General features: G+C 27.5%; 12 protein-coding genes and 4 long non-coding RNA genes across 30 annotated transcripts; 9 read left to right on the plus strand and 7 right to left on the minus strand.

Annotated features, from left to right (window-relative positions):
- Window positions 1-364: 364 nt before the first annotated feature.
- Window positions 365-5,280, minus strand: LOC149057114 (uncharacterized). The gene is made up of 3 exons (XR_016191200.1): window positions 4,973-5,280; window positions 4,200-4,391; window positions 365-446 (listed from the first exon to the last, which is right to left on the minus strand). It is a non-coding gene; the product is annotated as an uncharacterized LOC149057114 (long non-coding RNA).
- A 7,436-nt stretch (window positions 5,281-12,716) lies between these two features.
- Window positions 12,717-22,839, plus strand: LOC107164694 (E3 ubiquitin-protein ligase MARCHF5-like). 3 transcript variants are annotated; one of them, XM_015512610.2, is made up of 8 exons: window positions 12,717-12,884; window positions 19,226-19,404; window positions 19,744-19,843; window positions 21,247-21,361; window positions 21,745-21,875; window positions 21,941-22,131; window positions 22,209-22,371; window positions 22,450-22,839. In XM_015512610.2, the coding sequence occupies exons 2-8, from the start codon at window positions 19,349-19,351 to the stop codon at window positions 22,573-22,575; spliced, it is 882 nt and encodes a 293-aa protein (XP_015368096.2). In that variant the 5' UTR covers window positions 12,717-12,884; window positions 19,226-19,348; the 3' UTR covers window positions 22,576-22,839. The 3 variants fall into 3 exon arrangements, with proteins under 3 accessions (XP_015368096.2, XP_015368094.2, XP_089079090.1); XM_015512608.2 differs by lacking the exon at window positions 12,717-12,884 and adding an exon at window positions 17,674-19,059 and having other exon boundaries at window positions 19,179-19,404; XM_089222964.1 differs by lacking the exon at window positions 12,717-12,884 and having other exon boundaries at window positions 17,674-19,404.
- Window positions 22,840-25,333: 2,494 nt separating this feature from the next.
- On the plus strand, window positions 25,334-27,789 carry LOC149057115 (uncharacterized). Its single transcript, XR_016190937.1, has 2 exons — window positions 25,334-26,273; window positions 27,176-27,789. It is a non-coding gene; the product is annotated as an uncharacterized LOC149057115 (long non-coding RNA).
- Window positions 27,790-30,932: 3,143 nt separating this feature from the next.
- Window positions 30,933-32,478, minus strand: LOC107164682 (2-aminoethanethiol dioxygenase). Its single transcript, XM_015512592.2, has 2 exons — window positions 31,835-32,478; window positions 30,933-31,767 (listed from the first exon to the last, which is right to left on the minus strand). The coding sequence occupies exons 1-2, from the start codon at window positions 32,386-32,388 to the stop codon at window positions 31,449-31,451; spliced, it is 873 nt and encodes a 290-aa protein (XP_015368078.1). The 5' UTR covers window positions 32,389-32,478; the 3' UTR covers window positions 30,933-31,448.
- An 809-nt stretch (window positions 32,479-33,287) lies between these two features.
- barr (non-SMC condensin I complex subunit H) lies at window positions 33,288-40,579 on the plus strand. 2 transcript variants are annotated; one of them, XM_089223549.1, is made up of 11 exons: window positions 33,288-33,685; window positions 35,795-35,998; window positions 36,060-36,146; window positions 36,240-36,398; window positions 36,466-36,700; window positions 38,082-38,363; window positions 38,443-38,577; window positions 38,641-38,887; window positions 38,957-39,089; window positions 39,157-39,327; window positions 39,401-40,579. In XM_089223549.1, exons 1-11 carry the CDS (start codon window positions 33,659-33,661, stop codon window positions 39,677-39,679), a joined length of 1,959 nt encoding a protein of 652 aa, XP_089079675.1. In that variant the 5' UTR covers window positions 33,288-33,658; the 3' UTR covers window positions 39,680-40,579. The 2 variants fall into 2 exon arrangements, with proteins under 2 accessions (XP_089079675.1, XP_089079676.1); XM_089223550.1 differs by having other exon boundaries at window positions 33,289-33,685; window positions 39,404-40,579.
- A 5,286-nt stretch (window positions 40,580-45,865) lies between these two features.
- Window positions 45,866-49,889, minus strand: LOC149057116 (uncharacterized). Its single transcript, XR_016190906.1, has 2 exons — window positions 46,206-49,889; window positions 45,866-46,036 (listed from the first exon to the last, which is right to left on the minus strand). It is a non-coding gene; the product is annotated as an uncharacterized LOC149057116 (long non-coding RNA).
- LOC149057117 (uncharacterized) lies at window positions 49,834-50,504 on the plus strand. Its single transcript, XM_089223553.1, has one exon. The coding sequence runs from the start codon at window positions 49,925-49,927 to the stop codon at window positions 50,360-50,362; it is 438 nt and encodes a 145-aa protein (XP_089079679.1). The 5' UTR covers window positions 49,834-49,924; the 3' UTR covers window positions 50,363-50,504.
- A 241-nt stretch (window positions 50,505-50,745) lies between these two features.
- Window positions 50,746-56,777, plus strand: LOC149057118 (uncharacterized). 9 transcript variants are annotated; one of them, XR_016190931.1, is made up of 6 exons: window positions 50,746-53,502; window positions 53,590-53,726; window positions 55,417-55,669; window positions 55,741-55,798; window positions 56,175-56,298; window positions 56,382-56,777. XR_016190931.1 is itself a non-coding variant. In XM_089223551.1 (4 exons), exons 1-3 carry the CDS (start codon window positions 53,460-53,462, stop codon window positions 55,627-55,629), a joined length of 393 nt encoding a protein of 130 aa, XP_089079677.1. In that variant the 5' UTR covers window positions 50,746-53,459; the 3' UTR covers window positions 55,630-55,669; window positions 55,741-56,777. The 9 variants fall into 9 exon arrangements, 2 of the variants coding, with proteins under 2 accessions (XP_089079677.1, XP_089079678.1); XR_016190930.1 differs by having other exon boundaries at window positions 55,741-56,298; XR_016190936.1 differs by lacking the exons at window positions 55,741-55,798; window positions 56,175-56,298; window positions 56,382-56,777 and adding exons at window positions 54,078-54,474; window positions 54,535-54,589 and having other exon boundaries at window positions 55,417-55,553.
- A 532-nt stretch (window positions 56,778-57,309) lies between these two features.
- LOC149057119 (uncharacterized) lies at window positions 57,310-57,850 on the minus strand. The gene is made up of 2 exons (XR_016190938.1): window positions 57,703-57,850; window positions 57,310-57,605 (listed from the first exon to the last, which is right to left on the minus strand). It is a non-coding gene; the product is annotated as an uncharacterized LOC149057119 (long non-coding RNA).
- Window positions 57,851-61,169: 3,319 nt separating this feature from the next.
- On the minus strand, window positions 61,170-63,503 carry LOC107164683 (uncharacterized). The gene is made up of 3 exons (XM_015512593.2): window positions 63,060-63,503; window positions 62,642-62,802; window positions 61,170-62,315 (listed from the first exon to the last, which is right to left on the minus strand). The coding sequence occupies exons 1-3, from the start codon at window positions 63,149-63,151 to the stop codon at window positions 62,104-62,106; spliced, it is 465 nt and encodes a 154-aa protein (XP_015368079.1). The 5' UTR covers window positions 63,152-63,503; the 3' UTR covers window positions 61,170-62,103.
- An 8,444-nt stretch (window positions 63,504-71,947) lies between these two features.
- On the plus strand, window positions 71,948-73,185 carry LOC149057120 (52 kDa repressor of the inhibitor of the protein kinase-like). The gene is made up of 3 exons (XM_089223296.1): window positions 71,948-72,248; window positions 72,395-72,582; window positions 72,649-73,185. The coding sequence occupies exons 1-3, from the start codon at window positions 71,948-71,950 to the stop codon at window positions 73,183-73,185; spliced, it is 1,026 nt and encodes a 341-aa protein (XP_089079422.1).
- Window positions 73,186-74,281: 1,096 nt separating this feature from the next.
- On the plus strand, window positions 74,282-98,546 carry LOC107164690 (HEAT repeat-containing protein 5B). 2 transcript variants are annotated; one of them, XM_015512600.2, is made up of 37 exons: window positions 74,283-74,407; window positions 74,622-74,790; window positions 76,547-76,758; window positions 77,677-77,824; window positions 77,890-78,000; window positions 78,063-78,240; window positions 78,313-78,476; window positions 78,538-78,787; window positions 78,846-78,989; window positions 79,048-79,171; window positions 79,238-79,364; window positions 79,440-79,551; window positions 79,625-79,743; window positions 79,826-79,959; window positions 80,450-80,559; window positions 84,829-84,995; window positions 85,151-85,183; window positions 86,491-86,565; window positions 87,196-87,471; window positions 87,598-87,879; window positions 87,945-88,134; window positions 88,772-88,941; window positions 91,930-92,068; window positions 92,383-92,562; window positions 92,641-92,901; window positions 92,989-93,170; window positions 93,237-93,488; window positions 93,564-93,774; window positions 95,543-95,737; window positions 95,818-95,980; window positions 96,047-96,162; window positions 96,250-96,513; window positions 96,591-96,824; window positions 96,905-97,056; window positions 97,199-97,409; window positions 97,960-98,114; window positions 98,176-98,546. In XM_015512600.2, exons 1-37 carry the CDS (start codon window positions 74,334-74,336, stop codon window positions 98,347-98,349), a joined length of 6,258 nt encoding a protein of 2,085 aa, XP_015368086.2. In that variant the 5' UTR covers window positions 74,283-74,333; the 3' UTR covers window positions 98,350-98,546. The 2 variants fall into 2 exon arrangements, with proteins under 2 accessions (XP_089079680.1, XP_015368086.2); XM_089223554.1 differs by having other exon boundaries at window positions 74,282-74,407; window positions 92,383-92,901.
- A 2,744-nt stretch (window positions 98,547-101,290) lies between these two features.
- On the plus strand, window positions 101,291-104,941 carry Dhod (dihydroorotate dehydrogenase 2). The gene is made up of 8 exons (XM_015512589.2): window positions 101,291-102,142; window positions 102,270-102,479; window positions 102,587-102,786; window positions 102,849-103,043; window positions 103,113-103,296; window positions 103,362-103,515; window positions 103,588-103,747; window positions 104,729-104,941. The coding sequence occupies exons 1-8, from the start codon at window positions 102,140-102,142 to the stop codon at window positions 104,781-104,783; spliced, it is 1,161 nt and encodes a 386-aa protein (XP_015368075.1). The 5' UTR covers window positions 101,291-102,139; the 3' UTR covers window positions 104,784-104,941.
- Window positions 104,942-105,096: 155 nt separating this feature from the next.
- Window positions 105,097-110,985, plus strand: LOC107164691 (putative oligoribonuclease). Of its 3 annotated transcripts, none has more exons than XM_015512602.2 (7): window positions 105,097-105,622; window positions 105,928-106,017; window positions 106,812-106,902; window positions 107,176-107,337; window positions 108,443-108,536; window positions 108,664-108,790; window positions 110,040-110,985. In XM_015512602.2, the coding sequence occupies exons 2-7, from the start codon at window positions 105,974-105,976 to the stop codon at window positions 110,158-110,160; spliced, it is 639 nt and encodes a 212-aa protein (XP_015368088.1). In that variant the 5' UTR covers window positions 105,097-105,622; window positions 105,928-105,973; the 3' UTR covers window positions 110,161-110,985. The 3 variants fall into 3 exon arrangements, with proteins under 3 accessions (XP_015368088.1, XP_015368090.1, XP_015368089.1); XM_015512604.2 differs by having other exon boundaries at window positions 105,097-105,437; XM_015512603.2 differs by lacking the exon at window positions 105,097-105,622 and adding an exon at window positions 105,690-105,832.
- Window positions 110,917-115,052, minus strand: LOC107164693 (uncharacterized). Its single transcript, XM_015512607.2, has 5 exons — window positions 114,858-115,052; window positions 112,547-112,600; window positions 111,797-112,002; window positions 111,180-111,316; window positions 110,917-111,111 (listed from the first exon to the last, which is right to left on the minus strand). The coding sequence occupies exons 1-5, from the start codon at window positions 114,875-114,877 to the stop codon at window positions 111,001-111,003; spliced, it is 528 nt and encodes a 175-aa protein (XP_015368093.1). The 5' UTR covers window positions 114,878-115,052; the 3' UTR covers window positions 110,917-111,000.
- On the minus strand, window positions 112,900-114,849 carry Pngl (N-glycanase Pngl). The gene has a single exon (XM_015512606.2). It carries the CDS (start codon window positions 114,772-114,774, stop codon window positions 112,999-113,001), a length of 1,776 nt encoding a protein of 591 aa, XP_015368092.1. The 5' UTR covers window positions 114,775-114,849; the 3' UTR covers window positions 112,900-112,998.
- Window positions 115,053-121,896: the final 6,844 nt, after the last annotated feature.

Here is a 121,896-nt window from a genome sequence, read left to right on the forward strand (position 1 = left end):
TCGTGTAAAAATGTAAGATCATAATGATTATCTATTGTTGGTAATGTACCATATTATGGTATTCATCGTTTTCTGCCGTTGTACTAAAGTAGGTATAAAAAGTTTCTTACCTCACGTTCACAGTAATAAATGTGGACTTTTATTAGTAGAAACAAAATATAATAATATACAATAGGTATAGGTATAGTATAGGCGGGTACCTGCACAAGTTTTGTCGGAACGATGATTTAACGTTCGACATTTTAATATTATTTTTACTCAACTAGGTACACTGTCGTACTGATCGATACACGTCATGACGTGTATTGTGTATATAATATATATATATATATATATATATATATATATATATATATATATATATATATATATATATATATATGTATGTATGTATGTATCATCCACACTCCACCGCGTTTTATTACATTCATTTGTTCTCATTTTATCTATAATTGTATAGGTAAACAGACAGTTAATAGTCATAAAAAATTATTTATTCTTCGTTGCTGCAGTTATATTATGACCACTCATCACGTACGACCGAGTTTGCGAATATAATAGTTATAATATGGTTATTATATTAGGTACCAACCATCGTACTGAAATATTGCACGAAAAAATGTATCGTTTTGCAACCGCGCGCAGACGAGCCATGTCTGCTCACACCGCCAAAAACTGCAGAAACGATAATGTCATCGTAATAATATATTATTATAATTATATTGAATCAATATATGATCGCGACAATATATAATAACTGTTGTATATTATTGTTGTTAATAATCGTCAAAGCGCCGCGTGTTTGGGGTTGTTTTCAACAAAAAATTTAGGTGTAGGTAGGTGTACCTATAAAAAATTGGCAAGTGTCGTTAAACCTAAAAACGAATAATATGTTTCATTAAACGATCAGGTTTTTTTTTCGAATTTCAGACTCAATTTAATACACGTGTAACATCGTCGGTCTGTGTCGTTTGTGAAGAGTTACGTAGCGCGCGCACACGCCACACACACACACATATATATATGTATAAATACATATTATTTTATATACACCGTGTGTCCACAAAAACAGGGTATGCTCTCTGCTATGTATAATATCAGTATATAGGTGGGCACCAAGTATATTATATATTTTTTATTGAATCCTAGCTGTTTGCCGCCCCACAATGAGACTAATTCATTTTGTCATACAAATACTTTTACACCTTTACCTATAAAACATTTTTCTTAAGATTTTTTAACTCTTATTTATTATTGCATTATGGGCGTCATGTGCATCACTTTTTTGTGCACACTCTGTTTTCGGGAATACATGGCGTATTATATTCCTAAAATATTTACAATACCTGTGTTAGGTATAATGTAATATATGTATATATTATTATCATAATATCGTATTGTACATACGAGGAAACCGAACGAAAATTGGGGAGAAAACATTTCGCTCGCGAGGATGGCCAGCTTTATATGTTACTAATTATTATTATTATAATAATATTATCATCGTCGCCGTCATGTCGTCATCGTCATTATTATCATCGTCATCGACATAATAATATAACATTATGCCATGCGTGTAAGTGTGTGTGTGTGTGTGTGTGTGTCGGCAATGTTTAGGCATTGTTAAATGTCATCTGTACCGTATAGGTATAGACACCTATACATGACACACCGTACACGCGCACACATATATACACCTTTACAATAATATAATAATGTGTACCTGTCACAGCTGTTAATTAGTGACATATTGTTTAGCTCATTTTATTTTCTTCTATGCAGTAGAAATCGAATGGAACGCATTCGGTCGTTCACTGTCTCACGGATAGCACACCCATTTCCTCAAAACCGTAGGGAATATTATAATAGTGTAACGTCGTTGCATTCGTGTGTAGTACACCTATCTGAAATATTATAGAAATACCTAACACCGGTGCGAGGATATACCTGCACATATACATATGTGTGTGCATGTATATTATGCATATTTTTCGTTCACTATATTTTAACAGCGGTATTCACTTTTCCAACCACTATTAATCAAGAAGCAGTGTTCGTGAAAACAACGAAATTATTACACGGTGAGCATATTATAATAATTATATAAATTTAATATTGTACCTATACATAATAATTATTATCGCCCAATTTGTCTCTATTGCATTTTTTTTCTTTCGTAATATTTTAATTTATTAGTTAAAATTAACAGCGAGATTATCACTACTATCAATTCTCTAATATATTTTTATACACATAATTCAATTTAGAAATAAAAATATATGTTCAAATATAAGTAAGATGGTTGAAATTTATATAAAATAAACGTAGAAATTATATGTTATACATTTTATAGGAAATAAATCATTTTTTTTTTTTTTTTTTTTTTATCGAATAGGAATATTATGTATCTTTATAATATTATATCAGGATAAAACGTTTTTGTGGTTACTTACTGGCTATACTGTCTTACTAAAAGCCAAACATTTAATCAACCTGTTTATAATTTAATTATTTTAAGAAAATTATAACCAATATTAAAAGTTATCACTTTTAATTATGTATCTACATAGTACATTTATAAATTCTTCTATAGTTTAATAAGTATTTACCACAAAAATTAATTCGTTAAAAATTTGTATAATCAGTGTGATTGTGAAGTTTCATTTATAATTTATATATTAGATATATTAAATATCACACAGCACTAGTCATACATTTTTATTTATGAGTAGGTATGACTAATACATTTGAACACGTTATTAATTTACTGTGGTACACAAACTACACATATAATGTAATAAAATAAATATTATACTGCTCATCATCATTGACGTTTACATGCTAATTATTATATTATCGTTTATAATAGTCCCATATGGGACATAAAAGACACTGTGATTTTAAAATTTTTGTTCGTATAAAAAAAATTTTTACTAGGGAATTTAATATATTTAAACATATACCTATATATCGAGACTTAGCCTAATCTCACTGCGATACAAGATACGTTGCGCTAAATTTACTAATTTTATGTCAGTTAACATATTATTATTATGTATTTACCATACGTCATATATTATATATAGTATAGTCAGTATGGAGTTATTGTAAGAATTGATGTTTTGGCCAAAATACCGAAAAATAATTGTTTAAAAAACAAATATTTATTCGAGTTAGGTGTATTATATAAACTCTTTGTTTGATTTATAAACGATAAAGTAATATTGAAACAAATTAATTAAACGTATAGAGTGGGCATAGCACGATCGAGTTGGTTCAATATGACATAATATTTGAAGATTTCAAGTTACCTACGTTAGCAATCGTAAAAATAAATTTTAATAATTATTAATCGCAGGTACTTTAGGAAATCGATTATTGCAATATTTTTTATTTTATTTTTTTGTGAGTAATAGAACGTACACGCGACAACGTCTGAATTTTGGGAGAATTGATTATAATATATATTGCATGCACAGATGTGTATATCGCCTAATATAATTATACATTGTAAAAACGAACGTTTTTTTTAAATTTATCTTCGTTTAGTGCAGTCAATATAATCAATTATTAATATAAATTGTAAACGCGCCCGTGAAAGTTTTAAAAGTGATTCATATCCATTATATTGTTGTATTTATTCATTCAATAATAATATATCATAATAGGTGTAAATGGGCATTGATTATATCGACTGATGATAATTATTTTGATATTAATCGATCATATAGATTTTCGTCGCGTGAATCGTATTGGACGTTTATTTTAATTTTTATTGTCACGTTATGTAAACCATATAATATTATCACATTACACCTAATAATTTGCTTTAATGGAATAATAATAATAATAAAAAAAAAATCAAAATATAATAATAATAATAAATATAAAGAGGAAACCGGCAGACGTTATGATAATAATAATATATTATTATGATGGATAAATGAGATGCTATTCACAAACGTTTATTATTGCTGTGAATTGCCCGTTAAGTGGACCCGCACCATGGACACCGGCATCCACACATGATTCACGTCATATAATAATATGAAACCTTCGCCGTGCTACATGTCATGTATCCCACTTATGTGTGTGTGTGTGTGTTACAGTTAACGTACAACGTGTTATTTAATATTAATTTGGAAGCATTCGCCCTTTAACGAACGGCATCCTGTTATAATAATATATATTGTACGTACTGCTGCTGGTGCTCTGCTGCAGGCATCTCGGGACCCTGCTCGACATTAAAATTTTCAATTCCCTCGCTGTCCCTCATATAGGAAATAATAATATAACATTTTTTTATTTTTTCAAGAATCGTATATTGGGATAAACGATGATGATCACAATCACGACACACTCTGCAGGGCGTCATAATTCGTGTTATAATTCTGAAATAATTCATATTATTTATTATCATAATATATAATATACATGTATAAGGTATAGGTAGGTATACGTCATCTATCTAAGTAGGTATCCACTAATTATATCGTATTGTTTCAACATACACGCGTAATATGTATGACGTATACTAATGCAAATACTGTATACCTATTACCTATGCTTCTGTACTACTAACCTAACCGACCAAATACTATAAAATAAAACTAAAATTTTTTTTAAATTCAAAATGGCTTAAAATATATTTGTTCTTACAACTTCGCAGTCATATATAGTGCCTACAAATTCTTATGACTTATATGATGGCTGCTTAAAATTATGTGATATAATCCACGTACCTATATGATATATATGACTACATTATGTTGTTATTTTATACTTAATATATTGTAAGTATTGTTAATAAAAAATCAAAAAAAATTAATAATAACAAAAAAATACCATCGTGGATTATGTAACACTTACATATATTATACAAAAACTTTAAAACTAAACAGAAAAAAAATTGACTACAAGAACAAAACAATAATTTTGATTAAAATCTACGGGTAAAAAAATTTTAACTTACCTCAAATAGTATACGATAATATATTGAAACGTACCTAAGTAGCTAAATATATTTTAGGACATGCTTTCGTATGAGCTCGATGTAGGCACCTAAACCTATATTATGTATACGAATATAGTTATGTATAAAATTTGTATTGTACCTATACGTGTACGGTTTCAATATTTTGACAATTTTATTCATATTTTTGTTACTTTATCCGTTAATTTGCATATGTTTTTTTTTTTTTTTTGTACATATGTTAGAATACATATTATAGCTGAACAGTGAACACAAACAGATTCTTTGGCACACGATGCTATTGCCGACTTCTATGCGCGCTGCTGTTATGTTACTAGTTATACTATACACTCGTTTACAGTTAATAAGGTCAATTATTTGTCATCTGCTGCAGTTTAAATTATGGCCCTGTGTGCTCGAAAGACTATTATAATCAGTTATTATACCGTACGTCATCGGTTATTAGTTATTATAATATATGGTTGATTTTTGATTTTGATTTTTTAAGATCTAAAGACCTATACTGTCTAGCCCAAAATCAAGACTGCGGGGCAAGTTAATAATAATTTTTAATTGAGTTAGGTGAAGTTGATAGAAAACGTTTCAAAAGGTTTACAGTTATTATTATATAGGTAATTCTAATTTTTTTTTTAAACTCATTTATATGTTAAAGTTACACGAAAACTTAAAATTAACATATTTTATTAATTAAATTTAAGTTATATATATATTTTAAAATGTATATTTAGGTAAATAATGCCCCAACAATAAGTTTTTTTTTTATTGATCTTAAGCCCGGCAACTAAGGCCATTAGCTATACAAAGGCTATTGGGTGTGGGGTGGTACGGTAGGGGTTATTTTTGTGTATTGAGTTTGTAGGTTTTTTAAGTGGGTAGGGTTGTAACACCTGTTTGTGTATGTGTGGCAAGGATATGTTGCTGAAAATCCCGGGTGGTCACCCATCTGGGAGCTAGCAACTACGTTGCAAGTACGTACACTCAGTGCGTTTCCACAGATTGATCATACGTCCGCGCCTCACCAAGCCACAGTAATAAGTTAATATAAAGTTTAAAATGACGAAAGCTAAATGTTTGTGCAATAAGCATCATCGGTAATAATTTCGTTAAATTTATTGTTTAATTATTTACGGTAAATTAACGTAGGTAACTTGGATTTGATTAAACATAACTTCGTTATTTATTAAATTGATATCAATAAAAATCAGTCAAGTTAAAAATTAAATTTAAAAATAGTTAGTTTAAAAGTAAAAATTAACTTAACTCTAACTTTTTAACTCATCTAGACGAGGCTTGCCTACAGCCATATTTCATCAATATACCCGCCATATAGGTATTTTAATATTAAAAATTGTATAATAAATGTTTATATTCACCAGAAAGATAAGAATTTAGTCATTCTATGCACACATAATATTGTATACCTATAGGTAGTCCACAAATTATTGTTATAGTTTATGTACCTGTTGGCTGTTTAGGTAGGTATATAAAATAATGTATATATAATACATAAGTTATGTTATTCTTTTATTTCTATTATATTTTAATCGTACACTTTATGGGTTTTCATTTCCATATAACTCATAAACTAGGTAGAAAATTGAAAAACAAAGAATACATTTGGTAGTGCGTATACAACCATGTATATTAATCAAATAATAGTTCGATCCAATTCTACATGTTTACTTTGAACACTCTGCACTTATACATCTGTTATAATAAGAGTTTTAGCGAACTGCAATCGTACATATGTTTTCCATAAACACTTTACGATTTTAAAACTTTAAAAGTTTTAGTTTTTTAAGTAATTTAAAATCTTTAATAGTTCTGATGAAGTATCGGGGAACGATAATTGTTTTTTGATAATATATTATGTTGAATAGTTGTATAGAAACATTTATAGGTACGACAGTACCTTGATTACAATATTGTTGTTATAATTAATTTTTTTTTTCATGCAGGTTTTCGGCCATCAATTTAATACTCACATGACAACAAGGAGTTACCTGCCTATAGTACCTACCTACGCATTTTGGCAGCTATCGTTTATATTTATTGACAGAAGTCTAGAGACTAGAGTGCTAAGTAGTAGCGCCAACGGTGAATTGGTTTTAAATATGTCACCTGCGTACTACTGCTTACCATTCTGGCCTCCTAATTACGTCTTGCGAACAAATCCAAAGAATAACAATGGTACGGAATCTTAACAGCTAGTATAGCTTTTATTCCTTTGAATTCAAGTATAGAATATTTTTAATGATACAAATTTAATTGTTGTTTATATTATTTTGTTTTCTATAAAGCATATACTTTATAAACAAATAAGATACTATAGCTTATATAGGTAATATTTATTTAAAATCAACAGTATATAATGTCTATTAATAAATAATTGTATAGATTTACCAACGTACCTTTTGTACTATAAATATTTGCTGTATATAAATTATAAACATTTTAGTCTATTATTTTAAATTATTAATAGATTATGTTGTCATATAACATAACAATTTTGTTGTAATTTTATTCATATGAAGATGATCTTGAACATTTTATTCTATGAAACTAGTCTGTTGTTTTTAATTATAAAAAAAAGATTCAGTAAACTATCAATTATATGGTACCTATATATATGTATATAAATTAAATAAATATCTATAAAAGTTTGATTTATATATAATAATATAAAACCATTATATCTATATTTAATTCCTAATTTAATGTACTTTTACCTATATTTTCCTGTCTCAATTAAATTTAATAATTTTCTCATTAGTTATTCCAAAGCATTATATATTTTATATAAGGTATATTCAAGCTCAGTTGTTAAATAATAATGTTCTATATTATTATAATAGTTGTGCCAAGTTTAAATCACCTGGATGTACCTGGATAATAATATAAGTTAATAATATTATTCCATAATTAGAATACTTAAATAACAAGTATATAATTCTTAGGATTTGTCTATTAGTTCGAATATTCATATTTCGCTTCACAATACATCTCAACATTTTATTGTCGTGTCTTAAATATGAAAAAAGATAGGTATAGTGAATATTTTGTTAGGATACAGTTTTCAAACACTGATGTCTGCCTCCGCTTTTTACATTAGAAATTGGTCGCATAAATTAATTTTTTATTTCTAAAATATAAAACCAACTCGTATATTATCTGTTTGTAAATAATTTTTAAATTTGATGATTATCATTTTTAAAGGGAAATATAAATGTATTATATAAAGCACATTGTATATATGGGAAAAATTTTGCTGATATATACACTTTATATTCCTAGTGAATATTATGCAAAGTAGGTAGTCACTGAAAGTATCTATATATTGGTTATGCACTATTCGGATATACGTCTTGTTTATGGCTATGAATAATAGGTAAAGTACATTATTGTGACCTATATTTAGGATAGAAGAACGCACTAAAATCTTATATTTACATAATTATATGTATCTGTTAAGTTATTTAAACTACTTTGTTGATCTAAAATGTCTTATACAAGTATTGTAGTTTTTATATTTTATATTCTAATAATTTTTTTTTTTTTTTTTGCTGTGTTGCTTCCTTAGTCAATTAAGAAATAACTAAAAAAAACTAAATTCACGACACACTGCAATGACTATTTTGTTGTTTAACAATAAATTGTTCCATTTCTTTTGCTGTAATGCAGAAATTAATAAATATTAATTAATAATTATTTGATTATAATTTTGGATCCTTAGGACTATAATATATTGAATTTTGATTATGTTTCAATTCTTCACGCACCTACTTGTAATAGATATTATACTTAATAATTTAAATATTATTTTCAAGGCTAGAATTCAAATTACCTAATTTTAATAAGTTTTAGAAATTTTTTATTTAATAATCATATAATGCTCAACTTCAACTGTAGTCAAAAAATAAGTCAAAAACATTGAAGGCCTATAAATTTATATAATACGAGTTAGATATATATTTTAAAGTTAAACCTACTATATAGCCATATGGGTACAGGCAACAGGCATACTAGCATATTAATACATTTATTAAATAAAATGTATAACTATGTATTTTATATAGTATAAAGGAATATAATATTATTTAATTCCTGAATATTATAATTAATTATCTATAGTCATTTAAAAGTGTGTATAATTACAGTTATTATATTAGGTACATATTTTTATAAGAAGAGTATCTTAAAATTAATAATAATTTGAAAACGATATATGATGTATAGAAATAGAATTATTATTAAAATAAAAGAGTGCAGCTTAAAATCATTTTTTTAGAACAACATATGATTTAATAATTGATTTGAAACTTATGTTATACATATCCAGCTTCGAGTTTAGTGAACGATATATCTATATCCTGTATAGTGTCCGGTTTTTTCTTTAAACCAATTTCTATTAATTTTTACCATTTTTGCTTACAAAATATTTTTCATTTTGGCATTTATTACGTTGCATATAAATCGTGTTAAATCATTTAATAACTCAAATAAAAATATAAATAAACAAAAATGATTATAAAATATTTAGTTAACTTACAAAGTTATAAAAACTAATACCACATATTCATGTACCTAAATTTGATATCATAAATATAATATTTAAATATTTTTCAGGTGCAGAAATTTACTTTTATAAAGCTTCCAATACAGATTTTTGTACCTTATCAGTGCCTAAATATTTACATTTTTTTTATTGTTTTCATATTATAGAATATAAATATATCATATGTATCGCAGTGAAAATTTTTTAATATTTTTCTAAATAATCGAGAACAACAAACTAAAAAAGCGGGTAAGTCGTGGATGTCGCTCTGCTGTACAGTAGGTTACTGTAATGGATGGGATTAAATTTGAATGCAATGATAGGTATCATTGTACACGAAAAACGATTCTGAACGGAGATGATTTGTCAGTCTAGGATATATTATATTTAAATATTGCCATATATTCTATTTTGAAACAAATAAATTATTTTTCAATTAGGACGCATTTTGAATAAGGCATGGTTAATCAATTTTTCCAAAAACATTGCATGTAGTTATCATAATTCATAATACTTTATATTATCATAGATATACAATATATACATATACCTGGTTTGAGGATAAATAGTTATCGTTACTCTTTTCCTAAAAATTTAAAACTCAACGCTCAAAACATTTTTTCTATAATGACGCTTCAAATTTTCTCAATAGTTATTTGAACAAAATTTTATGGAACTTAGTGTTGTATTTTTAATTCTTAGTTATAAACACAAACAATTTTATGAATTTTCAACTTCAAAATTACTTGCAAATATTCGCGTTTTCGACAGATTTCGTAAAAATTTGAACTATAAACGCTTATAAAAAAAAATTGTGACTTACGATTTTTAATTTTTTTTAGCTACAATAAGAACAACTCATAAGGAACCTTATATTAAATTTTCAAGTTTTTTTGGTCGTCCAACATTTTTTTACCGGCACTTCAAAAAAAGATTCTCAAAAAAATCGAAAATTTCAGTGGTCTATAAATAACTAAAAAAAAGTCAAAAACTTTTGAAAGTTAAACTGTATATAGATATTACTAACATTAACATTTGGTGAAAATTTCAAGTATTTACAGTGATTAGTTTTTGAATTACAACCATATAAAAATATCGATTTGGTCGAAAACTGGTTTTGCGTAAAAATTCCAGTTTTTCTGTCATTTTTTTTTTTGTTTTTCTCGATTTTTTTGAAAACTGTTGGAAAATGTTTACTTTTGACCTCTATAATGCACCAAGAATATTCACTTTTATAAATATAAATAAAACATGCTATGTGTTGCCAGTGGGTGGCTTCTTACTCAATTTTTCATGCCATGTATTCTCTTAACACATAAGCTTATTGTACATTTCTTGTATAGATTGTTTATTTCTAATAAATATAAAAAAAAAAATATTTCACAACATTGGATTTTCACTGGATTTCACATTTTGGTGATTTTCTTATTTTGTTGTAACTCTAAAAGTCTAAAACAAATGACCGCAGATACTTGAAATTTTCACTGAATGTTTATATATGCATTTTATATACATATTTGATAAAATTTTCAAAATATTTAGATTTGTCTTGAGCTGTTTAGTGTTTACTGACATTTTAATTTTTCAACTTTTTTAGTTTTTTTTTCTATAAATATCGATAAAAATGTATTTGTTCGGTAGAAAAGCTTGAAAATTTAATACAAGGCTTCTAACACATTTTAACAATTGCAGCTGAAAAATAAAATAAATTCATGGTCACAATAATTTTTTTTAGAAGGATTCAAAGTTTGAATTTTGACAACATACGTAAAAATCACGAAAATTCATAAATTATTTTATGCTAGAAATTCATAAAAAAAATTCCTTTTATATCTAAGATTTGAAAATGTAATACATGGCTCCTATCATATTTTTACAATAGCAATTGAAAAATAAAAGAAATGCGTAGTCACAATTTTTTTTACAAGCATGCAAAGTTTGAATTTTGACAACATATGTAAAACTCACGAAAATCACGAAAATTCGCAAATTATTTCAAACTAGAAATTCATAAAAAATTTTCTTTTTAAATCTAAGATTTGAAATTTTTTAATGATCTATAATATATCCTAGACAGATAAACCGTCTTCGCTCAGAATCGTTTATCGTATACCATGATATAATATCATTGGATTCGAATTTAATTCCATCCATTACAGTAACCCACGTCTTGTAACCTGTCTGTACAGCAGAGCGACATCCACGACTTACCCGCCTTTTTTTAATTATTGATATTAAAGAATAGCGTATAGAGTTATCGGAAAATTTTTTTTTTTTAATGTTTTATACCCGACAAACTACCAACAGAGTTCCATTTTACCGTATTACAATTACTGCCAATTTTTTACTCCATAAACCTACATTAATAGGTATTTATAAAGTAAGCATATCTACATGGTTGTGTCAACAATATTATTATATAATAAATATATTTATACCCCCATAATCAGGAGCATGCTCATTGGGGGGGGGGGGGGGGGCGAGAGTGTCATATCCAGATATACTTTCCCTTTGAATTATTTTTATTTTTTTAAATAATATGCATTATATGTATTGTTAATATTATTATACATATTATATTTTAAAACTCATGTTAACACATTCTAGTATCCTCAGCTGCATATACTACTATAGATATAGCCCCTCACAATTGTATCTTAATAAGTGCGTAGTTTTGTTAAATAGGTATATAAAATTATGTAAAAATATATTTTCAAGACAACTGTTGTAAAAGAAAACTGTTATGCTTGTTAATCATCCATATTATAGTCTTGTTAACCGTAATATAATGTGTATTTAACATTTTAATTTAAGCATATAGCTTTTATTTTAGTGCCTATTATTAATCTTATTATTTTCAAATATCAATGATAATAAGTATTTATTTAAAATTAATTTTTGTGAATAAATAGTTTAGAAATAGTAGTGTAGAAAAAACGATTTATGTTGGAACTTAAAACGTTTACTAGGATAATGAATATATACCGAGTGGGTGTAACGTCGTGCCTTGGAGATATGAATTAGATTGTTCCGCCAATGAATGATAAAAACCTTAATTTATCCCCCCACACGAAATCATTATTAAACTGGTCGATATAGTTAAAGGATGACAAACTGTGTGCTTGTTCTGTATTCGTTTAGTTGATCTAAGCGCAAACGTTTGGTAACATCTATTATATGTACTTAATGTTAAATCACAAGGTAGTAGTGTAGTATAATACGTTACAAACTTAAACATTTGACACCATCAATCGCATGCGATCTTTACGCTCAGGCTGATGTATTTGTTTTCTATTTCTATAACAGAAAAATGAATTTAAACAGACGTTTGAAATCGTGAGTACATATATATTATATATAATATCATGAAATATTTTTTACATTTTCAAAAGTTAACTAGTATAAGTTTATAACGTAGCCACTAATAGTTGTTTTTATATAAGTATTGTGTCAACTTTTACATATAAGTAATTTAACTATAATGCATTAAAAACGGTTTTATTGAAAAAATTTCTCGGATACGTTACTTGAGGTATTAAGAAGATGTTAAACTGGCATTTGTTGTCTATCCGCCTTACAACTTAAAAATGCGCAACATACTAAATTTACGCTCAGCAGATCATGCATAGCTTCGTTAGCACAAAAATTAGAGTGAATCGAAACTATTATGAAACATAATGGTAAGGACATATTATTATCAGTGGTTTGTATATATGTGGATTATTTACGATAGTTCAATTTGTTAACAAGTTTCACGTATATAAAATAGCATAAATTAAAAATGCTCATAATTCACTTAAAAACTGAAATATCGTAAATAACCCACATACAAAATTACAAACACATATAATGTTCTTGCCATCATGTTTCATAAAAGGTCAGTTCACTCTAATTTGTATATAGAAAAATAAATAATTTTAATATATTTTTAACGAAGCTACACGCGTGATCTGCTGAGCGTAAATTTGGTATGTTGCATACTATTGTAAGACGGAGACAACAAATGCTAGTGTTATGACTTATTAATTATTATTGTGTATTTTTAGTAGGTATACATATATGCTTTAACTAATGTAACTTTTACATTTATACCTACAGTAGAGCCTTGATAGTCCGAACCCCCGATAATCCGGTGAACACGGTGATCCGGACGGCAAAATTCCATTTGTTCGTAAATAAATTTTACGAGAATTCTTGCAACCCAATTAATCTATAAAATATTGTTATCGACAAATACAATTTCGTCATTTTTATTACCTACTGTTCCTAGTAAAGACTAATACATGTATGTAGGTACATAATAAATCGATGCTTCTTTCAAAGTTTCTCCTTCAAAAGCTGCGAATGCACTGAGTACTGTATTGCAATGGGCGGAAGATGAGAACATGTATAGTACTGATATTTTGTTGGTACGTTGATTAAGGGAACTCGCTTTTGAAATTAAAATTAAAAGTATTATTCAGAAAAAAATTACCGACTACAGTAGGTCTACACATTATTATAAACATTTTTTTTTGTAATTCATTAGTTTAGTTTTAATTTAATTTAATTATTATTCTTGTAATTTAAAATGCAATAAATATAAAGATAGTGAAATTCAAAATAAAATCTTAGTAATTTGAGTAGGTAATTTTGAAAAACCTCCGGTAATCCGGAAAAATCGATAATCCGGGCGATGCTCGGTCTGAATTCGTCCGGACTATCGAGGATCTGCTGTAATTGTATTTTTATGTAAACAAATCTTTAATTTCACTTTCTACGTGTAAAAATATTAAGTTGATATTTTTTAAACGTATTGCTATTATAAAATCCCCTTAACTATACTTATACTTATATTACATAAATAACTATTAAAATGTTTACCTAATTGATTTTGTTCATTAATTTTGCTATTGTTATTATTTATTAAGGTTTATTATTGTAGTAGGTACTTATCTATTATTACATACGTACCTAACAACGTAACTAACTATAAATTAACCTTACACTTAAATACCTTATATTTTTAATGGATACCTAGGTATCACTATCTTTACTCACATACTTTTTATTTTAACTTTTGAGTGTTCAAACTGTTTTACTACATCAAATCGGATATTATATGTTATACGTATTTAATGGTACGATTTTCGGATACAAATCCTTTGACATTTTTATTATTAATATTTAGAATAAATTAGTACATTTGTCACATTCTTTAAAAATAATTATACCTACTGGCTACTAGGAACCTACTTAAACTAATGTCTAATATTATATGAATATAGGTAGCATTTAATATAGTAATAGGTCATTCATGATAAATAATATTTTTTAATAATAATGTTTTATTTATATTGTAACTAAAATTCATCATTGACAATGAATATAACCTTAAAATATCTAAGTTTATATTATTATTTGTGTCCAATTACAAGATAGATATTTCTACAATAACGCATATTCTGTTCCTAAGTACTAGTGCCGCGGGAGTGATATCCGTTTTTTGTATCTCCTGCAGCTCAAGTGCTTATCAACGGGAAACAGCACACCGACCCTACATTATTTTTTATCATAATATTAAAATGTTTGTATATGTGTGTAATGATATTATTTTAGTTATAAATATCGGGTCTGTAAGTTAGTAAGTTGTAACCTATGTAATATGTACACAAGATGGCCTATATAATTATAATTATTATACATAATATAATATATTATATAATAATATGTTATATTGTTTATTGTTATATGTATAATGATGTGTATCAGTGTCACAACCAGTATATTTCAAGAGGTGGGGAGAGGTCTATACTTCTATGAACATTAGAGAATTATTCTACTTAAGGAAAAAAATCTGATGTTAACGTAGTAATAATAAGAATAACACAATCCAAGGGGGGGGTCCAAACCCAGACCCCCCCATTTGGTTGTGCCACTAATATATACACAGTACGTGTATAATGTATTAATGTGCACCTATTATTATTTGCTAATAATAATATATAGTAATAGGTAGGTATGTAATATGTACTTATTAAACATTTTATATAGGTACCTACCTAATATAATATAACAAAAAAGTCGAACTGCAAAAGTCAAGAACTGATAAATATAGTATAGCCAATCATATTGTTTATAAAATGTATAAATTATATTGTGTTATATGTATATTGTATACAATATACAGAATAGTTTGCCGATCATCCTAAGCTCCATTTTATTGAAATTTTTTAAATATACTCAAAGATCTTATTTTTTTTTTTTTTTTATATATATGATGTTATTTATGGAGTATCCCTGTGGTGACACAAATGTACGTTTATCAAATAAGAATATCACTTATTTTTTACTGTAAATTATTTAGTGGATATTTTTGTTATTACAAAATTTTAAGAACTTAATTTAAAATTTGAACAAGTATAGTGTATCAGAAGTAAGTAAAATGTTGATGCTAAATATAAAAGCCCTTAAAAATGGTTACACATAAAAACAAAGGGCGCCCGGGAATTGGGCCACAATTCACCTTTTTCTCCAAAGTTGATTGAGCGATTGGGCCACTAAAATTTTATATTTATAATAGGAAGACCCGGTGATTGGGCCACTATTACATTTTAAATTGTAATAAAATAATATTTAAGAGGATGTCAGCGCACTATTTTTCTCTCTCTGGTCCACGCGCAACATAAACAAAACGCATTTGCGCAGAATCATTTTTTCTATGAATTTACAACATTATTTTGTTTATTTTGAAAGTCAAATACAAAGTCGAATAACAATAAAATATAAAATCGATGTCATTCCCTCAAAAATATTATTATCTATCTTTTTTGTATAATGGGTGATTTTACTCTACGATTACTTAAAAATACTATAGAAAAAATGATTCTGCGTAATGTGTTTTGTGTATGTTATTACGCGTGGGCCAGAGAGCCTTTGTATTATATTTTTATGTACCTATTAGAAAATATTTTTTCATATTATTTATTTTTTGACTAACTTTATGGTAAAATAAGTATTGGCATTCTTTATAAAAATTATTTCATATTTGACTAATTTTATGGACGTTGTTGTATATTAAATTAGGTAAATCTGTATGGAAGTATTCAAAAAAAATATTAATTATTTGACGAATTGTATTTTTGTATGTTGAAACAATAATAATTAGTTATAATAAACATTATATATTCGTATTAATAGTATATTTTGTGTGCTATACTTGGATGATCTCCAGGTACACTTTAAAAAATATAGTTTTAATTTGTGGCCCAATCCCCGGGTAGTAAAATGTAAATAAATATTTTATACGAAACAGGTAGTTAAAATGTGGCCCAATTCCCGGGCGCCCAAAACAAAGTACCTATATGTAATAACTAATAATATAGATTCTATTATTTATTATACTTTATTACTTTGATTTTTAGAAATTAATAATTTTTAGTTAAATTAATATTATTTATAATGACATTGTTATCCTAAAATTAACCGTGATGCTAGAAAAGTTGGACTGTTTTGAAACCGGTACACACACGCGGTGCCGCTGTACACAGCATTTTAGATTATTTAGACGAGTATTGGATGTTTAGATAGGTACCTACTAAATCTGCAGATAATCTATAATTGCTGTAGCCGAAAGTATCAAGTTTAATTATTAATTATTAATTTACCTACTGCCGTTGTGGTAATTAATAGTAATAATATCTGAATATCTGATACTATCTACTCAAACTTAATTAAATATTTATGTGTAATTTCATATGATTTTGAACTTGAAATGACTATAAAAAAAAATATGTTAATATATTTTTTAGATCGAATGAACTAATTACGCGGAAGCTTGTTTTAAATATTTAATCCTAAGCTATAAAAGTTAAACGTTTTATAAATTTTTATCAGCTAAATAATTTGTACATTTTTAATTTAGTACATATTGTCAAAATTTGAACTTAAGATTCTTAAAAAAAAATCATGCTTAAGTAATTTTAATGTTTTTTAACTACCATTGTGATAATATATTAGGAGTCTTGTATTAAATTTTTAACTTTTTTACCCTACGAATAAAATGTTATTGATATTTATAGAAAAAAATATAAAAAATTGTAAACTGAAAATATTCGTAAATAGCTTTAAATAAGTCAAAATATTTAAAAAATTTCAAGTAAAACCGATTTAGAGTAAAAAATCCCGTTTTTCCTTAATAATTTATTTTTGTTTTTGTTTTTCTCGTACCTTTGAAAACTAGGGGAAATTTAAAAATTTGACCTCCCTAACGTTCCAACTACATTCACTTTATCATTGGAAAATCTACCAAAGTCGAAAATCGAAGCATTATTTCGACAATGTACTAATGTGTACAAAAAAAAAATAAAAAAAACACATAAATGTAAAAACAATGCAAACGTCGCTTCACTTAGACTTGGACTTGCCTTTGTTGGACGGCCTAAGGCCTATATAGAGCTCCAGGCTTTGCCTTTTCTCTCGCTTCACTTAGAATCTAAAAATAAATAAAATAAATTATTACCGTAAGACTTAAGTTTAGGCGCATTACTCGTTACACATGTTTTTGCGCGAGCTGTATCATTGACTCCGATGGATGTAATAATGATCACATTTTTCATTCTGTAATTTTCAAGTACAGATTGTCAGATTCAGTTAAAATTATTAATAGATGTTAGGTAATACTTTGATTTTCGTGTTAATTTAATAGGTACTTGAATGTGGCGTAATCTAGCGGTTGCATAGAGATGCTATTCGATCGTGGGCGGAACGGCGAGAGAACATTCCAACTCAATATTATAATTATTTCTTCATATTGTATTAATTTTTAGAATTCATTATTTTTTTTTCAAATTAAAATGTACCTATTTGTATGCCTACGTTGATAATTAGCACAATTATACTGGTACATTTTATCGTTCGAATGTGAGGCATTTTAATATGTCGCAATATTTTGAGTAGGTAGTTATAATACAATTCGCTAGTGCCCATCGGTCGTCATTAACTACTTAGGTATCTAGAAATTAGTTATATTTTAATTTCATTGTGACACTATTTTAAACTCTCGTATATTGATGCAGCGCAGGCTCAAAACGTCATTAATTCGACCAGAGACAGTTGTTGAAAGACCTATTCCCTTGCTGCCCACTTCCCGAACAGTACAATAAATTATTATTATTAATCACCAAACCGACAAACAAATAACAATTAGCAGAGTGGGATAATAACATCATCATTATCGTCGCGTCGTTACTCGTAGCGTAATTGCGTAATATCATAATTTTCGGTTTCGGAGGTTTTTTTTTTATAATAAAAAAATCATTATCATTCGGACGTGGTCGATGTTGTTTTATTTTTGTGACAGGGAACTCCGATTGGACAACAACAGCTGTTGATAAAAAAAAATATGTGATAACTATTATACGTCTATGCCTGACATTTATCCACTATTCAGTGTTCCTAAGAAAGTAAGAACAATAATTGATCAACAAATCCTGCAAGCTGTATTAATTATTTTCGAGACTATTTACCGCAGGTAAACTGCGTTTTTTTTTTATCTATAACAGGAACCATAGACAAGTATACTGACAGGAACTATGTTCACCTATTAAACCTTGTGTTATACGATACAGATTTTATTATTTCATTTAATAGGTCCATAATATTATTATAATTTTATGTGTTTTGGACATTCAAAACAGTTTCTTTGCAAAGTGACTCAATTGATATTTATAAAATGATAAGCTTATAAATTAAATACTTCAAGTCTTCAACGCTATTGAATTCATTGATTGAGTAAATCGCCTAGTTAAGATCTTACAAAAATGGAAAACTCAAATATCAGCCAACGTTCATCTTCCTGCAATCAAGAACCATCTGAGTAAATTTATTATGTTTGATTATTAGAGGTGGAATGAACTACTTGATGTTACCAATTTAAATATGTTCTTATATGAACTTAATTAATAGTAGATAATGTACATCAAATAAAACTCAAAGACACTAGTCATTTATTAATAATGTTTGATTAATAATTTAAATAATGTAAGTATTCATTTTGATTGGTTCTGTTTATATCCATACTGTTTATTTCATAAAAAGCTTTTCATGTTAAGCGTACTCATCATATAACCTAGCATTAATTGTATATCGTTCATTCTATCTCTGATATTAATGTAGTGTAAAATAATGTTTCAATATGTTTATCACTCTATTCTAGGCCGAAACATTGTTGGGTTTGTTTTGGTACTGATGATGATGACTATGAAAATAACAGAGATTGGGTGTCACCATGCAAATGTCGCGGTTCTACACGATGGGTAATTTTTCTTAATATTTAATTTACATAATAATTGTTGTGCCAAAATAGTTATCATGTAGTACTGTAATGTATGATTTACTGACTACATTTGAGTGTTAATTATAATATTATTATAGTCAAATAGACTAAAATATTGTAATACTGAGATATTGCTTTTTAATATTAAATAATTTTTTATAAATATATTGTAAAAACTAAATAATGGAGGTTTTGAGTAGCTGTTTCTGCAGTGTTGATTACTTAAAAGTAATTAATGTAAATATGGTATATTTTATATTTTACTATAAGAATAATGTATTAAATGCATTATCCAAAGCCTCCATAAGAACAGATCATGTATTATAAGCTGAATAAAATATAAAAATATAATTATATTAATTAATTAAATGTTAATCTAGAATGCCTTGTGTCCCAAACGATCATATTTTTGGATTGAATTTACATGTAGGGACAAAAATTAATATATATATATTATATATGTATAATGAATACTATACTAAAATTGAATTATTTGACGTTCATTTGATACCTCTAAAAATCAAATATCCCTAGATTTAGTTAGCTAGGAATGTCTTATGTTTAAAATAAAAATAAAAATAAAGATACCTCTAAATACCAGAATTTTATCAGATTTCTCCCAAACTATAAAATTTGTAAATCCATATTGATAACCAACAATACTTTATAGAGAACCCAATATGTTCTTTGGCAATACATATTAAATTCTCTTCATCAATACTTCATTTTAAATGAAAATTTTTGTTTAATACATTGCTGTGTAACTACCGGCAGTTCTTTGTAATTCTCAAATTTTATTTGTGTATGACCTCCAGCGCCTATAGTTGATAATTAGGTATTACCACACCAGATAACGGCAAAAGCAGAGTGAAATAGCGATCAATCATTATAATTTTTAAATGTAATGAACATATTTTTTATATTTTTTAAAATTAATAGTTAATACAAATTTGGAATGACAATGACAAACAAAAACATGATTGTTTTACCGATAATACATATTTGATTGACTGCCATCAGTCCCACAGTAGTCAGCATGTTAAATAATCCCATTTTGATTAGTTTAAATAATTTAACCACATTGACAATTAATTTATAAGATGAGTTTTATTGAAGAATAGAATGATAGAACTATCATAAAAAAATACTATCTAATTGAATGTAGGCGAGTATCAAATGATTGTCGGGTCATTCAAGGTTTCTTTCCTGTCACGGTAATAAGGATGCCGCTTATCATTTTCTATACACAAAACAAACTATATTATAGTAGACATTTTTATATCAATTAATGTTTTATGTACCTGCGATTTATTCAATCAAACTATAATAATAATGTATTTTCAACCATAGTATTGGTTCACACAAGTAAAATTGTTGTTTTAGGTTCACCAGAGTTGTGTTCAACGTTGGGTTGACGAAAAACTGAAAGAAAATCTTAGTGTTAAAGCACATTGTCCACAATGCCATACACAATATATTATTGTATATGATGAAGTCAGTAAGTGGTCCAACTTTTAGAAATAGAATTAATGGTAGTTAAAACTTTATGGGAATAAAATAACTTCAAGTTTAAAGAATTTTTTTTTTGAACTATAAATTTTTTTTTTCTTCAATTCAATGTTTGTATAATATATTTCTAATAGAAAAAATATTTTACATTACCTGAAGTATAAATATTCTGTTTTGGATAATTTTCACTTTAATATAAGAATTTTTAATCTTAACCTGCTAAATTTAATAACTTGACTAAACATTTTTAATTGTCATAAATAGTAAGATATGAAAAAAAAACTGCTATCAAAACATGTAATATTCTTTATTATATTTGATTATTGTAAGTATGTTTTAGTTAATTATTTTTTATGTTTTACCATTTTTCAGATTACTTAGTTCGATTTTTAAACAAACTTGATAAGACAGCTAATCAGCTATGTCCTTTTTTGGCAGCTGGTGTTGTGGTCAGCACTCTATATTGGTCAGCAGCTTCTTATGGAGCAATAACGATGATGCAGGTTAATTAATTTTGATTAGTTAGATTATTTATTTATATAGAAGTTAGAAATGAAGATTTTTTTAGGTAATGGGTGAAAGAGAAGCTATAACAATGATGGAGAATACAGATTCATATATGTTACTCTTGGTTTTGCCATCAATACCCCTCAGTCTAATTTTAGGCAAAACGATCAATTGGGAAGAAACCTTGTTGTTATTTGTGCAGAGATTTACCTCACAACTACCCTTGTTAAGAACCATCATGCCTTCGTTTTTGTAAGTCATTTCTACTTAACTTATGTTTATAATGGTTTAATTATTTGATTATTAATTGCATTTGTATTGATTTTTAGATGTGAACCTGTTAACAGTTCAACGAGTACAGTCCAATTCAATTCAGTCGTTAATCCAACAACTACTCTTTGTGCTGCACTTTTGTTGCCAACTACTGCCACAATAGTTGGAAATTTATTATTTAACAATAGTTCATATTCATATTTACAAAAAACTTTATTGGTAAGTGTTTTATAGTATTTAATGAATATTAATACTCGTGTTCATTAAGTTCATTTATAATATTTTTTTCTATTTCAGGGTGGGTTAGTGTACATTGCAGTAAAAGGAGCATTCAGAATATACCAAAGACAACACAATATTATAAAAGAAAGAACACGTAAAGTAATTGACTATCCCGAAATTGATACTGAAGGAAATAATTAGAAATCCATACCATAATCCAATACTTGTTTACATCACTTAAAATACATAACATCTTAATATTGTAAATAAATATATAAACATATTATATATTATTTTTTTTAGATTGATTGTATTTAGTAAGAAATTGTAAAAAAAAATTAAACTTAATTTTAAAATAATCAACTATCAAACACACCAATGTTTATACATTTAGCCTAAAATGAATTATACCATATAATGTAAAGTATAAATATTGTTATTAAATAAAATATTTTACTATAAACAGTTGCTCATAAAAAATATACTTAATGCATACCTAAAATTTTAAATGTATTGTAAAATAGTTTAAATATATATAAACTAACCTATACATTTTACGTATATAAATGTATTGGTAATTAATAATTATTTATGAATAATTTAGGCCACGCGATGTCAACATTTTTGTAGAATATTTATTTATATTTTCTAACTCATACTCAGCGTAAAGCATCGAAATTTCAAACTTTAACACAATAATAATATATTGTATAGTGAAAAATACTTAAAAATATAATAATATTGTTTAAACAATTTTTTTGAGTTTTTTTAAGTCATAATTATTAATTCCAATCATACTTATAACATAAATTTTCAATAGGTATTTCTTATCATTAAAAGTCAATTTATATTCATAATCAAGATAAAAATTTACTTACAACTGTTACTAGGTAATAAAAAACAACCAGTCTATAAGATTAATGTATACCCCTTGCAGCAAACATCCTTTTAAGTAAGTATATATGGATGTCCAATTTAAATATTCATAAAGTTTTGAGTACAATAGTTAGTGCCGTTGACTGGATATAGTCATACAAGACTACTCAAAAGCTTTTTTGATGCATATGTAAAAGGAAAAAAATAGATGACAATGTCTTGGTGACCAACGGATAACAAGAAGATTATTAATAGAATTTGGGTACCTTAGGAGTTAAGAATAATTCTTTGTTCATTGTTTTGAGGTATAATATAAAGACAGTTATAAATTTACCATTAGATGACTAGAAGCAATAAAATAAATATATCAAACTTCTTCAAAAATAAGAAAAATTTTAGGGAATGATGTATGAAGAAAAGTGGGAATTATTTTGGTTAGAAGAAGTAGCTTGAGCGTTGAGTCTTGAGTGATAGTTTATTGGAATTGGGAAATGTAGTAGGCTTAAGAAAGTTAACTTTGGTTTCAAGAGCAGAAGTGACACGTTATCGTCAAGTTTGACTAGTTGAAGATTTGCCTGTAAATAATCTGACTGGTACTACCTAGTAGATATGTTAATTTTAATTAAAACTTTGGAAATTCAATTTTATATCTATTTATAATGTAAAATTGATTCATGAAAATTATTTACCATATAACAATTTATAATTATTATACAGTTATATAAAGCCATACCGGTATATATAGACCTATAGAAATATAATATAATATAAAGTACCTATATCAGCATTCAGCAATATTCAGCTTCATCATAGTCAATTTTTTAACCAGTGCTTATTTCCTTACACATTAAAAAAAAAAACTAAAATTATAGAAACTTTGTTCAACATGACAACATTCAATAATGTAGATGGTAATTAAAGAAATGTCTCATACATATCTACAAAAAAAAACATATATTTTTAGGTGAATATTAAAATATGTAAGAACACATTGTGCAAATTATAAAAAAAATGAATTATTCAATGTACATATTGCCTAATTATTTTTGTATAAACCAAGAAATTAAGAAAACATTCAAATAAAATCGGGAAAAACGCAGAACCTATTGTTAAAATGTAATATTAATAATATTAGTAACCGTAGGGCGTAGGTTAACTTGGGCAACTCACACCCACATCAAAAGACTCGCCTTAAATAATCGCTCTCGCCAATTACGTTATCTCCTCACATCACAACACATAAACTTAAAAAACAAGCTCCTACTCAAACCGATCTGGACTTACGGTATCCAACTTGGTGCAGCCAAAATGTCAAACTTAAACAAAATACAAGTCTTCCAATCAAAATGTCTCCGCCAAATAACCAAAGCCTCCTACTACATATGTTTCTAACGACACTCTACAATTCTACGTAGAGATCTAGCCATTCCAACAGTCCAAAACGACGCAAAAATTTTCTACAAACGCACACACTCCAAGTTCCACAGCCATCGTAATTCCCTGATTTCCGAGCTATCCTGCACCAACGCTATTCCTGGTGACCCCAGAAGGCGTCTTAAACGTACCTGGTGTCGTGACCTACTTATCTAGAATTGTATATACCTATACCTCCCCTAATCTTATAATCCCACTGACTCTTGCTAACACTTAAAATCCTAGCCTAACATCCCATTCTTAAGCGCCTCCAATGGGCGGCTTCTTATCTCCTGCCACTCAAGCCATGTCACTTCCATCACATACACTTATTATAAAATAATATTTACAGATGTTGTGTATATTTATTAAATGAATATTGATACAATTTATTGTTCGACTAGACCCACAATAATATTGTAAACGTCCCGACCAAAGAGGGACCTCTGCAGATCACACTATCCTAGATACCTTTTTTTTTTTATAATTATTTTAAACATAAGTTGCCCTTGCCACTAACCTAGACCATCTAAATTTATGGATACACGCAGGTTATTGAGTTTTACTATTTTAACATGGTAAGGTAATATTAATTATTGTGTTTATACAATAATAAAATGGTATTTAGTATTTACTATCTACTTAATAAAATTAGGTATGTTAATTTCTATAATCAGGTAGGTATATATATAATATAGCACATAGGTGATAGGATAAATTGAAAGCATAGGATTATACTATTATGATTAAACCTAACAAAACATTATTATGGAGAATTAAAAACAAATACGTATTTCAGTGGCTAATGGCGATTGTATTTTGTACCCTAGACGTGTTAAAATTATTAGGCGAAGTACCTGATAAAAAGTTACTAACCTATTTAATTAATTTTTTTTTTTTGTTACGTTTATACTACGTAGTTTTTTTCACATAAAAAAAGCAATCGTTTGATAGATTTCACCAAGTGCCAAGTGCCTATGACATAAAATATAAATAAACTGACTCTCGTCAATTCTATTAATTTATTGAAATTCTGATTTTTGGAATTTTTAAATGCTTTGTAAATCGAAGCAGTTTCAAATTCTTGAGTATAATAAGTACTTCAGAAGCGAAAAACGTCCTGCGGTGACACATATTTTAATTTTTAAAATGAAAACGCCGCGTTTTTTATTAAAAAAATAGTGGATAATTTTTTGAAAATTTGTATATAGTATATACCTAATTTAAAATTTTAAAGGATTATATAATTCAATGGTATTATGCAGAAGTATCAAAATAATAAAAATTTTTTTAATTTAAAATAAAGTCAAAACTCAAAATGTATTATTACTGTAAGGAGTGCATTCTAGCGGAAGCGTCATTGCCGTTGATTCAGCGTCTTTTTTCGGTAATAACCACCTAACCTAAAAAGTAAGAACCAGTAAAACAAAATTGAAAATACGAAGTTACTTGCCAACTTGCCGTATTAAGTATTTTACCGATGACGCGGAGGTTTGTTCATTTCGTGGTTCTCACCGTTCTCAGTTTCTCAATTTCTCAGTGAGCTGACTGAGCTGTTGGAATGTCAGAAAAGAACGTCAAAAGTCAAAAACCATTAACCGTGTAATGAAGTAAGTATATAACTTATAATTTCTATTGTTTATTGGCACGAGTTTTTTCCGTGTTGCAATCATAAATGCACACTTTGATTTAAAAATTTTAGTGTTGTCCTAAGGCGCCCGGTGCTTTGTTCTCTAAAAAATGCTTAACGGTAGAATAATGATTCTGTTATATGTAGACTCAACCAAATTTGGTAACTTTTTTGCTTGTTAAATATAGAAATTAATGTTCTATAGACCACTCCGTTTTTCAATATTTTAATTTCTAACTTAATTATATAGCTACAAAACTAATACGATTATTAAGTTTTTTTTAAATTATATAATACCATTATTTGAAATAAAATAAAAAAAAATCTGAGTTCAATGTGTCCTATATGAAGTATTCTACCATGTACATGCCTTATACACCGTATTAACCCTCTTCTAAATAGGTATGAGGATGTAGTTTAGTGAAACTGTAATATAATCAAAGTGGCAACTAACATATATATGTGTGTCAATTATTTTAATTTGTATATTTGGCTTACAATATTTTTACGACAAGCACAGTGGAGGGATACATGGATGGCTTGGTTGGTTTAATTTAGTAGCTAAACAATAACTGTACTTCATGGCATTGGTAGCAGTGGTTAGTCGACTACTAAGTTTCACGTCAGCGTCGTCAGCAGTTATGGTTTAGCTGTTGATCAGGGTCACCTGAAATTGTACGGTAAGATAGGTTTTGGATGGAGGAGTTTCGACGACTTTCTAGGTAGTTAAGGCGGAATGCCTAATGAAATTTAAAAAACCGGCCCTGGGGCCCTGTCATGTTTTTCAAACTTAAACTATGTGGTGTATTATTTTATATCCTATCAATAAATACTTAAAATTGCGCCTCTTATAATGTTTTTATTATTTATTTGTTTTAACAGTGTTACCAAGGCATAGCAATCAATATGGGCTGAATAGAATTTAAGATAGAAGCAAGACGACTGGTCATAATGCACTCATTCTCAAAACTGATCTTTATGATATCTACCTCCAAATATAGTTATGTTAATTAAGTCCTACACTTCGTTTTCATGTGCATACTGCAGAAAATGTAATCGTCCTGTTCTTGTAGCAATTCTACTCCAAGAGCTACCGTTTTTATATGCGTAGACCAAGCATTCTAAGTGTCAATTACCACAGCCTTGGGACAATGCTGGGGCAATTAGATTGCTTGTTCTACGCATATAAAAACGTCTGTTTTTGTCATAAAATTACATCAGAGTACCACTAGTTCAGAACAATTAAATAGTCTGAAGTATGTTCATGAAAACAGATGTGTATTAAGATAAAATTAATGACAGACTTAACAAACCAATGAATAAAAATGTTGTCTATTGTATCAATTAATATTTCAGTAATTGAAATTTCTAAATTTTTAAATGTATTGTCTTGAACTAGTAAGCTAAAATATAGATTATTATTTTTGTTAAGTAAAATTTTGTAATGGATATTTTTTTAATTATTCTTATCAATAAATGCAGACTGTGTTCAAATATATTGTTTGAATTCATTAACTTCTACTTTACCTACCTACTTTTAAAAAGAAACTACAGTGCATTTTCATATGTGATGTCAAATATTAAATATATTCACTTGTTTCTTCACCTGTCTGTAATTACATAAAAATATTAAATTGAATGTCGTTTGTGTAGGGTGGCCAAATATATTTAAATGAATTAACATCTAGATATTTTGAATAAAATGCCTTAATATATAATCTTAATTCTTAATGATAAAATGTAACTTACAAAAATAATAAAATTATCTCTTAGATATTTGATCACAATTTTACAAATTATAAATGTTTTATTATTAGCATTAACTATTGTCTTTTAATAGCATAAAAACAAATTAGTTTTAGAAGTGTTATTTTCCGACTTTAAATAATGAAATACTGGGCCAAAGTATAAAAACCAAAAATAATTTTTTTTTTATTAGGAAAGAGCCCTCGGCAGCATAGGCCGTTGGGCTTACAAAATATGAATAGCTTAAATTAAATATTTACAGTAAGAAACATAAACGAGAGAACTTAATTCTAGATTTTGGATTGAAGGTTTGCTGTTGTGATGAATTGGATGATGTCTGTTATGGCCTTGGGATGATTTTGAAGTATTTCGGAGAGTGATTCGGAAAGGTTGAGGCTTGATCGGATGTTGTGGTATGTGCGGCATTCGGTGAGTAAGTGTTTAATGGTAATTTGGACGCCGCATGTTGGAGGATCTTCTTTAGCCATTAAAAAACTGTGCGAAATTTGAGAGTGCAAAAATAATTTATTGAGACTGACATGAGTGAAATCTTATATCTATAAACAAATAATATACACGTATTCTACTATATGACATCTTATGTTTGATCTTTCAAAACGTCTTGGTCATCGTCTCTATGCAAGTTGTGAACCATTATGAAGAAAAGCAAAAATAACCACGAATTTGGTACATACAAATCAGTTAAAATAATAATGTAGCAGAAACATTTTTTATTTTAATAGATTTATAAGTTGTTTGATACTGGTGAATGTTAGTACCTATATATGTAAAATGTTTTTTTATCAAAATATGACTATAGAATTCATAATTTCTGTTTTATTACATGTCTTTTATAAAATCGATTGGTCATACACTTCATTTTATTCAGCATACATATTATTCAGACTGATCTAATTTCCATTGTGCCAGAGTAGAAGATTATCTGTTCTGATTAGGGTTGCCATACGTCCCGGAAAACCGGGACTGTCACCGGTTTTCGACTTTGTGTCCCGAAAAATGTTTTCGGGACGCGTCCCGGTTTTAGGAAAAAATGTTTGGTGTTTAATTTTGACAATTTTTTTTTCGTATAATAATTAAAATCGAGAGTCAAAATGTTATTGTTAGAGATAACAATTAATTGATAAATCCATAAACTAAATATAAAATAATATCGGGAATATTCGGGGACAACAAACGAGTCGTGTGCACTGTACAGTTTACGTTTTATTTTTATATTCGATCGATAATCAAACGTCCATATCCATACGGGTGATACAGAGGCAGACTAATGACTTTTATATCAGACATCAGTAGAACATACTACATAGGTCGTAGCCTAAATTGTTCGTTTTTATTATTTTATTTGTTATTATGGCCCCAAAAAGAAAATGTCATTTTTGTGACGAATTTAATATTGTTAAATATTATTAAACAATAAATTAAAAAAAAAAGTTTACATTGTTAATTTGTTACAGTAAAGTGTATAAGTTATAACACTATAACCTATTGTGTCATTTTTTTAATACATACCCAATGGCTTATATAATTTAATGATATTTATTTCTAAATGTATTTACTATTTTTTTTGTCTGTCCCGGTTTTGTTTGATGAAATGATGGCAACCCTAGTTCTGATATCTCATGTATTTGACGATTTTTCATCCATTAGTGAAGATCACATGTCTGACATAAATCATGAAAAATTAAGTTTAGGTAGGTACCTAGTACCTACCAACATACTTTTTAATATCAATTAAAATGTATTGAAGGCCATTCGATTTCAGTACTATTGCCTAATACAATTTTAGATAACAATAGACTAGATATTATTATTCTTTATCGAAAACTAAATTAAAAAAATATAATAAATAAATACAGTAATAATTTAATCAAGAATTAATTATATTGGTGAACTATACTAGATTGGGAGGAAGAAAGAAAAACTAATAATAAAAGTGGCTATTTATAGGGAAAGACATCTGTGGACCTTTAAGATGACGTGATACCCGCATATTGTGTTGTCTCTGTCTTACAAGTGCATTATATAGTAAATTTACGTTCAGCAGAACACATGTAGCTCCGTTTGCTTAAAAATTAGAGTGAATTGACCTCTCATAAAATTTAAAGGTATGATTGTTATCTAGTCAACCTCATATGCTTTTTATTATATTTAAATTTTAAAGGAAGTTATGAGTATTTTAAGATGTACAAAAAATGTACAATTTTAAAATACTCATAATTCGTTTTAAATTTGATATAAAATAAAAAGCATAAGGTTGTCTAGATAATAATCTTACCTTTAAATTTTATAAGAGGTCAATTCACTCTAATTTTTAAGTTAACGGAGCTACACGTGTTCTGCTGAACGAAAAATATACCATGTTACGCATTTGTAAGACGGAGACAACACATGCGGGTATCACGTCCTCTTAAGAATCGCAGAAATACCTAAAATACGCAAAAATTAATTAAATTGGTCAATGTTGCTATGACTATGATTAAACTATGAGATAGAAAGTATAAAATCAATCAGCAAAAAAAAATATTAATGTGGTTTACAAGATAGGATACAAGGGCACATGTCTGTGTTATTAATTATTATAATATAAAAGAAAATATATGAGCTTGCAAATTAGGTCAAGTGTATATGTAACAGAAAGAAAAGTAATGGTATGTTAATAGTGAAGAGAACCATCAAATACAATTGTGGAGTATTTGGATCTTCTTAACACTATGTAGATCAGAATGTTATTAACTAAGAAGATCAGTAGGCCATAGATATAAAAAAAACTAGTTTATATAGGTCTATGCTTTTAGCAAACCATTATTTAATATTATGCCAAACCATGATACATAATATGATGTACCAATATTTAAAAAAAACTAAAAATAAATAATCAATTCAATTTAGTATTCATTTTAATAAATAAAAAAAAATATAACAATTACCTATACATACATCTGTATAGGACAAATTATCACCTTTAGGAAAAACAAAATAATTATATGAATATGAAAATAACCAGAAGAAAAATATTTTAAACACAACTTAACAAATTAACTTAAAAAAAAAATAATAAGTACATGCATGAATGTAAATCAATTTAATTACATTTTCTATTGTATAGAAAATAAACTAATAATTTATAAAAATAGTTATCTAAATAATTAAGTATCTTTCTTAAAGCCTAAATTACATCTCATTATAATACCAATGTCTGATAAAAAAAATATTATTATTGAAAAATACTGTAAATTATAAAACTTAAAATACACAAACTCCCATTACTAATATAAAATGAAATGTATATGTACAATAATCGTTAAATTTAGGCACTGCTGACTAGTAGTCATAAAATAATATTATTTTATATTACATGATGTACAAAAGTGTTTGAAGAATGTAACAATTAAGTTTTAGGTTCAAAATGTATATCAAATTGAGGTCCAGTATATGGAGATGTATCACTCCAGTAATCTTTAGGATCTGATATAATAGCTAATTTGATATCTTTAGATATATTTACTTCTTTAAAGTACCTGCAACATCTATTCCCTACTTCTGGAATATCAGTTTTATACGGTGGAGCTAATATATCAACAAAAGCGGCTGGACCATCAATAGTATCCACTTGATGAATATTTCCTTCCACTGGACACAGCACACACGGATCATCTGTTTCCCCAACAATAATTGGTGTCAATTTTATTGCACCAATGTTACAGTCCCTGTGAATATGAAACTTTTAGGCAAAAACTAAAAAAAAATATAAAATATTACAAATACAATACTTACTTTATTTGGCTATAATCCTTATGCACAGGAGTGTAACTTTGTATTTTAACTTTACCATAAATAACTTTCAACACACCATACATGTAAGGATGATCATGTAAAGGTATTTTAGCACCATCTCTCAACACAAACACTCCGATTGATACATTTTCATCTTCAAACACTTCAATGTAAGTAACGGGAGCTTGATGACGTCGTATAAATGTGGATCCAGACAATTTATCTAGATTGTTGTTCAATTCATATGTATCCCATCTCAATAATCTAAAATCTAAGCCAATTGACCGTGCGTCCAATTCATTGGCATTACGTTTCAATTTAATCAAATTATCGTGAAAAGCCTTTGATGTATATGAACCAGAAAATGTAGTTATTGCTTGTCTAACAACACATTCGATTTTTGATGTCATAATACCCGATGCACACAATTTTACTAAAAAATAATGTTTAAGATTTACAGTTTTACGTATAAAAATGCGTAAATAAACTATGATCGTGAACATAAGACTGATCGGAAAATATATTTTTTTTATTAAATTAACAGAAGAGAACATGTAAAATTCCGTTAAGTGACTTCCACTTTAATATAGTTTAATAGCGTTAATAAGTTTTATAATATACTTTAATATAACTTTAGTTTTTATCAATTTACATTTCAAATTTATTTTATCTAATAAATGTCTTTATCTTGTTCTCGTAACATCTTATCATTACGTAATTCTTACTATATTTTTCCATCTCTAATTTTAAATTTTGATTTTTGATGGTGGAAATGATTACCGATTTTACCAATTTACTAGGTTCTAAAGTCAGGGTTTAACCACAGAATAGATGACATTTCCAACAGTCGAGTTGTTGACCTTTTTTTTTTTTTTTTTATTACTTACTATTAGAAACACACTGAGGAATGACAAAACCAATTATATTCAAATACTATCTTAGGCACCACTTAGGGGTTTTTTTTCGATATTTACCTAAATATTGAAACATGCTATGATTATTTTAAAACAGAAAATTTGCATGGCCATCCTTAACATAATTTTTCATCTCTTTCTGAAGGTCTAATCAGCTGGAAATTTGTAAAAAGACGCTTCTATTTTATGAAATAATAGGTACAAATGGTACAATAATGTTAAACAAAACCAAAATATGGCTCGTGAATATTTAATCCGTAGACCTATAAGCTAAGTTAATATAATATATAAACGTACTACCAAATAGTATTTACTATTTGATACTATATACTTAATACTTTAGGTCTAAGGTCTAACTGGTCTAATGTTGGAAGTTGGAAATTGGAATGCATTACAATGTGGGGCGCCTGATATATTTATTGATATGCAACCGAGCATACAAACAAAGAATAAACATAATATTATACCACTGTATTTGGAACAAAAACAAACAGTAAGCCACAAAAATACAAAATGGCTTCAGGCTTATCAGTTATCTCTAGCTGTACAAAAAGCCGAACGCCGAACGGCCCGAAGCCCCGAAGAACGTCCGACACTCGTGGACTCGTGGTGGCTCGTCTGTACTCTGTAGTTCTGTTTCTGTTTTCTGGGCTCTGGCATCAGTCCCTTAATTCATAATTGTCGTCTGTCGAGTCACTTCGCCTCCGTCAGTTGGAATCCCGAAAAATATTCTGTCGTCAGTGGCTCTATGTCCTGTGTGGGCGTGTGGCCGTATGAGCCGTCTGCACTCTGTAATATTGCGTTGCACGTGCGTCATGCGTCTGTTATACCTAGTTCATCTCCATTATCGTTCCGAATAACCAAAATCTCGTCATAATATAATCAACTTACTTATATAATATTAAATAACATGGACTCCGAAGATCAAAATAATAGTGTGAGTAATAATTATATCGATAAATCAATACAATTATATATTATAATATTATCAGATATAGTTGTTCATTTTAACTCTAGGTACCTACACTAAAATCATTTTTGGAAATACTTTTATTTATTTTATTTATCCATCACATAAGAAGATGTCAATGTATGATATTTTGCTGTGTATGTTTATCATAATACACGTCTTATATTAACTTTTGCAAAGTTAATCTTTCATTGCTCATTCTGAAACTTTTCGGTTCTTAGAATGTAATGATACATTTTTAGGTATACAAATTACTTGGTTTAATAATTGAAATGTTTTAGAAATTACTAAGTACATAGGTACAGGCTCATGGTTCGAATGGTGAACTTTAAAAATTAGGGACAGTGTATGCATTTTGAAAGTTATTTTAAAGGCAATTTTTTCAGAATTCTTACAGTGAGAATTGATCAAAAACTATATCTAAATAGAAAATTAAAAGAATAACTTAACAAGTTATTGGTGAAATACCATTTTTTGAAAAATAATTAAATTTTCAGTTAATGACTCCCAGAGGCGAACCTATGAAATTTTATGCCTGGAGAAAATATTTAAATTAGCCCAATCATAGACAAAGGCTGAAAATATTTTGATATTTCTGACAATTTTTTTTTTAATAATTAGAAATATGAATAAATAAGTCAGTTACTTAAAGTTGCTGCCTTTCTGTAATATTCAGAACATAATATAATTTTACTAATTAAAAACACGGGAGCAATTAGGTGTACTATCTTCATTTATTTTATGCAATTAAAATCTTATTACAACATTAAAAAATTAAAGTTGTTACATATTATTTTTGTACAAATAAGGTATTTAAAGGGAAACTGTTTATTTTTGTCTGACTTCAGTCTACAATAATAAACATTAAACAAGTATATATCATATATTTATACATTTAATATTTACATATATCTTAATTTAAAAAATAGTTAAACATAATTTAATTTTTTCTCCAATTTTAGTAAGTGTAACAAAACCTTACTTCCAGATGAAAACAATAATCATTATAATAAATAAATAAATTATAATTATATATTATAATTTATTTATTCTGTGGACTGTGGTGTATTAAGATTATACTATATAAAAAAATTCTTTATAGTCTATAATCCGTATATACCTGTAGACATACGCTGATCGCACAGCTATGATTACAATTAATAATTTTACGCCATGTATGATTTTATTTATTATGTTTTATTCCTTCAAACGTCACCACATCATAAACAAATTATGTAAGGTAAAAATATTTTCTTAACTTTTAACACCAAACATTAAATAAAGATCCCCAAAAAAGTTACATCCAGTAAAATTGTATGAACGGGGATCAATCCTCGGCTCCCTTCCCTCTAGTTCTGCTACTGATGACTCCCTGGTAGCCGGTTTATTTTTGATAAAAATTAAGTTCTTGTTGTTTTAAATCACTGGAAATTTTCATTAACACTAATGTATTATTAGATTTGGAAAACAAATTTTAATGATGTTTCAAGAACTCAATACTTTAGGTAATACAATTACTCATGTTCAGAATACTATAAATGAAAAACATATTGAAAACTGACAGTTGTTGAGATCTTTATTTAATAATTAGGTCTTAATTAAAATGTCCTGTGCATATTATATGCATAAGACTAAGAATTATTATTTTTTCATGAATTTATTATATCTATTTAAAAATACTCGAGAGAAAACTACTTTCTACACAATCCATTTGATTTATATCTTATTGAACTATGTAATAGATTATGCTTTGTTAATTTGAACAGCGAGTTGATGAAAATAGAAATAACCAATCAACATAAACATTTAAAACACGAGAAAATAAATTATAGGATATAATATTATTACCTATTATTTGATTAATTAGGTAATTTGATATAAGCTAAAACTATTAAAAATTAATTATATGTTATCTAAAAAATAATTGAGCATTAAAAAGTAAATTTTTATAGTCAAATAAAAATAATTTAAAATATAAATCATACTGCTGCAACAAATATGTTATTTTATATGTAGATAAAATAAATGCTAATCAGTATATGTGATGTGTATGATATATTTATGGATAATTTTTAGATGGACAATGCATTAAAAAAAAAATCATCCAACCATGAAAATAATTTTCCAAAAGACTTAAATCATGGTATAACTTCATTTAAAGCTATATTGAACCAAGAAGTTTGTTTTGAGGATGACAATAATGAACAATACCTTAGTAATCTAACAATTGGAGACTTGAATACTAAAGTTAATAAATATAATTCATTATACTTGGAAAATGTAAGATTTTATTACATTTAATATTTTGTTATAAAAATTGACACTAGCCCTTTTTGTTTAGAAAATCAATGTACTTAATGCATTTGATATAGATTTAATCAGTTGTGTACAACAAATGGTAAAGAGATCTAAAGAAACAGATATTTTGGTAAATTTTATGCTGTATAAACACAATTATATTATTTGTCTTATTAAATAATAATATGATTATGATTTTTTTTTTTTTTATATATAAATAAAGGGAATTAGTAATACATTTGATGCAATTAGTAAGGTGTACTCATGTAGAGTTGATGATATTTTGATAACTGGTAATAAGTTAGTTAAAGAATTTGTGTCAGAAACCAAAAACCAAAATATTGTTAAAGAGAATGAGACGAAAACCAAACAAAAACATAGAGTATAATTTAAATACTAATCATTTAAATAACAGGTAGTATTATTAATATAGTTTTTTTTTATTTTAGAAAAAACTTATGTTAACAACAGCTGAAAAATTAACCCGTAAAGACAATCAAATGCTACTACGAAAAAATTACCTAAGTGTTGATCTTGATAATGATATGATTGACTATGCAAAACCTTCAAGAATATTGATGAATAGGTATTCTAATGACACTTATTGGCCAGAATATGGTGATTTCAAAAACATTAATGTGAATGAAAATCAACAAGAAACATATGAAATGGAAAATTTAATGAGTATGTCTAATATATCATTTTTACTTATTATTGATGTAGTCACAAATTTAAAAATATTATGCTATTTAACTTCAAGTGGGGATGGATTGCGTACAGTCACAATCAGTCAAATATGTCAGAAAATTAGACTTAATATTAAAAGTTGCAGTCAATGTGTTTTATAAAAAATTTAATGTTTGAGGTAGAGTAGAACAATTTTACTTTTATAAGAGGTGTTGCCTTCATCTTAACCATGGACTTAATTGCCTAATTTAAAATATAAGGTAGTATACCTTGTTTTAAATTACATATAAAAAAGAAATAACATAACATAATTTATGCAATATAATTTAATAAAATCATTGGTGTTGGAAATGCCTAAAATAATATTATGTTGCTATTAATATATAATTTTTCACTATTATCTAAATAAATGTTTTCATTAAAATGATTTAATATTATATTATGCATGTAAAAAAATATTATTTGCTTCAAATAAATGTTTTAATTAATATTTTAAATCATAAAATAATAAGCAATTAACTTCATAAATGTTACTAATCATCAATTAATATTACTTTAGTTTTGAATAATTTGTATAACTGAGGTGAATAAAGCTTAAAATAGTTATTGCATGAACCAAAGTTGTCTATAAGTAATAATGTTTCATTCTTCTTTGATGATAAAGCGCCCAAATCCCTTTATCTAACCTCATTTAATTTTAATTTAGTTTTTAATATTATATATATATATATATTATATATGTATATATAATATTCATTCATAAGAATTTAAAATAGGGAGTCAGCTCTGCTTTATAGAAAATATCAAGTGTATGATTGAGCAGGGGTATATATTATATAATACACAACACATTAATATATATATGAGTATTTTTAATTGCTGTAAGAATAACTTAAAAGGAGCCTTATATTAATTTTTCAAAATTTTTACCTACAAAAAAACATGTAGTATATCATGTATAAATTGAAAAAAAAATACGAAAATGTTTAAAAATTCCAAAAAGCATAAAAAGAGCAAAAATGTTTTCATGTATACCTATACCTAATTTAATGTTTAGAAAATTCTATTATAAATATTTAATGAACAATTCAATTACTTTTAAAAGTACTTGGATTTTTTCACTTTTGAATCCTCAGCCCCAATCAAGTACTGTAAGTTCAAAATAGATACTATTTTCTACCAGTAACTATTCTTAAAGTTGAATATTGATGTATTGTACCTACTAAAAAAAGTATTTTCAGACTAAAAAAAAATTCACCAGTTTAAAATCATTAAATTAATAGCTCTGCTCAAAATCTAAAAAGAAATATTTACTAGGTAACATTTTTAATATGTATATCAAGTTTTTATATTGTTTATATTTTTGTTTGGAATATAGCTGTAATCGAAAATGGAAAAATTTGCCCGTCATTTCATAAGTTTACAGCTGAACGTGATAAAAGTACAAATTGTGATGATAACATTGATATGAATGTATTAAATAATATCCAAACCCATTTTAATCAAGAAACATATCCTGAATTTTGTTCGAACATTTCTGAAGAAACTGATGATTCAATGGATGTAGATTCAAACGAACCAAGTTCACAAATAATAGTACCTACAGAACCAGGATCATCTAATCAGAATAACAACCAATTTGGTAGACAAGAAAATTTAGGTGGGTTGTTCTGTTATATTTGTTTAAAAATTAATAGGTGGTTGTTTTTGTTTATTTAGACATTTTTGTTTTTATTCAGAGTCTTTATCTCAATTATTATCAATGGTGGATACAACAAATAGCAGTGATTATACATATTTTGATCGTAAAAAATTGTGTAACCTTAAATGTCCCGATCATTGGAAAGTGAAGTTCAAAATGATGAAAACTGACAGTAATATTATTTTGCAAGTGTATTATTCATTACTCTTTAATTATGTGTATTTATTGTATTTAGGTAAAGAGAAAGCAATGCTTATTAAGTCTCGTTTAACTCAAACAGATTCCGAAACTAATGTTTCTGAATATAAATTTAGCAATTCTAAAGCTATTAAATTTAAGGTTGAGTTTAATTCAGATATATATAAGAAATTAGATGATATAATATTAGTTTCGGGTAAATGTCTATGTCGTTATGATAAATGGAAACCAAGTAATAACTTAATTCCTTCATCTGGTCAATCAGATACTGTACTTATCAGACAGTTAGTAATTATTTCAAATTGTCATAGTAGGTAAATATCTGAATTTTTACATATTTTTGTTCACTACAGATTGGAAGTTTGCAAGTTTATTAACATGATTCCTAACTGGTTTAAACATGAATTTAAGGAATTAAATTTGAATTCAAATCCAAATGCATTGTTCTTGTTACCTGAACAAGATATTCTGAAAGACACTTTATTAGTATGAAATAAAATATAATTTATACATCAATTTTAAATCATTTTAATCAATATTCAATTATATTTAGCTAAATAAAGTTCCAGTGAAGAATACAGAATATATTAACGAACATATCATGGACACTAATGATAATTCTGAGTGTGGAAATGAGAATGATGAAATTATGACTGAAAAAAATATTGACAACAATTTAACCATAGCTTTGAACCAAAAAATTACACTAGATGATGCCTATGAAGTAAATTTAAAAAAAAATATTTTACTGAACAAAGACCATTAATTCAATTTCTTTATTAAAACTTGTTTTTAAGCAGTACCTCACTTGTAATTCTGGATACATAGATACACATCAACTTAAAAAATATATTATGGATACTATCAAACCAGATAGTGAGAAATCAGTAAATATTTCATTTGGAGATGTATTACTAACACTGCCAAAGTTACTACCAGAAAATATGAAAGAAAATATAACTGTATCTATTATATATGTTGCTTTATTACATTTATGCAATGAGCACGGTTTACGTTTAGAAGACAATAATGGTGAAATTTTTATCTCTCAAAGTTCTATAAACTTGAAAAATTAGAATAAGTTTTTTAAAACAGTCTGAAATCAGCAATATAGTGAGTGTCTAATCTACAGAAGATCTCAGAGCTGTAATATAACTCCAGGATGCTGGTTAATGTAGTAATGTGAGATATTGTATGTTTAATACGTTTTTGAAAATAATTATTAACTTATTATAGTAAAAATGTTAGAATAATATTTGATAAACACTATCAATTGTTTAATTCATACATTGATTATAAGATTTTTTTATCATAGATTTTTTTTTTTTTATACTAATAAATTATAGAAAAGTAATTTCTTTAAATTATTTAAACATAAAGTTTTATATATTATTTTATATAATTATAAATTAATATTTATAATATTAAATGCATAATATATAATTTAATTGTCTTACTTCAAAAACAATTATACATATATGTACAAAAAAATAAAGGAGATTAAATCATAATATTTATAATATAATGTTAATATTTACAAATACTTACGCTTTTAGATAATTACACTTTTCCTTTAAATGTCTTTTTTAAATGGGACTTTTTTTTTTTTTTTGACATCCTACTCAAAATTTGTATATATCTGCATTATTATCTCTCAAGGTTCTGTAAACTTGAAAAATTAGAATATGTATTTTTGAACAGTCTGCATAAACAGTAGTGTAAGTGTCTAATCTACAAAAAACCTCAGAGCAGAAGTATAACCAAAGGAAAAGATACTGGTTGATATGTAATTTGAAATATTGTATTTTTAATATTTTTTTAAATAATTACTGTAGTAACAATAACGGAACAATATTCGATAAACACTAGCAATTGTTAAATTCATACATTGATAATAACATTTTTTTATTGTATTTTTTTTTTTTTTTATTTTTTTTTTTGATACTAATAAATTGCAGAAAAGTGAATATAAAATATCTTTTAGTAATTTTTTTTTAAAACATTTCAACATTAAATTCATTATTATCAAAACACAAGAACAGGAATGCATGTGTTAAATAAATTAATTGTCTTATTTCAAAAACAATTATATACTCTACAAAAAAAATCATAATTTTATAAATATAACGTTAATATTTTCAAACACTTACACTATTAGATAAATTCACTTTTTCTTTTAATGACTTTAAAAATGGAATTTCAATTTTTTGACATGCAACTTAAAAATTTATATATATCTCATTCTAAAAAATGTACGTTTTTAGAATGTTGGAAATACATTTTTTGATCAAAGAGAATCTGCCCATAAAACTATTTAAATGTTTAAAAGTTTTATCCACAGATATGATATAATACATATATATTTTACTATTTAAATTTAAAAATAAAAAAATATTTTATAGTATGCACCTTGCAGTGAGCTGCACGAGTTGCACTGTTGCTGTGTTCTGAATTGCTGCACATTTAAAATGGTAAGAGTTCAAAACAAAGTCTAATTCATTACCTGCTGGGGAACAGATTTGTATGTGAATGCATGTTTTTATTTTAATGAGATATTAAAAATTTTAGAGTTTTATAAGAAATATTCATGGTTTATATCATTCTTATTGAAATGACCCCAATTGTATTTTACATATTTTTAAATGTTTCACTAGTTTGTAAATATTTATAAACCATGACATAGGCAACGGAAAAACCCATATGTTAGTAATTTATATTTTTTACCTCTATGGGTATTGGGAAAGCTCAAAATAATAGATATTTTGCTAAAAAGTAATTTAATTTTCATCTCAGTGAAATTTAGTTTTTTAGAACATATAATTATAAAACTAGAAACAAAAAACATGTCCATAAATGATAGCAGGCGCGGATTCAGGGGGGGGGGGGGCTATGGGTGCTCGGGCACCCCCTGTCATTTAGCCACCAACAAAATAAATTTATGTTATAAATTAAATTATTTGTTATTTTTCAAAATAAAAATAATAATAATAATATCGGTGCTTTTTGTTATCATCGTCACATACGACAATAATAACTATTATTGTTAATTGTTTTCGAAGTATACTCGTATGTAACAACATGCGTCGATGGCGGAAAGCACCGATAACAATTATTATGGAAAAAAATTAGCACTAATAAATCAAACAGTAAATGGTAATATTAAGGTGTAATAATTTTTTTTTTTGAGCACCCTGTTAAAATTTTCTGGATCCGCGCCTGAATGATAGTATGCAAATTATTGTCAAAACAGTGATAAATTAAATTACTACTCTATTGTATAGAATATAGTAAATATTTAAGTCCACTTTGAGTGGACAAATAGGAGGTGTCGTAAAAACAATGTATGTTATTACAGAAAAAAAACTTCAATGTTGTAATTTAACATTTCTTTGTGGTACTTTAAGGTATCAAAAATAAATTTCTGATAGTTCCATAAGCGTACAGAAAAACAAAACAAAATAGGGAAAATCTGAGATTGTTAAACAAAGGTTAGGTTAGGTTAAGGCCTATCCTAATTAAACAGCGTTCTTTATATACGATAATTTTGATCTATTTATAGGCATAAGGTATTTCAATATTTATTAGTTTTTTAAAATTGTGGTCGATAAAAAGTTTTTTGCTCAATCAAAAATCTTAGAAGTTATTACAAGATTCCTCATAAGTAAATATAATAATAATAATAAAAATAAAGTATGTTGTAAATCCACAATACTATTTTATGAGCGCCTAATTAGTAAGAATTTTGATCAAACTCGTCAAAATCGCAGAAATTTGCATTTGAAAAAATTTGTAAAAAAAATTTCTATTTGTAAAATTGTAACTAAGATTTGTAAATTCAATACAATAGTTTCCCTATAAAATTCCCTACCCACAACACCAAAAATAGTCAAGTGAAAATTTAAATTAATTTTTGTGAGCATTATTTGAAGTTTATTTTTGTTTACATTGAATGTTTACTAGATTTTAAAATAACAAAAAGGTAATAACAGTGGCGTACGCAGGATTTTTCAATGGGGAGGGGGGGGCTTGAAAATTAATTACTATTTTATTTTTATTTTGTCCATTCTAATAATTGTAGACGTTTAGGTGAGGTATTTGAAAATGTTTGTACAACTTTAACTTCTCAACTTTTTTAGTAGAAAAAATGCTCTAATCATAAACCTCGATAGGGGTTTATGGAAGCAAATTGGATTTAGTTTGAAATTTGAAAGGTCAAAATTGAATATTCTCAGTATTTTTTAAAACAATCGGGAAAACAAAAAGAAAGATTTTTTTTCTAAAAATGTCAATAAAAAATTATTCGTTCGGTCAAAAAGCTTTAAAATGTAATACAACTTATACAAGGTTTTATTATACCTAGTTATCTGAAAATATTAACGACACATATAGGCACGATTAGTTTTTATAAGCATTTATAGTTCAATTTTTGACAAAACCAGAAAAATTAATTAATTGTAGATTAAAATTTATAAAATATTAAATTTGTATAGCTAAGACTTGAAAATTCAATACAGGTCATTCTTACAAGTTGTTCATACTTTTACCAAAAAATTACTAATTTTTTTAGGAAAATTGGTATGCAAATCAATGTTTTTTTTAAAAATGAATTTGTTCTGGTAAGACGTTTATTAATTTTCGTCTTGCTTACTATAGCTGACGACAGTTGAAGTTTGATAAATTTTTTTAAGTAATACTTATGAGGGAATGGGGGGGGGGCTTCAGCCCGTTAGCCCCCCATCTGCGGACGCCACTGGGTAATAAGAAAATACGAGAAATACGAGTATTACGCATAACTGCTAGTATTTAATTTTTTTTTGTGGAAATCAAATAAAATAATAACTGTAGATAGACTTAATTTTCATCAAATGTTTATAAAATTATTTTTCTATTTCCATACAAGATAATTCTTTCAAAGAGCTATACTACAGCAATAAATACCTAGAAATTTTTTTCTGGGTTAAAAAGTTTATCGATATAAAACAACATTCTTTATAGATTGTTGTAATAGGAGTTCAAAAATATTTTAAATACATTAGTACAATATTTGTTTAATACAGTGTTAACTTTTTAAAAAAATTCAATAAAATCATGAGAATTTTAAAATTATTTTATAAATTGAGAAATTGTATAATGATTAATTTTTATAGCAAAGGCTTAAAAATTGTATAACGTTTCTCATTTATTAATGTTCTTACCGAAATAAAAAAAATTTAGTTAATGAATCTGCCTTGTAAGAATATGAGATGCTCATTATTTTACTTATTTTTATAATACGGACAAATATTATTTTAGGTAGTTTCAAGCATTTTATTTTAGCGGTAACACGGAACTTTGTATAGGCAATTTAGCTACATAACTGTCGCAAGTGAATTTTTGTCGGTATCTTATAATTTTACAATAACGTTTTATTACTTTCAGTTTAATTGTTGTAGATACCATTTTAATAATTAATAATAATTATTTATGGCATGGTATGCGTATTCATAAAAAATACTTAGTAATATTTAAGAACTTAATAATATTGTAATTGCGTAAGTGCCGGAGCTGTTCAACTATTATTACATAATTTTATAATATTATATTATAATTTATAATTTGTTTTGTACCTACATCTCAAACTTTCTTCATAACGATGTTATATTGTAACTCACTAATCTCTGTTACATATAAAAAAATGATTGCTACAATTACAGTTTTTATTCGTTCGCCCAATGACCATAATAATAATATTATATTCCATTCGATTATGTGGCGATACGTTACGAAAGATTCGTTGTAGCTGAGTTCGATTTTTTTTTTTTATTATCATAACGCTAAATTAACGTAACATCGTTTAATTTGATTATTATAAGTTATGTGATTTTTATACTCACAAATATGATTTTATAAATTAAATAAATACACTTATACCCTATTATATACAGCGCTCAAAGTGTGGGTATAGTGCGCCCCAAGACCAACTCTGGTTGAACCCCGATCTTACCCAATATCATATTAATCGATTCGTACATAACTGTACAAAATATTCCCTTCTATAAACAAAAACATACGCTACTAACCCTTTAGAAGACGTCACACGGGCATTTGTTTTCTCCACGATTCACGAGCTTACAAACGTACAACTTGGAAAATTTTACGTTCACAGTAATACGTTTTATTCTGCAATTTCTAAAATTAGATTGAACTCACAAGAATATTATACAGGACATCTCGAAGGGTTTTATTGATATTATAATTTTTTAAATATGTTATGACCATTTTAAAACTGTGTGTTTTATTTAAGATTCTGAGCGGAGCGATGAATGTATTGATTTTACCATGATGTGTGTTTTTATTTATTTTTTGTGTCTGTCATCACGTTTTGGGGCAGTAAAAATGCTTCGATTTTTGACTTCACAGTACCTCGTTCGATCAGAAAGTGAATCTAGTTGGTACTTTGGGGGGGGGGGTCATAAGTGAACAATTCTTAATACTTTTCTAAATAATCGAGAAAAACAAACTAAAAATTAAGGGAAAAACGGGAAATTTTACGCACACTCATTTTTCAACAAAATCGATTTTGGTTTTTGATGTAACTTTAAAAAAAATGACCATAGATACATGAAATGTTCACTGAATGTGAATAGAAAAATATAGAAAATAATATATAATTGTTTCGGACACCACGGTGTACCGCAGATAAAAGCACCCACCAATTTTCGCCCCTCCAGTGTCCGACGACAGTTCGTCTGGCGATAGCTATGCCGCTAACCAGACAGTTGACCGACAATAGTGACACCTTTTTTTGTCTTTTCCCAACGGTTGGGCCTGACACACGTTTCTGTCCGCCCACCGTTATTGCGTGCCATTTTTTTTGTGCCACCACACCAGTGGCGGCGTGAATATTTTTCATTTATGAGTCCAAAACAATTTTTAGGGACCACTCACCCTCAAAACTGTCGGATAAATTGTTTAAGTATTAAAAATGTTCTTAATAATTTTTGTGTCAAAAAACTGTCCTTCATCATATATTAGATAAATCTGACGGCTTAACAAAATAGGAATTATTATTGAAGCTTTTATTGTTGTGCGAATCTTTACTTGGTATCCCAGAATAATCAGTTGTATACTGTCTAGAGTCTTTACATAACAATGGTCAGCCAACTTTTTGCACTAGGAGGCCATATTCACAAATGTAATATTTTAAATATTCACTAATTTTTCAGAAATGACTTTATTTCAAAAATTATCTTACCAAAATATGATAAAATAAATACAAATACTTAAATTAACTGAACATTAATGATTTTTTTAAGTAGATGTGAAGTAAAAGCAAAAGATTCAATAGTTTGTTCAATATCAATCTCAATATCACGTTCGCATGATAGAAACATAAGACTCTCAAGCCTAGATTGATTCATTGTAGATCTTAGTCTTGTCTTTATGATTTTGACCTAAACAAATTTAATTTATTTCATTAATTAAATTAATAAAACATTATAATATTATAAAATAGATATTTGAATATTTCATATTATATGACTTATTCAATTTCTCGAAAATTTAAAATTTAAAACTGAAAAATAAGGATGTTATTAAAAAGAATTCAATAATACCAAATACCTTAGAAAAAGATCTTTCAGCAGAAGATGATGATTCTGGCATTGTGCATAACCCTTGATAGGCCAAAAACAAACGCCGTATGTAAATCATGGTTACTTAAAAGTTGCATCACATCTAGTATAGTTGTCTCGTTTTTTGTTCCTGGATCAATTACACTTTTAACACGAGTTTCGATAGATTCTTCACCTTCATCAGATAAAAATATAATCTCTTCATCATTAGATACAACTGCTTCATTGGGTTGGCATTTATGAAGTGTAGACGTGTAGTAGTTGGTAATGTTGAACTATTTATTAATTCGATAAAGCATTTACTAAATGTAATGTATTCTGATATAAGCTGTTCATTATTTATTCCGTCAATCCATTGTGCAATACATGTGGTGGCCACACCAAATCTGTTGTGGTCAATTTTTTATATTCAACGGTTGACGCGGGCCCGCGTAATAGCCGTTTGAATTCAAAATTTTCTCTTTTCAACCGCCAATCGACGACGGACGACACCGACACGCGATAAGCGCGCCTGGAACGGTCGATCCGCCGAGACTCCGAACCGGTCGACAGCAGAGTGAGTTGTCTGACCGACACTGAACGACACACGCTCCTCACCACCCCGCTATTTTGATTTTCGTGTTGATCATTTTCTGGCGGTTGTATTTTCAACCACCACAATAAAAAAAATCATTATACCGCGAACTGTTTGTGTTTTTTTTTCACCACTCCCTACACTAGTGACACCACTGACTCACGCGGTATCCGTCCAGGACCGCCACACGGTTCTGTCGGAACCAAGGTGTGCGTTATTGCAAGTGTTTAACTTATAGGCAAGTCGGAAATTATTTTGTGCTTTGCAGCCGCTGCGTGTGTGACCCCGATTGCTGTTTTTGTTTCTGGAACATCGTGTCACCTGTCACCAGTGAAGGACCACGTGCATCATCCGACAAATTAATTTAAACCAGGTCGTCTTTATATTATTCTTTATTTTTTGTACACTAGTCTTCTTGTATTTTTTAATACTATATTATACGTATTATTATTATATCTATTTATTGTATTAATTATTCCCGAGCAGTGCCGGCCCAAGATACAGGCGAACCGGGTGGTTGCCGCGGGCGCTACTTTTTTAGGGGGGCTTTTAATATACGAATATTTTATACATTTTAGCATAATATTTGTTCAAATTAACAATAATATAGCAAAATGAATAAATTATCAATGACAGAATATTCTGTTGTATATTTTTTTTTATAGATTTTACTCCACTTTCTAGTTTTAGATTCTGAACGAAGTGATGAATGCATTGATTTTACAATGATGTGTTTTTTTTTTGTTTTTTTGTTTTTGTGTCTGTGTACTGCATAACTAGTCGAAATAATGCTTCAATTTCAAACTTTGGGGGTGGTTTCCGATGTAAAAGTGTTTATCCTTGGTGCATTATACAGGTCAAAAGTATACATTTTCCAATAGTTTTCAAAAAAATCGAGAAAAACAAAAATAAAAATGACAGAAAAACTGGAATTTTTACGCAAAACCAGTTTTCGACCAGATCGATTTTTTTTATATGGTTGTAATTCAAAAACTAATCACTGTAAATACTTTAAATTTTCACCAAATGTTCATGCTAGTGTTATCTATATACAGTTTAATTTTTTTAACATTTACGACTTTTTTTCAGTTATTTATAGACCACTAAAATTTTCAATTTATTTGAGAAGTGCCGGTAAAAAAATGTTGGACGACCAAAAAAACATGAAAAATTAATACAAGGTTCTTTATGAGTTGTTCTTATTGTAGCTAAAAAAAATTAAAAATCGTAAGTCACATTTTTTTTTACATGCATTCAAATTTTAATTTTGACAACATACGTAAAAATCACATAAATTCGCAAATTATTTTAAGCTAGATATTCAAAATAAATTTTCTTTTTAAATCTAAGATTTGATGTCTCCGTTCAGAATCGTTTTTCGTATACAATGATACCTATCATTGCATTCAAATTTAACCTACCTTAGTCAGAGGTCCACCGCACCCCCAATGTACAGCAGAGCGATACCCACTTACCTACCCGCTTTTTATTATTGTATTACAAATATATTAAAAATAATATACAATGATATTTAATCATTAACTCGGGAAAGCCAAAAAAGTATGTGTTACAGGCACTTACAGCCGATACGTTTATAAATTGTATCCAAATAAGTTATGCAATCCTTTACCTATCCATAAATATAAAAATTTTAAACAAAGTAAGGGTGCCTTTCAAAAAATTTCCCGGGGCATCAAAATACCTTGGGCCGGCCCAGTTTCCGGGGCGCCTTTTACTGGTAAACGAAAAAAAAGTCCGGGGAAAAAAGTCCGAATAGACGGAAAAAAAGTCCGAGAAAAAATTATTTAAATATAAATTAGATATTAAATTCAAATAAAATTAGTTCCTAAAAAAATATTAAACAAAAATATTTTATTAAGTTTATTTTTTTTTCAAATAATATGTTTTAATCGCTTTGTATGTCTACTATATGGAAACAGGTTTATACACAATGATATTTCAGTTAGGGTCTAGGGGTATTTCCGTATAAAACTAACGAGTAACATTACTACAACTACAACTTATCTAGAATATACCTACCTAGGATATATTATATCACTCGGGGTTTCCCGAGTGTCTCCTAGGTCATAGCAGTGTTAACAGTAATAGTGTAATACATAATTTTATAATAATCATAATGGATAGTATAAAATTAATAAAAAATGGTAAAACAGTTGTTTGTGATGGATTTACATATACAATCCAGCATAAACTAAAAAAAAAGTAAAAGATGGAAATGTTCCCAGAAGTCTTTGAAAAAATGTCCTGGTGTATTAATTACTAACAGAGGTATGTAACCTGTATATTTATAATATATTTAAGTTTTGTTACTAATTTAAATATGTAAAAAATATATTTATATATGCAAATTTAAAGAATCCAAGCTTAGATTTAGAACATTCACATGCTGGTGATCTACACATCGGAATCGTTGAAAAAGCAAAAGAAGATATGAAAGACCGATTTAGAATGTCAACAAATACACCTTCTCAAGTTTTTGCGGAAGTAGTCAATAATTTGCCAAAATAAGCTCTGAAATCCATGCCAAAAGAAAACACCGTAAAAAGAAAGTTGCGTAATTGTAAAGGTCGAATGTATCCAAAAAAATCTCGAACTCTAACAGAGCTAAGTATATTTGGTGATTATGGACATTATATAAAAATGAACGCTTTTTATTGTACGATAGTGGACCTGATTCTGATGAACGAGTAATTATTTTTTCTTTGGATGATGGTTTACGATATATCACTGATGAAAACAATTGGTTTTGTGATGGAAAATTTTCTCTAAGTCCTGAACATTGTTTACAACTATATGTTATAAGAGTAAAAAAAAGAGACTTATTTGTGACTGCTGTTTATTGTTTATTAGAAAGAAAAACAAAAAGTACTTACATAAAAATGTTTAGTATTTTATACGAGAAATGTGCTGAACTTAATTTTTTTCCTGATCCAAAAGAATTACATATTGACTTTGAGCAAGCGACTATTCAGGCGGCTCGTTAAATAATTGGATTTGAATTAGAAATAAGATGATGTTTTTATCACCTGTGTCAAAACACGTACCGAAAAATACAAAATTTAGGGTTACAGAAGTTGTATATAAATAACGACAGTTTTAGTCATTTTTGCGGAATGTTAGATGGATTAGCTTTTTTACCATTACACAAAATGTATGAAGGTATGAACTATTTAAAAACTGTTGTTCCGCCAGAAGCTAATGAGTTACTGGAGTACTTTGATTGTACATACGTCACGGGTACATACAAAAAAGTTGGTTCGGGAGAATGTATAAAACAACGTCGAATTAAAGCGTTATATCCGCCAGAGATTTGGAACGTGCACGAATCGACATTAAATGGGGAACATCGAATAAACAATATTTGTGAGAGCTGGAATAATAGATTCAAACATTTGGTGGGGCATAACCATACTACGATATGGAAGCTAATTGATAAAATGCGACAAGAAATAAGTGTCGATATCGCAAAAATAGAATTAAATAATATCGGGCTAACATCTAAAAGGAAAGAAAATACTTTGGAATACCGTCTTCAAATATTATGTCAATGATCTGCAGATAACGAACCAGTCGAACTGATATTACAAAATATGTGTCTACACACTGTCTACGAAAAAGGAGTAGGGACTAGGGAGTAGTATCGATAATGGTATGTATATAATAATAATAAATAATACAATTTTTTTTGATAATTTTTCTCACGCAATGTAATTATATTTATATAATTATATCAATTTTTTAATATAATAATTTAATATATAAGTATTTTTAAAATTATGATGATAATTAATGCATAATTAATAATTATGTATACTAATTTAATAAATAATATTATTTTTAAATAATTTTTTCCGTTTATTGGGACTTTTTTTCCTAATATCCCATATACTAGGTCCATTATAAATAATAATTATTATTTAATTTATTTGGGCTTATTGTTTAAAATAGATTTAGATCGGTGTCATACACACCTAAGATTTATTTTCACTTAATATATAATTTATTTATTGTATAATATTTGGATAACTCATTACACTCCTGTCTAAAACATAACACTCGAGTCGTTACGACAACCACCGGTCGTTGTAGGAACGGTAACGGGGCAACAGTATCTAAGAATATTTTATGATTTAATAATAAATAATATAATTCCCTTTTTAATATTATAGCGTGGATACCAAAACTGTTATTAATACATTTTTAATCAAATCAAAATTTTACTTGCAAGTCAGAAACTATTTCAAATTTAACACTTTGCCACATAAAATTGAACATCATGTTTAAATTTATAAGCTTAGCAATCTTTACCGTAGCTATACTCAAAGGATCAAGCATTTGGGGACAGTTTAAGGAATACAGAAAATCAGAAAATGATCAAGAAATTAAACGATTAACTGTGAAAGCCGATGTAGAAATGGTCAAAGCTTTATTAAAAGATCAGGTTCAAAGTTACCATTTAATCGATATCAAGACAGATACTATACACATTGTGATAAATCATTAAAGTAAAACAATTTTTTTATGCACGCAGTTTGATAAAAAAACATTACTCAAAAGTAAATTGAAGATTTAATAAATCAAATGATAGTTGTTAGTTTTATTTTATACTCATAGTCTCTACGAATAAATGGATAACCACGTATTTGTGGTTCGTGGATCCCTGTCCATTACTAAAAATCCAGATAGTCACCCATCCGAGAACTAGCGTCATTGGCTGATGCTTGACTTCAGAGCACGTTTGTGACTGTGAGTTCAACCACTGAGCCACACACATAGTTGGTTTATTTAAACATTCACTCAATTTCTGTTAGGTTAAGTTAAATTTTATTTTACTGTAATGATATGCTCGTTTTCACGTATCATAATAATTGTAAATTCGTTATTTTCATGCAATAAATTAAATAACGGTAAAGTTGTCGCACGCATGTAATATACTCTAAAAAACCCCAACAAATCAAGTCACTGATGATTGGAACGATTCCCATTGTCTAGTCACGTACAGGACACTGTACGGGATTATAACGGTACGGCGCAACACATGCAATTTCTTTCATGTGCCGCCGGAGATAAGGGATGGTCAGGTCAGGGTCTCTGTCGCCAAAGAATAAGACAATTTTCTTTGGAGACACCGACACCTTTGATCGGGCCGCCGGTGGCTCTGGCGGGCTTGACCAAAATCTCATCAGTGCACGAGCACCACTTAAACAGAACAGTGCAGGAGCACATCACTGATAACCAACACACACTCTCAAGATCCTGCGAGCGACAACTGTGCCGTTTCCTTATAAAAAAAGACGAAATTAATCAGTGTTCCGTTATTTCTTTTTGAGTGTTTAAAATAATTCTTTTCGTCCTTATTACGTCAACTGCGTCTTCAGACAGCTACGGATAAGGTAAGGTGCATGCGCATCCATATTCATATAGTTACAGTTATATACAGGTATCACATTTCATTTATTAAATTATTATAATTTAATAAATTGATAACCAATAATTTTATCATCGGTATACTTGATCGTTCTCGAATCACAACCTCGAGAGCCCTCCGACGATCAGGAGGAAGGTAATTACGCAAATTTAAAACAATAAGACATATGTTAAGATAACTAAAAATAATTAATAACTTGTAAATATATTTAAGGCATTCATTCAAGGCTTGTGTCCCTTGTGTTTGCCTTACAATTTATTCAGACCAATTCATCTCCCATAAATAAATAATAAATAACTACATTACTATATTGAATAATATTATATTGATATCATTATTATTAATTTTATTTCTAATATCTTACTCTCATTAATATAACTATTGGCAGGAGCCTTAGTTATATTTATTGGCTGTATTATATTACCTATTATTATTAATTTTATTTCTAATATCTTACTCTAATTAATATAACTATTGGCAGGACGCAGGAGCCTTAGTTATATTTATTAGCTGTATTATATTATTATCATTATTAATTTTATTTTCAATATCCCCCTCTTTTTTTTTCCCTTTTTCTTTATTTTTTTTCTTTTCTTTTATTTTTGTGTTATTACATTACTATATGTTATACTATACACATTATGATAAATCAGTAAAATAAAATTTAACTTAACCTAACGGCTAACAGTAATTGAGTGAATATTTAAAAAAACCAACTATGTGTGTGGCTCGGTGGTTGAAATCACAGTCCCAAACGTGCCCTGAAGTCAAGCATCAGCCAATGCCGCTAGTTCTCGGATGGCTGACTATCTGGATTTTTAGTGATGGATCGGAGATCCTCGACCCACATATACCTGGTTATCTATACATTTATTCGTAGAGACTTTAAGTCTATGACGTATATGAATATAAAATATAACTAACAACAATTGTTTGATATATTAAATCTTCAATTTATATTTGAGTAATGTTTTTTAATCGAACTGCGTTCATAAAATATTGCTATGTAAATCTTATTCGTCCTTCTGTAAGTAAAATAAATCAGTCGTTATTAAATTTTCTATTTCACTTGATTAAAACAGTTTTTTACCGAAATCCGCGTATAGTTTAATTATTTAAATAATTAATCGTGTTCATTACCGATTTACATTTTACGCGCTCGGTGTTAGTAACCTACATAGTCATGTCGAAAAAAAAAACGATATTTTAAATTTTTTAAAATGAAGAACCAGGAATCAACTCCAAGTAATGGTTATCCACATGGTAAGACACAATTTGTTTCTTAATAAAATAATAATTTATAAGTTAGGTAGTAGTAAATGATTTAATTTCTTTACTATCGTCTTACAGATGCTCCTGGTTCAAATAGTACAATATTTAGCACAGTTACTAAACCACTGGTACAGTCACATGAACTAAGTCATGATCCGATGGGCCCTAAAGATTTGGGAAACATAGAAACAGGAACAATTCAGACAAAACTTCAAGTAAGGAAATATTTTACTTTTTGTATTCATTTAAATATAAAGGTATATACTTAGGTATATATAGGTATATATTTAAGTAAAACTTCACTAAGGTTCACTAAATAGTTACCAATACCTACTGGTTACTAGTTTACTACATAGGTAGGTATAGCAATGTTTTGACATAAAAATAGAGATGACAGAAGGTACTTCTTTGTTATTAGTTTACTATTGAGTAAATATATAATATACCTATATAATTTATTGTGATGTTAATACATTTTAAAATACCTATGCTTTAACTCTAGTCATTTATAACTTTATAAGTTATTTTTACTATAGAGATATCCAAAAATGTCTTATGGTTTCCAGAATCGTGGATTTTCTGGATCTTATTTTGCTGAATTTAATTGGTTAGAATACAGCTTAGAAACTGATTCAGTTTATTGCTTTCCTTGTCGAATGTTTGGTACTAAGCCTTCAGAAAAAACATTTACCTCAAAAGGGTTAAATAACTGGAAAAAATTAAGTTGAAATTTACATACAGACAAATATTTTATTTTGTTTAAAAATTAATAGATATTATATTTGTATTAAATTATTTTACAGCTTAGTGGGTCTAAAAAGGTATTGGTAAAGGTTCCAAATTAAAATTTCAACTTTACTCAGCTTCTATCTACCATATAAATTGTATGACAAAATGGTCTTTGTGTAAAAAAGCAGATCAGTCTGTCCTATACACACTGCATTGTGTAATGCCCACCGTGAAGTAATATTTAAAAATCAAAATTATATTAAAGGTTTCATTGATATTTTATTATTTCTTAAGCGCCAAGGTTTAGCGTTTAGAGTCCATGATGAAAGCGATACTTCACGAAACCAAGGTAAAACTGTTAACAACTTATCTTATTGTATGTCAATAATATAGAATAGTTTGTATTATTCTCGTGTAATTTTAATTTTAATATTCAAGGAAACTTTAAAGAGATGTGTAAGCTTTTTTTTGACTATAATTCTAACTTCAATGATTTATTTAGTAATGATATAATCAATTATACTAGTCTTAAAATACAAAATGAGCTAAATTGATATCTGTGCAGACAATTTATTGAATAGGTATTATAGTTGATGTCTGATGAAGTTAATGAAGTATCTTTTTTTTCAATTATGTGTGATGAATCCAGGTAATTGATTATTACTTATTAAAGACTTAAGTTAAAACTTTTAAAACTTATTTTCGTTAATACTTATTTAATGGCTATTTAGATTTCATAAACAAGAGTACCTATATGTCAATTTGTATAAGATATGCTAAAGACTTAAACATTTGTGAGCGTTTTTTGGGTTTTGTGGATGTTTCTTCTAATCAAAATGTGGATTCTTTTTCATCGGCTATTATTTCATTTTCAAAAATAATTAACTTGGATAAAATACCAATTATTGCACAAAGTTATGATGGAGCAAGTGTTATGTCAGGTTATAGAGGTGGTGTACAAAAGAAGCTAAAAGATTATTATCCATAAAATGCTATCCATATACATTGCATGGCACATAAACTTAACTTGGTTATACTAAATATGTGTAAAAACAGAAAGATTAGTTATTTTACCTTTATTTTTATTATAATTTATAGTTATACTACTTATACTTAACAATAAAATTACTGTATTTTATAATTTAATTCATGTAGACTAATATATTTTCTATTTAGCAATCTAGAACTGTATTCAATGCATTAGTATCTATCTATGTGCATTTCTCACAACCTTCAAACAATACAAAACTGCAAGACATGCAAAATAATTTGAATATGAAAAAAATTACACTTACTGCCATTAGTGATACAAGATGGATATGTCGTTATAAGAATAGTAACGCAGTTATTGAAAATTTTAAATCTATTGTAACTGTTTTACAAAATTGAGTCGATGAAAACAATGATAGAGATATCTCCAGATCGATTGGTTGGTATATTAATTATTAAATACATTTTAAGAGACAATAACTCATAAGTAATATTTTATAATTTTTGTAGGAATTTTAGCAATGATACAAAATGGTTCCTTTATTGTTCATCTCCTATTATAAATTATGTAGGTATCGGGTATTACTCATATTTTAAGCAGTGGCGCCAAAGTTAAAATTAAAATTTTAATTAATATATTAAAATTAAAATTTTAATTTTTAAAATTTTACCTATGACATCAGACACCTCCACATAAAATTTCGACACCCATCTATTTCTTATAATTACCTTACCTTATAGTTTTTATGAAATATTACCAACTTTTAGTTTACAATTTACAGTAATGTCTAATACATGCAATTATCCATATTGTAATATATTTAGAATGACAAAAGTAACACTCCTACCTACTAAAATCACCTATGAAAGCTGTCATAGGTAAATATATATTTTGGCGCCACTGATTTTAAGCAATAAATTACAAAATACAAATGGGACATTAGGTGAAACAGCTTTTCTTATTAATGGAATTAAATACATTTGAAAATAGTAGAAATTAAGATTCCTTATCAGACATTTGGAATGAAATAGTCACATTTTCAGTTGAAAATAATATAGATTTGACTCGTGAGTATTTTGAATACCTACTTTATAAAATAAAAATGATAACTAATATTAAATATAAATTATGAAACTTAATTTTTTGTTAGTATCAAAGAGAAAAATACAAGAGCCTGCTGCATTAATGGATTTTCATGTTTCAACTGCCACTGGTGTAGATGGTGGAGGTATTCATTATGAGGATAATGCCCAAGAATATTGAAAAAACCATGCTTTTTATCCTATGTTTGATAGTATTATAGACTTATAGTTAACATGAAACACAGATTTTCACCAGATAGTCTTAAACTGGTCATATCTATTGATAACTTCATTAATCTAGACTATAAACAAATAAGTGAAATTTTTGTTAACCAGCCTAAGATAAATTATTAAGCCATATGTAGCCATATAGGCAATATTATTCATTAATATTATATTATTAGTTAGATTTTGTTTTCTTATGTTTTCAGGCTTTATTAAATATTAATGAAATTGACTTAAAATCTGAACTTTTGGTGGCAAAAAATTATTATGATCAATTGAAAAATATTAACAATCCTCAGGATCATTTAAAGCGGCTATTAAGAGTATTGTGGAAAATCTGTTTTCCCAAATTTATATAAAATGCTATACTTGGCGCTTTCAATTCAAACGAGTTCTGCATCTTGTGAGAGAACATTTTCAGCAATGCGTCGAATAAACACCTACATATAAGGTCAACCATGTTACTAAATAGAGTTGTCTATCATAGCAATTGAAAGAGATTTGTCAAACTTTCTTAACAAAGAAGACATTTTAAAGAAATTTTCCAATACTGAGCGAAGGCTTAAGCTGTAAATTGGAAGAATTTTGTATTTAAAAATCTTTTAATTCTATATAAGTATCTAAAATAATTGTTCGCCGTCCGCTCCTACTTTATAATCCGCGATTAGCGGTAAGGACTTGTGCAGTGATGATGGACGGGAAGGAGGGTAACCTACGGTGTAACAATTAATTAATAATATAATATATGTATAGTTAATTACTAATTATTAATTAATATGGGTGCCAGATATTTATTGTCAACAATAAATATAAATATAATAATAATAATTACGCGGGCCCGTACGCGGAAAGACAATAATAAATAATAATATATTATGTCAATCAAAAGGTTTGATTTCTTACACAAAAATACAATTTCAATGTGCAACAATTATACAAAAAAAAAGGTGAAACCTGTGCTGCTGCTCCCCCGTTGAGTCCAGGCTGGAACGGCGACAGCCTTTTGAGATGATGACAACGATGACAAATAATAATCTGATAGTCGCTCGAATAAGCAAGTTTCATACCTACATAAATATTAAATTTGACCATACTGTAACTTTGCCAATTTTATAATTAGAAAATAACTTTTTGTACAAAAATTGTTTGAAAAAAATACTCTACCTGAATCCGTATAAAAAAATTGGTGTTGCCATTAAAAAAAAGTAAGTTGTATTGCGCATGCGTGTACCGAGAGAGTTACAAATTTGAATTTTGCCTCACAATGTGTATTTAGGTACTCCCTATTACCTCCCGAAAATCCCATTTCAATTCAAGGTCAGAGGTTAGGTCCAGAGGAAATATTAAGTGATACCTCATATCGTGAACACACTGTATACGTAAGCGTTATATCTTTATTTATTTATTTACTACCATCTATTACCTATTTAAATCTTAGGGATATATTGTTATTTTAAATTATAACAATGATATCTATCCAAATATCTGATAAATAGGTAGCATCACTTTCGAAACTATTGCAATTTTACACGTAACGATATCTCTAAAGAGTAAAAACGGAGTCTTATCGCATAAGAATTAAGAATGCTTTTAAAAAATAATTATGTGATTATATACACAGTATAATTGTATTAATTGGTAAGTAATAATAAATAATAATAGAAATAGAACTCGGGAGCTTATTATATTTTCGGCGGTTACTGTATAGGGGTTGTAGGTTGTAGCAGGTATTGAAAATATTTTATGTTGGTGAATAAACGATGCAGTACCAATTGTTATGAACAGATCCCACCCGTTCCTGGTTTTTGAACAAGGATAAAAAAAAAGGTGTTGAGAATGTGAATATTCTACCAAATACCAATAGCTGTTTTTAATTTTTTATTAACAACCTGGTGATTCCATCCATTATTGGGCTACAAACTATTAACTAGTTAATAGGCCTATGGCCACAAATCCCACGAGGTCGAGCAATGATTAAATTTAGTTATTTACTGTGCATCAGTGGCGTACCCATGATTTTTTTAAATGGGAGGATCGTGATACCACATAAATTTATTTTAGTCATCGTTTTGTAATTTTAAAAGATACTTTAAACGGTATAAGGTGGCGACATTTCTTCCTGACAACCCCCCCCCCCCCCTCAAGCGTACACCACCGCTCGAAAACTATTATTATCTAATTACTAATAATATATTTATTTATTTATTTATAACAATTTTACGGGACAAGTCCTTTAACAAAAGAAGATAAAATAATCATCTCAATTTAATAACATAAAGAAAATATAATATAATATATAGGTACAATGAAAGTTTTGTTTAAATTAAGTGGTATAATACATAAATTGTGTTAGTATATTACTTATGATTTAACTAGAAAAAAAATCAAAGCTTTCATTCTGATACACTCACGAGACATAAAAAAAAAATCAACATCATTACAAATTAAGTTGCATAACGAAAGCGCTCTCGGGAAAAAAGAGTCAGTACAAATTTTTTTTTTTAAAAAGGCACAAAAAATAAATTAGAGCTTCTAATTGAATAATTATGAGTTAAATATACCAATCTTACTTAACAACTCGGTACATTCAATATTGTTATTTAGGAGATCATAAATAAATAATAATATTATGTCAGATATCTTACGTCTAACCTCGAACGATGAATACAAATAGAATGACCTAAAAATAATATATACAGGGCGATTTTTTTATCATGAACCACTCATTATTTCAAAAAGTATCAATGTTTTTTAAAATATTTTTTTACAAAGTTTCATATTGTTAAAAAAACAACGTTTTTATGAAAAAATTATATTTTTTAATATTTTTTATCCTTATAATTTTTTAAGTTTTTTACTTTTTTGAATGGCAACCTAGAGTTTTAATTTCATATTCCAAAGCAGAATATTTTTCTAAGTATTTTGATACGTAAAAATCGAATTTTGGACGAATAGTTCATGAGTTATAAGTATTTAAAGTTTAGACAAGCGGAGTAGTGGACAAACATTTTGCGGGGTAACCCCGTACCACTCCACTCCGCCAATCTAAACTTTAAATACTTATAACTCATGAACTATTCGTCCAAAATTCGATTTTTACGTATCAAAATACTTAGAAAAATATTCTGCTTTGGAATATGAAATTAAAACTCTAGGTTGCCATTCAAAAAAGTAAAAAACTTAAAAAATTATAAGGATAAAAAATATTAAAAAATATAATTTTTTCATAAAAACGTTGTTTTTTTAACAATATGAAACTTTGTAAAAAAATATTTTAAAAAACATTGATACTTTTTGAAATAATGAGTGGTTCATGATAAAAAAATCACCCTGTATATATAGTCATATAGATATTTCTAATCTCTATAGGTACATACCATTGATTATAGAATAGATCTATCCTATAATCAATGGTACATACCTACTATATCAATAATCCGTGTGTTTAATATTTCAACTGCACGTCTATTTCCTATAGGCTAAAATAATATCTGTGCAGTGTCTTAAATTTTCGGTTTGCAATATACATATTATTTTGCATAAATTTGATATGGCTGAATTTATTTATAATGTATTATGCAAAAGTTGATAAGTAAATAGGTATTATACACTTACTTATTTTTAATTTTACAATAAAAATTTTATTTTAGATGTTCAGAATTTTTTTTCTTTATTTGTGATTTAGGTACCTATATAGTAGGTACAATCTATATTAATATTTATTACTCATGTAAATTTTTTTATGGTTCAATTGCCTTCCCCCATCCCTTATTGGTTACAGAAAGAATAGTGATTTCTTACATGATTACAGTTACTATTGTGTATTACCCACAATGTAATACCATCCATCTGGTACTAGACATATTAGTATATTACAAAGAACAAAGATATAAAGTAATACCACAGATTATATAAAATATTTAATTTTTTTTATTTACACAATAATATATACAATCTGTACAATTATGCACAATTAGCATATTTGATAAGGGTTACAATAATACATGAGTACATGAGTAAGAAGCCACCCATTAATGGTACTTGACTGGAAGTTGTATAAAACTAGCTATGTTTATAAATACTGATTTTTTTTGATATTAGTTCCCTAGCAAGTCACGGCACCAGCTCCTTTTTAATCGACGCTAGGGGTTGCCAGTTAACATTTGGGTGGATAGGTCTTTAATGAGTGGGTTTTGGTGTGTTTGCAGCCGGGCATGAAAGATTTTGTAGAAACGTATAGCTTCTTCTGTCACGGTTTTAATTGATAGGTCATTATATTGTATAGTGTAATTTGAAACAAAGGGTGGAGCATTAGTAATTTTTTGAAGAGCAATATATAAAAAATAAATATATAATCTGTGGTAATGCTAATCACTGCATGTAAAACATGATATACCAATGCATTATGATTACCCAAAAGTATCATCAATGAATATTCTGAGGTATTGTATACATATAGTGACATAGTGTGTATTTCTTTGTAGTATATTTTAATTGCCTTTTAGTAGCTTAAGTTGAATTATTCCAACTTCTAATTTAATAAAACTAAAAAAATATTCTTAATTGCGGATTTAATCAGTAAAATAGGAAAATTAAGTATCACAGACTTATGGATTAAATAAATTAGCAAATATACATAAATATATTTTTTATTAATATTAACATAATATATATTCAATTACATTTTGATAAAATAATTTTTTAATGTGATCACAGTTTAAGAGATTCTACTGGTTCAGCAAAATTTTAAATTATACTGTTTTATAATATTTTAAGTATTTTAAATACTATTACAGTTAGATAAATTTCATAAGTAAGGATACAAAGTAGATTTTTGTAAAACATTAAGTTTGTTTCAAAATTTCAAGGTAATTTATTTAGTAATTGATAAAACTACATTTTTCAGTGAATTTTCAATTGAATATGATATAATTCAAAAGGTTTTTTATTTTGTATTACTATACACAAATAAAAAATTCATTGGTAATTAATATTTAAACAAATAGGTTGATATTTGTATGTAACATGAATTAAAATTTAAAATATCAAACTTGAAAAATTCAACATTTTTATGATGATTTAAAATTACGTGAAAACTTGTTAATAATAAACGTTCTATGAATGAAAACCAAATGATGGGTGTGGGGGAAAGAGCTACTACTAATTCATAGACTTACCATTTTCAAGTTATATGCATTTTCAGGTTACACCACTTGCAGTTATCTTATTATTTAGTTTATTAACGTAAAAGATATTTGGTTGAATGAAATGCATACCTATTCAATATTAGAAAATCTAGTTTAGTCATTACAGGTAAGTACTTATAAATTATAAAATTAAAGTGAATTTGTTTGCATAGTAAAAGAAAATAGATTTTAATTCAATTATTAAAATATCATTATTTTTAGTCTTTAGATACACCTAAAATGATTTTTAATGATTTTTCAAAATGTTAGGGATATGATACAAAACATTAATTAGAAACTTGACATTTTAAAATTACCTACTGTACAATTTACATCCAATAACTTTAATCAGTGAATACGAATATTAATAATTTTTTGTTTATCCATTAGTAGTAACGTCTAAATTACTATCAAAGGAATCAATTAACATATGAGAGGAATTATCAGAATGTGTATCAACATTTAATGCACAGGAAGAATTAGACGCCGATAAATTCATAGTATAAGGGTTATCACTTCCATCAATATTTGATGATAGAAAGTCTTCCATTTTTTCATGTAACTCGGTTTCCATTTCGATAGGTAATGCATCTAAAAATAAAATAAAATACAAAATGTATCACACAATTTATAGTTTGAAGTGTTTGAATATAATTGATGAGTACCTAGACCATGGATTATATAAAGTAAAAATAACTATAGTATACACCGTGATTGATTTATCATAAAACACTCATTATTTCAAAAAGTATTGACTTTTTTCAAAATATTTTTTTACATGGTTTCAAGTTGTTAAAAAAACATATTAATTGTATATAATTATTTAAAACATTTTCAAATAATATAATATACTTGTAATACTGAATTTTAGATAAAAAATAAATCTGTTTGATTAATTCATAACAGTTAACACATACCACGAGCCTTTGCAGAAACTTCTTGGTACAATTCTTCAAATTTAACAGTAGTTAAATCTTGATCCTTTTTATTTCGTTTTTTGAGTACAGCATAAATTAATTTTTCTACTTTGTCGACCCACTTGGTTTCAATTAGTCGTATACATAACCGGTCTTTAACACTGAATAGTAAGGATAACATCAGAAAACAATATTATATATTTTAATAGTGAATGATTAATAAATTAATGTAAGGGTAATAGAAACTTCAATAATTTTAGCACAGATTATATGAAATTTCTCACAACCTGTGGTCTTAATTCCTGTAATGTTGAACTAGGTACGGATTCAAGAGATTTAAAAAATACTTTACAAGTATATAAACTCGACAGGTACATCATATACAATAATTAATTTTGGTAAAACATAAAAAACTTACATTTGATCAATAGTTGTAGACCGATTACACATATTTATAAATGTGATCGATATGACGAAGTAATTCGACGAGGAACAAGTATTTTTGGTCATAGAACCTTAATAGACAATAGACACACAGTACATACCGAGGCTTTGACAATTAATGATAAATATTCACGTTTAAAATAATAACACTTTTTTAAAACCAAATAGTAGTAATTAGTGATTAGTATAGTTGGGTTTAATGGATCATGGTCTTCAACTTTTATAGTTCAATACTTCAAGTCAAAATGAGAAAGTATTAGAAATTTGTATTAGCAGTTAGCTAAGATCATAAAGAACTTCTATAGTTTCTACTCTGCAGCAGTCTGCAATGTTATTTGTATTTTTATATTTTATATATCTGTGGATATTATCAAAAGATAACATTTATCACTTATCACAGAACCACTTATCAATTCTGATCAACTATCTTGATGGTATCCATAGACCATAGACCTATAAAAATAAAAATATGTATTAAATTACATGACAAAATAAATAGGTATGTCAGCAACTTAGTGATACGCACAAAATGGCGTACGTCGTTCGCCTATTATCAATTATTATTGTATCAGTACCACGGACTAAGATATATCTTAGTCCGTGATCAGTACTAATAGTGTTTTCCACCAGTGGTGGACCACCACGCCGCACTATTGCACCAAGGTAGAACTGGCACAGTTCACTGATAATCGTCCCAACACCGGCTGGTGCAAATGTAGACGAAACATAAAATCTATACTTATTACTGATATATAAAGATAATAAAATATTCAAGGGGTATTGCAGTACTTATCATGATAATGATAATGCGCACGAGCTCCAAGACCTCGTGCGATTATCTTTGCACCGAGTGCAAAAAACTGACGTGGTGCATTGAGGTGAAACATAAAAAAGTCCACTCAGTGCACATTAATCTCGCAGATGGAACATAAAAATATGTACTGGTGCAGTCAGTGCAGTGTGGTGGAAAACGCTATAAAGTATCGCGCTATTACGTTATCACGAGTAGTATTTAGTCCAATGAGAAGAGGCGAACGTCAGCAGCCATATTTGCGCGGAAATAGTTGCAAACTAGCATATTGCTGACATACCTATTTAATTTATCATGTTAAATTAATAAAAAAAAGCGCGCAAGTCGTGGATGTCGCTTTGCTGTACAGACAACAGTAGGTTACAAGTGGGTTACTGTAATGGATGGAATTAAATTTGAATCCAATGATTTGTCTTATCCTGTCTACCTAGGATATATTATAGATTATTAAAAATTTTCAAATCTTAGATTTAAAAGAAAAAAGAGAGTTAGTGGATGTCGCTCTGCTGTACATTAGGGGTTGGGGTGGACGTGGACCTCTGACTATGGTAGGTTAAATTTGAATGCAATGATAGGTATCATTGTATACGAAAAACGATTCTGAACGGAGATGATTTGTCAGTCTATTAGGATATATTATATTTAAATATTGTCATATAGGTATTCTATTTTGAAACAAATATTTTATTTTTCAATTAGGACGCATTTTGCATAAGGCATGGTTAATCAATTTTTTCAGAAACATTGCATGTAGTTATCATAATTCATAATACCTTATATTATCATAGATATATACCTGGTTTGAGGATAAATCGTTATCGTCACGCGATTTCATAAACATTTAAAACTCAAACTCTCAAACCATTTTTCCTATATTGACGCTTCAAATTTTCTCTATAGCTATTTTAAGCAAAACTTATGAAAAACTTAGTGTGTAATTTTATAACCTTAGATATAAATACAAACAATTTTATGAATTTTGAACTCCAAATAATTTTCAAATATTCATGGGTTTTACGAATTTTTGTCAATATTTGAACTTCAAATGCTAATAAAAAAAAAATTGTGTCTATGTATTCTTATAATTTTTTAATCACTATAAGAACAACTTATGAGGAACTTTGTATTAAATTTTCAAATATTTTAATTAGGCCCAAAAAATTTTATCGACACTTCAAAAAAAAATTTTCTGAAAAATTGAAAAATTTAGTTGCCTATAAATATCTCAAAAAAAGGTCAAAATATTTTGAAAATTGTTGAATAATACTATCAAAAAAAAACTATGTATGTGGACTGTATTCGACACGTTTTTATTTTATATAACACAAATCAAATTAATCTACATTTTTAGTAACATATATTAACCCACCGATGCAGAGTGCTCGCAATCGACTAGGTAATAAGTTTTTATCGATACTAGCGATGCATCGGTACGGCGGCGCGAATCACTACTCTTTTGCACTAATAATCGCACAACTATAAATTAAATTATATAAAATAATATCGGCAATAATGCCGTACAATATAATACAATATAATAATAGGCCGTCAACATACCGCCCGCCTTGAAATATTAATTTTCAACACGAATTACAAAAAATTAATAATAAACAATATAAATTAATTTTACGTATCAAAACAACACAAAAAAAATTATAGACACAAAAATACATTTTAGATTGTGAACGAAGTGAAGAATGTATTGATTTTACAATGATGTGTGTTTTTGTGTCTGTGTACAGCATAACTAGTCGAAATAATGCTTCGATTTCAAACTTTGGGGGTGGTTTCCGATGTAAAAGTGAAGATCCTTGGTGCATTATAGAGGTTAAAAGTAAACATTTTCCAACAGTTTTCAAAAAAATCGAGAAAAACAAAAAAAAAATGACAGAAAAACGGGAATTTTTACGCAAAATCAGTTTTCGACCAAATCGATTTTTTTATATGGTTGTAATTCAAAAACTAAGCACTGTAAATACTTGAAATTTTCACCAAATGTTTATGTTAGTGCTATCTATATACAGTTTAATTTTCAAAATTTTTGACTTTTTTTGAGTCATTTATAGACCACTGAAATTTTCGACTTTTTTGAGAATTTTTTTTTGAAGTGTCGGTAAAAAAATGTTGGACGACCAAAAAAACTTGAAAATTTAATACAAGGTTCCTTATGAGTTGTTCTTATTGTAGCTAAAAAAAATTAAAAATCGTAAGTCACGATTTTTTTTAATAAGCGTTTATAGTTCAAAATGTCCCAACTAATTTTTTCGCGCTACAGAGCTTGTATAATAGTATCCTTGCGCGTATGACTACCGGTCCTACCAAGCCTAATAGATCAAAATATTATATAGACGATATATCTGATAACATTTTTCGTTTTGTTATTGTATTTCGTCCATAATTTGGTACTGGTGGAACCTTGAACCTTAATGTGTCTAAATTTGAGTCCCAGAATAGTCCTAAGATTTTTTTAACAGCACCCTCGGTTTCAAAATAATTTGATAATTAAATGTCTTCCTCAGGTACTATAGATTTAATTAAATCAATATCATTCGACGACCATTTTCGCAACTTCATACCAGCAGCGCCTAATATTGCAATAAGTTGTATTAAAAGTTCTTTGGTCTCCTCCTTCGATTCCAAACCTCCCAAAAAGTCATCCATATACAAATCGCGTACAAAAACTGAGTGGCTGCCTCGCGATACTGGTCCTGGTACAATTCAGCCAAACGTTTAAAACATGCGGTAGCTAAATACGAAGCCGATACTGTACCGTACGTCACTGTATTTAAACGATATATCTGTATAGATGTATCTGGATTTGCACGCCATAATATGCGCTGCCCACGCTGCACTTCTGATACCCAAATCTGCCTATGCATTTTCTCTACGTCGGCGGATAACACGTACTTGTGTGTTCGGAAACGCGCTAAAATGTATATGATATCATCCATTCATCCTGTATGACAGGACCTTTTAATAACATATCATTCAGACTAATACCTGTTTGCGTTTTGTTTGATGCATCGAACACAACCTGTAATTTTGTCGAAGTGCTATCTTCTTACCGCGTGGTGTGGTAGGTAGCACGTTTCGCCTTCGATCTCACTGTCCTCATCTTTTACCTGTTCCATATGACCCAGCTCTTCTTATTCTTTCATGAAACGGATATACTTTAATTTCAATTGAAGGTTATTTTTGCATTTTGTTTCTATAGATAATAATTGACGTTTCGCAATTTTGTATGATTTTCCCAAGGATTTTCCTAATACTTTTGAGCTCTCAGTATTATTGATCGTGTGATGTGAGTAATACTGATGTATACTGTCAGTATGAAAAAACGTTACTGATGACTGATGAAAAATTCGGATATCGAGTTGTTAATATTTGTTTACTGATGATTATATTGATAGTGATAGGTCGATATTGACACTTCGTCAGTATTGACATCGCAGCAATGGATGACGGAAGTGAAATCACAAGCCGCGAATGCCGCGATCGATCCATTTTGCGTGATTTTATTTCAGAGTACAAACAATTACCCGAATTGCGGGATGTTCGTTGTAAAGAGTACTCCAATAGAGATAAAAAAAATTCTGTCTATAAAAAACTGTTAGACGTTAGTTTATTATAAACATTTGAAAAATGACTCTACAATTGAAGATGTTAAAAAAAATTAATACATTAAGAAGCAACTTTCGGAAAGAATTAAAAAAAATTAAGGACTCGAAAAGAAGTGGTGCTGGGACAGACGTCTATCAACCATCATCTTGGTTATTTGAAGAGTTATTATTCTTAACGGATTTGGAAAAACCAACTAAAAGCGTATGTTCCATTGATGGTAAAGTTGAAAATAGAGACGAAGAGATAACGGTAGGATAATTTATCATTAAATATTTTCTCATATTATGTTATACTTATTTATTTTATATCTTATTTTACGTTAATCAGTGGTGGCTCGTGTGCTCTGAAAGTGGAAGGGCGATATAAAATTGCTTATTTATGGAAAGTATCGAACACAAATAATAATAATAATAATAATAATAATTTATTTTAATCTGTGTAATAGTTTAATACATATAAATTATTAATTATTATATATATTTTAAATTGTCAACACATTTTTATAGATGGAATTGATTAGAGTTACGATCGCACAAAGTAAATAATAAATACGCAAGTTCGGAATCCGTGTATAACGGCCAACGCCGTTTGTGGCGGTACGTTAAGACACTCCAATTAACAACTAACATGCGAGTATTTTTGCAACAAGATGAAACTTCAAATGTGTTTTCGAAACAGTTGTTAGACATTGGAAATAATAAAGTCGCAGTGTCCACCTCGACCGGATTAATCACATTACCCACAGATTTCTGTCACATTACAGACTCCAAAGAAGAGCTTATTCAACAAGTTTTCCCAGATATAGCGCATCAGTTCAATAACCTTAATTGGCTGGGTGAACGAGCAATATTGGCGGCAAAAAATTAAAATTTCGATGCTCTCAATGCAACCATTCAGCATTTTTTTAGCGGGACAGTTGGTTTCCTACAAATCAGTCGACACCATGATGAACCAAAATGACGTAGTCAACTATCCCACGGAGTTTTTAAATTCACTAGAATTGCTTGGATTACCACCTCACAATTTGCAGTTAAAAGTAGGATCAGTTGTCATCATGCTGCGTAACATTAATCAACCTCGACTGTGCAATGGAACAAGACTGGCTGTGAAAAAGCTAGTGAATAACGTCATTGAGGCAACAATCATAAAGGGAAAATACAAATGAGAAGATGTCTTGATCCCGCGTATACCGATGACTCCAACAGATTTACCATTCGATTTTAAATGTCTACAATTTCCCGTACTGGCCTTTGCGATAACCATAAATAAATCGCAAGACCAGTCATTGGAAGTTTGCGGAATCAACTTAGAGTTTCCCTGTTTCTCGCATGGACAATCCTACGTCGCGTGTTCGTGCGTCGGAAAACCGTCATCTTTGTTTATTTACGCACCACAAAACAAAACAAAAAATAATAGTTTATCAGAATTAAAGCTTTAAATTGATTAACAGACTGTATCATAACTGTGTGTGTCTATTAATATCAATTGAAACCTTACAAGTAGGCATTATTTCAGGAAAACTCTGTTTTGTAAGTATCTCATTTGTTGTGACGTGACTATTTTTAAGCAAAATCATGTGTAATAAATAAAACCGAGCACTTAAAAAAAAAAATTACGGATTCCTTTTGGTTGTTTTAAGTTTTTTTTATATACAATTTTAGCTTTTTTATTTATCGAATGAGTCAATATGAAGTCGAAAAAAACCCGGTTTTCACCTGAGGTGATTTTTGCCCAGGCACACCGGGTGGGACAGCTAGTAAATAATAATAAATATTAAATTTATTTGGGTTTATTGTTTAATATAGATTTTGATCGGTGTCAAAATATACAAAATATACACACCTAAGATTTATTTTCACTTGATATATTATTTATTTATTGTATAATATTTGGATAGCCCATTACACTCCTGTTTAAAACATGACACTCGAGTCGTTGACGACAACCACCGGTCGTTGTAGGAACGGTAACGGGGCAACAGTATCTAAGGATATTTTATGATTTAATAATAAATAATATAATTCCCTTTTTAATATTATAGCGTGGATACCAAAACTGTTATTAATACATTTTTAATCAAATCAAAATTTTACTTACAAGTCAGAAACTATTTCAAATTTAACACTTTGCCACATAAAATTGAACATCATGTTTAAATTTATAAGCTTAGCAATCTTTACCGTAGCTATACTCAAAGGATCAAGCATTTGGGAACAGTTTAAGGAATACAGAAAATCAGAAAATGATCAAGAAATTAAACGATTAAATATGGAAGCCGAAGTAGAAATGGTCAAAGCTTTATTACAAGATCAGGTTCAAAGTTACCATATAATCGATATCAAGACAGATACTATACACATTTTGATAAATAATTAAAGTAAAAAAAATTTTTTATGCACGTAGTTCGATAAAAAACATTACTCAAATGTAAATTGAAGATTTAATATATCAAACGATAGTTGTTAGTTATATTTTATATTCATATACGTCATAGACTCATGGTCCCTACGAATAAATGTATAACCACCTATATGTGGGTCGAGGATCCCCGATCCATCACTAAAAATCCAGATAGTCACCCATACGAGAACTAGCGGCATTGGCTGATATTGGACTTCAGAGCACGTTTGTGACTGTGAGTTCAACCACTGAGCCACACACATAGTTGGTTTATTTAAATATTCACTCAATTTCTGTTATGTTAAGTTAAATTGTATTTTACTATATATTATACTATACACATTATGATAAATCAGTAAAATAAAGTTTAACTTAACCTAACAGTAATTGAGTGAATATTTAAAAAAACCAACCATATGTGTGGCTCGGTGGTTGAAATCACAGTCCTAAACGTGCTCTGAAGTCAAGTATCAGCCAATGCCGCTAGTTCTCGGATGGGTGACTATCTGGATTTTTAGTGATGGATCGGGGATCCTCGGCCCACATATACGTGGTTATACATTTATTCGTAGAGACTTAAAGTCTATGACGTATATGAATATAAAATATAACTAACAACTATCATTTGATATATTAAATCTTCAATTTACATTTGAGTAATGTTTTTTTATCGAACTTCGTTCATAATATATTGCTATGTAAATCTTAATATGCATAAATAAAAGAGATGTGAGTGCTGTAAATTTATCATTTAAATTTTTACCGGTAAAAAAATTTACCGTAAATAATAATAATATACCATTATTAATACAAAATTTAAGTGTAAATATAAATGTTTTGACTTAAAAAGAAATAAAGGTTTTGTGAATTTTGATAGTTTAGTTTAATTCAAATTATTTATTAATTGTAATATGAATAATTAAATATTCATATTTCATAAAATGTACTAATTACTAATGTCTAATACAGAACAATAGATATTTTAGATTCATTTTTTAAATTTGTTGTTAATTATTATTGTTAATATTAGAAAGAACTAGATATAACAAGTATAGATATACAACATTATTATCTAATACAAATCTTATTTACTAATATCTAATAGTAAAAAATAACGAACAACGATGGCTCTAAGATTTAGCTATTTTATCGTTTTTACCACACATTATTGCCATTTATTGGTAAATTTACCGATAAAATAAGCTAAAGATAAGATAAAATACAAAATGAGCTAAATTGATATCTGTGCAGACAATTTATTGAATAGGTATTATAGTTGATGTCTGGTGAAGTTAATGAAGTATCTTTTTTTTCAATTATGTGTGATGAATCCAGGTAATTGATTATTACTTATTAAAGACTTAAGTTAAAACTTTTAAAACTTATTTTCGTTAATACTTATTTAATGGCTATTTAGATTTCATAAACAAGAGTACCTATATGTCAATTTGTATAAGATATGCTAAAGACTTAAACATTTGTGAGCGTTTTTTGGGTTTTGTGGATGTTTCTTCTAATCAAAATGCGGATTCTCTTTCGTCAGCTATTATTTCATTTTTAAAAATAATTAACTTGGATAAAATACCAATTATTGCACAAAGTTATGATGGAGCAAGTGTTATGTCAGGTTTTAGAGGTGGTTTACAAAAGAAGCTAAAAGATTATTATCCATAAAATGCTATCCATATACATTGCATGGCACATAAACTTAACTTGGTTATACTAGATATGTGTAAAAACATAAAGATTAGTTATTTTACCTCTATTTTTATTATAACTTATAGTTATACCTACTTAACAATAAAATTACTGTATTTTATAATTTAATTCATTGTAGAATACATCTTTTCTATTTAGCAATCTAGAACTGTATTCAATGCATTAGAGTCTATCTATGGCTACTTCTCACAACCTTCAAAAAATACAAAACTGCAATACATGCAAACGAATTTGAATATGAACAAATTTGTGGTCAAGTAATTACTGAACAAATAGTGGATAAAATAAACAGGGCGAGTTTTTTTTCCGTAATGGCCGATGAAACTACTGACATAGGTAGACTCGAACAATTGTCATTATGTGTTCGATATATTGATCCTGATAACGAAGTTACAACAATCCGAGAAGATTTTTTAAACTTTGTTGTTGTCTCGGATTTAAGTGGTTCTGGTTTAGCATCAGTTATTTTAGAAACCCTAAAAAACCATGGTATTAATTTAGAGAAAATGGTCGGGCAAGGGTATGACGGCGCTGCAGCAATGAGTGGCCATTTAAATGGCGTTCAAGCCATAGTTAGACGCACGTTTCCAAGAGCTTTATATGTACATTGTAGTGCGCAAGATAAGAAATGTTTATTCCAATTGTTAATGCATTAGAACACTTGGAAAAATCAGTGAATAAAGAAACATCAACTACAGCTCATCAACTTTTAAGAGTTATATTAAATGGTGAATTTTTTATTTCTTTAAACGTTTTAGAAAAAATGTTTTCATTTACGCTTCCTCTATGTAACCAATTACAAAGCATAAATTCTGATTTAACTGCGGCAATTAATCACATAGAAAATGTTATAGATGTTTTAAATAAAATCCGTTCAAATTCAGATGATGAATTCAAATTAATTTTTGAGGAGAGTCATACGACACTTGACGAGTTAGGGTGCGATGTTAGTATACCACGTTGTATAAAAAAACAAAATAATCGAAATAACGTTCCATAAACTTCCCCTCAGGAATATTACAAAAGATCTGTATTTAAACCATTTTTAGATCATATGACAACTCATCTTAGCGAACGTCTCTTAAATCACAAAGAAGTTATATCTTCCTTAGAAACTTTACTCCCAAATCATATTTCAAATACTTCTAAAGGGCCGTCTGGAGAATGCTTAGATTTGTATAGTTCTGTATTACCAGATAGTGATGCTTTAAAAGAAGAGTTCTTGCTATGGAAAACGAAATGGCTAAAAATAGACAAAAATGAAAGACCATCGAATGCATTACAACTTCTTTCTGAATGTAATGGTATATTTTACCCAAACATAAGAAAAATGTATGAAATATTGGTAACTCTTCCGGTATCAACTGCAACAGCAGAACGTACTTTTTCAAGTCTACACCGCATTAAAACATACTTGAGGTCAATAACAAGTGAAAGTCGACTGCTTGGTTTAGCTCTACTTTCAATTCACAACGACATACCAGTAAATCCAGATAAAGTTGTATCAAAGTTTGCATCAGTATCAAGAAGAATGGACTTTATTTTATAGATAACTAATTTATTAATTTTTATTTTACTTTTGACTAAACAAATTTACATGAAATATTAAATTTTTTTTTATTAATACAGTATATACTTACATTTATTTGAATTATATTGTTCTAAGTATTGAAGTTTAACTTTAAAACTTTAAGGTTAAACTAAACCATCCTCAAAAAGAAATCCTGGGCACGCCCCTGCCTACCTATGTAGCTATGGCCTATGCGTACTGAAAACGATTATGGCGGTCGGATTCAGTTTTGAAATTATCGCCATTTGAATTCTGACTATTCTGAGACCCAGTGGCGTAGCCAAGAATTGTGTATGGGGGGGGGGGACTAAGTCTCACAAAAAAATACAAATACAATATTTTTTTTTTATTTACACTATTAACTATTTACATTTATATGTATAGGTATACATTTTTTTATTTATTTATTTATTGTTGTATTCAATTATTGTTATGGCAGAAAATTAATATTTAATCTTGATAAAATTTTAAGGTCGACACATTCAATGGGGAGGGTTAACCTGCTGAGACCCACTCGAGGTGGGTTCACCACAAAACAAGTCGAGGAATGTTTTCGATTTTAATTGTCCGAGCAAACGAGTGAGTGACATCAGACGTGCAGTGTATGAAAATACTATAAATTTCAAATAAGTTTAAGTCTGAAGCAAAGTCCACCGAATTCTTAACTCCAAACGTTAAAACGAAAACAAATTGCAAAACACGAGTGTCCAGTAATACAGAAAAGTTTAAAAATAATTTGTATAATGTAGGTACTTTGTTTATTAAAAAATAATTTTAATATAATAGTATAATATCATAACCATGATTAAAGATATATATATATATCTTTAATCATGAATTCATGATCATAACTTATTAATTCTGTCATAATAATACGCAGTATTTTCGAATAGACAATATTTATGTATATACTTTTATTATCTATGTATTTCGTTTACTCACCTAATCAGAATTGATAATTAATGGAAAATATACGTGATCTAGCAACCATTATACCCAAGGTGTATTTATCTATTTTTATTTTTTTTATCTATTTTGATAAATACACCTTATTGATTATACCTATAGTTAATAGGTTTGTGCTATCTACACACTTAACACTATCACAGAATATATGAAATATATAAATGCATAATATTATAATATGGCACTATCGCCACTATCAGACAGTATCAGTAGTAGTTGACAGTTGTTCAGTAAAGTAAGTTATCCTTGGTGCTTTAGTTTTAGGTACTGTCTATTGTTTTATGTTACTACAATATATTAAATATAAATAAATAATATTTACCCACTAATGACCAACGGGCTATATAGTGGCTAGTGTGACATGGTCTGACTAATACAACATTTGTTATGAAATGTTGAAATAGTCTATGTTTATGATGGTTGACGTTGTTGTTATTTTTTTCGTCTAGAAGCCTTATTAGATATTTTACATTTCACATTTCTCTTGTTATGATGGAGCTCAGCCATAGTTTGCTGTTGAACGAAGAAGCGTTGAGACAATTACCAGAAACTAAACGTCCAGTTTTCATCTTTGAATGGCTACGGTTTTTGGATAAAGTATTAGTGACTTCCAAGAAAGTAAGTATCCATGTATATACACTATTTTATTTGATAAAGAATTTTATGATCTTTATAAGTTATTACAAATATTATGGTCGATTATTTTTAGTGTATATACTATATACCAGGTTGTGGTATTCGATCAATTTCCACCAGACCAATTGTACCCTAAAAAATATGAGATTGAAACATCATTGCTTTTCATGCTAAAAAGTCTTTATACATAAGTACTGAATACTGCTCTATTTAATTGATTTATAGATTTTGAAAACAAGTTTGGATTTCTAATTAATTGTCTTGTCTTATTCAGATCCTACCAACTATCTTTTAAATAAATTAGAACATTCACATATCAAAATTTAACTTATTCATTTTTGTATATTTTTCAACAAATTATAATTTTTTAGATAAATAAATTTAGTATTAAGTTTTTTATATGATCTAAAGCGAATCTTGTTTTATTTTAAACAAAAATGTACATTCATATTAAATTTATACATATATAAAAAAAATAGCTTATATACCTAAGTTCATAACTTTGTAAGTATATAATAAATAATAATTTAATAAATTAAAATTATTAATTATAAACAAAGTATTTACAAACAATTATCAAAGAACAATTTTATCTACTGTTTCCAGTTCATGCTATTTGAGTACATAGTATTTTACATAATGCCTATTTTTATACAATTTATAAATTTTATTTACAGGCCACATAAAATTGCTTGTGGGTTGTCGACCCCTGATTTAAAGTAAACATATTAAAACTTAAAAATAAAATATCAAAATTAATAAAATGGTTGAATTTAATACCAAAGACTATATAATGAAAATCCAATGCTTTGTAGATGATATAGAATATAGAAATTAAATTTTTAAAAAGGTTAATGTAAAGTCACTTATAATAATTTATGGGTCGTAGTTGTAAGCATACATGAGGAAGTTGTCTGTTAACCCTAAAAATTGATTATTGGCAATTGACCTAGATTCATTCATAGAATATATTTGTTAATTATTTCTGAGACATGAGATAGTTTGGAATTGGAGTTTACCGGGTATTTTCAAGCAACCAAGTTTTGAAATTTCTTGCCATATTGTTGAGTTCTAATTAAAATTAATATTATGAAATAAAATAGTCTTTATTTTCAATTGTCATTTTACAATACACAACTGGGTTTTTGAGATGTTCAAAGGTGCAAACACATTCTATGATTGTGTCAATTACCTATTCTAATACTTAATTGGTCAAACTGTTACAGAATCTTCACTTTATTTTACTTTTAAGCTGTAAATTAATTTTTACATCACTTCTTTTACATTTTGTAAATAAATCTCAAAATATTTTATTACTTTGCTTATTAATTTATATGAATCCATTATTGGATATTTTAGAAGTTGGATAAACAATATTATAGTATATGTTAATTTAGATTACTACTTATATTCTTCTATTCTTGTTAACTAAGTACTTTTGATTAATAATAAGTTTTTTACTAATAACACTATATTTTCTTTGGTGATTTAAAATATTGTATTAGTACTAACACTTGACTTAGAATCCTTATTTAGCTTTGCTGCGTTTAAAAAAATGTATCTATAATAATACTCAATTAGGTAATTTATTTAAGATGGATGTATAAGTTATATATTATATTATTTGTTAGTGATTAATGTTTATTGATCTAGTATTAATTTTAAAAGATTTAAAGTTTCAAAAAAATTAGTTTTAATAACCTATACTAATGGTTTTTAATTACCTGTTATGTTTTAGGTTGATATCAAAGAATGTCAAAAAAAATTGGTTGATCAGTTAACAAGTTTAATTCAAGAAAACCCAGGCCCGCCGACTAGAATGTTAATTGCAAAATGCCTCTCCACTTTGTTCAATGTTGGAGATACATTTCTTCTTTTTGATACAGTTAACAAATGTAATGATTTGTTACGTGTAAAAGATGATTCTTTAGCATACCTCTCTACAAAGTTGTATGTACCTACTAATTAATATTAATAATTATAGAATTTAAGATAGTAAAGACAGCGAGTATGCCCAGTAATTCAGTATTTATTTAGCTAAATACTAAACATTTTAATATTATATATTTCTATTAGTATAAAAATCACATAATATAGGATTCCCCTTTCAACTGTAAGACTTGAGACTTCAACTTCAAATATTTTTTGTTTATTTTTATCTATTTTACTTATTGCTGTTTGTGCAGATTTTAAATTCCAACAATAAAACAACATATTTTACAAAAAATTGTATTGCTATAATGTATGTTGCTCACATCACATTTAATATTGTAAATGTACATATTATAAAAATTAGCATGACAAGGTAAATAGGTATGTCAGCCACTTTGTGATCACTACATGTCCCATCTATAAGCTTAGTTTTCCTCTTTTCATTGGTAGAATCTGTTATACTATTTATATATACATATATAATAATATGAGATAGTAATTTCATGTATAGTTTAATTTTAATAGAATAATAGCCAATGAAATGAGGCTGACAACAAATAGGTAGGGATATTAGGAAGCATTAGCGCTAAATCAAAACTTGTATTGTTGCTGATATATCTATTTTAACATGATAATTAGTATAAAAAAACTATTATTTTATTTTATTCAATTTATTAGCATTTAAATTTTTAATTTGTACAAAATTCACCCAAATCATGAACATTTATAAAATATTCAAACTTTATTGCTAGGCTTGAAAAATGTAATATAAGGTTCATCATTAGTGTTTCATTTAGGAACTTAAACATTAAATTATTTAATTTATTACATTATGATATAAGTTTTCTCTATAATTTACAACAAGGGGATGAAAATTTTACACTTAATATAGATTTTAGTGTATTGGTATAATTATTGAAAACATAATTTCTTTAGAGCTGCAGTTACTTGTATGGGATTTATGTATAAAAATTTGGGACGAATGATGGGACGTTCTTATGAAGAAACAGTGTATATTTTAATAAAATGTCTAAAAAATGCAGAATCTCAAATGAGAGTAGAGATAATTATTACATTAGAAAAGGTAATTGCTTTAAGTAAATTAATTAAATTAATTTCAACTATTAATGTTTTTCCATTTATAATTAGATATGCTGTGGAATGGGAAATGTTATGTGTCATATTCATAAAGATATTTACAAAGCTATTAAACATTCTCTAACTGATCGAGTAATGGCTGTTCGAACTGCTACTGCCAAAGTAACACAAATTTTAATTATATTTAAATTTCTTAATAAATTATCATTGCTTCTTCTGTTTAGTGTTTATTTGAAATGATAAAACATTCTAGCTTTTTATACACATCGGATTTAGAAAATGTTGCTACATTATGTTTCCGAGCATTTGAGAATGCAAACTATGAAGTAAGATGTTCTGTAGCAAAATTTTTAGGGTTTTTAATTGCCTCTACACAAATTCAAAACAAAGAACATCATTCTGGTATAAAATATAAACAAAATATTTTTCTCTCAGATTAAAAAAAAAATATTTCATAAAATTATTTGTTCTTAGTTCAAATGTTGAAATCAACAAAATGTGTTACATTAGAAGACTCATTAACCATATTAATGAATGGATTCTTAAGAGGTGGCACTGGATTTCTCAAAGGAACAGGAGAAATTATAAAAGGAACTACAGCTGGTAGTCATCGAGAAGTTAGAGTTGGTGTTACTTATGTAAGTTTTTGTGTTAATAAATTTAAATAGATTACATGTGTTTAATTTTTTTCATATTTAGACTTATGTGGAATTTGTTCATTCATTGGACGTTACATGGCTGGAAAGAAATCTAAATACTTTTATGCGACATATTTTAGATTTAGTTGCAAATCCAAAATCAGCATCTTCTCATGTTGATGCTGTTTATTCTAGAAAATGTGTTAGCTTTATATTACGTAGTGTTCTTGGACAAATGTTAAGTGAAAAGGCACAATCTTCTGCGTGTAAAGAATTGGCCATAATTGTTAAGAAACAAATGAGTTCAATTGGTAAAATAAATATTGCAATTGAAATTGGCTAAATTTATGATATTTTATGATATTTTAGATTTTAGCCCAGAAAATGCTAAAGATTTTAACCAAGAGACCATATTTGGTCAACACTTTTTGGTTTGTGCGTTACAAGAAATGGGCTGCTTATTGCTTAACATGGGCACTATGGCAAACAATCTTATATCAGATAACACATGCAGTAAATTTAGATTTTGTTTTGTTTATTTGCACACTTTTTATTTATTATTTTTCTTCAGATGTTATTGAGACAGCTTTATCTGTTATGGTACATCCAAGTCAAGCTGCTCGATTATCAGCTGCATGGTGTATACAGTGTGTTTGTATTGCCTTACCTAGCCAATGCACTCCTTTGATTGATCGGTAAATTTTATAATTATTTTATTAGAAAATAAAATAAGCTAATCATAAATAATTATTGTTTATTAGATGTATTGAGAATATTGAAAGTTCGAGAGCTACACCAGAAATAATTGTTGGTTACAGTGCTGTACTTATTGGTATACTTGGGAGTGTTAAAGTCTCCCCTTTAGGCATTCCTCATATGCGAGGAAAAGTTAGTTTTTATATTGTTTTATATTATAAAATTTCATCATCAAAATATTATATGTGATTTATGTCTAATTAATAGATAATATTTAACACTGCTGAAGATTTACTAAGAACTGCAAGTCAAAACAGTCGGCTATCACTTAGTAGAACCCAATCTGGATGGTTGTTAATTGGTGGCGTGATGACATTAGGTTATATAAATATATTATTGAAAGCTTTTTTAAAATTATTTAAGATAGTAAATATTTATTCATACATATTTAGGAGTTAGCGTTGTTCGAGGACTTTTACCACGTATGCTTCTTTTATGGAGAAATTCTTTTCCACGATCATCTAAAGAACTTGAATCTGAAAAAGCAAGAGGAGATGCATTTACTTGGCAGGTAAGGATTACTAACTAAAAACATTACTTAATAACGTTTATATGACAAAAGATATAATTGATGTTTATTTGAAATAATATAGTTGATTTTGGAAGGCCGAGCAGGAGCTCTTGCATCTATTTACAGTTTTTTATTCAATTGTAATGAGCTAGTCACTGAAGAAAAAATTAAAAGATTGTTAGTTCCAATTGAATCTGCTCTTGCAATGCTAATAAAGTAAATATTTACATTATTATATTTTATTTTAAATATTTTTGTACGAAACAGATGTATTACAGCAGAGGTTTTTAAACTGTGCATCGCGGCTCACAGGGGTGTTGCAAAAGTTCGCAAAGGGAACTGCGTGAAAGCACCGTAAACTAACATCATACATATGCCTTAAATAATTATTATAAATATGATTTTTAATCATTATGGAAATGATAACGACACATCTTACGATGCGACCATTTGAAGTTTTATTTCTAGTACTAAAGGATTAATTCTAAAGTCACTGTTATTATCACCCATATAAAATATTGGCCATATTGTATCTGTGTGTTGTTTCAATTTTTTCATAATAATTTAGAGCCGTCTAAATATTGTGAACACCCAAAGGAGCCGCGAGATGAAAAAGTTTGAATATCTCTGTATTACAGTAAACTTAGACAAAAAAAAACCGTTAAAATAATTATTTTATTGATCAAATAATGTAATATATTTTTAGTATGAATTCAGTTGTTAAAAGCTATGGTCAACATTTAAAAGCTCCAATAGCATTAGTCAGACTGCGATTATATGAAACTTTATCTTTGATTCCTGCACAAGATTTTGAAGGTAAATTAATTATTTTAATATTTTGAATTATATATATTTTTAGGAGGTTTTGTGTGTTTCTAATGTTTCCTAATAAAGTACAGTTCTACCATGCCAAGCAAAAGTGCCATAATAAAAAATTAAATTAAAAAAGCGGGCAAGTCGTGGATGTTGCTCTGCTGTACAGTAGGTTACTGTAATGGATGGGATTAAATTTGAATGCAATGATAGGTATCATTGTATACAAAAAACGATTCTGAACAGAGATGATTTGTCAGTCTAGGATATATTATATTTTAAATATTGTCATATATTCTATTTTGAAACAAATATTTTATTTTTCAATTAAGGCGCATTTTGCATAAGGCATGGTTAATCAATTTTTCCGAAAACATTGCATGTAGTTATCATAATTCATAATACCTTATATATTATCATAGATATACATATACCTGGTTTGAGGATAAATTGTTATCATTACGCGATTTCATAAAAATTTAAAACTCAAATGCTCAAAACATTTTTCATATAATGACGCTTCAAATTTGCTCTATAGCTATTTGAAGCAAAACTTATGGAAAACTTGGTGTTAAATTTTATAACCTTAGATATAAATGCAAACAATATTATGAATTTTGAACTACAAAATAATTTATAAATATTCATGGTTTTGACGAATTTTTGTCAATATTTGAAATTCAAATGCAAATAAAAATTTAATTTGAATTTCCGGTGAACATTTTTTTTGTGATAAAGAATAAAGATTGACAATTTTGTAAGGAATTTTGTATTAAATTTTCAAATCTTAGATTTAAAAAGAAAATTTTTTATGAATTTCTAGCTTAAAATAATTTGCGAATTTTATTGATTTTTACGTATGTTGTCAAAATTTAAATTTAAATGCTTGTAAAAAAAAATTGTGGCTATATATTTCTTTTATTTTTCAACTGCTATTGTAAAAATATATTATGAGTCTTGTATTAAATTTTAAAATCTTAGAATTAAAAAGAAAAACTTTTATGAATTTCTATCTAAGATAATTTGAACATTGCCATAATTTTTATGTATTTAGTCAAAATTTGAACTTCAAATGCTAATAAAAAAAAAATTGTGCCTATGTATTTTTATAATTTTTTAATCACTATAAGAATAACTTATGAGGAACTTTGTATTAAATTTTCAAGTATTTTGATAGGGCCAAAAAATTTTATCGACACTTCAAAATCATTTTTCAGAAAAATTAAAAATTTCAGTTGTCTATCAATACCTCAAAAAAATTGAAAATATTTTGAAAATTAAATTATGTAAAGAAAATGCCAATCTTAATAACTGGTAAAATTTTCAAGTATCTACGACTTATACTTTTTGAATAATCACAAATATTTAAAATCGTTTCAGGATAAATCGTTATCGTTAAGCTATTTCTTTATATATATACGCCTTAGTTATGCTGTACACAGACAAAAAAAAAAAAAAAACACAAATTATTGTAAAATCAATACATTCATCACTTCGTTCAGAATCTAAAATTTAGTAGTGCAATAAATATTTTTATAGATACAAGTTTTTGCTTAAGCATTAATTTATTGTATCCTTACAAGAGTCTAACAAACCGAATTTATACTCATTTGTTCATGTTATGGTTTGTTAGTTTAACAATTAAAGTATATCTACTTGTTATGAAACTTGATGCTAAAAAATCTCATAAAAAAAAATTACATTCAATTACAGATACTGTTCTTGTCATGTGAGTTGTAACAATAAGTTTTATAATAGGTAGATTGTTTTTTAATTTTTGAATGTATTAACTAATGAGCTTAAATTAGCTATGTTAAGTATTTGTAAGATGGCAACAACAAATGTGTGTGTAGTCTTCTCTTAACATTTTCATGTTCTACTCAAATTATAGTATTATTACTTAGCATTTCTACTATTTTTTTTTCTCAAGTGATGATATTTTAAATAAACAGTTTCTAAATTATTATCTTCATTACTTTTTATATAATTACAATTTTCATGAATGATATTATGATTGTATTGTATGATTCACTAGATGAGTTGAGATCAATGTGATATCTTCCACAACTGGTGAGAAAATAAAAAGAGAATTATGGATTTATATAATATGAAAATAATATGATCAAAATATATATTATACGAGTATAGATTCAACGAGAATATTTGATAGAAAATCATTTGTACATTGTACTTGTGATAGTTCAGAAACTAATAATAGTTTTAGAAATGAAAATCCAAAAAGGAAAAATGATTTAAATTTTTTTTAGCAAACAGTGGTGGCTCACAAATTTAAATATGTTAGCCATTCTCTTTAAGTACATTTACGTTAGCACTAAAAAAAAAATCGAGAGTAGTGTAAATTATCAATTATTTTTATTTTTATAAATTGTAAGATACTGTTTTGTTATATAATAATAATACAGGATACATGATTTTTTTTATCAAACAACACTCATTATTTAAAAAAGTATTGACATTTTTCAAAATATTTTTTTACATAGTTTCAAGTTGTTAAAAAACCAACGTTTTTATTTAAAAAAATTTTATCCTTATAATTTTTTAAGTTTTTACTTTTTTGATTGACAACATAGAGTTTTAATTTCATATTCCAAAGCAGAATATTTTTCTAAGTAATTTGATTCATAAAAAAGCGGGAAAGTGGATGTCGCTCAGCTGTATGGTAGGTTACAAGTGGGTTACTGTAATGGATGGAATTAAATTCGAATCCAATGATATTATATCATAAAGATTAACAAACTTGTAAGGAATCTTCTATTAAATTTTCAAATCTTAGGTTTAAAAATAAAAACTTTTATGCATTTCTAGCATAAAATAATTTGCGAATTTTCGTGATTTTTACGTATGTTGTCAAAATTAAAATTTGAATGCTTGTAAAAAAAATTGTGAATATGTATTTCTTTTATTTTTCAACTGCTATTGTAAAAATATGTTAGGAGCCTTGTATTAAATTTTCAAGCTTTTCTGCCTAACAAATAAATTTTTATCGATATTAATTTAAAAAAACCTAATAATGATCGAAAATTGCAAATACCTATGAATAGTTCAACTTAAGTCGAACATTTTTGAAAATTGCATGGTGGATAAAATATAGTTATATAAACATTCGGTGAAAATTTCATGTATCTATGGTCATTTGTTTTAAAGTTACATAAACACCAAAATCGATTTTGTCGAAAACTGAGTGTGCGTAAAATTTCCCGTTTTTCCCTTAATTTTTAGTTTGCTTATCCGGATTATTTAGAAAAATATTAAGAATTTTTTTACTTTTGACCCCCCAAAAAGTACCAACTAGAATCACTTTCTGATCGAACGAGGTACTGAAGTCAAAAATCGAAGCACTTTTACTGCCCCAAAACGTGATGACAGACACAAAAAAATAAAAATAAAAATAAAAACACTCATCATGGTAAAATCAATACATTCATCGCTCCGCTCAGAATCTAAAATCGAATTTAGGACGAGTCACGAGTAGTTTATGAGTTATAAGTATTTAAAGTTTAGACAAGCTGAGTAGTGGACAAACATTTTGCGGGGTAACCCCGTACCACTCCACTCTGCCAATCCAAACTTTAAATACTTATAAACTCATAAACTACTCGTCCTAAATTCGATTTTTTTGAATCAAAATACTTTAAAAAATATTCTGCTTTGGAATATGAGATTAAAATTCTATGTTGTCATTCAAAAAATTAAAAACTTAAAAAATGTTAAGAATAAAAAATATTAAAAAAAAAAAACATTGGGTTTTAACAACTTGAAACTATGTAATAAATATTTTGAAAAAAGTCAATACTTTATTAAATAATAAGTGTTGTTTGATAAAAGAATCACTCTGTATACTATGTGATATTTTTCAACATAAATTAATTTAGGACATTTTATTTTAGGAATTAAATATTTAGACAATTTATAATTATAAATCAATAATGCCAACAATTTTACTTACTTTGTTTTTTATCAGTAAATAAAAGTATATACTAATATATATACAACTTATATCTCTAAGGACTCTAACTTAATTGCAACTTTTATTTTAATTTTAATTTTAAATGAATATAACTTTTTCATTATTAATTCATTACCTATATTCATTAATATAATTGATACAAATGTTTTTTACTAAATCAATTAGAATGACTAATAATAAAGATACAATAATATTAAAACTAAAATATTGGTTTTTATAGCACTTTTGCTTGGTAGGGAAGAATGTTTCTCTATGCTAAATTAATAAAATGTATATAATTACAGCTTCCTTTACACATATTTTAAGACTGTTAGTCTCAGAATTTACATTGGCGGAAAATCCTGCTAATACTGTAACATCTAAATTGAGATATGTTTGTAAAAATGAAGAAGGAATATTATTAGGAATATGTCCTGTACAACATTCACATCATCAGACAATTGAAGATCAGGTAATGGATATTTTATTGTTCTATAATGTGTAGTTAATAATTAAATTTATGTTGGCTAGTTATACATTTTGTATGACAAGTAATATTTTTATATTAGTTATCTTTGGTTTCAATTAACTTACTTTTTGGTTTTTAAATTGCTGCTTATAAATAAGGTGGATTGTTCAAGAAAAGTTGAATATGATTATGTAAGTTGTCATGAATAAATATATATGTAATATTATTCGATGTGTTATTCTACAACTAAAATTTTTTAAAAGTTATTATTACTAGTATCGTCCATTAGTCAACATTCGACCAGAAAAACTCTTTTAATTGTAAAATCAACACACTTTAAAATATTACATTTCCTATCACACACTAAGTTTGGTATTGGCATTTGTGCGTGTGCTTCTTTTGTTTTTATTTGTATGAACATTATTTATGGGAAAAACATTTATTTTGTATCTTAGTTTTGAGTGTATTAGCTATAAATACTCGTATTGGGGCATTACATTTTGATGTATTTTTGAATACAAACATTAATTAACTATTATTTTCTTTTATTATATAAATTGGTTAGGTCACTACTTTTTATGTTTTGTTTTACAAGACTTCAACCGGGAATGTTTTTTTAAATTTGATTTTATTGGACAGATCACACCCTGCTTATTTCTTTTTTTGTTTTTTTTTCATGCTTTAATCTTTGTAAAATTTATTTTTTGTGAATCTATTCAACATCCTTTCCAATTATGTATCTATTTTTTTCGTTCCATGTATACAAGTGGAGTTATTGGTACAATAAGCATCTACTTGTGTAATAATATATACATTTTTCAAATAGAAGTCAAATAAAACCTTTATATGTAAGCAATTAAAAATCTTTACTTAGCATTGATTGAAAACTGTAAATATGTATTTTATCATTGAGTGTGTTTAGTGTAATCAGTTGTGTTCTGTCTGAAATTCCAACTAGGAGAAATTTACTTACTACGTATCTATATGTTGACCTACATGAATGTTTTGAAATACTTTTTCTATCCAATACACTGATGATACACAAAAAAAATAAAAAAAATCAGTTCAGGATAGTAATCTATTGTGATTAATTTGAAAGCAATAACAAAGTATTGTGTATATAAATAGCTATTCTAAACTGCTCTGCTAAGATGAGTGTATATGATAAGATTACAAATAAACTGTCAAGACTAATGCATGACTACAAACTTGTAAGTTTAAAAAGTGTTATTTTTACATTGATGATGGTTAAATAAAAATAAACATTGTAAATCAGCATCTACCTTAATTAAGTCTATTATATTTTCTGTTTGATAAAATCCTATTATATACAATCAATAACTCGACAGGTATTATTTGATTATTCAGTTGTTTATATTGTTATTCATTACGTTTTTAAACAAATGTTAATTTATTTTCCTTGACAAACGTTGTCTATAACATAAAAATATATAACTGTATTCGCTTTTAACATAAAATGTATCATAATTTTTTTCAGCTGATACAAAATAATGCCATAGGATCAGGTGCTTTAGAACATGATCCTAGATATCTTTATCTCTCAGTATCTAAAGTAAGTATTAGATAACTCAATAGTAACTAATAATTAGGTTTTTTTTTTACAATTAAATTATATAATTTTCACAAAAACTTGTATAATAATTATGTATATTGTTTCTAAAATTAAAATTTCTTTTGTTTAAATTCAAATAAATAACATGTTTTACGTAAAAAAAATCAAGAGGTATGTTAACCAAGTATCAAACGTTGTGAAAATCATGAATTTTTCACTTTAAAACACAATTTACAATTGAATTTATACATTGTTTGTATGTATTACTTGAAAATTTTTATTTTGTATACCTAATCTGAGTGCTGTAGCCATAGATATAAAAAAATGTATTAATCCTTGATTACAGCTATATCTAACTTTTTTATCATTGGTTTGGAGATCTAAAATATTTACATCCCTAGTTTTGGCTCTAGAACTTTTAAATTTTCATACTTTTTGTTTTACTTTATATTTCCATGTTAGGGTTCTGAGACTATTCTCAAGTCATATATTTATCTAGTACATTTTTGACTGACTAAATATTAGATTATTATTTGTATGTACAGCTAATTTTATACTAAGTAAAATACTAACATTTATTTTTTTAAATAATCATTATATTGTACTTAATTGAAGTAAAATATTATCTAGGATGATAACATACCAAGTCCTTTACCACTGGGCGTATCGGTTATTGATGCATCTGTTACTCTATTTGGTTTAATATTTCCTCGTGTGGCAAATAAACACAGAATACAAATGATAGACCATTTCACTGATCAAATAAAATACTCAAAGTCTTGCCGTTGTGATGCAATTTCAACCAACATTTTTGCTTCACTATTAGCTGGTCTTAAAGCACTTTCAGATACCAAATCAACAATTGGTCACGAAGAAATTAAAACAACTACTGCTACTTTGATTACAGTAATTTGCTTAATTTTTCTCAATAAATTACAATACTAATATATGAATTATTAGTATTCAGTTTTTGTTTCTGTATGTTAATATTTAATTTATAGTACTCATTATGGTTTTAAAATTTTATTTTAGAATGCATTAACAAATGGTAATACCATTTTACGAGTAGCTGCTGCTGAGTGTGTTGGACGTATGGCTCAAGCTGTTTCAGATTCAAGATTCACTGCAATGCTTGCTCAAACTAGTTTTGATCGTCTCCGTTGTGCAAGAGATGTCCCTAGTCGAACTGGACATTCTTTAGCTCTTGGATATCTACATAGACATGTTGGTGGTATGGGGTCATCACACCATCTAAATACTAGTGTTAGCATTTTGCTTGCATTAGCTCAAGATACCACGTCTCCAATTGTCCAAGTATTTAAAATAATAGATTAATTTTAAATTTGTGTGTATAATTTATTTTTTTTAATTTGTGTTAGGTCTGGTCTCTCCATGCATTATCTCTTATAGCAAATTCAGGAGGGCCAATGTTTAGAGGTTATATAGAACCTTCACTATCGTTGGCCTTAAAACTTCTGTTGATAGTTCCTCATTATCATGCTGATGTTCATCAGTGTATTGGAAAATTGATCTCATCTCTAATCACTACTATTGGACCAGAATTACAAGGTTCTTATGACTAAATTATAGAATAAAATAATTTGTAATGTATTAAATATTAATATATTATATTAGGAAAAAAAAATAAATATGATTTTCAATCAGACACAACCTTTTAGTACTTAAGTTAATACCTATCAAAATGTATTACCTTCATCATTCACATGTAAAACATATCAAAAACCAGATATGTTTAATATATTAAGTATATCACAGACTATAAATTGGGTTTTGACATATATTATGTATTTTTAACAACTTAAATTTTTATATTGAAACAACTTGCTGACCTATATTTCACTTTAAGAATTATAATGAAATGTTTTCAAAATTATTTGCTAATTGAATAAAATCAACTAATTTAAATTGTTTAAATTTTTCACTTTGAAAAATTTGCCCTAAAGTTTCACATTATATTCCCAGGTGACTCTTAAGACAAGAGCCATCCTTCCATAAATTTGAGCTTCAATTAAGCTTAAAACTCAAATTTTAAGGCTTGAATACTTAACTATAAATTCACTTAGTAATTTATTTAAAAAAATACTATTTTGTCTTGTAGATATTTTAAGAAATGATAATTTATTTTCTTTCATTGCATATAATTATTACTAATTATTATTTATTTATTAATAATATTTATATTTAGGCAATTCAGCATCAATTACAACTGCCCGGTCTTCTTTTTTGTGTGCATGTGCTATAATGCAAGATCACGAAGATCCATTAGTTCAAGCAGAATCTACAGTATGTCTACAAGAGTTACACATGTTCACACCAAAACATGTCAATTTGACTGCCTTAGTTTGGACTTTATGTGTAAGTAATGAAAAATAAATTAATAGTTGGCATTTCTCGCCATCTATACATCTATATTTCACATCCAACTCGTTAGTATAGTTTCAGCACATTCTTAATATAAAATCTTAAACACATTTACTGCAATAATAATAATAAATAATTATTATGGTAATCATTTAGGGGACTTAACTCTACTTTAATATTAAGAATGTAATAAAACTTTATTAACACCATTATAAATTATTTATAAAATATTGATTTAATTTATAAGTTTTTTATGGTCCTAAGTCAAGTCATAACTGTATCGATTTATTAGATCAGCAACTCTCAAAATTTTTATATCTCAGTACCAACTACAATTTTTGAACTTTTTCATAAACCACTTGTAAGTGATATTATAACTATATAATATTCTGAGTATTCTGTGTCTATAGAAACTTCTATTTTATTGCAAATCATTCAACGGATGACCAATAATTTCTGAGTCATTAAATGTTAATACTAAGGATAATAATCTTTACAATTTAAAAATAAAAACTATATGTAATGTTTAACTATATCATTTTTACAAACTATTTATATTGATAAATCAATAATAATAACTAACTTTTTCAAATCGTCTTAGCCCCATATCTACTTACTACATTAGCCATTACCATAGACATATTATTCTTGGTACACTAAGTTATACAAACAAAAAATACTCACTTCAATTTTGATTAAGATTTATAAAAATTCTCAAAAAAAAATTTTTGCTTTATAATAAAAAATTAAAATGGTGATTTCATTTTATAAACTGAAGCTTGTATTGTCACAGCATCATTTTTATTTGGTAAAAAAATCTTTAAAATTCAAAATTGTATTTAATATTATTTTAATTTAAATTTGATCTTCAAGCGCATTTAAAAACTAAAAAATCAGAATTTGAGTTATGCCCTGTATATATATTTTTTTTTGTTTTTCAATCCGGAGATTGGTTTTTAACAAATGTTTTACAATAAATGACTTCTCCATTTTTCTCTATCATTCACCATATTCTTAAGCTCCCTGTAGGAAGTGACTCCTGCATCTTGCATTATTTGACTAATGTATCTCGTCCTAGGTCTTCCTCTTGATCTTGTACCCTCTATCATACTTTCGATTATTATACTATGCATTTCGTCTCCATGTCTCAATGTGTGTCCTATCATCTGCCATCTCCTTCTCTTTATGGTGTCTATCAATGTTCGTTTTTCATCTATTGTTCTCAGGATGTCTTCATTTGATCTTCTATCAGTCCAGCTTATTCTCTGCATTTTTCTCCAACACCACATCTCGAGAGCTTCTAACATATCTTTTTCTTTCTTATTAATTGTCCTGGTCTCACTTCCATATAATGCCACACTCCATACATATGTTTTTATGAGCAGTTTTTTTCGTTGCTATGTTCATATTTTTTGATGTTAGTATTTTTCTCTTTTTAAGGAATGTGTTCTTTGCTTGACCTATCCTGCTTCTGATTTCTTTAATTGATTTCCCGTTGTCTGTTATAATTAGAGCTGGGATTTCGATGCACTTTGCATAGTTTTTCAAAGCTTACTGTGCAATGCTCGTCTTGTCACAAATTTGTTTTATGTACATTTGAATGAGAATAAGAAAGTTTATTTTGCATTTTTTTGCATTTTTTGGTATTTTTTAGTTTTTAGGTCATTTTCTTAATTTTTTAGGGCATTTTAGAGTTTTTGGAGCATTTTTTTAGTTTTTGGAAACCAAGTGTATGAAACTTGAATTAAGTCCACGTCTATGAGATTAAGTCTATCCAACTTTGTGTACAACTTTTTTTTTAGATTCATACTAAAACTATGTATTTACAGTTTACACTTGTAATAGATTTTTATAATGTATTTTTTAAAACTTTTTATTGTAATTTATACTAAAATTATTAAAAATAAAAATATTCGTAGATTTATTGCCCTTTTTTTAGGGCATTTTTCGGGGCTTTTTAGGGCATTATTTAGAGTTTTTAGGTCATAAAAGCATTTTTTTAGGACATTTTTTGGGGTTTTTGAGGGCATAAAAATCCCAGCCCTAGTTATAATGCTGCCTAAGTATTTGAAATGGTCTACTTGGATAATTTCTTTGTTTTCTAATGTTATATTTATAGATGGTACGTTATTCTTGTAGCATACTAAGGTTTTGGTCTTGGCTGTATTTATTTTGAGACTATATTCTTTAAATGTAAAATTCATTACATTTAATGCTGCTTATAAGTCTTCCTCAGATGTTGCGAGAACGACTATATCATCAGCAAAGCGAATAATTGTTATTAGTACCCCTCCTATTTTCACTCCGATTTCTTTTTGTTTTAACCAAAGCTTTATGACTGGTTGGCTCTTGGTTTTTTGGTAGGATAACTAATATACTACATCCAAAGTCTCTCGGAATTATTCAGTCTCATATATTTTACACAACAGTTCGTACAGAGCGTTCTTTATTTCATCATCTGTATTTTGTAGGAGTTCTGTGTTTAGTTTGTCTGGACCTGGTGTTTTGTTTTTCTTCATTGTTTGAAGTGTGTCTTCAAATTCTGATTTTAGGATCCTTGTATTTGCATTTGAATCAAAGTCACCATCGGTTGGGTTTTCAACGAGTAGGTCGGTGTTTTCTTCTTCTCTGTATATATATAAGTCTTATTAGTTGATTGTTTTTACTAGATAATTTTTTTTACAAATTAAACTGTATTTTATTAATGTTGGATAATGTTGTATATATTTTTGTGAAACCTCCTTTAAAAATCTTTGATATTAATAATTTTTATTGTTTAATTCAAAGTCGCATACCTTCTATCAGCTTTCCACATACCAACAGTTAAGAAATATTGAAATAGATAATATGTGTTTTTTTCTTACTTACAACAATTACAATATACTTAAAGACTAATACAGTTTGACATTAACTCATGTTGTCTTTTACCAAAATTCTTTATAGTGTATGAAATAATAAATATTTATTTAAATAAAATTACAGCAAAATTTGTCAAACAGCCATTTACTTTTAAGAAAAGCAGCAGTTTCATGTTTGAGACAGTTATCACAGAGGGAGGCAAAAGAAGTTTGTGAAATTGCAGAGTCATTTATTAAATCTCCTGAAAATATTAACAAAGATGGTAACAAAATGATTAACTTTTATTAATTTTAAAATTTTATGTAAAGCGAGAAAGCTATTATTGTTAAAATAATGTATTTTTGTTTAATGTCTTTAAACAAATTTTTTACTTTGTAGGTAGTAAAATTATAAATTTTAATCAAATATATTTCTATTACCTGATATAGGTATTATTATTTATTATGTTTTGATTAATCTAACAAATAAATAGTGATGTTGTAACAACTTAACAGTGTCATATAATATTCCATCAGTTTTTATTTTAAATTGTATTTAAACTTATACTAATCTAATATTTTTGATTATCATTTTTAGGATTTTTATTGACAGAATCTGGATTACCTGGAGTATTATTTAATATGTTGGACACAGAAATGGATAAACAACTAATCAAAGATATACATGATACTCTCATAAGTATGCTTCAAATGTTGGCTGTTGACAATCTTACTAAATGGATAAATTTATGTAAATCAGTTTTAACAGTTTCTTCAGGTACTATCAACATTTTGAATTCCTATTATTATTATATTAAAATATTATTGATTGTAATAACCAGAGAAATTTCTGTAGAATTACATAATAAGGAAGTAGATAAAAATGATGGAGCTATTATGAATGATGATGATGAAACTGGAGATGACCATGATGAATTTCAGAAAGATTCTAAGAATGAATATTTATTAAAAAAAAAACGACAACCCAGATGGCCAACTCGAGTTTTTGCCGTTCAATGTATTTGTCGAATAATATCTACATGTCATAAAGAATGTGACTCTTCTCCACATTTTAATCTATCATTAGCTAAAGAATTATCATTTACTAATAATAAAGGTATGGGAAAACTGGACTTACATTTACATTTACTTACATTTTACATAAATCATAATGATTATTGTTATTATTTTTATTATTATCTAGGAGATTATCTGATTCTTCATTTATCTGATTTAATAAGAATGGCATTCATGGCAGCAACTAGTGACAGTGATCAGTTACGTTTAGAAGGGTTTGAAACTCTTAATGAGATTATTGAAAAATTTGCTCAAGTACCTGAACCTGAATTTCCTGGTCATTTATTGTTAGAACAATTTCAAGCTCAAGTACATGTTTACCTTAACCAAATATATTCTTATGTATGTATAATATATATATATATAACTTTAAAGGTGAGTGCTGCATTAAGACCAGCATTTTCTGAAGACACACCTAGTCATGTTACAGCTGCTGCATGTCGAGTATGTGGAACATGGATAGGAAGTGGAGTTGCACGTGATTTAAACGATTTAAGACGAGTTTATCATTTATTAGTCACATCTCTAAAAAAACTCAAACCAGGTTTCAATATAAATTTTAATAGTTTATATAATGAAAGTGTTGCTACATTTGAATGTTTAGCTATACTTAAAGCTTGGGCCCAGGTTATTAATATTTATATTTCTAAACAATTTTAAATTAAAATGTAAATTTTAAATTTAACTAGTAACTTGTTTTAGATTTATATTATTGCCATGATAAATAATGGTATTGCTCCTGATAATTTCAATAAAAATTCAAACATAAATGTTACCGAAACTAATGATGATTTTGGAAATTATGAAGGACAAAATGATAGCCTGTTGACGTTAATTCATCCAGAATTAGATATGTTATCTAAAAATTGGCAAGCTGCTCTTAAGGATCATGCTCTTCTATTGCTACCTTGTGGTACAGATATTTTTGTTTTTAATACAACTACCTACTACCATTCCACCATTTTATTTAATCAGTATTTGTGTAGTTTGTGATCTATTGTAATTTTGTATACTCTGTTCAAGTCGAAAAATACAAAGCTGGCTGCGACCAGTTTTCATTAGTGGCAGTTAGTCAACATCCTCACCTATAGCTGTGGCAACAAAAAATAAGCACTGTCAAATTATAGTTAATTAGTAGTAGTTATTAAAGAATGCTACTCCCACATGTGTTGTCTCTGTCTTACAAGTGCGTAACATAGCAAAACATGTTTCTCTCGAAAAAGAACTGAAAAAGCTACAGTTATAACTAAGAAACAACATTTTAACCATATAAAAAAGAGAATTTTGTCTGTGCAATATCGTTTTTATTTTTTCAAAATCACTTATGCAAAAAAAGTTCTTATTGTTTTATAATAGATTACTTTTGTGTTTTTAAACATGAAAAAATTTTTTTGTTGTTCTAATATCGAAAAATAGAAATGATATTGCACAGACAAATTCTTCTTTTTACATAGTGAACATTTTGTTTCTTTGTTATAACTGTAGCTTTCTCAGTTCTTCCCCACACGAAACAGTTTTTGCTGTGTTACGCACTTGTAAGACGGACAAAACACATGCGGATGTGGCATTCTCTTAATCTTTTAAATACAATTGGTACAATGTGCAAAAGCACGACAGCTGCATTATGTTGAGAATCATTTATCATAATGGTGGGTATAAACAGCCCGTTACAGGAGGCTTATTTTTTGTTACCCCAACTATAGTCAACTAGCAATACAGGGTGCATCGTGAGGATTTACCCATTGCAATATCTCCCGAAATAATGGTGATATCGAAATCCTGGTTTTGTAATAAGACTCACAGAGATAAGAATTACAATTATTTTATATTTTAATTGATTTTAATGTTTTGGTAAAAAAGTTAAAAAATATATTTTTTTATTTAATTATTTCCAAAAAAAATAAAGATAGCCATTTTGTAGAGTTTATTTTTCTAAAGATATTGACGTTTCAAAATTTTATTTTCATTAATTTCCTGATTTTTAATATTTTTTTTAGTTTCGAGAAAAATTGTGAATTATTTAACACCGAATGTTATCAAACATGTGACCCGCCACGCCTCGCGCATTCTCATACAACCGGCTGAATTATATCTTTCGTGTTCCTAATAGTTATAAATTATAATTTATAATTTATATCTATTACTTATAATCATATTTTATTTCTTCAAAACTAGAAAAAATATTAAAAATCAGGAAATTAATGAACATAAAATTTTGGAACGTCAATATTTTCAGAAAAATAAACTCTACAAAATGGCTATCTTATTTATCTTATTTTTGGAAATAATTAAATAAAAAAATATATTTTTTACATTTTTTACAAAAACATTAAAATAAATTAAAAAATGAAATAATTGTAGTTCTTATCCTTGTGAATCTTATTATAAAACCAGAATTTTTATATCTCAATTATTTCTTGAGATATCGCAATGGGTAAATCCTCGCGGAACACCCTGTATACTTGCAGTGTAGTGTTGTCATGTCCCTCCGCACAAGTCTGCTTCCAATCTAACCTTGAATAGAGTATATTATGCTTAGATTTACAGTTGTGTTACTTTTACACTCGTACCATTGAATTATAAACTTCTCCAATTAATATTTTAGTTTATTTAAACAAGAATTATCCTTTAACATAAGGTATAATCATAATTTTTATTTAATTATTTAAAATTATATATAGAGTTCAACAGTCAACTTCCACATGAGGGAGGTGCCTTTTATACATCAAGTACAATTGACAATAGTAGAAGTCATTATAAAAATGCTTGGCCTCCAATTTTATATGCTTTATCACTATGGTTGAATTCTGAAGATTTTAAACATGAAAATACCAGCATAGTTACAGAATTACAAGATAAATTTTACCTTATATTTGGTAAGTAAATTTTTTATTGATACAATTTCTAAAATTCTGTAATTATTTGCTTATTACTCAATTAATTGTTTTGTTTTTAGGAATTTGTACTGAAGCAATATGCAATCAACGGACTTTGGAAAACTTAGAAAATTTTATAACTTGTCTTAAATCATTATATACTATATTAGACTCACCATTGGCCAGACGAATGATGATGAAAAATTGTATCTTAGCGGTGGAAACATTAAATATCATGCACAAGTAATAGACTTGTATTTTTTATTGTAATTCAATACAATTAAATTCTTACGATATTGATCATTTTAGATTACTTTTAACAAATGATAGTATAGAAGTACAGCAAACTATTATGAACATTGTGAAACAAATAGTAAAAGCTGCTCAAGAAGATTTAAAAATAAAAAATTCAAGTACTGCTAATGGTAATAGGGAATTGCTAATTTTTATATACTTTTTCTTTAACTTATAGCTTTATTGTGTATTAATACATTGATTTATTTTATATTTAGAAAAAAGTCTTGGTTCCTCAACTGTTGCTGATGTAGATTTCTTAGGTGATGGTGGACATGACGGGGTCCTAGAGCATGATAAAAGTATTGTATTTGCCACATTAGAAGTTTGCATGTGTTTGATTGTTCGACAAATACCAGATATGAATCCAACACCTTTAGTATCTTCAACCAGAAAATTACATTCAAATTGTTTAAATCATAATGTTATCGCTACAACACTAAATATTATGGCCCAACTGCCAAATCTTTGCTCTCCGAGTGGTAAATTATTTTTGAATTTTTAACACGCTTAGTAAATAATATATACATACTTCATACATATCATATATAACTTGCAGGAGGTGTTCAGATACTTCCAACAATCGCATATTTAATAACTAATGTACTAAAAGAATTGGGTGAAACTAATAATTCCAATGAAACTTCCAAAAATAAAGTTTCTATTCTAGCTGCCCTGGACGCTTTTCATGTACTCTGTAAACATCCTTTTGGATACCACAAAGTTTCTGAAAGTAAATGGCGGTCACTCTTACAAAGTACAATTGCTAAACTAATTGATATTTCTAAAACTGGTAATTATAAGATTAAATTATTTATATCAATGAGTTATATATTAGAAAAACTTAATTGTATGCATTAATTTTTTATTTAGGTGATGAAGGGAAAAAATTAAATGAAATAACTATGCTATCTGTCATCACTGTATTTACATTACATGCACCACCTGGCGTTATGTTTGTTCAAAATATTTTATACCCTTGCATTAATTACTGTACACAATGTTTCGGAAGTGATAATATCTTTGTGAGTGTAAAATAAAGAATAAGATTCTTATTTATATCATTAAATATGAAATGAAGATAAGCTCTAAAACTACATTGATAAAAATATTGACTATACTAATTAATTTGTATTTATCTGTATTCAAAACAATTATATATTACAGGTTAAAACAAAATGCATTCAATTTCTTAAAGCTGTTTTTCAACTTGAAGATAAATATATTGCAACAGGATACATTCAAGCACTGGCTCCACGCCTTATGGAATTATTATATGTAGATGTACCAAACAATATGTTGGAATCTAATTTGATAATGTTATGTGAAGCGATTAGTACAATTGAATGCTTGGTTCAATTGGCACAACCCAAACACAGTAATTTTCAACAAATATTTGTTTAATCTTTAAGAGAATAATAAAATGAGAAGATCTTAGGACCTCTTAAATCAAAGCATTGCTTATCATACCTATATTCTGATTTTTTATATGATCTAATGTATTGTGTCAAATCATATTAAGATAAAGTACTATCAGTATTGTACAGTTACACTTGTTTAAGATAATCTTCTAAGGACCAACTCAAAAGAGCGTCTTATACCGGTATTAACTGGTATGATAAATCTCTAGGGACTAGCGTAAAATAACGCCTTAAGCATGAGCGTCCTAAGGAAGGTTTAATGTATATAGTAATTTTACTGTTAAAATATTTTCACTAAATATGAAATAAAATAACTAACCTCATCTATGTTAACTAAATAAAAAAAGATAGTCTATTTATATTATTTATTTATTTGTAGTCAAAAGAAAAATCTTATATTCTACTCAACATATTGAGTTTATTTTATATAGAATTAGGTACTATTTTTTTTAGGAGTCATTTGATATTAACAAAAATCATATTTAATATACTTTATTTTGTTTTCAGGAATTCAAATGTTAGCATTGCTTGTACCATCCTTAATCAATTTTCTTATTGACACAGAATTGACAAAATATGACACCGCTTTATCTAAATCACGGTCTAAACTTCATGAGTTTAGTTTACAATGTTTATTGAAAATTGGCCCAGTTTATCCACAGGTATATTAATTACTATTTAGAATATACACATTTTTTGAAAATGTTTACAATATTTTTTCAGGAATTCAAAATAATCATGTCTCAAAACAATAAATTGAAGACAAAATTAGAGCATACCATTAAAACTACTAAATCACAACAACAGTTTAACTCTGGTTGTCATGTACCACAAAGTATAACAAAATCAATTCAGCCTTCTATCAAACTGAAAACAGATTTCACTAACTTTAGTTAATATAAAGAATTATATCTATAACATAATCGTTAAACAGTTTTAAATATTTTTACTAGAATTTTGATTTTTTGTTTCATAAAATTATTAATAGATTACATGTATTAAGTTACCAATTTTATGATGGACTGAAATCATTGGTTATTCATTTTTTATTATTGAAACATTTTTAAATACAAATATCATATTTAATATTGTAATAGATTTTATTATTTATGAAATAGTAGATTGAGATTCCTAAGCCAATTATATTTGAAAACACAAATGATCCTAATAATTGTTATTAAAACTTCAATTCAAATTGATTACATTTTTTACAAAAATCACTAATATATAATTACAATTAAAAGTTAATTTTATAGATACATTAAGCGTAAGACATGTTGGCGTACTTAGAAATTGGAAAACAATTGTTGTTGGTCATACATAGTTTTTTGGAGATGTGTCAGAAGCAGTTGAAGCAAAACAGACCAGTCGAGGGTCGATTTTAAAACTTTTAAATTTAAGAGTAATTCTTAATATTTCTCATTTATTTTTTAGAGAAAATTAAATTATTTAATTTTTATTAAAAGTTTATAATTATTATTAATTTATATTGCCTATGATAATTATGATAGATATCATCAACTGTAAGCCTATATTTGTTTATAAAAAGACAAAAGTTGATTATTATTAAGATATTTTGCGCCTGTAGGCAAACATTTTTCTGGCGTCCCTCCTACCCAGACCTTTGAAAGTAAAAGTAAATATTACGTACCTAACATAATATACTAATTATTCCTATGTTCATAGGATTATAAAATTAATAATATAAACTAGACAATATTATATTTATTTAACATTATTATCAGTAAACACAGTATTCAAATTTGGGAGGGGATGCTGGGAGACATTGTATTTTAGCACTAGGTTACACTTAAGATATACAAAATACAATATTTTATTATAAATTAGATTAAATTAAATTTGTAGTTTATACATAAAAAAAAAATAACCTAACCTATCATTGCATTCAAATTTAACCTACCCTAGTCAGAGGTCCACTCCGCCCCCTAATGTACAGCAGAGCGACATCCACTTACCCACATTTTTAATATAAAATGTATACAACAAAAAAATATTTTTAGAATTGTTCTAATTTACAATAAATGTATTAAATTTTGGCGCCCCTCAAAAGCGGCGCCTGTAGGCACGTGCCTGCTGTGCTTAGTGGTTAATCCGGCACTGTTTATACACTAAACTAGAATATACAGACAGTACATTATTACTTTGATAAATGAAACCTTAACTAAATAAATATTTGTATTTTTTTTTGTTTTGCTTAATTTGTCATAATTTAAATTGAATACATTTTGGGTAAGTGGAGGCAACGCCTCCACGGATTACTTTAAATGTAATATCAGGGGACTAAGAATCGCGCCTTCAACCCCTTAAATTTTAGACATAATAATTGCGCCACTGTTGGGAAGGTATTGACATATTCAAGATTTTCAAGGAAGAAATCAGAGTGTATCGATACATATCGATTTAATTTTGTGTGTTCAAGAAGTTCAACATGCAAGCGATACGTACCGACTGGTATCGAAGTCTAAACACGAAACGGGTCGGTACGTAACTATTCTTAGTCGATACGTCTCGAATTCTTCTTGAAAATCTTGATTATTATCACATATTTACTATATTATCACAGTTTATATAAAAATTATACATAATCTGTGACCATTTTGTCGTAGCTCCATAGACCTTATACTAGAAATGAATAATATACGTATCTGGCTTATAATTGTTTTTTTTTTAAACTTAACTTTTTCAAATATTGACTAACTTTTTGTATATATTATTAATACATTTTTAGGGACTGAATTATACTATTATTTAATTCTGAATTATTTTAACTGCACTGCTTATAATTATATTTTTTTTAAACTTAACTTTTTGTAGATATTATTGGTCAGTTTTTTGTGACTGAATTGTGACTGTTGACTTTTGAATATAAATTGTTCAATTCAACGATATTATAGAATATAATGTACCTATTAATTATACAAATATATTTTTACTTTTTTTTCCCCCTTTTACTGTCGAATGACGATCCTATTTATGTTTATATTCATTATATCATGATTTATACAATAATATTATAACATATAATATCCAGCTTCTTCTCTAAGTGCTTCTTTTTCCTTCTTTTTCAAGTTCTTCAACTTTCTATATTTATTATTATAAAATGTTCAGTTAGATAATATCATATATACTATATAATATAGTCTGTCGTCCAAGAGCTGCTTTCTTCACCATTTTTATAAAAAGCATATATTAAACTTATTTTATACTAGGTACTACTTACAACTTACTAGTACCTACTTACAAATTACAATAGAACTATTATAGTAATATAGTCTAGCTGATTATAATTTATAAGTCTATTTGGCTTTGGTCTATGCAGTATACAATAATGAAGTTGTAATATTATAATATGGTATGTGTTAATAACAATGTTTTTGGTCGCAAGGAATGGCATCACTGCTGGCACGCTAGGAAAGACCGCACCACCCACCCGCATCCCGCCTGGATGTTCCGTCTATGAGTATAAGGTCTATGCGTAGCTCGTGTACGGGACGCGGGAGTGCTAACAATTAGTGCTGTGGCCTATGGTCAGATGGCCTATCATATTACTCTATGTGGCCTATGGCCTATGCCCACGGACTAAGATAGTAAGATAGTATAGAGGCATAGGCATAATATAAGATACTATCTTATAGTGTTTTCCACCACGCCGCACTATTGCACCAAGGTAGAACTGGCACAGTTCACTGATAATCGTCCCAACACCGGCTGGTGCAAATGTAGACGAAACATAAAATCTATACTTATTACTGATATATAAAGATAATAAAATATTCAAGGGGTATTGCAGTACTTATCATGATAATGATAATGCGCACGAGCTCCAAGACCTCGTGCGATTATCTTTGCACCGAGTGCAAAAAACTGACGTGGTGCATTGAGGTGAAACATAAAAAAGTCCACTCAGTGCACATTAATCTCGCAGATGGAACATAAAAATATGTACTGGTGCAGTCAGTGCAGTGTGGTGGAAAACGCTTTTAGTCCGTGCCTATGCCCTATGGCGCTAATTCGCGCTATGCACATTAATATTCCATGCCGGTCATTCGTTATCACTTATCATTAAGTATAAATTTCTAATTTCTGTGTCTGTGGTCAAATAGACAATAGCACCAAGCACGATTCAAAATAATACCTATCATAAATATATTAGTAATTATAAGTTATTTTTAATTGTTATTAATTGTTACTTGTTAGTTGTTAGATTGTTACATCATAGTTCTAATAGTTCTTTTATAATTACTTATACTTCATACAATCATACATCATACTATTCTACCATTGACATATTAATGTGTCTATGTATTCTACATCCTAAATGTTTACACGTCATAGGTAGTAGCTATCAATTTGATTATAGTTTTGAAGAATATCAAACGTATTTACGTAGGTTAGGTATTAGGTCATATCGTCAGAATATGTACCGACCTTACATATTAAACGTTAAAATCATTTTTATTGAAGTAATTTAGTGAATTTGAATTAATAAGTTGTATTACGATTTACGATAACTTATGAGAATTTTACTAATATATCAAATTCATATATTTACTCAACACAGACTAATAAGCACATAGTGGATGAATTTTAACCTTAAATCGTCGATAAATTTTTTTCTAATATTTTTTATTTAAGAAAATTGTTTTGTAACCTAAATTTATATACAATGGTGAGTTATTAAAAATGTTATTTAATGCTTTAAATTATGCTTAAACTGGCGCAACAGAATCAATTAGCTGTATCTTTTAAAAATGATTGTTGAATTACTAGAAATTAATATTTGTTAATTTTTTTAGGGTTCATTAAGATCCTTTTTTTACATTTCGTCTGGAGGATTTATTTTATGGACAGGAACAAATTTTATTACACTAAATGAACAATTTTATAAAAAATACGTTATTCCAGCTTTCTTTTCGTGTGATCCAGAAAAAGCTCATAGCCTTTTAATATTTTCTGGAAAATATGGTCTTATACCAAAATCATCCTTCAAAGATCCATCGATGTTGGTAAATTTAACTTTTTATCATTTAAACAAAGTAGTTTCATCGATTGTAAATACTAGTAATTATATATAATGGTAGTATGTAATGTTTAATGTAAATTTATTTTTTAGAAAACCAAGTTGTGGGATTTGAATTTTTCCAACCCAATAGGCCTAGCTGCTGGGTTGGATAAACAAGGTGAAATAACAAAAGCATTAAAAGATGTAGGGTTTGGTTTTGTAGAGGTTGGTTCAATAACACCTCTGCCTCAACCAGGCAATGAAAAACCTAGAGTGTTTAGACTTTTGGACAGTCAAGCTATTATTAATAGGTAATAATTGAACTCAATTTTAATAATAACTATTATAAGTTTAATGTAACATATTATGTTAGATATGGATTCAATAGTGATGGCCATAATGTTGTATTTGAAAGGCTTAAAAAACTTAAGCAAAACCAAAACTTTGATGGTATAGTTGGTGTTAATTTGGGGAAAAATAAAGAGTCTGAAAATGCAGTTTCTGACTATGTTAAAGGTATTGAAAAGTTTGCTCCAGTTGCTGATTACTTTGTTATAAATATATCCAGGTAATGTAACTAATTTTACATTCAAACCTTAACTCGAATTCTACAAGAATTAACAAAAAAAAATGTTAGTCCTAATACTCCAGGTCTTAGAAATTTGCAAAACAAAAAAGATCTCATGAATCTACTTTCAAACGTTATAGAAGCAAGGAATCAAGTGTGTGGAGAACACAAAATTCCATTATTATTGAAAATAGCTCCCGATCTTACTGATCAAGATAAAAAAGATATTGCTAATGTAATTGATGATGAAAAGGTAAAATTATATTTTAATTTAAAAGCTTAATGTTGAAGTTGAAAATAGTCAATTTTTTGTTTTAGTGTAAAGTTGATGGATTAATAATCTCGAATACAACAGTTAAACGAATTGGTGTTTACGACAATCCCAATGCACTAGAACCTGGTGGTCTTAGTGGAAAACCTTTACAAGAAGAATCTACTAAGCTCATTTCAGAATTTTATAGATTGACTAATGGTAAATTATAATAATAGCTTAACATCTTGGTAGAATTAATTTTTATGTATTAAATTAAACTTCATTATTTAGGTAAAATCCCTATTATTGGAGTTGGCGGAGTATTTAATGGTCAAGATGCATACGCCAAAATTAGAGCAGGAGCCTCACTTATACAAATTTATACATCTTTTATATATAATGGCCCATCAGTTATAGTTAATATAAAAAAAGAACTCGAAAATCTTCTTAGGTAATAAATTAAAATACATTTTTTTTTATCAGCTTGCAGTACATAGATGTTATAGCTCAACAATAATAAGTATATAGGGGGGGACGAGGTGGCCCAGTGGTCTACCGCGTCGGCTGTGGCTCAGCCGGATCGACCATCGGGCGGCATTTTTCTCCGGGCAAGTCACGGTGTCCGGAGAACAAGTGCCGCCATCCCTCACTCTGGGGCATGGAAGAAACCTACGGGTGCCCCAATAGAAATTCTGCCAAAACTCTTACCCACGTGTAAAACCAACCTACAGTTCCATAAAAACCTATACAGTACTACCCCCTTCTCAATGGCCTTAGTTGCCGCGGGATAGTAAAAATAATAAAAATAAAAATAAGTATATAAACAAGAAAATTATATGGAGTAAAACAACTGAAAATTATATTACCTAATCCAATAAATCCAGCTTACAAAATTGATGAGATTATCATTTTTATAGCAGGATCAGGATTTATATTAAAGGTTGATTACAGAAGTGTAGATTAAAAAGAATGTTATAAATATACAAATAATACAAGATTTAAATTAAATTTTCCATCTAACAAATCAGCTAATTCAATTTTATATTATTGTTTTATAATATTGTATGTCAGTTTCTTAACTTTGTACACAAATTCAATTTACTTAGTAATATTAAGTAATATTATGTCCAATTGAAACTTGATAACTCAAGTATAAAATATTATTCTAAATTTAAATAAACAAATTATAGATTTGTAAAAGTAAAAGCCTTGATATCATACATTAATTTCTTACACAATTTTAGTTGTTTAGCTATAAATTAAATGTACTGATAAAAACTTAAATGCATTTTTTATTTATCTTCTACTATTCATTAAATAAATTATTAATCTACCTTTTTAATTTGTTTTCGTGTTATCACAACATTTTTATTTCATTGTTATAACTATACTTGGTGTTTTAATTTAATTTATTTGCATTTTATGATTTTAGGAAAGATAAATACAACTCAATATCTGATGCAATTGGTGCAGACACCAGGCCTTAAAGTACAATAACAATATTAAATTTATTTTAACATTTTGAAATTTAGATTATAATTTTTTATTCACATACATATTTTACATTATAATATTATATACATTAAAAACATTTTATACAATTATTGATTATAGTCAAAATTATTTATATGTTTTAACTTACTTACTTATTTGTTTTTTTTTTTGTCATTGAAGAAGTCAGTTTCTAGGGTTTGGCTAAGTTTCTCATTTTGAACGCTCATTCTATGAAAGTGTATGTGTTCCATTCACTACTCCATTCACAAATTGATAGGATTTCAATTTTTACTAATGTAATTGAACCATTTCAAACAAGAAATATTAAATAGAATCCAGTCAAAATGAAATGAGTCAAGTTCCGTGAGAACGTTTGGTCCATTTTTCGGGCTCCATTATATTTATAACAAATAACAATAAGTCGGCTACACAGTGATTTTAAACAATTCGGCTACATGACTGACCGCGTTTCCGCCGAAATCAGTTGAGATAAACCGCTAGATGGCGCTGCGCTATCATATGCGAACAATATTATGTCTATGAAACTAGTACCCCAATCCCAATCTCGTATGCATAATGCATCTTTTATATCTGTGACTACAACCAGTATCATTGATATAAAAATTAAAAATTCTACAAGTAGTATGGTACCTAATTATTAGTTATTACAATTAGTATAATAATTAATAATAAAGTATAAAGTAGTTGTGCAGTAGTGTCATAGTAGTGTGGAACTATAAGTAGTTATTAAAAACCATATTGATAAAAATAGCTTGGCTTATATCATATTATATTATATAAATCAATAATATTGCCATATTAGACACTGGCTGTAAGTTGTATTATAGTTTTTTTTTTATTTTACAGTTCACTGCACTTTGTACTTTGCTCATACTTCATATTTTTTGATAATGTCCTATAGCCTATAGGTAGCCTATAGGCTATAGTTAGTATAAAATATATATATATATATATAATATTGTATCGGTACTGTGAACTGTTTAAATGCTAAATTATCATCTTGAATGTGTATTAGTGCTGTGTATGAAATATTTTAAAAATTATTATGTTTCAATTAAAATAGTACTAAATTGTATGCAACATATTTACTTAATTTGTTTTTTTTTTAATTTTTAGTGCCTAGAGAAAAATTTTTGGTGACAGAATCAATTTTGATAACTTTATGAATGCATTAAAATTCAATAATTTAATCAACCAATTGAAATTGTGAGTGATGTGTAACTTATTTTTGTTATTTAGAAATTTTTTGTTTTTTATTTGACAAAACATAATACCTATTTACAATCTGTATTTACAAGTCATACAATAAGTAAATGTGATTGTGATTGATAGACAGGAGAGGGGAGTCGCCCAGTGAAATTACAGTTAAAAAGTAGTTAATAGATCAATTTTTGAACAAATATGTAATTTTTAGTGGTAGGCATTTCCGTGCTGTTGCATATTATATTTTAAGATCATTGAATAAATTAGTATTGACTCTATGAAGTTTTTATGTTATATTTTTTGAAATTACTAAAATTATTGTAAGTGCATTAAATGAACTATAAAAACTATGGAGTTAATTTAATATCAATAATGTCTATCAAAATTCATTCATTTTAGGAAAATGTACTTAATTTATTACATCTTTTGATCACAAGAATTGTACAATATAAATTGGATATTCTGTTCATAGATATATACTTTGGTAATATTTTGAGTTTACATTAATTATAATGTAGGTCTTTATGAATGATATGAATCTTTATTTCTGTTTGAATTCTCAAGAATAATTTTTTTCTTAATGTTAACTTTAATATATTAATGGGGACAATCATAATATTACACATAAATAAATAACTATAAAATGAGTCATTGAGATTTCCCCAAAGGTTTTCCCGTACAGTTAAACTGTATAGTATATAACTTTAACATAGTTTGATAGTTGATACTGATTAAAGAATTAATTACATACCGTAGTACTAAATTAATTTATAGATGTGTATTATGCTTTATTTCAGTATATGTTATTCAAATTTAAGAAGAAAAATGAGCATTGAAGTAAATCCTGTATTAAATAATGAACACAATATTGTGTGGTTTGACGGTGAGGTATGTAAATATTATTTACTCTACTTATTTATATTAATCAAATATTTACATTTATACTGTGATTTATTGAGAATGCTCATCCCATTTCTAAATTAAAATTACGCATATATTCAAATTCTGATTTTTGGAATTTGTATGTGTAATTAAAAATCATTTAAATATTATCCTGTGGCAATACTCACATTGGGTTTTCAAATGATAACCATCATATTTTAAATTTTAATGCAAGTTATTATGTAAATAGATTTTAAACTTAATTATATTGATTTTCAGATGACTGGATTAGACTATAACTGCCATACCTTGATCGAAGCAGCTATAATTATAACGGATAAAAATCTGAATGTTATAGCTGAGAGTCCAAATATTGTTATACATCAATCAGAAGAAGTGTTGGAAAACATGGAAGAATGGCCCAAAAAGCATCATGCATTAGTAAATATTAAACACAATTTTGATTTATTTTTGTTTTCAATAAAGCGAGTCTTATCAGTTTCCTTCACTAAGTCCCTGTATTTGGTCTATTTTTTATTTTTTTGGATAAAGTAACCATAATTATTAAATATTTTAATTTTAATTTCTCTGAAATAGTTTATTTGTATCCTGGTAAGTAATTACATCCAAGAGTATATTTTATGATCTTGCATCATCTTTAATTATTGGTCCTTTCATTTTCTGTTTATTATGCACCTTTGGTATATGAACTATATTTGCTATACTGTAACATGTAATAATTTTTAAAGCCATTTCCACTTAGTCTGGAAACAAATTTGCTTTTAATTTTAAGATTATTAACAAAAGTCTACCGGGGCATTTAAATTATCTTTGAGATTCCTTATATTCAGTTCTAAATGAGAAATCTTATCTGCAGTCAACTTGTGCATATTGGTTGTGGCTTGGTTCTGAATTTGAAACCAGGTGGTGTATTGAAAGGAGGAGCATCTGACTGGGGTCTGCTGGAAACTGATCGCTGCCAACTGCAATTCTTATTTTGAAATATAAAAGATATAATATATTACATATTGATACTTAATATACCCGATCACTATTGTATTTAGTATCTATGTTAATAAACTAATTTGTCATTTACTTAATGTAAACTAGGGAAAATGGGAATATTTATACAGTGCTGTATCATAGAGTCACACGACTACCGTCAACTGACCCCTTTTTTTGTCATCAAATATTCCTTAAATATAAATTTTACATTTGAAACACTATCGGTAATATCAATATTAAGTTTAATCTGGTTACATTATACTTACTGACTATGCTTAAAATTATACTAATTGCTATTGTATTACACCATTACATAATTGTTTTGGTATTTTACCTGTTACATATGATTGTTTACTTAACCTAGTTAATAGTTATAATTGTAATATTTCTTATATATTATGCATGATAGAACAATAGTTTCATTATTTAGTAGAACAAATTTTCCAAATTTTCTGATATTTAGATTTAAAAATTATTGACATAAAATGTAACTATTTATAATTTAAACAAATCTTTTATTTTGTATGTATTTTTGTTTTAGAGTGGCTTAACTGAAAATGTTAGAAACAGCGATATATCAATCGAACAAGCTGATCAAATGTTATACGAGTTTATCAAACCATTTACTCCTAAAGGTGATTTTAAAATCATGTATATATATTTATATATTGTACCAATTATACATATTTTTCTAGATAATGTAAATTCAACCAGGTTAATGCTAGAGTAATCATTAAATTATAACATTTATTATGATTTTAGGTGTTTGTCCATTAGCTGGTAATTCTATTTACATGGATAGAACTTTTATTAGAAAATATATGCCGAAACTTGAAAGTCATTTAAGTTATAGATTAATAGATGTGTCTACTCTAAAAGAGTTGTTTAAGTATGTATTTATCATAATTATAATTAGGGTTAGGATGTTTATGACTTTTGCATATTTTTTTTTTTAGTCGTGCACTTTGCAAACCAAGTTATAAATTTGTTTTATGCGACATAGAATCAGATACATTCAATTTTATTTTGCATATTTTTACATATTTAGGAATTTTATGAATAAATGCATATTTTGCCAAAAAATAACTTAAATACAATATAAACCTCAATAAAAACCCATAAGTAGGCATAGTCAGTTTCACATTTAACGAAAATTAGAAAATATGAAACCCGTAGTATATAATAAACTTATCTTTATTACTTTCTTAATTAAATATTAATTTACTGTAAGTACCATAGTTTTTAATTTCAAAGTATCATATTTTTATATATTTGTATTTAAGTTTAAAGTTATAAAAAAAGTTGTAAATTATTTTAAAATACATTTCGGATTAGAAATCGGATTATTTTTAAGGTCATATTTTGATATTTATTGTGCATATTTGCATGCATTTTTTAGTGTTTTTAAGGTCATAAACATCCTAACCCTAATTATAATATTCCATTTTATTTTTTAAGTGTTTTATGCATGAAAACTAGGATAAGGTGATAACCAAATTAGCTTCTAAAAATAGCCCACAATGAGTCAAATGAATAAACGGCCACACGCAAGACTGTGCCATAGTTACATTGGTTTTTAGTTGTTACTATAACCAGTTAATCCTATTAATCCATGTAACATAAGAACTATTCATGTTTTTTGGAAATTGTGTGCATTATTTTGAACTCTAACTTTTTATATACATAGGTAGCTTATATTATATATGCATATTTGATGTGTATTTCATAAATTCAACATTCTTTATGAGTATTATGCTCAGACTTCCTGAACATAGATGTATAAGCCTATAGGTATAAAAATTAAACAAGTTGGCAACTTTTGGGACTGTAAAGTACCCTGTAGCTGTTAACTTGTGTGACTTATATCGAGAAAATAATTCATGTGAGTAATTAGGTAGCTAGGTCTTGGTCTAGTTTTGGTCTACTTATCCTATTATTCATGGTTTATGTTTTGGAGTTTGATAACCTGAAATTTGTAGTTTCTGACACATCTGAAAACTCAAGTTATCAAGAACCTACAACTAATCTATCTTGAACTAATAGTATAATGTATTTTAAATCCCATTGAACAAAAATGTTAAAGTAAATAAAAAATGTAATTGAAATGTGTAATTTTTAATAAAATGTACAAATTTTAGACGTTGGAAACCCGAATTAGCAAATGAAGTTCCAATAAAATCATTAAAGCATAGAGCTCTTGATGACATTAAAGAAAGTGTTCAAGAACTCCAATTTTACAAAAGTTGCCTTAAGTTATAATGAAAAAATAGAATTTTATATTTAACAAGACATTACATGGATTTGCACCGAAACAAGCATCACATTAGAAAAATAATAATGGTATGAATGCATTGAAATTCTACCTCTCATCATAATTATATAAAAATCTATAAATATGATTAGGATAAGATAGTGCAATATTATAACCCATATTTATTCCCTGACTAATGATACTATGAAAATTGTTGTTCAGCTATGTTTATGAAAGTTAACACTTGTATACCTTATACATAGTTATGCTATTCAAATACTATATTAGTATTATAGTACAGATTTTCTTCTTTCTTTTCCAAATTTACTAAAAATCTACTCTCAGCCTCTATAAAATACATTCAATAATATTCTGATATTCATAATAAAATATCCTTAATATGCTACTCAATATTTTTCATTTACAATATACAAATCTATGAATCATAAATATGATTTTGTTGGTAAGGAACCATGACAAATTCTTTCAAAAAATCAGTTAAAAACAAAAAATGTGTATCTGGCCCTAAAATTTTGGGCCAAAAACATATTTATGTTAAAAAACTATTTTAATGGTTAAGATGTTAGTGTATTATTAATAAATAAGAAACATAATAATTTACCAATATTATTTTTGTAATCCTTTAAAAAATATGTTACATATTACTATCATATAAGTACATAACTATATTATTAATTAAACAATTTATCTGACTATTAAGTGATGAGAGAACTACAATATTATAACATAAACTGTATAACACATTTATTTTGATAAACATGTTTTATTTTAAATGAATTATTTTTAATAATAAAATAAGAAACTGAACATTTTATTGTTTATATCATTTATGTAGTAAAAGCTAAAGACAATGCTGTTAGAAGTAAGCTACCAACAATTACACCATATCCAGTTGAATAAACTTGTTTAATGGTCAAGCATTTACCTGCATCCCACACCTAAACAAAACGAAATGCGTTAAATGTTTAAAAAAAAAAAAATAGGTATTATGGTAACTAAAACTCACCAAATGTCTAACACCATTACATAAATGATAGAAGAATGGATAAGCAACTAATCCTTTAGCTGACACGATAGCAGCTGATGGTAGTTCTAACCCATGTACAAATTGCACAAATGTTGGCACATCAGTGAACAAAAATACTGTAATAAAATATTTGAATTAATACAAATAATAAGCCATTGAAAATTATGACACAGATAATGCGCTACTCAATGTATAACAAAAATCTTTATATCGCTGTATCGGTATATGTAGAGAAGTTTTTATACAATTGATATAAAAATAAATAAGCATTCAAGAAAAAGTACTCTGCCCAGTGAGATAATGCAACTCTACTGTGTATCTAAATGACTGTATGAGATTTAATTTCTGCCGTCATGCGCAGACATGTTGTGATCATCTCCTATTTGCACTCCTCTCACTTGAAAGAATATAGTGATGCTACTAACATGGTACTATTTTTAATTACTTTGTGGGTAAGTTAATTAAATTTAAAATTCTTTTAACACCTTTACTGAGAGTAAGAGACAACTACAAAAGTAAATATAGTTAGTTTTTGTTTTTTAACTATTAAATATACTTACCGAGAGAGAATTTAAGATTAAAAAAAAAAAACTTACACACTGCTATTCCAGTAGTAACACCACTTAATGCCACTCCAGTTCCACGGTGAGTAATAGATAATATGGTTGTTAATTGAGGCTTGTAAATAGACAAGTGAGGAGACATAGGTCTATTAAGGCGGTAATTTTTATTATCGTGAGTCTCTTCTAATTTCGCCTCAACTTCTTGAACAGTTTTCACTTGCATGGTAATCATACGGTGTCTAGAAAATAAATAACACACATATATTTATATCATACAAATTAAACTTTTCTAATTTTAGTCGCAGCACAGCATAAGGACTTTTAAAAAAACTCCCTTGTATAGATGTTTAAGCAAATATGACAGCAATCACAGAACAACATAATACTCAATGAGATGTCATATAAATGCACATTGTAATTCTAAAATGTAGTGAGAAGGTGATGTAGGTGTGTGGTAATAACGACACGACCCTGTTAAATTATTACGAGTGTATAATTTAATGGTGAAAAATATATATTTTAAAAATATAACATAGCCATTAGGTATTGAAAACCAATTATTTTTCAAAATATAAATATTAGTGTTTTTATACTAATAATTATTTTTACTTTATAACATTCCCTCTTGGAAATTCCTAGCTATATGCTTGGAAATAAAAATAACTCTAAAACAGCCTAAACCCATAAGTTATATTCAATGTGTTAAAATAGTTTTAATAAATAATAAGTTGTGCATATTATATTTAAAAACATTATTAAATTCATAATTTATTTTTTACTTACATTGTTGGAGGTTGGAAAGACATTGTTTGTCTAGCTGTGCATAGTCTGTGTATACTGAAATATTTCATAATATTTTAAAATAATTAATAAATACAAATTTTAAACAATTTTTTTTTTTTTATTAAACATTTTATTCACAATTTATACAATACAATTAGTATAATGGGTAAACACTCAACCAGGTACTTTTTTGGCATTACCTAAACTAAATTTTTTAATTGTATTTCCTTTAAATAATATATCATATAATATTTACTTATTTATTTGAATTTAACCGGTTTAAGAACTCAATTACGTGTATAATTAGTTTACATTGTTTAAATTGGTATTTAAAAAAAAATTATACTATAATATTTGTAAAGAAAAAAAATATATTTTAGTTTCAATACTCATATACAATAATATGATGTATAAATAATGAACAATTATTATTTTATTATTATGTTTAACATTTATTTAAGAATAATTATGATCTGAAATGGATAGTCTTGGTCTTTTATCGACTGTCTAAATATTTGAGAGTGTTGCCAGGCTAAGTCTCCAGATCCTCCAGATAAACTTGCGTTTAATGTTACAAAATCAGCGCCGTTCATTTGATCCACAATGACTTCTTTAATATTTTCAATAGTAGGTAGATTCACTGTGAGATTATTTCCAATCAACTTCCAATCAACTTGACCTGTGTTAAATAATGCTGTAGTATAAATTAGTTTAATGTCTTGTATAACCAGACCACTTGAAGAAAAGTCAAATCGCCACTCTATTGTTGATTTCTCACAGTATTCTTCTCTACATAAATAAACATTTTTCCAGTCTAATTCTTCTTTGCGAAATAATGAACTATAACTATATACACCACTTTTCCATCCTTCATGAATGCTAGTGCCATGGATATATTTATCAATAGCCGTAGAATATTTGAGTTCGAATCTTTTATTGGCTATTTCAGCCTCAGACGGAGTCCAAACAAATTTCTCAATTTGCGTTTCCCCTCGAGCTAATCTCCATGCGAGAGACCCGGACGTTCTTCCACCATAATTTTCAATATCAGTAGACTCTTCAGAATGTCCAGCCTGAAATAACGTCTGTTTGGATATTCTACTGTACAACATAAAATACAATTCAAAACACTCCTTCAAACGTCTTTCTGCAATATATTTACGTCTTGAAAATGATAAATTATTTTGCCTATGATGCGACAAACTTAAAATCGTAGTCAACAACTCGTTTTCGGAACAGAGTTTTCTTCTTTTTAAAACGGTGTTATTATTTTCTACATACCGCCAAGTAACATCTTGAACTTCTTCATTAGAATAGGCGATAACATATGACAATTTTTTCCCCCAACCTTTTTCATATAGTAACGGTTTGTCTAAAGCAGTTTCACACGGATCACAATGAATCCATCTTTTTTGATTAACTGACCAGACTTCAGTCCATACGTGATCAGTTTTATCAACTATCAATCTTGCTTCCCAACCAAGCGCTCTACAGAACAAAGTAAAACAATTGGCCCATTCACCGCATCTACCCTGACGAGTAGTTAAGAGTTGTTCACAAATACCATATCTTTTAAAATCTGTGACCGAACAACAGTTTTCGCATTCATACATTTCGGAATATCTAACATTTTCATCTATTTTAATGTGATTTAATCCTTTAAATTTTGTAGCACTAGAGCAGAACTGGCAGATTGGCGTATCAAACCATTTAAAAAATGACTCTTTAAACCATTTCATAAGTTTTAACATCATTTTCTCGTGGTATAATGCATCATTTTTATCGACATTTGAAAATAACTCAATATCTTCTAGCGATAAGTTTTCTAATGCTTTGCTCTGCAATATTTTATCTTCAAACTTAAGTACATCCAATGATGTTGAACTAATTTCTTTTAAGAAATTATTTTCATTTAAATTTAACTTTTGATGTTCAGAAATTATGTTTATAAGTTGTTGTTTGTAGTTCTTTAATGCACTTAGGCTTATACATTCTGGCAACACTAAAGAAATTCCATCATCTATAAACCCAATTTCAAAAAGGAATTCCATAGCACCGGCAAAAGGCAAAAGCTTATTTTGAATTACATCACTTTCCAAATAGAGTCTTCTGAATTTTGGTTGATTTGGATGATATATTATGTCATTGAGGAGTTGCAATAAAACATTAACAACTTGAAAACAGACGTCGATACTATTGCTTTTTAAATCGTTTAAACTATAGAGCATTTTGAAATATTAATAGTTACAAAAAATTTAACTACATTTACGATATTACACAATATAATAAACTAATAATAATATTATATTACCTTCTTAAATATAGAGCCATTATGTGAGCAAAAATGTACAATATATCTAGGGAATTAAACACTTGAATAAATAATTTGTACTTGGAAAAGTGGATAAGTGAAAAACTGATTTATCTAGTGATACCTACGAAGGTGAACAGTTAATACTGAAATCAATAATCGTATTGCAACATTTAGCCTAGAACAAAAATTGAAAAATCAGCAGTTCAGATTGTGGGCATGTTTCAGTGATGGTGAACTGGATATCAGCTGATTATAATTTATTATCATTAAATATCAGGATGTTACTCTACATTTCTACAATAATTATACTTTGAACAACAACTACTAACTCACAACTGTTCACGGCCGTCAGCCAATTTATATTTTATAAGCAAAAGAGGGCAATAGTTAACAAAAATAATTAGAGATGGGATTTTCAACTCAATAACATGAGTCAGTTCACTTGACTCAGTTCACTCAAATGAGTTGACTCGGGGAGTCAACTCAGTGAGTCAACTCCCAATTTCCATTGACTCCTATTAACTCCAAGTTATCAGTTCATTAAATTAAACAACTCTCGTATGACAATTCGTTTAAGAGTTACTTCAGAGTATATTAGATTATCTATCACTAAATATATGAACTATTGATTTATAAAAATGTATGAAGACCTTATTCAATATTAGTTTTAATTTACTAAATTGTTTCTGTCATTTAATGCAATACAATAATATGTCATATACTTGTGTATTTACTAATATTAAAATATTATACAATGAGGAATTAATTTGAACTTTTATTTTATATACAAATTTAATTTAAAATGTTATATGTGCCTCATGAGTTCTTAAGAGGACGCTACACACGCATGTGTTGTCTCCGTCTTACACGCGTACTACATCGCAAATTTTCGTTCTCTAGATTCAATAGTGTGCTGTTAGTTTTGATATTAGAGTGAATTGACCCATTATCAAACATTTAGGTAAGAACATTATCTGTGTTCTCATGTTGGTTTTTTACAATATTTTAATTTTTAAATGAGTTATGAGCATGTTAAGTGTGAATATTTGAAAATTAAAATAACTCATTTAAAAATTAAAATATCGTAAAAAACCAACATGAGAACACAGATAATGTTATTACCTAAAAGTTTTATAATGGGCCAATTCATCATACGCGTTACTAACATACCTTACGTAACGTATATGGTTACATATTAGAATAATATTATTGTGTAGTGTGTACTATCATCTTAATATATTTATTTATTATGTAGACATGTAGTATGTGTAGATTGTGGTGAAGGCGAATTGTCAGAGTTAGATGAATCAGTACTGAGTCAGTAAATCTAAATCCGTAGTATCACCCCATAATTCATGAATTGATAAGTGATAACACAAATTCACGAGTTGTAGTGAATCAGTGGTAACACTGAGTTATTGAGTCACTGAACTAAAGCAAACTGATTCAATTCGTTCAGTTCACTTAAAAGAGTCAACTCTTTGAATCAACTCACTCACGAACTACCCATCCCTAAAAATAATAAACTCAAGTTATGTTAAGTTAAGAGAACACTTATTGATCGATAAGTAAAAAGTTGTCAAAGTTGACTACTTATAAATTTGACTCGATAAGTTGATATGGAAAAAAAATATTAACTCAATAAATCCAGTTTAAAAGACGTTAATTAATTTATTTATTTTTAATTAGTACCTATGTAGTACCTATATGCAAGGCTGGGCATTAACGAGTTAAAAGTTAAAATTAAGTTAAAACGTTAAGTTAATTAACTCATTACTTTTTTTACAAATTAACTGTTAACTTAATAAGTTACTTTTTTTTTGAGATTATAACGTGTTAACTTTAAGTTAATTTTATTTAAAAGTATCTAAATTAAGTTAATTTTAGTGCAAACAATAATGCAAATTACTATAATGAGGTTTTTATAGTATATTTATAATTTACTAGAAAATATATATGGGTGGTAGGTACTGCTTGTTTGATTTTTAAAATTTATGTGAATCAATTAAAAATATTGATATCTTAGCATTTGGGAGAAAACTATTAAGGTGTTTTTTTTTTTTTTGGATATTCCACTTGGGTAAATTGATTCGAGTATGAGTTCAGGGTTAAGATTTATTTTGGAAAAGTAGGTTTTTTGATAACTAGTTAATACTTTTATGTATCATTTAAAAAAATGTCCCCAGTATTTTTCTTGAGTGTAAAAAAACCAATATTATGTGTGCAATTTTTATTTTTGCAAAATAGAAAATTTTAACTTTAAACTAAGTTCAGTTACTTTTTTTTCAAAGTTAACTTTTAACTTAATGAGTTAACGAAAAAAATATGATTAACTTTTAATTTAACTATTAACTTTATTATTTTAAAATAACTTAACTTAACGAGTTAACAAAAATCGTTAACTTACCCAGCCTTGCCTATATGTACCAGGTACAATTATTGTACCTAAATCAGATAAAGAATGACTGTGTCTATCTAACCTAATAAAATATGTCGCTGTACAAAATTATTTTATTAAGAAAAAGAACCGAAGTGTTTATGTTGTTTTAGTATTGAATTTATTTATTTTATATTAGATTTATGTATAATAGGTACTTAAACTAAACATTTCAATAATTTGATGGATTATTTTTAAATCAACAGAGAAAAGCTTAATTATTCCAACTACTCATTGGTAAGGTAATAGAATTTTTTTTTTCTGATTTTTTTTTTTTATGTGCGTTTAATGATCCTTATAAGGTTCTTACTTTTAGCAGGGGAAAAAATTGTAAAATTTATCTGGAAAATTAAAATTTGGTTGACCAACGTACATCAAACTATGATAGCTGGAGACTTGAAAATTTCGTGGTATACGGTAGATCACCTTCATACTGCCTTGAAACTGGTGCATTATAACAAAGGATTTGGCAAAATTCACATTTTAAAAAGGTTCATCCATACAAAGATTTGAGTTTTACCATTTTTCATGCTATTACTATGCTCACTTTGTTTATAATATTTCTTAATTAATTAATGTGCGATGAAAATATTTTTATTGCTATGCATGTTTAACCAAAAATAACAAACGCCATGCACATCAACAATAATCATGTGGCTTATGCAGTAGTGTACGCAGGATTCTAGTTGGGTCAGTTATTGATTTACATTATTTTTTATTGCTGAACAGTTTTGTTAAATTAGTTTAATTATAAGAAGGGAATGGATTTGAATGTCCAAAAACATTGCTTTCCAAGCACAGAGTTCATTTCATACATCAAGGAATTAAAAAATTTAATTTTAATTTTGCATTGTTTTGGATTTTAAGACTTAATTACATTTTTAGAGCACTTTTTGACATTTTTATACTTTTAGTACATTTTATATGTTTTTAAGTCATTTTTATATAGGAATGGATAAAATTCCATTAAAATGTATGAACATTCATTCTAAACAAATAAAAATAAATATTTATTAGGTATAGTTTTACCGATTAGATAAACCCAGACGAAATCATTTTTGACGCGTATAAAAAAGTTGCTACATATTATAGTTTTTATTGTATTTAAATATTTATTGTATAAGTTTTAAATTCGAAATTGTGTTTTTATTAAATTCATGTATATTTTTAAAGTTTTTTAGGGCATTTTTTTAGTTTATTTTTATTTTTCTTATTTTTTATGACATAAATGTCCGTTCCCTAGTTATAAGTTATAACAAATTACAATTAACAATTTATTTTATATCTATTAAAAATTAGCAACAATTGGTCAACTCCGTGTATTGAAATTATGGTAAATAAGATTTTTTTTTGTAAAAGAAAGAATTTTCAAGGGGATTAGAACACTAGAATCCTACCCTTTCGTACGCCATTCGGCTTATGAAATTAAAAATAATTATATTTTTACCCCACTTAGATATAATAGGTACGTATAGTACCAAATGGTTGTCTGAAAATTAAGCACAAATTATATATATCTCATATACCTACCTAGATTTATTAAATATAGACCACCTAACCATGAATTTTTATGAATCATTTTATGAAATTATAAAAAAAATAATTGACTCTCTTGTCTCTTGACAACGTTGAACGCGATTCTTTAGAATAAAATAACAATTTGGAGATTGAGCCAAGCTTTTGTACACGCCATTGGCGTTACAGATATTTTATCTACGAGGAAAAATATTTAGGCTACCCACCCACGCACAAGTAGGATTAAAACGTGCCATGTATAATTTTATTTTATTATAAACCTTATAATTGCCAATAATAAATACATTACATACGTGTAGTTTACGTATATAATTATTATTTTATCTTTCCAGTTTTAGAGGAACTATACATACAATAAAAATACAGCGTATGTTTTGTTGCCTATTACCTAAATAATATGTGCTAACGCATAAAGTAAATATAATGTAAAAAAATATACCTTTATATAATGTTAATTTATTACACTAAATTAAATGCAACATATTACTTATTCAATAATGAGTAAACTAAAAGCATATTTTTACACCCTGACAAAATTACCTACCCACCTAAATTTTTTTGGAGAAATTGCCTCAAACATCAGTGTATTTTTTTTAAACAGTAAACTAATTGTCTCTAACACTATAAACTAAATTAATATTTGTTTACACATAATTTTAAGTCATTACAAAATACAATTTTTTGAAAAAGCCGAATATTTTCCTAAGAATTTACATTCATTAAATTTGAATTTCGACTGAATACCTAATTAATATTTTATTATAAGCAAGCACTTAGGTAGTTATATTTAAAGACTAACGTAAATGTTTTAGTCGAGCTGAATTGGATTGGAAAGGAAATGTTGGTTTACTGCTCAGCTCGATTAAATTTTATAAGTAGGTACTAACATTTCCATTTTTATTTATTAGTATTTATTGAAACAATTAACTATGTAAAAAATCTTTAATAATTATAACGATATAAATTGTAAAAAAAAAAAAATAATAACAGCAATTATGCATTTTCCTTCTATATTTTAAATACAATTCAAGACTTTTTTTTATCGACTTTCATAGACCATTAAAATAATTTTTTAATTTATATTCTAAACATTTTGGGTGAGGGGGAACTCCAGCTCCCAGCCACCCGGGTTACGCCATTGATACCTACCCGTGTGCCATAAAAAAAGTGATGCCCTTATTTAACTTTAGACTAAAGTATATCTATTAACCATTATATATTTTTTAATATTTATACTGAAGTGATTATAACATGTATTGTACAACATTTTTACATTTTTTTTATCAATATATAAATATCGATAACTATTTAGCTATAGAAATAAATAATATAATTATACTTTTGTAACTTTTTGGAATTATCATATTCATATAGGTACGTACAAAAAGAAAACTATAAAAAATGATTAAAATACTAACAAATTGATTTTTTTTAAAGATTATTAATTTATGGACATTGATATATATAGGCATATTTTATAAAAGTTTAAGTCGTAACATGCTCAACGTTCTGTGGTCCGATTAATGTAAACAATATTTTAATCAAACGTTAATTATATGGAATTGAAAACTAGGTAGGTACATGATTTTAGAACTTTAGGCATGGATACCTATACCATCTTTAATCTAGGTACATGATTATATAAATTCTTGTATAAAGTGAAAAAAAAATATTGAAAGATAAACTCTATTTTGTATTCTTGAATCAAAAACAATATTTTAATAATGATGAAAAAAAACATTGTGGATGTTGCCCGTGATGTGATCAGTGCAGGTCAATTACGGTTATGTACGTATAGGCTGGAGTTTAGTTTAGGTGTGAAACACTGTAAATGTTGTGAATGAATCCTGAAGGTTAATTATATTTTTCAATTTTTTCAAAATAATAAGTAATATCTGGTGATAGTCATTAGTCATGGTAGATACATAATATATAATAATACATGAATTAAATATAAGTTGGATACATTAAAAATGAGTTATTATTATGTAATAAAAAGCCCCACGAACCTGCAAGAAGGTCATTTATTATATTATGTTCGCGTTAAGATGACTGATACCATTATGACGGCAAACAAAATAATATTATAATGTATATATAAATATATATTGTACACTTGTCATAAAATATATACGTGACTTTCACGACGCCTGCAAACACGCGTGAATGCACTGCATCGACATACTATAATAATTGATAGCGCTCTACCAGTAAAAAATATAAAACTCATTATATTGTGTTTGGTAAATAAGATCGAATAAATTAAGTATATAAACAACATATAATAGAATAGAATTATGTGCAGTATACAATATATGTGCCTGGAGGACACTCTTCGCCAACCACCACGGCACCACCGGATCGATTATCCACATGTATTATAGGTATTATATAACATCATAAAATAGTAGTCAAAGTCAATAATAATAATAATACCCATACAAGTCAATAGTCATACAATTGTACGCGGTAATATATGCGAGCATGGTGCAGTTGTAAACGAGAATCTAATTAACATTTTCAATACCGGCTGTCCGTGCATAAATCGTGTAAAAATATAGGTATAGGTATAAGCGTTTTAAGAAGTATACATAGGTATCACGATTTTTGTTTGTTTGTCCTACAGAATATTGTTGTTTTTAGGTCTGATCGGCAAATCGTTTTTCATATTCACTTATACGCCTAATAATCAGGTCAACGCGCTTATTATAACGAAAAACCGCAGTTATTATGTCTATAAACCAGTTGGTATATAGCCGGTATAGGTCATGTTATATATATAGGTACTACTGTACTAGGTAGGCATAAATACATAATAGACCTATATATCATAATTTCGTGTTCCTATATACCAGCAACCAGCTAAATCTAAATATAGGTAGGTCGCATATAGGAATTAAAAAGTTATTCAACAGCGATTTCGCATTTTAGACTCGTATTATTATAGGCAATGTTATTTTGTATTTATGCAGTGTGTCGTAAAGTTAACTACCTATACAGAATATTATCACTTACTATCATGTAAAATAAAATAAATATTTAAACATACAAAGTCTATAGAAT

This window comes from Diuraphis noxia, unplaced genomic scaffold (genome assembly GCF_037042655.1).
Source record: "Diuraphis noxia isolate RWA-SAM2 unplaced genomic scaffold, SU_Dnox_SAM2 contig0003, whole genome shotgun sequence".
Classification (NCBI taxonomy): domain Eukaryota; kingdom Metazoa; phylum Arthropoda; class Insecta; order Hemiptera; family Aphididae; genus Diuraphis; species Diuraphis noxia.

Bases quoted from the DNA above. Each gene is read 5' to 3' on its own strand.
- LOC149057118 (XM_089223551.1), top strand. From the start codon at position 53,460: ATGAAGAACCAGGAATCAACTCCAAGTAATGGTTATCCACATG. The intron at 53,503-53,589 runs GTAAGACACAAT...ATCGTCTTACAG, and splicing joins AAGTAATGGTTATCCACATG to ATGCTCCTGGTTCAAATAGT. The intron at 53,727-55,416 runs GTAAGGAAATAT...TTTTCTATTTAG, and splicing joins CAATTCAGACAAAACTTCAA to CAATCTAGAACTGTATTCAA.
- LOC149057120 (XM_089223296.1), top strand. From the start codon at position 71,948: ATGGCCGATGAAACTACTGACATAGGTAGACTCGAACAATTGTCATTA. The intron at 72,249-72,394 runs GTGCGCAAGATA...TAAACGTTTTAG, and splicing joins AGCTTTATATGTACATTGTA to AAAAAATGTTTTCATTTACG. The intron at 72,583-72,648 runs GTTAGTATACCA...ACTTCCCCTCAG, and splicing joins TTGACGAGTTAGGGTGCGAT to GAATATTACAAAAGATCTGT.
- LOC107164682 (XM_015512592.2), bottom strand. From the start codon at position 32,388: ATGTTCTCTTCTGTTAATTTAATAAAAAAAATATATTTTCCGATCAGT. The intron at 31,768-31,834 runs GTAAGTATTGTA...TCATATTCACAG, and splicing joins AAGGATTATAGCCAAATAAA to GGACTGTAACATTGGTGCAA.
- barr (XM_089223549.1), top strand. From the start codon at position 33,659: ATGGACTCCGAAGATCAAAATAATAGT. The intron at 38,364-38,442 runs GTGGGTTGTTCT...GTTTTTATTCAG, and splicing joins TGGTAGACAAGAAAATTTAG to AGTCTTTATCTCAATTATTA. The intron at 39,328-39,400 runs GTAAATTTAAAA...CTTGTTTTTAAG, and splicing joins CACTAGATGATGCCTATGAA to CAGTACCTCACTTGTAATTC.
- LOC149057117 (XM_089223553.1), top strand. From the start codon at position 49,925: ATGTTAGATGGATTAGCTTTTTTACCATTACACAAAATGTATGAAGGT.
- Dhod (XM_015512589.2), top strand. The intron at 102,480-102,586 runs GTAAATTTAACT...TTTATTTTTTAG, and splicing joins TCAAAGATCCATCGATGTTG to AAAACCAAGTTGTGGGATTT. The intron at 103,044-103,112 runs GTAATGTAACTA...AAAAAATGTTAG, and splicing joins TTTGTTATAAATATATCCAG to TCCTAATACTCCAGGTCTTA.
- LOC107164691 (XM_015512602.2), top strand. From the start codon at position 105,974: ATGAATGCATTAAAATTCAATAATTTAATCAACCAATTGAAATT. The intron at 106,018-106,811 runs GTGAGTGATGTG...GCTTTATTTCAG, and splicing joins TTAATCAACCAATTGAAATT to TATATGTTATTCAAATTTAA. The intron at 108,791-110,039 runs GTATGTATTTAT...TACAAATTTTAG, and splicing joins ACTCTAAAAGAGTTGTTTAA to ACGTTGGAAACCCGAATTAG.
- LOC107164683 (XM_015512593.2), bottom strand. From the start codon at position 63,151: ATGACCAAAAATACTTGTTCCTCGTCGAATTACTTCGTCATATCGATC. The intron at 62,803-63,059 runs GTAAGTTTTTTA...CTTACTATTCAG, and splicing joins TCTACAACTATTGATCAAAT to TGTTAAAGACCGGTTATGTA. The intron at 62,316-62,641 runs GTATGTGTTAAC...TTTTATTTTTAG, and splicing joins AGTTTCTGCAAAGGCTCGTG to ATGCATTACCTATCGAAATG.
- Pngl (XM_015512606.2), bottom strand. From the start codon at position 114,774: ATGCTCTATAGTTTAAACGATTTAAAAAGCAATAGTATCGACGTCTGT.
- LOC107164694 (XM_015512610.2), top strand. From the start codon at position 19,349: ATGGAAAACTCAAATATCAGCCAACGTTCATCTTCCTGCAATCAAGAA. The intron at 21,362-21,744 runs GTAAGTGGTCCA...ACCATTTTTCAG, and splicing joins TATTGTATATGATGAAGTCA to ATTACTTAGTTCGATTTTTA. The intron at 22,372-22,449 runs GTAAGTGTTTTA...TTTCTATTTCAG, and splicing joins ATTTACAAAAAACTTTATTG to GGTGGGTTAGTGTACATTGC.
- LOC107164693 (XM_015512607.2), bottom strand. From the start codon at position 114,877: ATGGCTCTATATTTAAGAAG. The intron at 111,317-111,796 runs GTAAGTTTTTTT...ATTTTATTACAG, and splicing joins TACTACTGGAATAGCAGTGT to TATTTTTGTTCACTGATGTG. The intron at 111,112-111,179 runs GTGAGTTTTAGT...CGTTTTGTTTAG, and splicing joins GTAATGGTGTTAGACATTTG to GTGTGGGATGCAGGTAAATG.
- LOC107164690 (XM_089223554.1), top strand. From the start codon at position 74,334: ATGCATAATATTATAATATGGCACTATCGCCACTATCAGACAGTATCA. The intron at 84,996-85,150 runs GTAATGGATATT...CTTATAAATAAG, and splicing joins ATCAGACAATTGAAGATCAG to GTGGATTGTTCAAGAAAAGT. The intron at 97,410-97,959 runs GTAATTTTCAAC...TTTTGTTTTCAG, and splicing joins ATTGGCACAACCCAAACACA to GAATTCAAATGTTAGCATTG.